Source organism: Centroberyx affinis, unplaced genomic scaffold, assembly GCF_046629955.1.
Source record: "Centroberyx affinis isolate AG114_WGS23_722 - 3 ecotype Tasmania unplaced genomic scaffold, CSIRO-AGI_Caff_v1 ptg002032l_1, whole genome shotgun sequence".
In the NCBI taxonomy this organism is placed as follows: Eukaryota; Metazoa; Chordata; class Actinopteri; order Beryciformes; family Berycidae; genus Centroberyx; species Centroberyx affinis.
In genome coordinates this window covers 1-137185 of record NW_027280369.1, presented here as the reverse complement: position 1 = coordinate 137185, position 137185 = coordinate 1, and the positions used below count along the sequence as shown (strand labels likewise).

At 41.5% G+C, this 137185-nt stretch overlaps 3 protein-coding genes across 3 annotated transcripts; all 3 read right to left on the bottom strand.

Moving 5' to 3' along the window:
- Positions 1-28051: 28051 nt before the first annotated feature.
- LOC139654074 (collagen alpha-6(VI) chain-like) lies at positions 28052-55286 on the bottom strand. The gene is made up of 15 exons (XM_071531096.1): positions 55268-55286; positions 53965-54000; positions 48050-48154; positions 46863-47093; positions 45400-45987; positions 44112-44681; positions 43170-43790; positions 42407-42967; positions 41422-41979; positions 38026-38604; positions 37189-37767; positions 33256-33611; positions 31709-31787; positions 31167-31312; positions 28052-28132 (listed from the first exon to the last, which is right to left on the bottom strand). The coding sequence occupies exons 1-15, from the start codon at positions 55284-55286 to the stop codon at positions 28052-28054; spliced, it is 5109 nt and encodes a 1702-aa protein (XP_071387197.1).
- A 4254-nt stretch (positions 55287-59540) lies between these two features.
- Positions 59541-85531, bottom strand: LOC139654073 (collagen alpha-6(VI) chain-like). The gene is given in 15 exon segments (XM_071531095.1): positions 59541-59687; positions 60235-60381; positions 62371-62518; positions 63425-63507; positions 66656-67011; positions 67123-67701; positions 69013-69591; positions 71539-72096; positions 72887-73447; positions 76595-77218; positions 77446-78015; positions 82533-83102; positions 83647-83681; positions 83683-84121; positions 85456-85531. Coding segments are annotated over 15 exon segments (5472 nt in total).
- Positions 85532-93548: 8017 nt separating this feature from the next.
- On the bottom strand, positions 93549-117078 carry LOC139654071 (gamma-aminobutyric acid type B receptor subunit 2-like). Its single transcript, XM_071531093.1, has 19 exons — positions 116566-117078; positions 114912-115049; positions 113934-114104; positions 112836-112934; positions 110062-110127; positions 108637-108828; positions 107641-107883; positions 106527-106587; positions 105353-105433; positions 104947-105097; positions 103248-103377; positions 102350-102454; positions 102038-102145; positions 100967-101071; positions 98850-99077; positions 96908-97054; positions 96271-96312; positions 95113-95180; positions 93549-93666 (listed from the first exon to the last, which is right to left on the bottom strand). Exons 1-19 carry the CDS (start codon positions 117076-117078, stop codon positions 93549-93551), a joined length of 2766 nt encoding a protein of 921 aa, XP_071387194.1.
- Positions 117079-137185: the final 20107 nt, after the last annotated feature.

The window sequence follows — 137185 nt, the reverse complement described above, 5'->3', positions numbered from 1 at the left end:
GTAACTTTCCGATAATTGCTTTATAAATGTACAGATACTAATGCTTGTCACGCTTCTCTCCCACAGAGACAGCCACCCGACCTTCTCATACAGAATGCAGTGATGGGTCGTGTAATTATCACCAGTGATGAACCTCAGTGCGGAATGATGTACAGAGTCTAGTTGTTAAGGGTGGAATTGGAGGCGTGTCTATAAATAATATCACCGTCATCCAAAACAGACATGAAATCTGCTTCAGTAATCCTTGCCAGGGAAAACATTGGGAAGCTGGTTCTGTTCCTAAAGGAAGCCTATTTCTTTGCTGTAACAAGGTTGTTAAAGTGATATTTAAAAGTGAATTTCTCATCTAACCGGATACCAAGATATTTATATTCAGAGACTCGTTCAATGGGGGATCCGTTCAGAGTGGATATACGTATATTGTAATTAACTAGAAAGGTAATTAACTAGAAATATTGTAATTAACTAGAAAGGTAATTAACTAGAAATATTGTAATTAACTAGAAAGGTGCATTTATTGTAATTAACTAGAAAGGTGGATTTTCTGGAGAAAATGTGTGTGATTGCTGAAAGTGCAAACTGTGGCTTTTCACAGCGCATAATAACAAATATCTAGATATTTGAGCTCGTGCTCCACTTCAGACGGGGTGCACGCTGACGTGAACGCGGCTTTGAGCTCAGCGGCTACAGTGAAGATTTCGGCTAAAAAAAAGGGTGTAAATGACGTCTTTTCAAGTCAACTTGGGATCTCGGAGCTTCGGGAGACTTGGATTACGCCGGACGAGCTGTATGGAGCCATTTTACGTTTTTTTTTCAATTGTTTTTTTTATGTTTTAAGAAAAGTCCCCAGCAACTTCGGTTGTTTAGGAGAATGCTGCAATGCTGTTTTGCTGTGAAGCTCCAGGACTGTTTTGTGGACTACGAAACTTCACCTGACTTTCCATCGGCATGGGGGTGAGGAGATAATGACTGAATTTTAATTTTTGGGTGAACTATTCCTTTAACAGAGAGACATGTCTTGAGTTGATTGTTTACTAAGGATTCCAGGATTTTTGCTAGACAGGAGAGTTTGGAAGTTGGTCTGTAATTATTCAGATCACTCTTTTCGCCTCCCTTGTGTAGAGGAATGACGTGAGCTTTCTTCCAAACTCTAGGGGCTACTCCAGTGGAAATGGAGAGATTAAAAATATGGGTTAAATGCTCAGTTATCAGTGGAGCAGAGAGCCAAAGGAAAAAAGGATCTAAACCATCCTCTCCAGCTGATTTCCTAGGGTTAATAGAACTAAGGGCCTCAGAAAAGGGATGGAAGGATAACTGAGGGACATGGCCTGGAGAGTGCACACACCACACCCCACACCATCAGTCGTACTAGGACGGGGTCCTGAATACACATTTTCAAACAAGTGACCAGCTTTAAAAATACTTATTAAAAGTTGAGCAAATCACATTCTGATCAGAAAAATTACATAATCATAAAACTTGACATGGGAAGGTATAGAGGTAGAGCTATTGTTACCAGTGGATTTAACAGCCTTCCAAAACTTTGCTGGGTTAGAGAAGGAGCTTGATATTAAATCAAGGCAAAAATCTGATTTTGCTTTCCTCACAGCTGTTGTGCATTTATTTCTAAGTTGTTTAAAAGCGAGCCAGTGTGAAGGCTCCCCTGAGCAGCGAGCAGCAGCCCAGGCTTTGTTTCTTTCTCTGAACAGAGAAGCAAGCTCAGGTGTGAACCATGGGTTTGATCTATCTTTAATTCTAAATTTTTTTAAAAGGAGCATGAAGATTAGCAATCTTAAGGAAGGTTGATATGAAATACTCCAAAGCTGACTCAGCATCTGGAATTTAATTTAACTTCATCCCCAGCTCGGTGTTGTGGTACGGTGACCAGACCCGGTTTCAAGATGGGTGTCTTAGTATAATAGTATTTCAGCGCTTACATAGACGTTTATCATGTTCTGTCCTGCTCATTATTACCTAACCCAATCAAAAAACATAAACAATGCACCACATAAACTATGTTTTGGTGGAGTTTTGGAGACAAAACATTATTTTTCGTTTGCTGAGGCTCTGTCCATGGTGTTGAAAGGTGCATCACTAGGTGTGCTAAGCGCTGAAGTAATTGTCCCCCATCCTGATCAAAACGCCTATGGTGCGTGTATAAGTGCATACATGTGCGTGTGCATGAACGTGCGGGACACTTAACGGTCCCGGTTTGGGGGTTTGAAAATGTGGTCACTCTATGTTGTGGGTAAGCAGGTAAAACTGTGCGATGTCCAGTTCCTTCTTCTCTTACCCTCCAGTCAGAGCCCATGTGTCGAGGGTCGACCACCACCGTCTGAGAGTCGATTCCAAAATTCCCTCCCTTGTGGACGAGCCACTGATGGCCGTTAGCCAGCGTCACTCTGGGAAGAAAAACAACAGTTTCATTACAACATCGATAAATCATTTCTATGGCATTTATTTTTACACAGTACAGGAAGCAACAGGGCTTATGGGAAATGCAGTGTTCATTTGGAGAAACAGTAGCACTAACACTCCACTTCACCCCACCTCCACCACAGCAGATGGTGGTCAGGTAAACAAAGAGTCAATAAGTGTAAGTATAAGTATATTCATACTCAAAATGCCATATGCTTGCAGTGTTTCCCCAATATGTAAATACAGGAACAAATGGTAGATGGCGGAGGGGACGGTGGATGGGCAGCGGTAGCAAGAGCGGTATTAAAGGAATAGTTCACCCAAAAATTTAAATTCGGTTGATTGTTTTTGTTTACAATGGAGGAAGACTCGATTTGCATTAAAGCTACAATAAGAGATTTTTCTGACCGCTAGAGGGCGACAGAAACCGCAACACATTTCTAAATAATACACAGCAAAGCCTCTGCGCTACGGAAGCCTAGAAGGACAAATGGAAGGATAAAAGCTAAATGTACCTACAGAGAAGTCCACCGGTTACCAGCCTCACTTTGACAGATCTTTATCCTGCAGAAGGTTACATGTCCCACAATGACAAGTGAAGAGGTAGGTAGCAAGGGGGTGAAGGGGGTGAGGGCCACTTTTAAACAGCTAGGGAGGAGCCAAGATAGTTTTTTAACAAATGAATAGGTGGTCGGCTGTAATAAGACCAATAGGCAGTGGGCCACTGTATCCTGTCCTCTGTAACAGTTAAGGTTGATTAAACAAATGAAGACAAGCTATGATCAAGCTCTTTATGTGACATGGTGTCAGAAGCGGTTCTGAAAGAGAAGAGACCGACTCTAGAGGAGAATGCTGAACTTAAAGCCGCCAGAGAAGTTCAGCTTCGAGGAGCCTGCCGAGTGGCCAACAGGGGATCGCACAGCTGAGACGTTCAGGTGAACAGCTGATATATGCTATGGGAAACGAGGCTGAAAATATATTCAATTTTAATTGCTTGAGACTTGACTTGATGTATGAAGAGAAGACTTGAGACTTGACTTGGGTTCTGGTGACTTGGGACTTGACTGTACTTTGATGAGGTTTCTAAAGTCTTGTCAAAACATCTTGTTGAAAATAAAATTGCTGTGTGTGTCAAAACGGCTGTCCAGAAGGAAAGTGTTCCCATGAATACCGCACTGAGGATACACATCTGCATCGGAGGAATGGGGCTGTGAAATACATTTCTCCGTTGTGATTGGATACGCTGAGCCTGAAGATATGCGCACGCTCTTGCATCTTTGAATGATTGTAGATTCATATATTGATATTACCTTACATATTAGTACCTTAGATATTAGTAACATTCTGCTGCTCCGTCCACAGAGCTCGCCCCATGGTATCACAACAAGGCAGCTAATTTAACCCCCTACTGACGTACAAGCTGTTTACATCTCTGACGACTGGAAAGCATGCAGAATATATGGGATTTCCCTAGATTATTTATATTGTATGCTGTGTGTACCGAGGTAATGTTTGCTAGCCAAGATTATAACAATTTAGCTGGCGCTGTAGCTGGTGTTAGCTAAGGTAACGGCGCTAGCTAAATTCGTCTGCTGGGTGGCTGTTAATCGAGGTTATAGGCTTGCTTTCAGCTAACGTTACTAAATAAAATTAGCAAGCTTATGTTAATTACATCCCGGTCACAGATCTCCCTAGCCCAGATACAGGACCCTTTGATCATATTAGTTAGTTGTTGTCTCTCACAACCTGTAAGGGTCCTGTATCAGGGCTGAGGTCTCCCTGGTTCCTGGCACAATACAGTTTCAAGGGTGCTAGCATAGTCACACTCATTGTCATTTGGAGTTGGGGTGGGTACAGTACCCCAAACAAAATATTTGTCCAACTTCTAAAGATCTTTCCAATTTTGAACAGTAGACTGTCATGATTGGTATTTAAATTATTAACTTCATCTAATTTACAGGCTAATACTTTTACTTTTACAATACATTTTCATTCATTTTCATTTCAGTTTTTAGCATTGTCATTGTCAGTCATTAATTGCAGTGAGTGACTGGCCTATAATACTGCTTAGTTGTTAAAAGATGTTCCTTTTATCACAACAAGTTGGATATTAAATTGGACTTCCAGATACGAGGAGTACCTGAAGAGTGGCAGGTGACACGCAGCAGCCCAGCATTGTTGGCTGTATCCGTGGAGTTGGATATAGAAACTTCATATACTGTTTTCCCCATAGTATGCCACACTGACACTTTGGGTTTTTCACCTACACATCACATTAAGCTTTAATCACCACAAGACAAAGATTCAGTTGTTATCAATGACGTATAGTAGACAAATTCAAAGTCTTCAGGTATAAATAACTCCCAAACCAAATGAAATAATCTAAATCTTTTCACAGTTAGGGGAGATGATGTACAAAAAAAGACTGCATTGTTTTAGGTGAGGTGGCTGTTAACATCTTAAATGTTAAAACGAGAAGTCTGACAGTCCCAAGGTCAGTCATGGTGACTATCGCTGCTCATGCTAACTACGCAGTTCTTCTTCTGTTTATTCCAAACAAACACAAAATGTAAAACGCATCACTTCCTGTGCGGCAGAGGACTTTTCCCAGGAAAGAGCTACCAGCCACCGGCTGTTTAGAAAATACAATGGAAAAACTTTCATGAGCTGGGTATAGGTTGGATCACTGTTGAGTTAAAGAAATCTGTGACAGAGAGGAGCAGAACAGACATTTATGTAGATGAAAATCTAGTAACTCAATGTATATGGACTGACCGGACTCCAGCATGGTGTAGCGGTCCCATCAGGACCCTCATGCCGAGCACATTAAGCGCACGGTGCATCCTCTCTGCCTTGTAAACTTTTGAGTTGTACAGCCTCGTCAGGTCCGCCGGTGCCAGGTCGTAGCTGAAGGAGCCGGAGCCGCCTGCCAGGTGGAGAGGACACATTCAGTTATACAGCACTGAACAGGTCTGTGACATAGATTTAATGAGGACAAGGCTTGTGTGTGTGTGTGTGTGTGTGTGTGTACAGGAGAGACAGGAATTACTGTACCACTGTGGTAAAGTGGTCTGGTTCATTCACACATGGTGGTTTTGTACACCTAGATCAGATGTGATACATCTGTACAACCATGTGACTGCATCTGGGCATGCCAGCATCAGTGAACTCAGATTACGTTTTGTGGTAACGAGTAACTTAACGTGTTTTTCAAAATATGTAATAAGTTATTAAATACTTTCTCAAAATTGCATTTTGTTACCTTTATTTTTTTCTCAAATGGTTCAATTTGATTGAAGAAGTAAACCATAAACTTCAAAACTGTAAATATTCACATTACTTGAAGAAGGATAAGAACATAATTGTTAACTGTAACGTTACCTTTCACTATCATACTTAATATTTGAATGGAAAGCGCTTAATGTGTTGTGAGCGCCACCTGCTGTTTGTTTTGAGAGCAGACAGGATCAGTCTGTGGTCTGACCAGTTTACTGTATATCAGTGGAGCCAGATAAATAAAAGCTGCCTTGATGTTTTCTTCAGATAACAGTAGATTGTTACTCAGTGCAATCAGAGTGATGACATCACCAGAAGACAGATTTTAAAGGCTGTTTTTAAGCAGGTAACTGCTTAAAAACAGCAGGAAAAAAAAATTATAGCTGCTGCGCAGCAGTGTCAGGGCCGGGCATTTTGAGGAGGAAGAGGAAGAAGAAGAAGAAGAAGACGACGAATGAGAGATACATGAGGGTCCATCAGCAGAACTGCCCGGACCATAATTATCATTAAGACATCTTTTCTAATCCACACAGCACAATGCCTGAGTAGGCATAAGCATGTTTATCCTGCATCACCCAGGGCTCAAACTCACACCCTTAGCCACCAATGGCAAATCTTGATCATGTTGATCTACCTGAGAAGTGGGAAATTAGAGGAGGCTTCACACTAGGACTTAGCCAACCACCAGGGTGCAGGATAACAGCTGTCCATGCATGTAAAGGCAGATTTCAAACTAGTGTAAAATATTCAGTTATCAAGACAAAATTCTGAGAATTTGCATACTTAATTTTGTCATTTATTTTCATGAACATTGGAGATTTATTTAGCAAGAATTTGCAGTAGATGTTTACAGTACCATTAACAGTAAAACATTTTGATGCACTGTGAGCTTAACGTTTGATAATTCAAAAATCTGGCTGGATCTTTTGTGGAGGACAGTCTGAAGATGCAGTTTAGCAAGTTTGGTGTCAATTGAGCAAAAAATGTGGGAGGAGATAGGTTTAATTAGTTTTACAGTTTTTGAGAAAAACGGAGTGATGGACTTCATAATTCCAGCCAGCTTGAAGCATCTGAACATTTCTGCTCACTTGGGCCTACATTTTGGTGAAAGTTGCAAAGCCGCAGCATGTATGACCCATTTGTTATGAATTTTCAAAGTTTTCAACTATAGACGGTTGCTCCGGTTGTAGTGCCACCATCAGACTATAGACCCCCAAAGCCAGTTGAGTATGTTTGGCATGGGACTTGACCTTTGTGCAAAGTTTTTATTTATTTTCATGCATGGGAAGTCAGATTTCCTTGGAAAAGAAGAAGAAGAAGAAATTGGGAAAAACAATAGGGACCTGCAGCAGAGCTGCCCGGCCCCTAATAAAGACTAACTTAGTAAAGTAACTAGTTACTATTAGGGCAAGTAACGAAGTAAAGTAACTACTATACTTAGTTCCCTTAGTTACCTAGACAATGTCCCAAAAATGAAGTTAATTTTCCAGAGAAAAGACTCACCGCTACTAGAAGACGACTCCACAGCAGTCAGCAGCGCTGTGAGAGCCGCTGAGAAGATCAGCACTTTGAAGGAAAACATGATGGATTCTTCTCTGGTTCGATCTGCTTTGCTTGTGTCATTTATAAACCCCGTCTTTCACACACTCCGCCCTGTTTGGACACAGTATCAGTTCACTCTGGGACCTGGCATGTTGAGTGTTATTTCTGCTCTGCTGTGGACAGTAAACACACCAGATTTCCTCACTGTGGAGACGGTAGGACACTTTGGAGGGAATCGATTCCCAGAATTAAACTTTGAAAGTGTGACCATATCACCCTTGTTTTAGCATCCTTGCACTGGCTGCCTGTCACTATTAGGATTAATTTTAGAATTATTTTAATTAATTAATTTAAGGCCAGGCATGGGCCTATGTCTCTGACCTCTGACAGCTCTGTTTGCCGTTCCAAAGTCTAGGTTGAAAACTCCAGGAGACAGGGCCTTTGCTATCAGGGCCCTGATAGCAAAGGCATTATAGATACACCAAAGTGCTGTTTTACAGAGTTAGTGGTTTAAGGAGGATTTTCTGTTAATGTCAATATGTGTGATTACTTGATGATCAGATTTTTAAGTTTAAAATCAAAACAATGTTAAACAAGCATTTGAGAGTTATTTTCATTCGCACAACATTAATACAACTGGAGAGTTTTGTTCCATTTGAAAAAAGTGACACCCACACAATTAAAACAGATTATAGTACTTTTTAAAAGAAAGTAAGGATGAATTTCTTCATCCTCATCATTAGTCCTTAGTTGACAAAATGATGCTACCTAAACTGGATCTGGATTAAATTTTTATACTGAATAATGGATTTTTTTTTTTTTTAAGATTAGTTTTTTTGCATTCATTAGACAGTTCAGAGTTGAGACAGGAAAGACTGGGAGAGAGGGATGACATGCAACATGAACCCAACATGGTACGCATCTTAGTCCACTGAGCCACCAGGACAACCCCTGAATAATGGATTTAATATCATTCTCCTTAATCTTTGGAACAAAATTCTTCCATATTTGCTCTATAAAAACAAATCAATTCACCAGCTGTGTTTTAAACTGGAGCCTGATCACAGGTCAAAGCTGTTGTTTGGGTTTAGATTATGTAATTCCAGAAATTCCCCAAACTGATCTGGCAGCTCTTCACACATTGCTCAAAATAGGAATCCCTGTTCACCACGATGCCAAAATCCAACAACAATTGTAGAAATAAAAAAGAATAAAAAATAATTAGGACATTTTCAGTGGTTTTGAGTATTTTTTTAAGGCAAAAAATGCACTACTCAGATTGGATGCAGACAGAAATTCTTATTGCATGGCTATCTTCTTCAAATTTCTAATTGTTTTATTCTGCTTGCAAAACAAATGCAACAGTTTCACAGACTGAGTGTAGATTAAAGTCAAAATGAAACTGCATTTTGACTGTGTCTTTCTTCTGTAATCTGACATATTTCTGGTTGATTCAATTCTTGTGCGTAGTTTGCAGGAAAATCGGATTAATTTATCATGTATTATTTAAAATTTTCTCTAGCATTGGTGGTATTTTCCTGCTGCTGTATAAACTAAAATAAACAAAGACAATTTATAATTTCCCATTTGGCAGACGCTTTTATCCAAAGCGTCATATACATGAGACGCGTGCCGTCGCGTTCTGGATCATCTGCAGAGGTTTGAGCGTACATGCCGGGAGTAAGTTGCCAGTAAGGCGTTGCAGTAGTCAAGGCGTGATATTATAAGAGCCTGTACTAGGAGTTGTGCTGCATGTTCAGACAGGTAGGGTCTGATCTTCCTGATATTGTACAGAGCAAAACGACATGACCGAGCAACGGAAGCCACATGCTCCTTACAGGTTAGTTGGTCATCAATCATGACACCCAAGTTTCTGACAGACTTTGTGGGAATGAGCTGAGCTGATTCGAGCTGGATACTGATCTGTTGTCGTACAGAGGGACTGGCTGGGATGACAAGGAGCTCAGTCTTTGACAGGTTAAGCTGAAGGATAAGCTGAAAGATATCGTCTGGCAGGAACGATAGGAGGAGCTGGGTATACTCAGCATATGAATGGTATGAGAAGCCATGTGAGCGGATGACTGCACCAAGTGAGGTGGTGTATATTGAAAAGAGAAGGGGTCCAAGCACTGACCCTTGAGGTTCCCCTGTGGACAAGCAGTGTGATTTAGACACTTCCCCTCTCCAACACACTCTAAGGGATCTCCCTGAGAGGTAGGACTCAAACCAGCGGAGGATCCTGAGAAGCCAAGCTCATCAAGTGTGGAGAGGAGGATTTGGTGGTTAACTGTGTCAAAGGCAGCCGATAGGTCAAACAACATTAGAACAGAGGACTGACCGCCAGCTCTAGCTGATCGCAGTGTTTCCACTATAGACAAGAGTTTCGGTAGAGTGTCCGCGTTTGAAGCCAGACTGGTTAGGATCATACAGGCAGTTCTCAGAAAGGAATTCAGAGACTTGGTTAAAGACCGCACGCTCAAGTGTCTTGGAAAGGAAGTGAGGAGTGAAACCGGCCTGTAATTTTCAACCTGAGATGGGTTGAGTGTAGGTTTCTTTAGCAGCGGGGTAACCCGGGCTTGCTTAAAAGCAGTGGGGAACACACCCGTTGTAAGTGAGGAGTTGGTGATGTGCGTGACTGCAGGGATAAGTGTGGGCGAAATGGCCTGCAGGAGGTTGGAGGTAGAGCCCTGCATTGGGATTAGGATCCCAACGCAAATCTCGCGGGAGCGGGCGGTTTTAACGTTGCTGTGGACGGGAGCGGGCGGTCAAAAAATAAACTGCGGGTCCCGGGATTTAACCAGAAGGATGGAGACGAGTCAACAAATGCAGTTGAAAAGAAAATCAAAGCAGGTCATTACAATACCAAAGCAAAGCAAAGCAAGTCTGACATTTGGACAGATTTCTCAGTTGTCAGTTGTCACTAGAACGTAATTTCGCTACGTTATTACCGACAGGTGGGACTAGAGGACTGCATTGGTATTGGGATCCTGTGGGTCCCACGGGACCCGACGCAAATCTCGCGGGACCGGGCGGTTTTAACTTTGCTGCTGGCGAGAGCGGGCGGTCAATAACACACACATTGCGGGAGAGGGCGGTAATGATCAGAAATCCAGTGGGAGCGGGCGGGAGCGGCATGGGCTCTAGTTGGAGGGTATGGGGTCCAACGGACAAGTAGTGGAACGAGAGTCAAGCAGAAGTTTGGAGACTTGCTCCTCGGTGAGATGGGAAAATGAGAGGAGTGAGGTCCTGTTAGCTGGTGGCAGCATACTGAGTTGGTAAGGCTCAGAGAACTGATTACTGATGGTAGAAACCTTATCAGTAAAGAAGGATGCGAAGAGGTCAGCAGTGAGCAAGGTTGAGGGTGGAGGTGGTGGAGGGTTGAGGAGTGAGTTAAAAGCTGAAAATAATTTCAGAGCGTCTTTGGCGCTGCTGATTTTCTCCTGATAATAAGTGGTCTTGGCACTTTTTAGATGGGAGGAGAATGCAGATAAGAGAGTTTGATAGTCAGTGAGATCTCTGGATTTGCGCCATTTTCTCTCAGCTGCTCTGAGCCCTGCTCGTTGCTCTCTGATGACACCGGAGAGCCATGGACTAGTGGGGGTTTTACGAGCAGGTTTGGATGAGAGTGGGCAGAGATTGTCTAGAGAGGCGGCTAGCGAGGAGCAGAGTGTGTCTGTAGCCTCATTGACATGGAGTGAGGAGAACTCTTTATGAGGGGGCATGGTAGCCGAGACCTCATTGGAGAGCTGAGCCGGTGTGGGACCGGAGGTTTCGTCTGAAGGAGACCATTTGCGGCGGAACGTGAGGATGTTCCGGTAAGGAAACCGTGAATTGAACAAAGAAGTGGTCTGACAGATGTAAGGGGGCGACACTCAGATTTGCCGTGGAACAGTTTCGAGTCACAATCAGATCGAGTGTATTGCCCGCTTTGTGTGTGGGAGCGGTGGAGACCTGTTTGAGGTCAAATGAGGACAGAAGTGAAAGGAAGTCAGCCACTTGGGGTTTGTCAAGATGGATATTCATGTCCCCCATGACAATAAGTGGGGTGCCATCTTCAGGAATGGCTGAGAGTAGCATGTCCAGTTCAACTACAAAGTGCCCCAGTAGCCCTGGTGGGCGATATATGATAACCACAAATAGTTTGACAGGAGCGGTAACCATGATTGCATGGTATTCAAAGGATGAGTTATTGCTTAGAGGAGAAAGCTTAGTGAATTTCCAGTCTTTGGAAATGAGGGCACCTGTGCCACCTCCACGCCCAACGGAACGAGGTGTGTGGGAGAAAGTGGAGTCAGCTGAAAGCGCAGCTGGTGTGGCTGTGTTCTCTGGACGGATCCAGGTTTCGGTCAGGGCTAGTACCTGAATGCCGGATAGGTTTGCAAGCGCTTGGATAAATTCTGTTTTGTTTACAGCAGACTGACAATTCCATAAGCCAAAGAAAAAAACGGAGGAAGTAGCTGAGGCTTTTCTGAGAGAGTAGTGGTTGTCAGGATTGCGCTGTCTTTTATGACTAATGTGTTTTTTTCGGTTGCCATGGATGACAGGGATATATTGGTAGCACATGGTGAGTGAGAAGGGAGGCCAAGAGAGTAAAATAAGAGTAGCTTATCTGTGTCCTTGCTCAGTGGACTCGCACAGGTAGACTCGGAGGTAACTCAGAGAGTGAAACCAGGAAGTGCTCCGCCACAACAAAGCCTGACAACAGCCTAAGTCCAAATCCGAGCTTGTTCTGCTAATATATTGAGCAGAGTTTCAACTTGCTGTCAATTACAGTTTTTTACGATTACTGACACACTAAAATGACACATAAAGCACAATTATTGAAACTGACACTCAGAGAGCAAAACCTCAGCTCAAGTGTCCAAAACTCTAAACACATTTTCTGCTTTGCACCCAATTTGCAATTCAACATGGCACATGCACACGGTTCTCTACATAAGACACAGGAATCTTACATTCCCTTCATCCCTTATCACTTGTTTGCCATTTCAAGTACTTGTTTGCCATTGAAATGGCAAGCACTTGTTTGCCATTTCAAAACACTGCCATTCAAAATGCTACACCCATGGACCAATTGGCCAATACACATGCCACCTGGCCAAACCTCATTGCTTACAGTTTTTTCTGAATGCTTAAACACTAACAGTGATTCTTGAAGCACTATCTCTGAAACCATTAACACTTGTAGCCAATGCATTTACCAAGTGTGCCAAACTGAATGCATGTTCTCTGCTTTACACTCAGTTTGTAATTTTGTAACACACTTTTTTGTAAAACTGTAAACACAACTCACTGCTTTACACTCAGTTTGCAATTTACACACTTCTAGCAACACTGTAAACTTATGGCCAGATTTTTTTCTGTTCTGTTCTGTTTCTAGCACAAATGTTTTTGTTTTCTTCTACTGCGCTTTTGTTGTTTGAGGAGTGTAACTGTAGAACATTTTGAGAAAAAATTCAAAACTTTTTCCCCTTATTTGTATTGATAGTGTGTTATGTTCGGAATACACATCCATACTTTACACATTTGGATACCTGTGTGTATGTGTGTTTACTACATGTATGACAGAACTTTATTGCAAACTGCTCTGCCCTGCACACAGAAAAAGCAAAAGCCACAAGTGTTTTTCTTTTATATTATCAGTGTGTAGTTGGTGCTTCATGTGCTTATTCAAATGATGGTTTGTGTGAACTGTATTGACGCAAAAACAAAATTTTTAAAAGAGTTTGAAGAGTTTTGCAAGAATTGTTGCAAAGAGATGTATAATGTTTTGCTGGTTTGGTTTTGTGGTTAGTGTGTAGAGTTTTGCAAAAATAGCCTGTAGTTTCAACGATAGTGCCTAAGCATTCAGAAAAAACTGTAATTGTCGACTCATCAATCAGGATGTAAGCACTATAAAAAGACCACAGGTGAGTAGGTTTTTACAACAATAATGGAAGCCAACATAGCAGTGTATATTTTTTCCTCAAAGTTTTCTTTTCTGTTTACTGTATTCGATAGAGAGCATATTTTTTGTTCACACAACTGTAATGTCTACTGCATGTGCTGTGCATATGTTGCACTGATTTGTTGTTGAGAAAAATAAAAAAGTTTTGTTTCAACAGTATATTTGTGTTTCTGCACATATTTCTGTAGACTTGAACAATCTCTCTCTGCAGAATTCTCTACATACAGAACTATTATTATGACAAAGCCCACCAAAGATGAAAGTGCTTTTGATTGAGCACCACAGTGTGTAGTTGGTTGGACAAACATCTGGTAATATGAATGAAGTGTGTGCCATTTGGTGCAAAAGTTTGATTTTGATAAGTGTTTATGTAGTTTTGAATGCAGTGCTTCATTTTGCAGGATATATGAGGTGTTTTGCACTTTGGGTGTGTGGTTTTGTGAATTGTGTTAAGTGTTTTGAGAAAATGAGCCCTGTTTTCAAAATTGTGCTTAAGCAATCGTAAAAAACTGTAATGCATGATAAAGTAATCCAATTTTCCTGCAAACTACGCACAAGAATTGAATCAACCGGAAATATGTCAGATTACAGAAGAAAGACACAGTCCAAATGCAGTTTCATTTTGACACAGTTTCATCTGTGAATCTGTTGCATTTGTTTTGCAAGCAGAATAAAACAATTCGAAATTTGAAGAAGATAGCCATGCAATAAGAATTTCTCTCTGCATCCAATCTGAGTAGTGCATTTTTTGCCTATAAAAATACTCAAAACCACTGAAAATGTCCTAATTATTTTTTTATTCTTTTTTATTACTACAATTGTTGTTGGATTTTGGCATCATGGTGAGCAGGGATTCCTATTTTGAGCAATGTGTGAAGAGCTGCCAGATAAATGTTGTCAGTCTGTGTTGTCTGTCTGCTGCAGAACACATTTTGGAAGTTTGGGGAATTTCTGGAATTACATAATCCAAACCCAAACAGGAGCTTTGACCTGTGATCAGGCTCCAGTTTAAAACACAGCTGGTGAATTGATTTGTTTTTATAGAGCAAATATGGCAGAGTGTTGTTCCAAAGATTAAGGAGAAATCATGATATTAAATCCATTATTCAGGGGTTGTCCTGGTGGCTCAGTGGACTAAGATGCGTACCATGTTGGGTTCATGTTGCATGTCATCCCTCTCTCTCCCAGTCTTTCCTGTCTCAACTCTGAACTGTCTAATGAATGCAAAAAAAAAATCTTAAAAAAAACCAAAAACATTATTCAGTATAAAAATGTAATCCAGATTCAGTTTGTAAAAGTAGCATAATTTCGTCAACTAAGGACTAATGATGATGAGGATGAAGACATTTTTACTCTCCTTTAAAAAGTACTATAGTCTGTTTTAATTGTGTGGGTGTCACTTTTTTCAAATGGCAGATCTTATTTTGGAACAAAACTCTCCAGTTGTATTAATGTTGTGCGAATAAAAATAACTCTTAAATGCTTGTTTAACATTGATTTGATTTGAAACTTAAAAATCTGATTGTCAAGTAATCTCACATATTGACATTAATTGAAAATCCTCCCTTAACCACTAACTCTGTAAAAACAGCACTTTGGTGTATCTATAATGCCTTTGCTATCGGGGCCCTGATAGCAAAGGCCCTGTCTCCTGGAGTTTTCAACCTGGACTTTGGAACGGCAAGCAGAGCTGCCAGAGGTCAGAGACATAGGGAGGGGTCAGCCCATGCCTGGCCTTAAAAGTAAGCCAGTGCAAGGATGCTAAAACAGGGGTGATATGGTCACACTTTCAAAATTTAATTATGGGAATCGATTCCCTCCAAAGTGTCCTACCGTCTCCACAGTGAGGAAACCTGGTGTGTTTACTGTCCACAGCAGAGCAGAAATAAACACTCAACATGCCAGGTCCCAGAGTGAACTGACACTGTGTCCAAACAGGGCGGAGTGTGTGAAAGACGGGGTTTATAAATGACACAAGCAAAGCAGACCGAACCAGAGGAGAATCCATCATGTTTTCCTTCAAAGTGCTGATCTTCTCAGCGGCTCTCACAGCGCTGCTGACTGCTGTGGAGTCGTCTTCTAGTAGCGGTGAGTCTTTTTTCTGGAAAATTCAATTCATTTTTGGGACATTGTCTAGGTAACTAAGGAAACTAAGTAGTTATTTTACTTCATTACTTGCCTTAAATAGTAACTAGTTACTTTACTACATTAGTCTTTATTAAATGTAACTTTCCAACCTATACCCAGCTCATGAAAGTTTTTCCATTGTATTTTCTAAACAGCCGGTGTCTGGTAGCTCTTTCCTGGGAAAAGTCCTCGGCCGCACAGGAAGTGATGCGTTTTACATTTTGTGTTTGTTTGGAATAAACAGAAGAAGAACTGGGTAGTTAGCATGAGCAGCGATAGTCACCATGACTGACCTCAGACTTCTCGTTTTAACATTTAAGATGTTAACAGCCACCTCACCTAAAACAATGCAGTCTTTTTTGTACATCATCTCCCCTAACTGTGAAAAGATTTAGATTATTTCATTTGGTTTGGGAGTTATTTATACCTGAAGACTTTGAATTTGTCTACTATACGTCATTGATAACAACTGAATCTTTGTCTTGTGGTGATTAAAGCTTAATGTGCTGTGTAGGTGAAAAACCCAAAGTGTCAGTGTGGCATACTATGGGGAAAACAGTATATGAAGTTTCTATATCCAACTCCACGGATACAGCCAACAATGCTGGGCTGCTGCGTGTCACCTGCCACTCTTCAGGTACTCCTCGTATCTGGAAGTCAAATTTAATATCCAACTTGTTGTGATAAAAGGAACATCTTTTAACAACTAAGCATATAGGCCAGTCACTCACTGCAATTAATGACTGACAGTGACAATGCTAAAAACTGAAATGAAAATGAATGAAAATGTATTGTAAAAGTAAAAGTAAAAGTATTAGCCTGTAAATTAGATGAAGTTAATAATTTAATTTAAATACCAATCATGACAGTCTACTGTTCAAAGTTGGAAAGCTCTTTAGAAGTTGGACAAATATTTTGTTTGGGGTACTGTACCCACCCCAACTCCAAATGACAATGAGTGTGACTATGCTAGCACCCTTGAAACTGTATTGTGCCAGGAACCAGGGAGACCTCAGCCCTGATACAGGACCCTTACAGGTTGTGAGAGACAACAACTAACTAATATGATCAAAGGGTCCTGTATCTGGGCTAGGGAGATCTGTGACCAGGATGTAATTAACATAAACTTGCTAATTTTATTTAGTAACGTTAGCTGAAAGCAAGCCTATAACCTCGATTAACAGCCACCCAGCAGACGAATTTAGCTAGCGCCGTTACCTTAGCTAACACCAGCTACAGCGCCAGCTAAATTGTTATAATCTTGGCTAGCAAACGTTACCTCGGTACACACAGCATACAATATAAATAATCTAGGAAATCCCATATATTCTGCATGCTTTCCAGTCGTCAGAGATGTAAACAGCTTGTACCTCAGTAGGGGGTTAAATTAGCTGCCTTGTTGTGATACCATGGGGCGAGCTCTGTGGACGGAGCAGCAGAATGTTACTAATATCTAAGGTACTAATATGTAAGGTAATATCAATATATGAATCTACAATCATTCAAAGATGCAAGAGCGTGCGCATATCTTCAGGCTCAGCGTATCCAATCACAACGGAGAAATGTATTTCACAGCCCCATTCCTCCGATGCAGATGTGTATCCTCAGTGCGGTATTCATGGGAACACTTTCCTTCTGGACAGCCGTTTTGACACACACAGCAATTTTATTTTCAACAAGATGTTTTGTCAAGACTTTAGAAACCTCATCAAAGTACAGTCAAGTCCCAAGTCACCAGAACCCAAGTCAAGTCTCAAGTCTTCTCTTCATACATCAAGTCAAGTCTCAAGCAATTAAAATTGAATATATTTTCAGCCTCGTTTCCCATAGCATATATCAGCTGTTCACCTGAACGTCTCAGCTGTGCGATCCCCTGTTGGCCACTCGGCAGGCTCCTCGAAGCTGAAGTTCTCTGGCGGCTTTAAGTTCAGCATTCTCCTCTAGAGTCGGTCTCTTCTCTTTCAGAACCGCTTCTGACACCGTGTCACATAAAGAGCTTGATCATAGCTTGTCTTCATTTGTTTAATCAACCTTAACTGTTACAGAGGACAGGATACAGTGGCCCACTGCCTATTGGTCCCCCGTTTATACTTCGTGCTGAGACCCTGTACAGTAGTGTTGCTATGGTTACTAAAGACTAAGGCATTAATATAGCTAATTCAAATGAATCATCACATTCCTTGACAAGTAGCCTACTATTTTTAAATAAAATGAAATGCTTTGTCCTCTCAGCTTCATTTTGATATGCACGCAGCTTGCTTCTTGTTTTTTTACTTTTGTTATTATTACAGCCGACCACCTATTCATTTGTTAAAAAACTATCTTGGCTCCTCCCTAGCTGTTTAAAAGTGGCCCTCACCCCCCTCACCCCCTTGCTACCTACCTCTTCACTTGTCATTGTGGGACATGTAACCTTCTGCAGGAGAAAGATCTGTCAAAGTGAGGCTGGTAACCGGTGAGACTTCTCTGTAGGTACATTTAGCTTTTATCCTTCCATTTGTCCTTCTAGGCTTCCGTAGCGCAGAGGCTTTGCTGTGTATTATTTAGAAATGTGTTGCGGTTTCTGTCGCCCTCTAGCGGTCAGAAAAATCTCTTATTGCAGCTTTAATGCAAATCGAGTCTTCCTCCATTGTAAACTATTCCTTTAATACCGCTCTTGCTACCACTGCCCATCCATCGTCCCCTCTGCCATCTGCCATTTGTTCCTGTATTTACATATTGGGGAAACACTGCAAGCATATGGCATTTTGAGTATGAATATACTTATACTTATACTTATTGACTCTTTGTTTACCTGACTACCATCTGCTGTTCGCGCCACAGAAGTGGAGTCTCAGCACAATGGACGTGACGCCATGTGAAAACAACGTGTTGTTAGTGCTAATAAATGCCATAGAAATGATTTATCGATGTTGTAATGAAACTGTTGTTTTCTTCCCAGAGTGACGCTGGCTAACGGCCGCCAGTGGCTCGTCCACAAGGGACAGAATTTTGGAATCGACTCTCAGACGGTGGTGGTTGACGTTCGACACATGAGCTCTGACTGGAGGGTAAGAGAAGAAGGAACTGGACATCACACAGTTTTACCTCTTTACCTGTTGACCCACAACACCGATTTTGGGGATGAAGTTAAATTAAATTCCAGATGCTGAGTCAGCTTTGGAGTATTTCATATCAACCTTCCTTAAGATTGTTAATCTTCATGCTCCCTTTAAGAAATTTAGAATTAAAGATAGATCAAACCCATGTTTCACACCTGAGATTGCTTCTCTGTTCAAAGAAAGAAACAAAGCCTGGGCTGCTGCTCGCTGCTCAGGGGAGCCTTCACACTGGCTCGCTTTTAAACAATTTAGGAATAAATGCACAACAGCTGTGAGGAAAGCAAAATCGGATTTTTGCCTTGATTTAATATCAAGCTCCTTCTCTAACCCAGCAAAGTTTTGGAAGGCTGTTAAATCCACTGGTAACAATAGCTCTACCTCTATACCTTCCCATGTCAAGTTTGATGATTATGTAATTTCTGATCAAAATGTGATTTGCTCAACTTTTAATAAGTATTTTTAAAGCTGGTCACTTGTTTGAAAATGTGTATTCAGGACCCCGTCCTAGTACGACTGATGGTGTGGGGTGTGGTGTGTGCACTCTCCAGGCCATGTCCCTCAGTTATCCTTCCATCCCTTTTCTGAGGCCCTTAGTTCTATTAACCCTAGGAAATCAACTGGAGTGGATGGTTTAGATCCCTTTTTCCTTTGGCTCTCTGCTCCACTGATAACTGATCATTTAACCCATATTTTTAATCTTTCCATTTCCACTGGAGTAGCCCCTAGAGTTTGGAAGAAAGCTCACGTCATTCCTCTACACAAGGGAGGCGAAAAGAGTGATCTGAATAATTACAGACCAACTTCCAAACTCTCCTGTCTAGCAAAAAATCCTGGAATCCTTAGTAAACAATCAACTCAAGACATATCTCTCTGTTAATTCAATTTTGAGCCCTTCCCAGTCTGGTTTCAAGTCTGAACACAGCACCATCTCTGCAATTACCTTGGTATGGAACAATATTTTTTCTGCGGGTGACAGAAGTAATCATTGCGCTGCACTTTTTGTTGACCTATCAAAGATGTTTGATACAGTCGACCACTTGTTGCCCTTACAGAGATACAATGAGTTACGGACGTTTGTTCGACAGTAGTGCTGTACAGACTGTACACAATAATTGAGTCTAACAGAGCTGAAAACTAGTCAGTCATGTTCAAAAACACACACACATACACACACACACACACAGCTACTGGTATGTATATAGTACCAGGACGTGTATAGTCTGCCACACTACATCAGTACACATCCACCCGCAGCACACACACACAGGTACTGGTACAAAAATAGGACCAGTGTCAGTACCAGTATGTAGATGCAGTCAGCTGATGTTACCTATCCCTGTTTTACCAGGAGAGCGAGACAGCAACCGAAGAACAGGGAGAGAGTCAAGCAGATGAGAGAGAAACGACAAGTGGAGACAGACAGAAATATGTGACATAGATACAGCCATAGGATAAGAAAGAGGGAAAGAGGAGAGCGATAGACTGGTCACAGAGGGCAAAAAGAAAGGGTGCCCACCTGTCTAACTGACCACCTGTCTAACTGACCACCTGTCTTATTGACTGAGCTATTTAACTGCCCACCTGTCTAACTGACTACTAAACATCAAGGAGTCAACGACTCCTTGAGAAGGCCAAGACATCCTACAGAAACAAGGACAGGGAGGTGAAGAGGAGTGCCAGGATTGACAAGAGGGTCTTCGTTGATAACCTGGCAAGTGAAGCAGAGAAATCTGCAGCCTATGGAAACCTGGGCACAGTGTACAAGATCACTAAGCGATTTTGTGGCAAATGCACAAACCAAACTACACCTGTTAGGCACAAGAATGGCAACATCTGTACATCAGAGCGCGAGCAAACAACTAGATAGGTCCAACACTTGAACCAGAACCAGAACAACCAGCCAACATTATAACAACAGACGATCCCCTGGAAATCAACACCAGCCCCCCAGACTTTGATGAGGTCAGAACTGCCATTCTAACGCAAAAGAGTGGTAAGGCATGTGGCATAGATGCTACTCATGCTGAGATGCTGAAGGCCGACATTTCCACATCAACAAGAGTCCTGACTGACCTCTTCCAAAACATCTGGAACAGTGACACCATCCCTAAAGCCTGGTCCAAAGGTCTTATTGCCAAAATCCCCAAAAAAGGTGACATCAAGAACTGCAACAACTGGCGAGGAATTACTCTTGTTTCTATTCCAAGCAAGGTGTTCTGCAGAGTCCTTCTGAATAGGATGGAGGCAGTCATTGACACCAGGCTTAGACAGGAGTGTCTTCAGGAAGGGAAGAGGAAGTATGGACCAGATCTTTGCACTGCGAAACATCATAGAGCAGTGCTTAGAATGGAACACACCCCTCTACATTAATTTTGTAGACTTCAGGAAGGCCTTTGACAGTGTTCATCGAAACGCTCTCTGGAAGATACTGCACTCTTATGGAATTCCACCAAAGATCATCACAATCATAAAAACATTTTATGAACACTTGACGAGTGCAGCGTCATCATCGGCAACGCCCTCACTGAGTGGTTTTCCGTCCAGTCTGGAGTGAGGCAGGGGTGCATCCTCTCCCCTATCCTCTTCCTCATTACCATAGACTGGATCACAACCAACACCATAGCAGACAAACCCAGAGGCATCCAGTGGACTCTGTTCTCCCAGCTGGAAGATCTTGACTTCGCTGACGATCTTGCTATCCTCTCCACCAACCACCCCAGCATACAGGCTAAAACAGACAGGCTTGATAACTTCGCCAGGCAGGTTGGACTCAGCATCAACACCTCCAAAACACAAGTGATGTATGTAAACTCCAACCCTACAGCACCCATCCTTGTGAATGGGGAACCACTTGAGTTTGTGGAAGACTTCACCTACCTGGGCAGCCTCATCAGTAAGGACAGCGGGGTCCAAAAAGACATCAAAGCAAGGCTGAGAAAGGCTCAGGGTGCCTTCTCCCAACTCCGCCCCATCTGGAGGTCCAAACAATACAGACTTAAAACGAAGCTGCGCCTGTACAACAGCAATATCAATCAGTTTGCACTTTCAGCAATCACACACATTTTTTCCAGAAAATGCACCTTTCTAGTTAATTACAATATTGTACGTACTGTATATCCACTCTGAACAGATCTCCCATTGAACGAGTCTCTGAATATAAATATCTTGGTATCTGGTTAGATGAGAAATTCACTTTTAAATATCACATTAACAACCTTGTTAGCAATGTTCCCAATGTTTTGCCGGGCAAGGATTACTGAAGCAGGTTTCATGTCTGTTTTGGATGACGGTGATATTATTTATAGACACGCTAGTTTTTACAAAACAAATGTAGGAACGCCTCTGATTGGCTGAACGGACGCTGATGAATCCGTCGTCCAGAAAAAGTTCAGCTGGTTGAACTTCCTGTCCGTCAAAACGGATGGAAATCTGACAGATGGAGCGTCATCAGTCAGCTGTCAGTGGAGATGAACTGAAGTGAACAGAGACGGACAGACAGACGGATCAGTGTAGCTGCCAACTTACGAGATGAAAAGTCAATGTGTATCCTACCCAACCATCAGATCTTTCAGTGTGACACATTTCAAACACTTTTTAAAATGTACACACGCTTTTGAGGGTTCCTTGTCATTTGCATAAATTATTGAAATTGGAAAGTTCTGTCATTCCATAATGAGATCTCCACCATTTGAAGAAAGTGACACCAACTCTTACAAAATAATTGATAGCACATAATTAAAACAAATTTTAATAGGTGAAAGGTAACTTGAGTCCTTGGTTGATAAAGTAATAGCACTTTTACAGAACAGATCCTCTAAACTTTCAAGATATTGTATGATTAACCAAGATAGATAGACAGCATTTTAGGACAGAGCTCCTCAGTTGCAGGTCTAATATGTAGTAGTTTTTAAATCCATTGCCACTGTTTGTGTTTTCTCTCTGCAGGTTGTTGAAACCAAAAACTTCCGTGGGACCAAGACGGTTGGTGACTTTGTCGCAGACGGTGGCTCCAACTACCATCTCATCTTTGATAACTGTCAACACGCAGCAGATCGAATGATGGGTCGTTAACTTAAGAACTTCATGTGTTCTGTATGTTGTCTGAAAAGTTTAAGTTACAGTTTCAGGAATCATTTCATCTCTGGTAAATACATAATAAAGTTGAAACCACAGCGAGAACTGCTGTGCTTTTCCTTCCACTGGAGACTCCAAATACACTGAGTGTTTAAAATATCATGAAGACACACTGTTTCCATGAAATGAACATGCAGTATGCCATTTGGTGCAAGAATGCTGGCTGTTAAAAAAAATAAAAAATAAAACAGACTTGCTGTATATGGTTTCTCGTCTGAAGGCTTCAGTTTGTCAGTCATCTGCATATTACGGCTGAAAGGATATCAGCCAATCACAGCCATGTTTAAAGCTACACTAAGTGATTTTCCAACCACTATGAGTGACAGAAACCATAACACATTTGTAAACACAACCACATCAAAGCTGCTGGACGGACGCCCCAAAAGACAAACCTAGTGAAGGACTGGGCATAAAGGCTAAAGGCTAAGATAAACGTACCCACAGAGAAATATCGCTGGTTACCAGTCTCACTTTGCCAGATTTTCCTCCTGCTGAAGGTTACATGTCCCACAATGACAAGTGAAGAGGCAGGTAGTAAGTTTACCAGTTGAACAAGTTTATTCACTCGCTTCAGCGATTCATTACGATAATTATTTTCAGCAATGGGAGGGGGAGAGCGCTGCTTTCAAACAGCGAGGGGGGAGACAAGCTGCTGCTGTGTGGATATTTGTTTATATCATTACGTCCCACGGAAATCTCCACATAGCACACGTTAGCTTCAGGATTGGTTATAAGGTCTGAAATCGCTTATTGCAGGTTTAAGGTGCAAATTTATTCTATTTTAACACTAGTAAACAGCAAAAATACATCACTCTAAAAGTGTTGATCTGATTAGTACACCCACACACAAACACACATACAAACACACAGACACAAGTCTTATTATTTTTCATAGTAGGATAGAATATCATGCCTGGATTAAACCATGAAACCAGACAAGACATTCATCAAATCATTCTCATGAATAAAAAGTTTCAGGTTTTACAGGATTCCAGTTGGACTGTAGAGTGGTGAGTCTACGAATGTCTCAGAATTAATGCACAAATACTTCTTGATGTTAAAATGATACACACAGCACCTTTAACTGTGACAAGCAGATCTAGAGTGATGACATGTTAGAGAAACATGTAGGGCCTGTTAGCTGTAGTTTACCAGCTGGGTATGAGAGTGAGAATTAGTTTAGTTGCATCTAAATGGTAAACAGCCTTCAGCAGTTTCTCTCATAGACCCAAACAGCAGCAGGAAAACACAACCAATTCTAAAGAGATTTTTGAATAATACATGATAAAGTAGTCAAATTACGCAAAGTATGGCCACCGGGTCAACTGGAAATATGTCAGATTACAGAAGCAACACACAGTCAAAATGCAGTTTCCTTGTGACGTTAATCTACAGTCAGTCTGTGAAACTGCAGCATTTGGTTTGCAAGCAGAATAAAACAATTTGAAATGTGAATAAGAAAATCTGAGTAGTGCTTTTTTTGCCCGTAAAAATATTGAAAACCACCGAAAAGTTCTACAACTGTTGTTGGATTTTGGCATCGTGGTGAGCAGGGATTCTTATTTTGAGCAATGTGTGAAGAGTTGCCAGATTAATGTTGCCAGTCTGTGTTGTCTGTCTGCTGCAGAACACATTTTGGCAGTTAGGAGAATTTCTGGAATTACATAATCCAAACCCAAACAGGATCTTTGATCTGTGATCAGGCTCCAGTTTAACCATGTAAAACACAGCTGGTGAATTAACTTGTTTTTATAGAACAACACCATGATATTGCTAAATTCATCATTCATTCATCATTCATATCAACAGCATCACCAAGGTTGCCTTTTTTCAACTCAGAAACATTTCCAGAATCAGAGGCTTTCTTTCCCAATCTGACTCAGAGAAACTCATGCATGCATCTGTCATGAGCGGGCTGGATTATTACAATTCTCTGTTTATCGGTCTTTCAAACAAAACTAAATCCATCCATAGATTGCAATTTATCCAGAACTCAGCCGCACAAGTTCTTACCAGGACAAAAAGATCAGACCGTATAACTCCAGTCCTCCGGAACCTTCACTGGCTACCTGTTGTTTTCAGAATATAATTCAAAATCCTTCTGCTGGTTTACAAAGCGCTTGCTGGTCTGGCTCCACAGTACATCTCAGACATGCTGTCAGTTTATAACCCCAGCAGATCTCTCCGGTCACAAGGTGGAAATCTGCTCCATGTGCCTAGAGTGCTTTCAAAGTCTGGTTCAGTATTTATGCACCTAAAAAATGGAACAGCTTGCCTACTGATCTTAGGCTTGCTCCAATACTGTGTTCTTTTAAAACTAAAGACCTTTCTTTTCACTCGAGCAATTTCTTAAATGAACACACTGTATTTGTACATTATGTTTGTTTGTATGCGTGTATGTAGGCTATATGTGTTTTTATGTGTATGTATGCATGGACGTTTCTGTTTATTTGCACATTTCTGCTGTTTTATTCTGTTTTTATGTAAAGCACTTTGAACTGCTTTAGTATGTGACGGTGCTATACAAATAAATTTGAATTGAATTGAATTGAATTGAAAAATTCAATATAAAAATATAATCCAGATCAAGTTTTGTCAACTAAGGACTAATGATGATGAGGAAACTTTTTTTTTTAAGTTACCTACTGTCCTTTACATTGTTTACACACTAAAACTGGAATTTGGGACACAATCACTAAAACCTGAAATCTGTGCCGAGACTGTGGGGTCTTCGGGCGGGAACGATAGGAGGAGCTGGGTATCATCAGCATATGAATCATATGAGAAGCCATCCGAGCGGATGACTGCACCAAGTGAGGTGGTGTATATTGAAAAGAGAAGGGGTCCAAGCACTGACCCTTGAGGTTCCCCTGTGGACAAGCAGTGTGATTTTGACACTTCCCCTCTCCAAGACACTCTGAAGGATCTCCCTGAGAGGCAGGACTCAAACCAGCAGAGAGCAGATCCTGAGAAGCCGAGCTCAGCGAGTGTGGAGAGGAGGATTTGGTGGTTAACCGTGTCAAAGGCAGCCGATAGGTCAAGCAACATTAGAACAGAGGACTGACCGGCAGCTCTTCTTTATCGTCCCCTTCAACATTGAGAAGGAGAGATGAGCCAGTGAGGAGAATCTTTGATCTCTCATGCTGGAGCGTATCTGTCTCATGGTATAAAAACTTCCTTTGGGATGTTACACTCCTGACCGGCAGTGAGACAGCTAACTGCACAACATTATAGAAGTTGAATGATGAGTTCATGAAGTGTTAAGATGACCTCACCTTTTGAGAGCACAAAGCTCCATTTTGGTGGCAGTGAGTTGAGCATCAATGCTGAGCATGGTTGAATAGTTTTATAACAGCGGACCAATGCCGTGTTTGATGCATGTTCGTCATGGCTAGCTCCAGCATGGCTACTTTCTGGATGGTTAGTATTTTTGTTGTCGGTAGAAGTGCAAGGAATGTGATCATCATTGTTGATTGGTTCAGCAGTCAACAGAGAAACACTGTCAGATGAAACTATTTCATTTTCTGGTGGTGTTTGGTGTTTAAAGAAGATTCGGACATCCATGTTTTATTTGCATTTCACAGTGTAGCCTACTGGCAAACAAGCAGAAAACATGCTATGGAATCACACACTGATCGTGTGATGGTATTACACAACAATTTATGTTAATACACAAAAACAGTGAAATAATTATATTAATTAAGTACCAAACTTCCATATGTATTTTAAAATATAGATTTTTATTTATGCTTTGCAGTTCTGCGTTGCAATAGCAGTAGTAGTAGTAGCAGTAGTAGTACTTGTAGCAGCTGCAGTTGTCATAGTTGTAGTATCATCCTGGCTTTCACTGGAGAGTTTTAGTGTCCCATGATGGTCTCAATTCATCAATAACATTTCATTATCTATCTATCTGTCTATCTATCTATCTATCGTATCTTCTGTCCACTGGGTCCAGGCGATCCTCTCTCCTCCTGGAGACACAAACACAGACACAGGTTCTTCTTCTTCTTCTTCCCAATCACATCACTAACAAGATTCCTCAGTATCATTATCATCTGTGCGGGTCCCTTGGCCCCGAATATCAAACCCTCCTGAATCATTGACCCACACAAGAAGTTGGAGCAGCATGTTAATAAGCTGGTTCAGTCCTGTTTCCTCCAACCGAGAAACAGTTTTGTCAGCCAAGGATCTGGAGCACACCATTAATGCTTTTATTATCTCAAGACCAGACTACTGTAATGTCCTGTTCACTCTCCTCAGCCAAGCCAGGCTCTTCTCTTAATTACTTATAAGGCTTTGCACAGGCTATAGCTTTTTTGACAAAGGATTGGCAAAGACATAAAATCGGACAGACGTGAAAATAAGAGAAGCTCCTCAGCGTCCGGGCGGACCAAGAGATTTAATCAGGTGTCTTGGGGTTTTCAAACTGCAGCGCAAAGGTTAAATGTAATTTCCAGGAAATGACAACAGAGGAATTTAACAGTATCGCTAGTATTGTGTGAAAGGCTGCATTACGTTAAAATAGCAGAAAGGCGTGTCTTGTGTGAACAGAAACTGCTGTCTTTACCGGAAAAATTAATCCAGCAATTTTACGGGTTCCATGTGTGAAAGGGGCTGATGTGTGTATTAATGTCGGTATGTATTTATTGTCTGCATGTTGTTTGTATTCTTGTCTGTATTTATTTCTTTTTCTGTTTCTTTTCCTTCTCTTTGTAACTGCATGTTTAAGAAAGCCCTATATAAAGTTTTACTTGCTTACCTACTTACTCTGGTCCAGGCACGTCCTGTTGATAGAAATCAGAGCCGGTTAGGAGGAAAGGAAAAGGTTCAATGGAAAACTAATCAAAACTCTCAAGAGTCATTAATGAAACTCCAGCCACAACTAAAACCCTACTATCACTTCACATGCCTTCTTCTCTTATCTTCCTCCTGATCATCCTCCTGTCTTATAGAAGAGTGTTGGTGGTTTAGGAAGTAATGCTGGTTCTACTGTCGACCTCAATCTCCTTTGACAAGAGACTCAGTTAAATGACTAAAATGTACAAGCAGCCAATCAGAAGGAAAGTCAAATTCATCAGACAGGATCCCTGAGCCCATCCTGAGTCCTGCTGACTGGACATTTTTAGAAACATTTATAACATTGATTCAGAAACACTGATATGCAGTCTGTTAAACTGACAGCAATCTTCATTCTGAAAGGTAACTGGATAGAAGGCTATTTGTCACATAGAGTGATATGATTTATATAATATTAATATTCTAAAGAGACTATAAGCAAGGAATCACTTCTTCCTCACACAGTTCTCAATAACAGTTGCAGTCAACTCTTAATTTCTCATAAAAAAAATTAAACAAGTTAATTTGTTTATTATATAAAGTATGCTAATTTTATGAAATTATTTCAAGTGTCTGTTTGCTCTTAGCCCAAACCAGCTTACAATTGTTTTTGACAGTTTTTCAAACATTCTTGACATCATGTTAAAGTTAAGAGGTGTGTGTATTCCAGTCACCTCTGACCCCTGGGGGCCCCGAGAGCCACGGATGCCTTACACATGACGTTACAGCACTCCCTATCTGCCACCGTCTCCTGGAGAGGAAGAAGGAGAAGTGAGAGTGAAAGGGAGAGATTAAGACAGGCAAGAAAAACAGCAGATAGATGAGTGTCAGAAGAGAGGGAGGGAGAGAGAAGAGACAGTGTTGAACTGAAAAAGGGCATAAGGGAATAATTTAGTTATGTAGCGATACAGTTTGATAGTCTGTTTTTAAGGTCCTTATACTTAAAAGATAAACAACAAAAGTGTGAGTTTCTACTGGCTGGAGAATGAATCAGACTGAAAATCTTCTGCAAACTTAGATCCATGCAATTTACATTTCAGTGTACAGTGAAATAGTATTGTCTAAAAAATATTAATTGCATGGATCTAACTATGTGGTAGATCATTTCCACAAAAAGTAAAACAAACAAACAGTTTCACTGTCACTCTAAACTAGGGCTGGATGATATGGTTGAAATCAATATCGTGATAGTCATAAGGATTTTTCTCGACATCAATATATATCACGATATGGTTCATGTATGCAAAATCATGTTAAATAATCAAATTAATGTTCATCTCATTGAACCGAATGGTAATGTTAGGTGTGATGTCAAACAAAACAGAAATATTCAAATAATATTCCTACCATACATTTATCAGAGTTTTTAAGTAAAATTTGCTTGTCATCATCAATTTAGAATTTAGCAGAAATGTCTGTCACGATATTAAAATATCTTCATATCATCACAATATGATTCCACTGAAAGACAACAAACGATAATATTGAATTATTGCCCAGCCCTACTCTAAACCCACTAAAGCTTACTGTTGTTTTCTTGCCAGTGACCATTCCTTTACATTTCCACTTCCACTTGACTTTCAGCTGTTAAACAAGCAGTAGATCAGGCTCTGTTCGCTGCACACCAGGGCAAAATCAGAAAACTCTGAAATATTTATCTTTCTCTGGGGCAAAAAGCAGAACTGCTACAGCCTTCTGAGAATTAGATTTAAAATGTGTTTCCTCTGAAGAAGTGAATTGCAAAGTGTCACTTGAGTTACTTGGACAGTGTCATAGTAGATTTTTATTCCATGAACTAGTATAAATCATCAGTGTCACACACTGATGTTCCAGGGGTTACATCATAACAGCCAGCATTTTTTGCTAGTTTCTTCCTGTTAGTCCAAATTAAATTCTGGTGTCGGTATGGTCACAGGTGGGAAATCTCCACACAGGACGTGACCAAACTATGTCCTAAACAGCAGTGAGTGAGCGCTTCGTCCTCCACCCTCACCAGGCACCAACAGAAAATAATAATAGCAATAACCTGTGTCTGAGGACCGCAGATTCTGGGACGGGGTATAGGGGTGGAGGAGGTCAGATGGGTACTGGGGGGCGAGGGCATGGAGGGTTTTGTAGGTGAAGAGGATGATTTTGTAGGAGATGCGGAACTTGACCGGGAGCCAGTGAAGGTGGATGAGGGTGGGGGTGATGGCAGCTGAGTTCTGCACATACTGGAGCCTGTCCAGGAATTTGCTGGGTCACCCAGACAGGATTCCATTGCAGTAATCCAGATGAGAGGTAATGAAGGCATGGATGAGGGTCTCTGCCACGGAGTCAGAGAGTGATGGCCGAAGTCTGGAAATGTTTTTGAGGTGGTAGAAAGCGGATTTGGTGATGGATTTGATGTGTGACTGAAAAGAGAGGGTAGAGTCCAGAATGATACCCAGGTTGCGGACTTCCGGGGATGGGCAGATGGAGCAGTCGTCCACGTCGAGAAGAAGATCTCCAACCTACTCGAGCAGCACCTTGGGAGCCACAACCATGAGTTATGTTTTGTTGCTGTTAAGCTTGAGTAGGTTAGATGACATCCATATTTTTATTTGATGCAGGCAGTTGACAAGAGACTGTGGGGGGAGCTGAGTGGATGGTTTAGTGCTGAGATACAGCTGTGTGTCATCAGCGTAGCAGTGGAAGCTTAGAAGGTGGTGGCGGATGATCTGACCAAGGGGGAGCATGTAGATGGTATAGATGAAGAGGAGGGGTCCAAGCACAGAGCCTTGAGGTACGCCTTGGTTGACTGGGGCCGGGGTGGAGCTGGAATCACTGATGGTAACAAACTGTTTTCTGTTGGAGAGATATGACTGGAACGAGGAGAGAGCAGCACCGGTGAGGCCTAGGTAGTCAGATAAGCGGTTGAGGAGGATAGTGTGGGAGACTGTGTCAAAGGCTGCAGAGAGGTCCAGGAGGATGAGAATACTGATGTGGCCGGAATCAGCAGCGATGAGGAGGTCATTGGTGATTTCGATGGGGGCAGTCTCCGTGCTGTGGTGTGCTCTGAAGCCAGATTCAAGGGGTTCATAGAGCTCATGGTTGGACATGTTGGGTGGCAACTGCTCTTTCCAGGATTTTGCTAAGTTGGCCTTGCGGACCAACTTAGCAACTTGAGGAGCATCCACAGGGGAGAAGGAGGACAGGCAGCGCTGAGGCAGGCGTGCAGCGGATGGAGCGACGCCCAGTGGCTGAGGTGTGTGTGGAGGGGGGGTGGCGGGGGGGCAGCAGGTGCCAGAAGCTGCTGGTGGATAGAATCCAGTTTGGCCTGGAAGACGTCCAGGAGCTTGGAGCAGAGATCGGGGGCACCTGAAGGATGGGGGGCATCGAGGGGGCGGAGTAGCTGGTTGATGGTGCAGAACAGCATTCTAGGGTGGTTTTGCTGGTTACCAATCAGAGTGGAGTAGAATTGCATCTTGGTCTGGGAGAGAGCTTCTTTATAGGACCTCACATGGTTTTTAAAGGCCTCAAGGTGGACAATGAGGCCGGTTCTTTTATAGAGCCTCTCCAGTTGATGACCGGTGGCCTTCAAGGTGCGGAGTTCGGTGGTGAACCAGGGGGCAGAATGGGAGAAGGAAACAGTCTGGGTTTTGAGGGGGGCAAGAGAGTCAAGGCTGAGGGATAAAGCAGCATTGTAGTGGGCTACCAGACCATCCATCATGGTGTCGGGGGGATCAGAGGCCATATGGGTCGCTATCGTGTTAGTTAGGGCTGTTAGTTAGTTTAGGCTACTAAACCCATCGGTAATTACTTACAATCTGTTTCAGAATGGTGCTGCCGATGCTCTGCATGCCGATGCTGAGAGGAAGCTTGTAGCCGAACCCTCGACCAAACTCCACCATTTGGAGCTGGCTGGCATTGTGGACTCCCTCCAGGGCAACAGTCAGCAGAGCATGGACTCCTACAGAAAATCAGACAGGAGTTTTACTTCATGCACCTCTCCTGATTCTGAATACTGACTGTACACTGTAAAGCTCAACATCAATAATGAAAGGTATTTCCTTTCCACTTATTTCGTCCACAAAATGGCAGACTTGGGCCAACTGGTATTTGCTCATGCTTTACATGATTTGTGTAATCCTACGTGTGCCAGATGGGTTGGTTGGCCTCAAAGGACGATACAATGAGTGCCGGAAAGTTTAAACAACCACTGGAAAACGCAGAGTCACTGATGACATCATTATTTTGGGGTTTGGTTTTACTTCAATTAAGATGAACACTTCTGTATCTTTGCATGGCAGAATACAAAGTCAGAGTAAAACATTCTGGAAACACCTCTGCATCCCCCAGTTTTTACCAGATTGTCGTAGAAGCTCTGATTCTTGCTCCAGCTTCATCATGTCTTCATCGAGTCCATCTGAGAAGATCACCAGCACCTGAGGGACAAGGTCAGTCACATTTTAGACTGCTAGAGCTGAGAGTCCATGGAAAGAAAATTACACACCATCATCATATTTATATAGAAAGATTTAAACATGTTATACAGCGGTTTGTTTCAACCAAGCGATCTGATATTCCAACTGTGATTGTGATTCCCCTGAAGCATGACTCGCTGTGCTTTGGCAAAAACTGGAATTGCTTGTGTATAAGCAGGGAGCTGGTTAGTGACCAGTCTTGCTTTGCATGTGCACTACTAAAAAAAAAAAACTTTTCATACAGTACACATCCACTGGTAACCACTGTATAAAAGCAGGTTGGAGTTTGAAAGTATTTCATCGAATATGAATCCAGTATTTAAAGTGGATACAGAAACTTTCCCCCCGTTGTCCCCCCCTAGCGTTTCTAAGTGGTATTGTTGATTGCGCTGCTGTCGCAAATACCGGTACACTTTTCATTAGAGCCTAGCTCCGAACAGAACAAACCATCTGTCTGCTTATGAACTCCTTGATCATAGCACAATATAGTAACTTTCACCACTGGTCATTTTAGAAAGGCCACTGCAAGAAAACGTGTTCTTTGTTTAGATTATCAAACGGACAATGGATCATTTCTTTGTTTCTGGCTGCTAGCGTTAGCGTTAGCTAGTGTAGCTAGCATTAGCAACATGGCTAACGTTGCTAACGCTAGCCACGCTAGCTAACACTAACTCTAGCAGCCAGAAACAAGTTAGATGTTTGATTCTTTTGTTCCTTCTTTTGTTTCTGACTGCTAGCGCTACCGGCAGCAGCCTGGCTACTGTCCAAAGCAAGAAACAACCGTAAGAATCCCAATTTGAACTAGAAACCCCGATTTCAGTGCTATGATAACGCCAGTGTAAAACATCTGGTAGTATTAGGCAGGTTGTGTGTTTTTAGCTATCGGTAGCTACCGGGAAAAACCTATTCTGTTCCTCTTTTGGTTGCGCAATGGATGATGTTCCTTTGTGCCGTAAATCGAGCCTTCATTCTCCCGGGAGTTCGTACCTGGTGGCAGACAGAATTGCATAGTGAAAGCGAGGCTTATAGGGAACCAATCTAAACGCAGATGGTGTCATTATTCTATAGCCATTACACTGTCCAATCAACATTTAGATAATAAGTTAAAGCAAAAAAGTTGTCTGGTCTTTAATCTGCTTATCGAATCTGAATCCTTTTGAATCCCTTATTGAACCATTACACATAATGTGTTGGGGAAAAAAGGATAAAGAAAACAAAAACACTGCACTCGTTAACTTACATGCATTTACATGTTGATGTTAATCATTGCACTTCTCATTCATCACACAATTCTTCCACAAAAATATAAGAATATAAAAAAACATCACCTTTACAAAACGTGTGGGTTTGATAGACTGGGACATCGACACAATAAATTGGTGTTGAGGTGTCTTTGTGTATGCAAGACTATTTTATCTCTCAGACTCACCTTCACGACAGCGTTGGACTCTGCCTTCAACTTGTGTCTGAAGGAGTGCAGCAGAGCCGTGTTGAAGTAGGTGGCCTCGGACATCTGCAGGGTCATGACCTTCTTCACCACATCCTTGTTGTAGCCCTCGAGGCTGAAATCATACAGGGTTCGTCCGTCTTGACGCACCACTCGGAAGGCGATGTTGGGCTTGATGGGGGTGTGTCCGGTGCAGCACAGACCCTGTAGGCTGGAAACATAGTGGACAATCTCTGGCAGAAAGGTCTGCAGCTTGGTCTGGCCGCTGACCAGGAGCTGACCAGGAGCTCCAGTCCTTTGAGAAATATCGAATCCCATGACGATATCAATGCTGCAGGCTGCAGGAGGGAGACAAATGAATTTATCATTTGCAGTCATTCAATATCATCAGAGACAGAGAGAGAGAGGGAGGGAGGAGAGAGGGACATCCCACCCAGCACCCGACGTCCACCGTTGCTTTTTGGGCTAAATCTGGTCCGTCCGTCGTGGCCATCATTTAGCCCAAAAATAGTCGTTGAAATGTTGGCTATGGTTAGTCTGTCTCTTTTGGTCCTAACTTAGCCCAAGACGGACATCCGTTTTAGTCCAAATATAGCCCAACAGGACAACACTTAAAAAAAAAAAAAAAAAAGTGCTGTTATTTGTTTTCACAAATAACTCTCATGTGATATTCCTTAAGTCCCCGGTTAGTTCCAGTCGTTAAAATGTTGGCTATGGTTAGTCCGTCTCTTTTGGTCCTAACTTAGTCCAAGACGGACGTCCGTTTTAGTCCAAATACAGCCCAACAGGACAACACTTAAAAAAACAAAAAAAAAAACAAACAACCAACCCTGTTATTTGCTTTCACAAATAACTCTCGTGTGAGATTGCTTAATCAATTCATCCAGCTCAAAACGCTAGGAGTCCCCGGTTAGTTTCCACTTGAGTTTGAATTAGGAAGTTCAGAAGTTCAAGTGCAGCTGCGCACAGTGCCTCTGAGTAACGTGAAGGCAGCAACAAGCCAGCCAACAGAGCTGTCCGTGGAGGCAACAAGAGCGGTCAACTCCCGTTTTCTGCTACATGTAAGTAGCAGTCATTTCGCTACGCTAGTCTCAAGTTTTGTTGTTTGACGACATGAGCTTATTCTTTGCTAACTAAATTTGGGTTGGGGAGGAGCTAACAAGCTAACCTAGCTTAATTTATTCCTGTATCTGCTTCTTGTGGGCACTTTCCAGGTAGAGCAAACAATTTTGCGATTGCAGAAAAAAATGAAAGTGCCCAAACTATACCAGGGCTGGAATAAACTCGTACGTAGAGTTATTTTCCCCACAAGGTGTCTTCATCAAATTCAGTTCAGTAGCTATAATGTTAGCTTTGCAAGTGCAGTGGTAAAACTATGTGACAAAAAAATATTTTTTGCCGGCAGATATTTCAATAACAAGTAGATTGAGCTAATTTAGCTGTGTTTTGCGTGAAAGGTTTTGAATTTATTAAGTTTGCTCCCGCTTTTTGAGTTACAATAGTTAGTATAACAATTGACACAGCGATCCACCAATCCGTGCTTAGAATCACTCTACTTCCTCTGACGTAGTTTCCTCCATCACATGCTCCGACACCGCATTGAAATATTAGAATTTGGCTTTTGTTGCAGTGGTTTGACTCTTTACAAGGACATAGGGCTGTTAAACAGAAAAATGTGTTGTTGGAGAACTGCTGAGGCGGACTGTAGTGTTCACGGTAGCGTTCATCTTCAAAGTTTGTAGGACATAGCAACACTAAATAAAGGGGGCGGGAGTTAGCAGAAATGAGACACACACCTTACCTAAAATTGCCTCCAGTTAGCTCTTCAGTTAGCCTAACTTCAGTTAGCCTTTATTTATGTTTTGACTGCATTTAGTGAGACAGTATTTTTGTACCAGCTTTTCATTACTGATACCTGCAAATGTGGGTGAATACTTGTAATGCTGTAATACAAAAAGCCCAGTTGAATATATTTATACTTAATAACTAGGAATAGTTCACCCAAAATGAAAATTTGGTCATTATCTACTCGCCCTCATGTCACACCAGCGAAATTTGTATATCCACGTAACGCACAACAAGTTTGCTAGTGCTACTCCATATCAGCCTTCTCTGAAAAGAACTTAAGTGGCCAGATCCAGGTTCTTTAAAGTTGCAGAAAAGGGCAAACAATGACTATAAAATCCAGACCGCATAATCCAGGGGTGCTGCAACCAAATGAGTGCACTGAGTCCAAAAAGCCGATGTTAACCTCATCTCCTAGATTTTCCTCACTAGAGCTCTGGTTACCTTATAGTGATCAGGTGGAAGAGTCTTGCTGCCTTTTTTTGGAACTCTAAATAACCAGTTCCTGGTCACGTGTGTTCTTTTGGAGAAGGTGGAGCAGTGAACTGTTACTTTAAGCTTTCACAATGGCACATTGTAAACAAGTATGAACAGGGTGCGTGCTTCTTCCTTGCATCCTTGCACTGTAGATGCTTAATATCCATTATTGTGAGTGTAAAGTAAATGTATTTTGTTGTTGTAGCTGCTGTTACCAAGTGGGACAACATGGCCACAGACCATGAGGTTCATCACTGTCGCTGACCATCTGAAGCATGAACCCCTGATCGATCTGGTGGTGGAGGTTACAACCAGATAACAGAGGACGCTTGAAAGTACACATGCACGTTTCATGCCCATATATGTAATTATTTTCAGTGTGTGTTATGGCTATATTAGATTAACTTTAGCGTATGCAAGTTTAAAATTTGTGGCCACAGGGTGTCTCCAAAAATTGTGGATGATGTATAATTTAATAATGTACTAGATTGTACTGACTCTGGTACGGGCATCACTTACGGACATATTGAGTTTTAAAAGAAAAGTAGGACAAAAAAGACACTAACCTAAGGTTTAAAAACACTGACAGAGGAGTTGCGAGAGTATAATTACAGTTATTTTCAATCTGGCCCTTATTTTTCTAGTTTTTGCCATCATGACGATTGTTTTGAAAATCACTTACTTCACTATAGAGCATTTATACCTCATCGCCAGGAGTGCTGCTCATACACAGAGCCAAAGCTGTAATCTCCAACAGCTGAATCCTAAAAGCTATTGAACACGTATTTTCAACACAACACTCACACTGCAATGGGACCTTCCTACATCCAGTCTTTGATTATCTGAAACTTAATTATATTGTGGTATTCCATGTTATTTTAAGCGAGTGTCATGTCTGTTTTTGCACGTACTACTTTGATTTCAGCCCATGCAACCACACACAAATATACACACATGCACACACATTACAATCTGATGCATGTTTATTTTTTAAAAACAAATCAACACTAAATCACAGGGCAGAAAATGAATCTTGCACTGCTCTCTATGGATTTAAACTTAAGGGTGATTTTGGGGCAGGGGTTCTGTCCTATGTGATCTAGAGTTGATTTGCTCTGTATTTTTTTTTACTTTTTTTTATGCATGTAATGTATGTAAGCTGACTATGTTGTTTCAGTTTAGCTAGCAGTCATGATAAAACAATTTGAAATGCCTGTACTTCTGTGGGCTAAATAAATGTTTTTTTATGATTACTGCTTTCTCAAGTGTCATTTGTATGGATTTTAGACAAATTCAGAATTGTGTTCAAATTAAGTAGTTTGCAAGACGTTGAAACAATGACATGAAATGGACGTCTTTTCAACTTTCACTTTCAACTAAAACCAGACGTAGACGGACGTCCTTAAATAGTTGTCTTTTCAACGAACTTAAAAAGACGACTTTTCAACGACCTGAAAAATATGTCTTTTCACCTTCACTTTCAACCAAAACCAAACGTATTTTAGATGACTGGCATAGTTGTCTTTTCAATGTCTTTTCAACTACATTTTGCTGGGTGGGATAGGAGAGACAGAGTCACACTTCTCAACTCACCAGATGGATCCAGGATGGGTTTGGTTTTGCAGATGGTGTCAATCACATTTTGCTTGATGTTTGCCAAGCTGCCAAAGTTCTGCACAATTAATAGCCTTTCTGGGGTGCCAGTGATCAGCAGGAGCTGCATATCATGGACGCTTCCGATGCCAATGGCAAACACCTCAATCCCCAGAGCCCTGAGACGGTCGGCTGCATCCTCCACATCATCCTGCGAGTTGCCGTCTGTGATCAGCACCAGATTCTGGGAAATTCCAGCAGAGATACGGCTACCTCGTGACGCCCGGAAATAGTCCCGAATGAAATCCAGGGCCTTTCCAATGTAGGTGCCTCCGCCGAGCTGCGTCAAGTCGAGGATGTGTTTGTTCACTTCTGCCTCGGTGTAGTACTGGTTGAGGTAAAACTCCTTCTGAGGACTGCTGCTGAACTGCGCAACTCCAACACGCACAAACTCCTCACTGATTTTGAAGCTGCTCACCAGTTCTGTTGCAAAGATCTTCATGATGGTGTAGTCATCTGGGCTGATGCTGCCTGACTGATCCATCAAAATGACCAGGTCAGCCTTCTGTTTCTCACAAGCTGCCAAAGCAAAGCAAGGGAAGGTCATTTAAATGTTTGAGTATATGCACACATTGTTGGTAATAAGTAAGGGTACTATTAAATAAATGTCAATTTAATTATATGTAAAATTACAAAGTACCATTATGCCAAGAAGGACATACTCCATTCTTCTATGCTTGTGTGCTATCAAACTAACTCCTTCTATACAAAGAACTATACATCAGTGCCACAAATGTGCAATGAGACTGTACCGAAGTTGTACTTGTTGCATCCTACCTGGCTTAGTGTTGTTGCAGAGGACATGAGAAATATTTATGTATAGAGTTTCCAGGGCATCAAAATTGTCCACGTAGAAAACCCTGGACTTGTCACCACCAGCCATGATCTCCAGCTGAGTTAGGTTGGCTCCTTCCACTCCGATACTGAAGACACGGATGCTGTTGTCTCGCAGCGCCTCAGACGCCGCAACCAGATTATTACGGTCTGTAGCATCGCCGTCTGTGATCACCATTAGAATCTGAGGCACCCGGGAGGCCGCCCGACCGCCATGTTCAGCATCAAAGAACTGTAAGGAATACTCCAGAGCCTTGCCTGTGTAGGTGTCCCCATGCGGTGACTTCAAAGCTGCTATGGCATTAAGAACCTCTCTTTTGGAGTAATACCGGTTGAGAGTGAACATGGATGTGGGGTCATTGGAGTAAAGAATTACCCCAAAGCGAGTCAGCTTTTCACTGACAGTGTTTTGGTTCACCATCGATGCCATAAACTTCAGCATGCTTCTGAACTTGGGCCGGGTTATGCTGGTGGAGCCGTCCACCAGGAAAATAATATCAGCTACTTCTTTTGTCTTACATTCTGGTTGAAGAAAAAAGACAATGAGTAAGGGGCAGGGAGGGCGAGGAATCAATTAGACGTTAAAGGGTAACTTCGGTATTTTTCAACCTGGACCCTATTTTCCCAACTGCGGGTGTCTAAGTAACTAATGGGGACAACAATTTTTGAAATTGATCCAGTATTGAGTGAGATCGCTTCAGCCGGCAGCCGCGAAACAGGCTGCAATGTAATCCGACGGGGCAAATGCACACCGTCAATGTACGTCCACTAAAAGAGCTTGTTTTTGCCACTGACTGGCTCAGATTGTTATTATAAGTGTCTGACAACAGTATGGAAAGGACCCTATACAGAAATGAAACGTACTTCCTTACCTTTAGCTTGATCCCGTCTGTGTGTAACCAAGTCTCGCTCAAGTCCCGCGAGAGCTTAGTTGTTGCAGGAAGTCACCTGTGGAAACGTGAGTGAGAGTTGGAGAGAGGAGTGCCACTGGGAGGAGTTTGTTGTGTTGGAGTACAGAGATCGTAGCTTAGCGTTATCTAAAAGATCTAAATAATAATAATAAAAAAAACAATGGTTCGTGTTTGCGCGTTTCCGAATTGTGCCAACAAAATGTAGCGCAACACTTTGCGCAGCTTTCACAGACTGCCTTTGTTGGATAGTGACACGCTGAAGTTGTGGCTAGTTGTGCTACAAATGGATGCCAACACTCCTGTCCATACGCTGCGCCTTGCAGACCATCGGGTCTGCAGTGACCATTTTGACCGGGATGACTACTGCCAGCCAAAGAGGAGACGAAATCCTATCCCAAAGCACTTTTTCCTAAAGAAAAATGCCGTCCCAAGAGTGGAGAGACCTGCTGCAGACAGAGTGGAGGTAATGTTATTAGCTAAAGTTATTGTGTTGTCCTGGCATCAGTGCACACGGCAAAAACAATCACTAAGCTAGAAAGGCACTCGGAGAGCGCAGACCTCCGCCAAGGTTCATGCTATTATTGTTTGTTCGTGAGTCGGATCCGGATCCGCTCCAAAATGTAATGGGTTCTTCCTTGGCCCATGCTACACACTTCCACCAAGTTTCATGAAAATCGGGCCAGTATTTTTTCCGTAATCCTGCTGACAGACAAACAAACAAACGGCACTGAAAACATAACCTCCTTGGCGGAGCTAGCCAGTAGTATGTGTAAAATATCAACTGAGTCATGATTGGTTATAAAATATATATATAGATTCATTTCCCCTTTTCAGCAGTTGACATTCATAATAATACAATAACTGATATCAACAAGCTGAAATTATCTGTGTAATATTGTTGCCAAAGTGTGTGTGCGTGGTGTAAAAATGTCATATTTATGCTTACCTATTATATGACCTATAAGACCATTTTTATGCCTACATTTGTATATCCTATACATTAGCAGATATCATAGAGATACTTACTGGCAATGAATGATGATGGTAGCTCTTCAATGAGTAGGAGCTCTTCATCCGTATACTCTGGCTCAAATAAATACGGGCGGCCATCGAATTCAAAGGCTTCTTCCACGTTGTCAAAATCAGGTAAATATTCAGCCATGACTTAGAAAATCTTTTAGATAACGCTAAGCTACGATCTCTGTACTCCAACACAACAAACTCCTCCCAGTGGCACTCCTCTCTCCAACTCTCACTCACGTTTCCACAGGTGACTTCCTGCAACAACTAAGCTCTCGCGGGACTTGAGCGAGACTTGGTTACACACAGACGGGATCAAGCTAAAGGTAAGGAAGTACGTTTCATTTCTGTATAGGGTCCTTTCCATACTGTTGTCAGACACTTATAATAACAATCTGAGCCAGTCAGTGGCAAAAACAAGCTCTTTTAGTGGACGTACATTGACGGTGTGCATTTGCCCCGTCGGATTACATTGCAGCCTGTTTCGCGGCTGCCGGCTGAAGCGATCTCGCTCAATACTGGACCAATTTCAAAAATTGTTGTCCCCATTAGTTACTTAGACACCCGCAGTTGGGAAAATAGGGTCCAGGTTGAAAAATACCGAAGTTACCCTTTAAACCACACAAGTAAGACAAGACAAGTGTATTTCTATGGTAACAAATCAGTAACTTAAAATGCGGCAATATGCATTTCCAAAAACAGAGAGTTCAGTTAAAATTGGAAAACACTATACTAAAGCCACAGCCCTTAATTCACTCATTCTCCCCTATTCCCCCTATTAACCTTCCGCTGCATCCCCTCCCTGCAAGTATACAGACATACTGAGGGTATGTGGACAGCAGAGAGGGGGAAAGTCCCCTTCTCTGAGACTTTTGCTGAATGGACGGACATCTTAGATTGTTAGAGGCAAGGATAAGGAAGGTCAATAATTGATGGACAGTATTATTTTGAATATAAAGCAGACCATAATATATTTGTAGGGTTTTGAAAGGGTCTTTAATCAGTACCAATGACTCAATGATGACTAATTATTGCTTTGATTTTTGGCTTTCACAGCACACTTTCCAGCCTGTACTCTGTTTTGGAGCAAAAAACACACCCATTGGAGTTTCAAGAAACTTCCAATTTCCCCTGATAGAGGTCAGTGGAAGTCGCAGATGCGTAATGCCAATTTAAAAGTTAATTTCAGTGGAATTACTCATAAGGATTATTTTTTGGGCATTTCTGTCTCTCTACTTTGTACTAACAGTACAAAGTAGGGAGAGACAGGAAACACTGGGACGTGCGACAAAGGTTTTGAGCCAGATTCAAACCAAGGACTTGGCGTTTACATGGTACCTGCCTTAGAGCACTGACCACCAGAACACCTGAATCCCAAATTTTTGTAATAATCCCAATCTGCTCTCACCTCCCTCGGTATCGCAGAGCTCCATGGCCACCTCGCTCTCCAGGTCCTTCAGTGCATCAAAGTCCCTCTCAGCATACGTCCTGTCCTGCGAACCGCTGATCTCCAGCAGCTGAGTGGTGTTGGCGTTCACCACCCCGAAGGCGTAGATCATGACCCCTTTGTTTCTCAGAGCCTCAGCAGGACCTTTGACCTCGTCCTGAGACTCACTATCTGTTATCAGTATAAGCTTCTGCCTCAGGTCTGGACGGCCTCCTCTGAGTTCATCAAAATACTGTGAAACATCAGAAATGGCACCACCTGTGTGCGTGCCTCCGCCTATCTGCTGCATATCATCTATACCTTTCAACATTTCGCCTTTGTCATAGTAACGGTTGAGAGGGAATTCCAGTCTTTGGATAGTGCTGTACTGCATGACGCCGATGTGCACCTTATTCTGCCTGATGACAGACTTGGTGATGACTGATTTCATGAAGTCTTTCATTTTTTGGAAGTCTGGCGGATTGATGCTACCAGAGCTGTCAATCAAAAAAACGAGGTCGCCTGGTACATCTTTGCAAACTGTGGACAGAGTAAAAGAGAACTGTTGGTGCAGTGTTCCTCTTTTTCTCTTACTTTTTTTTGTCTTAAGCATTCAGCTAAAATTCCATGTAAAGCACTTTGTAACCTTTTTTTTTTTTTTAAATACTATACAATTATTGTGGTTATTATTACTGTTATTGTTACTATTGTTGATGATGTAAAGATCTCTCACTCTTAATCCTAAAATAGATGTATGCTATGCTTCCTAACAAGAAGCAATTGTAATAATGTAATTCTCCCATTTTGCTAAATTGATTTGTACAATGTACATTCAATTCGGAAATGGCTCATTGGAGTAGTATCCATTGTCTCCATACCAATACAATACTTTCAGTGGTGAGTAACTCCAAAATATAGAATATGCAAGACATGCCTTTTAAAAGAATAACAGTCTAGTTTCCCTTACCATCTTGGGAACAAATGTCTGTGATAATGTCATCCTTGATGGGCTTCAGGGCATCAAAATCATTGACAAAGAATGTCTTCTCTGGGCTTCCAGCAATCTCTTCCAGCTCAGTCTCGTCTGCGTTTTTCACTCCAATGGCGTAGATGGTGACGCCCTGCGCCCTCAGTCTCTCTGCAGGAACCTTGACCTTGTCGGCAGACTTCCCATCGGTGATGACAACCAGGTACTCTCGGACTTTGTGACCTCGAGTGGCCGTTGCTCTGTCAAAGTTGGGACCCATGAATGACAGCGCTGCTCCTGTGTTGGTCCCACCACCTATTTGTTTTATATTCTTCACAGCCTTCTCTAATGAGTTGACATCTGAGTGGGCTGTCAGGTCAAATTCCAAGTTTGGTGAATCTGTGTATTTTGCAACCCCCACGCGGACATGTTGCGGCCCAATATTGAATGTATGGATAAACTCAGTGATGAACTTCTTTATGTCATAGAAGTCGTTAGGGTAAATGCTTCCTGAGTGGTCGATCAGGAAGAAGATGTCTGCTTCATCTGTTTGTACACAGCCTGGAAAGGAAAGGAAAGCAAGAATGCTGTATATTAAGGGTTTTTTTCTCCACACATTCAATTCTCTGCTTTCAATTCACCACACTTTATACACTATAACACCTGACCTTATCCTTAAACTTAAGACTTTATCTTTTTGATTACAGATTTTGTTGAAATTCAAGTGACCGAAGCCACTGTTAAAAAAAACACTGCCTCAAACCTTGTTTGATGCCTGTTCTCCTTGTATTGATTGTGATCGCTTGGCGAAAAATGTTATGACACAGGATCTTCTGCAGGCTCTGCTCCAGGGTTTTCAGCTTGGCGAAACTGTCCACAATAAACACATGTTTCTTGGAAGGATAAGACGCCATCTGTACCAGCTCAGTCTTCTTGGCATCTTTGATCCCTACGGCGTAAACGGTGACACCATCACGGCGGAGATCGGCGGCCTCTTGGCTCACGACATCCTGGGATTCGCCGTCTGTGATCACCACCGCCACCTGCTGAATGCCCAGGCTTTTCCTGCTGCCTTTCACCTTGATGAAGACTTTCTCCCGAGCAAACTTCAGAGCAGCTCCAGTGTTGGTACCTCCTCCATGGTAAGGCAGGATTTTGATGAACTGAAGGATCTCGTTCTTGTCGTTGAAGGTGTTCAGGTAGACCTGTGCTGTGGGCCTGTCATTGTACATGACGATACCCACTCGGACTCTATTCAGACTGACGTCTAGGCCAGCCACAATCTTGTGCAGAAAAGTGCGCACTAGCTGAAAGTTGGGAGTACCGATGCTTCCCGACTCATCAACAATGAACACAATGTCTGCCAGTTTGGCAGTTTTGCAATCTGTGAAAGAGTGTGTAATCATTGGTTAGGGGTAAAATGATTAGTACCAATTAATTCCAGCCCTATCTACTACTCTCAGATATCATTGAAAATGAAGAATAATACAATCTGTAAAATAGTACATTTTGGTTGGGGGTAAAATCATTAGCAAGTTGCATTTGTGAATAAGCTGTGGGAAACCATACATTTTCAATTTGCTTGTATAGGAAATAACACTCTAAAAAAAATAAAAAAAAACATGTTGAGTAACTTTTCAGTTAATTTGCTTTATAGTCAGTAGTCAAGTGAATAATTCTGTGATGATAAAGAAACCGTCCTCACCTCCAGTAATATTGGTCACCTCCTCCTCAGTCTCAAAGAGAGTCTTCAAAGCAGGTACAATGTTGGTAGACTGGTATATGTACGGAGCAGTGGCTACTACCCTCATTTCATTCACTGTTGCAGCACCTAGGCCTATCCCCACCACTGTTACCCCTTCAGACTTCACCAAACGGGAAGCCTGAAACACAGCATCATCCGAATCCCCTCCAGACACGACAACCAGGAACTGCCGGAAGCTTTTGTCTTCCCGGCTACCTGCTTCACTGGTGAAAAAGTTAGTGCTGGCATACTGCAAAGCATTTCCGAGGTTGCGTGACTCGTTAGCCTGTACTCGGTACAGGCGGAAACGCTGGAAAGCGGCCATGGTCTCCTCTTTGGTTTTGAAAGCATTGAGGAGAAATTCAACCTTGACCTCTTGGCCAAACTGGGCCAAACCAAAGCGGTGGGCAGAAGCTCCAACATTGAGTTGGTTGACCAGCCGGTCAAGAAGGGTCCTGGTGTGCTGGAAGTCTGCCGAAGACAGGCTACTGTCCACCAGGAAGAAAATGTCTGCAAACCTTTGGGCCAAGGCTGAAGAAACAAACAAAAAAAAAAACAGTTGGAACAGAAATTAATTATATTGTTATCAGAGAGGTGATGATTGGTTACCTGCCAAAGCGGCTGGTAGAGTTGACTAACATACCAGCCACTTTCACTATTTTACTAACTTGATTTTTAGAATAGAATAGGACACCAAATGATGGTTGAGTTATTGTAGACTAATTTACCAGCCACAGACTAAATTTAGCAGCACACACACACCTGAAAAATTTCTGAAATTTGTTTACATTGCTGTTAATGAAGACTTTTCATGTCACATGTTCTAAATGGATTTGCAGAGACCTGCCAAGAAAACATTTCTGTGGATTACTGGTTCCCGCATAAAATTTGCACAACAGTAAGTTCAACTCAACATGTTCATGTCCTGTTATTTCCTCTCCATCTGACCGATGACTGGCTGACCTCAAAAGTCACTGGAAATAAGGAGTCCTACATTAATCACTACAGAACTAGCATGTGTAGCGTACAACCAAGTATAGGAATGCCCTACCACAGTTTAGGCTGCAAACTCTGTCATCTTTTAAATCACCTCTTAAAACATATTTGTACATATAATTGCTTTTCTTGTTGTTTCCTCCTCCTCCTGTTCCACTGCTATTATTTACTTATTGGTGTTCTCACATTATTATTCAATGCAAGACAGCTAAGTGGAGCCACTCATTACCTTTCCCACAATTCTTTGCCTTACCTAGCCTCTGATCCTCCATGGAGACACACACAGTTTGCAGCAGATTGTCAGTCAGTCTCTGCAGAGCCTGGTAGTTATCGATGCTTGACAGGAAGCGCTGGTGGGGTCGGTTGGTGATGGCCTGGAGCTCCGTCATGTTGGCCGCTCCCAACCCAATGCCAAACACAATGACTCCATGCCTTCTCAGGAGCTGGGCGGGCACCACCACATCATCTGCAGAGTCCCCGTCTGTAATGACCACGGCGACCTGAGGTACCCGCTGGTCAGCGCGGCTTCCAGCCTCTGCAGTGAAATATCTTTCCCGGAGGAAGGTCATGGCCTTGCCCGTAGCTGTGTTCCCCGTTCGGTAGGGCAGGTTGTCTACTTCGGCCAGCAGGGATTGTTTGTCCATGTGATCCTTCAGCAGGAACTCCTGGTGAGGCTCGTCGCTGTACTGCGCCAAGCCGACCCGAACTTTGTCAGCGCCGATGTCTAGGCCCCCGATGAAGTTGCGGAGAAACTGCCGGACTTCCTGAAAGTTAGTGATGCCGATGCTGGAGGAGCCATCGACCAGGAAGACGATGTCGGCCATGGTGGCTTTGGCACATTCTGGAAAGGAGAGAGAAGACAGTCAGCATTTGGAGTGACAGCTTGAAGAACATTCACTCTGTGTGTGTGTGTGTGTGTGTGTGTGTGTGTGTGTGTGTGTGTGTGTGTGTGTGTGTGTGTGTGTGTGTGTGCGTGTATGTACTCACCAAAAGACGGGGGTTTTACATTATTTCTATTCATTTTTCTGAGAGAAAATTAAACCTAAGGGACCAAAGTCACTGTGAGTCTTGTGGTTTGTCTTCAGCAAATGTAATTCCTTGCTAAGTCTATTTCATTTTTATCTCAAATGGATTATGATGCTGGACAACAAATCGAGGAGGGTTGCACAAATAAGGAAGCATGCTTATGATCGCTACCCTACTATTCCCTACTATTGCTGTGAAAAAATGGCACAGTGAGTGAGTGGCGCTGTCCCCTCGATTGACATCTAATCAGTGTGGGTATGCTGAGACTCAACTTACTATCAGGTGACAAAAAGAAGTGTCACTTAGCTATTTGGTGCATTCCCACAGACTATGTAACACTAACCTGACTGCAGTTCAGTTTCTTTATCATCATTCTGTGATGATAAAGAAACCTTCCTCACCTCCAGTAATAGTGGTCACCTCCTCCTCAGTCTCCAAGAGACTCTTCAAAGCAGGTACAATGTTGGCAGACTGGTATATGTACGGAGCAGTGGCTACTACCCTCATTTCATTCACTGTTGCAGCACCTAGGCCTATCCCCACCACTGTTACCCCTTCAGACTTCACCAAACGGGAAGCCTGAAACATAGCATCTTACGAATCCCCTCCAGACACGACAACCAGGAAATGCCGGAAGCAGTTTCTTCCCGGCTACCTGCCTCACTGGTGAAAAAGTTAGTGCTGGCGTACTGCAAAGCATTTCCCAGGTTGCCATGGTCTCCTCTTTGGTTTTGTAAGCATTGATGAGAAATTCAACCTTGACCTCTTGGCCAAACTGGGCCAAACCAAAGCGGTGGGCAGAAGGTCTGACATTGAGTTGGTTGACCAGCCGGACGAGGAGGGTCCTGGTCTGCTGGAAGTCTGCCAGAGACAGGCTAATGTCCACTAGGAGGAAAATGTCTGCAAACCTTTGGGCCAAGGCTAAAGAAACAAACCATTGAACAAACAAAAAACAGTTGGAACAGAAATTAATTATGTTGTTATCAGAGAGGGAAACTTTTTTCCTACAGGTAACAGTGGGTGGTAAATCCCCAAATTAACCTGCCATTTTCACTACTTTTCACTTACCAACCACCTAGATTTTAGAATAGTTTATGACCTCCAAATGGTGATTGGTTACTAACATACCAGCCACTTTAACTATTTTACCAACTTGATTTGTAGAATAGAATAGGATGCCAAATGATGGTTGAGTAAGTATAGACTAATTTACCAGCCACAGACTAAATTTACCAGCATTTAGCCAGAAGCTGGTGATAATTTGTCTACAGCAAGCACACTATTACTATTGTCTTTTTGCTGGCAGACATTTTTTTGGCACCTTTCGTCTACAGTTTTTACGTTACATAGACATATCATACATCAAAATGTGCGTTCTACGTCGGGTGAGTGTGTGTGTATTTTTCTAAATCTGCCTCGAGGTTTCTGAGATATTAACTACAAATCTAAGCTGATACTTATATCTTATCTGGCAACCCTTAATGGCAGCACACGTTCTGCTACAGGAAGGATGTTACAGTAAAGTTCCGGTTTTTGTCATTGACGTTTATCTACACAGCGGACTCTCATTTTGTCCCACAGTTTGTTCAGTAAGTATTTCCTAGAGCAGAGTGACCACAGGCTGTTGACCCAACCCTATTCAGGATGGAGGTTGGTGGCTGGAATGAATCAGTTGCCAACATCCTTTTGTAGAAGAGGAGTTCAACATCAGTTCATCGCTTCAACTCTAAACTTTTATGTACCTTAAACGGTATTGTGAAACAATTAATACATCATTTACATGTGGCCAGCAGCAAAGAAACACATTTTCGTGCAGGGTTAGTAATGGGGCTATTGAGGTGCAGGAAGTTAAGTCATAGCTGGGTAATCACACCCACCTGTCCTCTGAGCAGCGTTGCCATAGAAACATGCTGCTATGATGAGACTGAAGAGAAGACCCCGCCTCCCCTCCATGCTGGAATGGCTCTCACGTTTCTCTCTCCCTACAACACAGAGAGACTCGACTATGAATACAGAGAACACTTTTACCCCCAGCATATCACGTTACCATGACTGCATACATTTACAGTATGGGCGGCCCCAGTGGGAATGGAACCCCTAACCCTGGCTAATGTTAGTGCCTTGCTCTACCCAGTGAGCTACACAGGACCACAGGCTGATAATGAGCCTACACTTCTTGACTGAAGAGGAACTACTGTATGTTGAAAATATAAGCAGCAGTGTTATACTTAATGTCTTATGTCAGATATATTGCATAGCACACAGTCTCTTTAGCTTTGCTTCCCAGGTGGCACAGCAAGAAGGGCGGCCTGCCAGCATATGAAAATAATTTAACTGGTTGTTGTAAACCTCATGTCCATGATGTTGAAGGTCAGCAGCTAGCTAACTACCTTACCTAGATAGCTATAGGCTATATGCTGGGGCTAGTTTGAACTTGGAAGGTCAGCTAGGCTAACTAGCTAACCTATGTAGATAAGATCAAGCAGCCAAAACCACGGGTGTAGTTCGAAGCCAATAGACCCTTTTCACACTTCTGGGTTCAGTGTTTTTGTCTTTACTGTGATGTGTACCAGATTTTTCAACCAAAAAGTAATCCTCCAGATCCTCTTTTTTCTTATATTCTGATTTGTGCAGTGCGTGTCCCAGAGATTACCTGTCAATCAAACAGTGCAGTCGGTACTGTGACATCTTGAATTATTTCAAAACCATAAGACGGTATAAACTTCTATTCCCACACTCTTTCCATTTTGTAGAAAAATCACTTCCTTAAAGGGGCGATAAGTAAGGCATTTACTTCCCCAGCTAAATCCTGGTCAATGGAGACACGGCAGATTAAGGTAATTAGTCATCTTGCTTTCTTATATCATAATCTTAAATTTTGTTCAGTGTTGTCATGTTATGTCATGTTTGTTTCTTATGGTACCCAGTATCAATAGCCAGTTTGTGATAACTGAGTCTATATTTTGCTAAGGTTTGTCTTTGAATGAATTCTCTTTCCAGTGAAAGTATCTTAGTTTATTAATTTTGTCTACTTGTTTTAAGTTTGTTGGGAAGGATTTGTATGGTGTTTGGGGATTTCTGCTGTTCAGTGTATGCACTGTGTTGGTATGAATCTGAGTCTGATTCTACTAGGTGGTTCCAAAATTTGATTGTTCTCTTTTTGATTTTAATTAAGAGGGGAAACTGGCCAAGCTCAGCCCTGCATGCAAGATTTGGGCAGTTCCTATGGACTTTTTTTTTTTTTACAGAACTCTAAGTGTACTTTTTCATTTGGGTTTGAGTCCCAGTGCTCTTCTTTTATCAATGAACGATATGATGATATGTATACTCCATTGTGTGACTCAGTGTTGTGGCACCAAGTATAAATTGATATTTTTTCATTTGTGACCTTGTTTTTTTTTCTTTTTTTAAAATATCATAATTTTAGTTTTTTCTAGATTAACTCTCAATGCCCAATTTTCTGTGTAATTAAGGTGTATATTCAAATTTTCTTGGAGTCCTTGTTCTGTTTCTGATAGCAGTAGTAGGTCATCTGCATAAAAGAGGCACTTGACCTCTTTTTCCTGTCATTTCAATCCTGGAGCTGGGGAGTTCTCTAGTAATTTTGTTAAGTGGTCAATGTATATATTGAAGAGAGTTGGAGACAAACCACAACCTTGGTGGACCCCACGGTCTTGTTTAAAGAATTATGTTTTGTCTGATTTTTACAGCACACGTTTTCTGACTATGTGCATTTAATCAAATCATATATTTTGCCACGAATACCATTTCTGAGTAATTGATGGAAGAGACCATTGTCTCTTTCTTAAAATCAATAAAGCAGGCAAATATTTTTCCTTTAGGTTTTTGGTGCATGTGTTTTTGAATAAGGGTATGGAGGGTAAGCAGTGCTGTGCACAGGGGGGTGGCAGGGGGGGCAACTGCCCCTTATTGCTGTGAGTGCCAAAGTGCCCTTTTAAAAAGCTATATACCTTCATTTAACCAGGGTAGGTCCAGGCCCTAATGGCCACTTCCAATACTTCATTATGTTTTTTGGGCATTTTGGCCTTTATTGACAAGGCAGTAGAGATTGACAGGAAAGACAGGGCAGAGATAGGGGATGACATGCAGCAGCACAGGCCAGATTCAATCCTGTGCCGCTGCCTTAATGCCCTCCGACCCCTTCCATGCTTCATTTTTGCCCTAATGTCTCACCAGAGGGGCACTTGTGTTGCTCAAATACCCATCTGGTGTGACATTAGGGGAAAAATTACTGAAAAATAAAATTTAATTATGTTTTTTTTCTACTTTGGGGCCACCCTATTAAAACATGAGACCCTCACTTATATAGATTGAAAAAATATTTTTTCCAAGCATTGCCATTCTAGACTGCAACGTCATCTTTATGTTTGGGTTTTTTCCACAGATTCCAAAATGAATTTTGGTCTATTTCCTCTTCTATTTTGACTAGTATATTATCTGTATATTTTGCCCTTTTTTGATTAATAATTTTCTTGTATTGTTTCAGGGCTGTTTGGTATTCATGGCGCAGTTCTTGGTTATCAAGATTTTTGTGTTTTTAATTTGAAAACTTTCTCCAGTGGTTTCTAAATAAGTATTAAATGACTGAATGGACGTTCACATAAAAAGGTAAATCAACTCTGACTGAATCTTATTTCGTTCACAGCATATCATTTAACTGAAACATAAGAGAGTATGTATTTGTATATATATATATACATTCTAAACAAAATATTCAACTCTGTTGTTATTTGTACCCATATACCCATATAGCCTACACACACCTACCATGATTGAAAAGGAGCAAGAAGAAAAACTTACAGTCCCTGCCCCCCTTTTCTTTGTAATTCATTTTTGTAGGATTTCTTCATAACGCAAACCACCATCAATATAAGCAAACATGAATGAATTACTTGATACTTTTTCCCTTAAAAGGATAAATGTTTTATTCCTATTCTTATACAAACTAATTTACATCAGTTTGATATTGCTTTCTGTGATATAGAAGATATATATATATATATAATTCAGCTCATAAAGATTTGGATCAGACAGGTAAACTTTAATCTGCAGATCTAAAGGTGAGCTGACTGTCGCACAAAGCTGCAGCTTCCTGCACAATCTTTTCATTTTGTCCCGTTATCTTTCAGTGTAAATGTGATATTTAATATTTCCATGCAGATGAAGAGAAAATAAACATACAGCTGCGCCGCAATCAGGAGTCCCGTGGCCATGTAGGGAGGTGCATTATAGCATTACAGGCATTATATATACACCAAACTGCTGTTTTTTTACTATCTGCTATTTTCCTTCAACGTGAATATGTGTGATTTCGATCAGATTTTTACATTTCATCTTAAGTTTAAGTTCCATTTTTGTTGTATAAAAACAAGTTAATTCACCAGCTGTGCTTCACAGGGTTAAACTGGAGCCTGATCACAGGTCAAAGCTCCTGTTTGGGTTTGGATTATGTAATTCCAGAAATTCCCCAAACTGCCAAAATGTGTTCTGCAGCAGACAGACAACACAGACTGGCAACAAGTGGCGCATATGTCCCACACTGGGAGAAAAACAGGATGTGTTCACACATTCGCCCAGCCTATAGGCCAATACATATTACAAATATACAAAGAATATGACGCTTACCTTAATGAATAATGATGCACTGAATTTCCCTATTGTTGTTTATTTCCTCTATCTTCTCCAGACCCAGTCACTCAGTCAAGTCCCATTCAACACTGAGAAGAGGCAGTGAGGAGAATCTTTGATCTCTCATGCTGGAGCGTAGCCAGTTGTGTAGGCTATCTGTCTCATGGCATAAAAACCTCTTTGGGATGTTGCCCTCCTGACAGAGCTAACTACACAACTTTATAGAAGTTCAGATACATCTGAATGATCAGTTCATTAAGTGTTGTTAAGGTGACCTCACCTTTTGAGTGCAAAAAGCTCCATTTCGCTGGCAGTGAGGTGAACATCAATTCTGAGCGGGGTTGAATAGTTTTGTAACAGCGGATCAATGCCGTGTTTATGCATGTTTGTCATGGCTCGCTCCAGCAGAGTCATTCCTATGTTCCCAGGGTCCTATGTTCCCCAGTTCTAGGGTTAGGTTGGTTGTGTGTAGATATTTACCCAGAGCTCTGACCACAAGTGTTTCACAGAACAGAGGGGCTTTTTACCAGAGCTGGCTGGTTAGAGACCTTCAAAATAAAGACAAATGATAACCATTGGTTTTGTTGTGTTTATATAGCTGTTTTGAAGCCTTGTTCCAATAAAAAAACTGGATAATATGAAATATTTTAACTTTGACCCGAACACAATAGGAGGGTTACTGTGTGTTAACCGAATATTGAACTGGGGAACATAGGACCCTGGGAACATAAGACCTTGTGAACATAGGACCTTGGGAACATAGGATCCTGGTAACATAGGACCTTGGGAACATAGGACCTTGGGAACATAGGATCCTGGTAACATAGGACCTTGGGAACATAGGACCTTGGGAACATAGGGCCTTGGGAACATAGGATCCTGGTAACATAGGACCTTGGGAACATAGGGCCTTGGGAACATAGGATCCTGGTAACATAGGACCTTGGGAACATAGGGCCTTGGGAACATAGGATCCTGGTAACATAGGACCTTGGGAACATAGGATCCTGGTAACATAGGACCTTGGGAACATAGGACCTTGGGAACATAGGGCCTTGGGAACATAGGATCCTGGTAACATAGGACCTTGGGAACATAGGACCTTGGGGACATAGGATCCTGGGAACATAAGACCTTGGGAACATAGGACCTTGGGAACATAGATACGGTCCTGCTCCAGCATGGCTACTTTCAGGATAGTTAGTATTTTCATTGTCTGTAGAAGTGCAAGGAAAGTGATCTTCACTGTTGATCGGTTCAGCAGTCAACAGAGAAACACTGTCAGATGAAACTATTTCATTTTCTGTGACATGTTGACATTTAAAGAAGATTCTGACATCCATGTTTCATTTGCATTTCACAGCCAAGCCCACTGGCAAACAGCAGAAACATGCTATGGAATCACACACTCATCCCATGATGATATTAAACAATACAACAATTTATGATGATAATACACAAAAACAGTTACATAAAAGAAATATAATATAAACTCAGTACCAAACTTCCATATGTTTTTTCAAATGTATATTTTTATTTATGTTTTGCAGTTCTGCGTTCATCATCATCACAGTCCAATTTGGGGTGACATGCCCCCCAGAAACCCCTAAACTCCACCTACAATATCAGTAGTACATTTAGTAGCAGTAGTAGTAGTAGCAGCACTAGCGGCAGTAGTATTTGTAGCAGTAGTAGTACTTGTAGTAGCAGTAGTAGTACTTGTAGTACTTGTAGTAGCAGTAGTAGCGGCTGTAGCAGTTGTCGTAGTATCATCCTGGCTTTCAGCAGAGTTTTAGTGTCCCATGATGGTCTCAATTCTGTTTCAGAGGCTTTTCCACCCTGACAGGAATAACATATTGGGGGAAACAGTAAATACTTGGAATTATCGGGATTGTTTTTTTCCAGCAAATCAAAATGTTTAAATTTAAAGATATTTCATATCAGCACAAAATATTGATTGTTTCCAAAAATATCAGTATTGGCCTTCAAAACCCCAAGCAGGTGGAACCCTCGTTTCTGTTTCACCACAGACTAAAACACTGTTTCGACATCACCACCTGTTCCCATTGTGATAATTTAATAACACTTCTTTATCTATCTATCTATCTATCTATCTATCTATCTATCTATCTGTGTCCTGTACCTTCTGTCCGCTGGGTCCAGGCGATCCTCTCTCCTCCTGGAGACACAAACACAGACACAGGTTCTTGTTATTGGTCCCCATCACATCACTAACAAGATTCATCAGTATCATCTGTGTGGGTCAAGCCCTCCTGTAGGAATCTTGGTGTTACATATATATATATATATATATATATATATATATATTTGACCCACACATGAATTTGGAGCAGCATGTTAACAAGCTGGTTCAGTCCTGTTTCCTCCAACCAAGAAACAAAACAAAATTAGAAGAGTTTTGTCAGCCAAGGATCTGGAGCACACCATTCATGCTTTTATTATCTCAAGACCAGACTACTGTAATGTCCTGTTCACTCTCCTCAGCCAAGCCGCTGTGGCTCGGCTGCAGCTGCTGCAGAATGCGGCGGCCAGGCTCTTCTCTTAATTACTTATAAGGCTTTGCACAGGCTATAGCTTTTTTGACAAAGGATTGGCAAAAACATCAAATTGGACAGACGTGAAAATAAGAGAAGCTCCTCAGCGTCCGGGCGGACCAAGAGATTTAATCAGGTGTCTTGGGGTTTTCAAACTGCAGCACAAAGATTAAATGTAATTTCCAGGAAATGACAACAGAGGAATTTAACAATATCGCCAGTATTGTGTGAATGGCTGCATTACGATAAAATAGCAGAAAGGCGACACCTATACAGTTGTTTCTGTCAGTACTCTTCTGGCCAGACGCCTGATTCTTTTGAACACCCTCCCATGCCCGGTGGATTAAGGAGGTTATGTTTCACCTTAAATTCCTTAAATTCTTAAATTCATGTCTTCTTTTTTTGTTTCTGTATAAGAACGGATATATTTCATTTGTTTTCATTTGCACTTGCTAAATACAGAAATATATTCTCCCACCTTCTCCCAACAGCAGAAAGGCATGTCTTGTGTGAACAACAGAAACTCCTTTTCCCGGAAAAATTCAGCCAGCAATTTTACAGGTTCCATGTGTGAAAGGGGCTATGTCATGTGTGTATTAATGTCTGTATATATTTATTGTCTGCATGTTGTTTGTATTCTTGTTTGTATTTATTTTCTTTTTCTGTTTCTTTTCCTTCTTTTTGTAATGGTTTACAAAGTGCTGCATAAAGTTTTACTTACCTACTTACTGTGGTCCAGGCACGTCCTGTTGATAGAAAGCAGAGCCGGTTAGGAGGAAAGGAAAAGGTTCAATGGAAAACTAATCAAAACTCTCAAGAGTCATTAATGAAACTCCAGCCACAACTAAAACCCTGCTAACTCTGATTTAGAAACACTGATACACAATCTACTGAAGCCGAGAACGGCCATGCTTGCAATTATTTTTTTAATGCCGTTATCTCAAGATCACAAGTTAATTATTTTGTTATCTTGAGATAACAAAGCTTGTTTTCTCGAGATAACGGGTTAATTTATCTCATTATCTCGAGAAAACAAAAGGCCGATTACTTGAAATAATGAGATAATTTATCACGAGAAAACGACTTTTGTTTTCTCAGGAACACGGGATAATTATGGAGAACTGGAAAATGAGTGTCTGGTTCATTTGATCAGACCTAATTTCAGCCTTCAAGATCAAGATCACTGTCATGACTGTCAGGGAGGATTCAGAACTGCTAGTCTTCTCCTTAAATGACAAGGACAGATCTGAATGTTATCTCTAACAGAAAGACACAGTGTAATCTGCCTGTGTTAGACCTTGTTTGAAGTACAGTCTGATGCATTGATCAATAATGGATACTCCTTGATCTGACATTTTCATCTTAAATCAGTTGCTACAGCTGTCAAGGCGCCATCTCTGCATGCTGGCATGGCACTCCTGATCTCTGATAAACATTATAAGTAATAAGAGGAAACAACATTTTGTTTTCTCGTGATAACGGGTTGATTATCTCGTTATCTCGAGATAACAAAGCTTGTTTTCTCGAAATAACGAGATAATTAACTTGTGATCTCGAGATAACGGCATTAAAAAAAAATAATTGCAAGCACGGCTGTTCTCGGCTTCCATAACAATCTGTTAAACTGACAGCAAATATTTATCTCTGTTGTTTTGTTGTTGATCTGATTCTAAATACTGGCGTTCAACCAGGACTGTTTTAAAGTATGCTTATTTTATGAAATTAAGTGTCTGTGTGCTCTCAGCCCAAACCAGCTTACAATTGTTTTTGACAGTTTTTCAAACATTCTTGACATCATGTTAAAGTTAAAAGGCGTGTGTATTCCAGTCACCTTTGAGTCATGCCTGGAGCATTTACACAGGATGCTCCAGAACTCCCTGTCCGCAACTCTGTACTGGACAGGAAGAAAGACAGAAACTAAAGGGAGGAGAGGGAAAGGGAGAGATTGAGAAAAACAGCAGATAGATGAGTGTCAGAAGAGACGGAGGGAGCAAGAAGAGACAGTGTTGAAGTAAAAAAGGGAATAATTTGGTTATGTAGCAATACAGTTTGTTGACAGTAGTCTGTTGTTAAGGTCCTTAATTGAGAAGATAAACAGCAAAAGTGTGTAGTTTCTACTAGCTGGAGAACCAGTCGAATCAGACTGAAAAATCTTCTGCAAACTTAGATCCATGCAATTTAAATTTCGTTGTACAGTGAAATAGTATAGTGTAAATAAATAAATAGAAAACAAACAGTTTCACTGTCACTCTAAACCCACTAAAGCTCACTGTTGTTCTCTTGCCAGTGACCATTCCTTTACATGGCAAGTCATTTACATATTTTCTCCACTTGACTTTCAGATGTTAAACAAGCAGCGGATCAGGCTCTGTTCGCTGCACACCAGAGCAAAATCAGAAAAGATACAGCCTACTGAAAATATGCTATCTGGAGAAGTGAATTGCAAAGTGTCACTTGAGTTACAAAGTAGATTTTTATTCCATGAACCAGGAAAAATCATCAGTGTCACATACTAATGTTGCAGGGGTTACATCAAAACATCCAGCATTTTTTTCAGCATTAACTGATGCAGTCCAGTTAAAGGACTGAATGAGTTAAAACTGCTATTGTCCGTCATCCCTACTAGGGGGCGATAATGCTGCTGTAGAGGATCTGTACCAAACTCTGAGGCTGAGAGGGAGACGAAGAAGAGAGAAAGCAGCTTGAAATAGTGAAATTGCAACTTAAGAATTTGGCTAGTCTCAACAGTAAAAGTAACAGAACTGAAGTTCACTGCTCTAATAAGCAGCTGGACTTCACTGGGTGACAAGCGAGGATTTGGGGTTTCGCCTTTGATACCATCAACCATTCCATCCTCCTCGCACGCCTCCAACACTCCCTCGGCATAACCGGCACCGCCCTCTCCTGGCTTACCTCATATCTCTCTGACAGACACCAATACATCTCCATAAACAACTGCAAATCCTCCACTGCCCCAGTCACCCACGGTGTCCCCCAGGGCTCAGTGCTTGGTCCCCTGCTCTTCATCCTGTACATCCTTCCCCTTGGACAGATCCTCCGCCATCACGGCCTCCGTTTCCACTGCTATGCCGATGACACTCAACTCTACCTCTCCTCCAAGACCATCACCTCAACCACCCACTCCACCCTCACCTCCTGCCTTGCTGACATTAAATCATGGATGCAACAGAACTTTCTCAAACTCAACTGCAACAAATCTGAAGTCCTCATCATTGGCCCACACTCCCTCACCCGCTCCGCCCACACCTTCTCGCTCAACATCGACGGCTCCATTGTCACCCCCTCCACCCAGGTCCGCAACCTCGGAATCATCCTTGACCCCACCCTCTCCTTCCTACCTCACGTCAACCAGGTCACAAAAACTGCCTTCTTCCACCTCAGGAACATTGCCCGACTCCGGCCCTCCCTGTCCTTTGCCGCTGCCGAAACACTTATCCATGCCCTCATAACTTCCAGACTCGACTACTGCAATAGCATCCTCTACGGCTCATCCAACAAAATCCTCAATAAACTACAATACGTCCAGAACTCTGCTGCCCGCCTGCTTACCTCCACCCACCGCCGAGATCACATCACCCCTGTCCTTCACAACCTCCACTGGCTCCCGGTTAAATACAGGATTGAATTTAAAATACTACTCATCACCTACAAAGCCATAAACAACCTGGCCCCTCCCTACCTCTCCGACCTCGTCCCCCGACACACCCCCACCCGATGCCTCAGGTCTGCGGCCACAACCACCCTAAAGACCACCAGGACCAAGCTCCGGACCTGGGGCGACAGGGCCTTTTCAGTTGCCGCACCCTCCCTCTGGAACGCCCTCCCCAACCACATCCGTCAGGCTAACACCCTACCATCCTTCAAACAGGCCCTCAAAACCCACCTCTTCAAGCTCGCTTTCACCTGCTAACCTCCTTCCCTCTCTCTCCCGTCTGTCCACCTCATGATTCCTCTAGTTTTAACCACCTACTTTTATTCTTGTTTTTACCATTTTCTTATTTTTAAATGCACTTATTAAATGATTTTACCCTGTTTGTGAAGCGTCTTTGAGTACTTAGAAAAGCGCTATACAAGACTAATGTATTATTATTATTATTATTATTATTTTCAAGATTCTCTAGTGAGTTTCTTTCCTTGATTGTTTGCTAGCAAAGCCGCGAGGTTAGCAGAGATTCATCGGCAGATAGCTTTGATGGAAAAGATAATAGCTTTCATGGAACTGACTTTGATATTACTGATTTATGTGATTGTGAAAGAAAAAACAATCAGAATATTTTATGTTATGTGCAAATGAGCTAAGCTAATTTTCTGATTTGTCTTCTTTTTTTGCCCAAAGAGTGAAGTTATGGAATTGTGAATGTTCCAGCTAAATGCAGCAATGTGACATTCTGCTTTCATATATTGTGACTGCAGTCATGTTTATGCTGTGAATTAAATTCTTAAAGACCCCATGAATTTAAAATTACGAAATTACTAATAATTAAAAACCGTGTTTTTGTTTTGTTTTTTTACCTTTTTGCTGATGTTGCTGGACTATTCACCAATATAGGCCAAAAAATGACGAAAAAAATCTATATCAAAATGCGTGTCTTTTTCCGGTGACCAGCACATTTCTGTTGATGACTCATTCTGCACTCGTGGGCAGATACAAAAAATTAATCCAATGAAATTTTGATAACTGTTGGAATTATTCCCCCCACCCTCCGCTATTTTTTTTCTAGCATGCAGCTCAGGTCTTACCTTGCAAGGCAGCTGGATTCGCAAGATCACGATCACGCGAGAATCCATCTTGCCAGGCTTCAAGTTATGCGTTTGTGGCCGAACCACAGTGATGCGGACCAATCAGCATCCTATGAGGGCAGCCACGGGCGTGGTTTAGGTGTTCGTTCACAACAATGGCGGCTCCTAAAGAGGCTAGCGTAGATGCTGCTATAACATCAGTTATTAATGAACTGGAGAGTATTTCTTCATTGAAAGAAGAGCAAAGAACGGCACTGAAGGCTTTTCTGAATGGAAAAGATATTTTCGCTCTTCTCCCGACGGGCTTCGGCAAGAGTTTGATTTACCATCTGGCTCCACTGGTAGTGAAAAAAATGGTTTGTTGATCTGATTAGTTGAAGTTAGCTCGTGATAGACAGATGGTTCATCTGATCACCTGCCTGCCCTGGTCCAAACAGTTTCCAAGGAAAACTTCCCAGATTCCTCTCTGGGGAACCATCACCTTATCGTGGTGGAGAGGTTTGTGTGTCCCTGTGAACCTGGGAGCTGTGTTGTCTGGAGCCTTGTGCTCCTGGTAGGGACTCCCATGGCAAAGTGGTCTCAGGAGAGGGACCAGACTATGAATGGTTCAAAACCCCCAACTTCGTTCTTTTCCGGAGTTGCCCAAGGTGTGAGGCGCGGGTGTGGGGATACTCACAAGTCCCCGGCTGAGTGCCGATACATTGGAGTTTACCCTGGTGGACGAGAGGGTCACCTCCCTATGCCTTAGGGTTATGGGGGGGGGGAACTCTGACTGTTGTTTGTGCCTATTCACCGAACAGCAGTTCGGAGTATTCAGCCTTCTTGGAGACCCTGGATGGAGTCCTGCATAGGACTGCTGTAGGGGCCCCCATAGTTCTACTGGGAGACTTCAATGCACACATGGGCAACAATGGAGAAACTCGGGGCGTGATTGGGAAGAATGGCCTCCCTGATCTGAACCTGAGTGGTGTTCTGTTATTGGACTTCTGTGCTAGACATGGATTGGCCATAACAAACACCATGTTTGAGCATAAGGATGGTATCAGAGTACCTTAGGCCGAAGGTCAATGATCGATTTTGTTATTGTGTCATCTGACCTGAGGCCGCATGTCTTGGACACTGGGGTAAAGGTGCCGACAGGCCAGAAGGGCAGCAGCCTCAGCTGTGGCGGAGGCAAAGCAGTGGGTGTGGGAGGAGTTCGGAGAAGCCATGGAGAAGGACTTTCGGTTGGCCTCAAAGAGGTTCTGGCAAACGGTTCGGCGCCTCAGGAGGGGGAAATGGGGACCCATCCAAGCTGTATACAGTAAGGATGGGACACTGTTGACCTCAACCGAGGAGGTAATCGGGTGGTAGAAGGAGCACTTAGAGGAACTCCTGAACCCGACTAACCCACCCTCTATAATAGAGGCAGAGCTGGAGGCTGATGGGGGATCAAGATCAATTTCCCTGGAGGGAGTCACTGAGGTAGTGAAACAACTCCACAGTGGCAAAGCTCTGGGGATTGATGAAATCCGTCCAGAAATGCTGAAGGCTTTGGGTGTTGAGGGGCTGTCATGGATGACATGTCTTTTCAACATTGCGTGGAAGTCTGGGACAGTGCCTAAGGAGTGGCAGACAGGGGTGGTGGTTCCCCTGTTTAAAAATGGGGACCAGAGGATGTGTGCTAACTACAGAGGTATCACTCAGCCTCCCTGGGAAAGTCTACTCCAAGGTGCTGGAAAGGAGGGTTCGGCCGATAGTCGAACCTCAGATTGAAGAGGAACAATGCGGATTCCGTCCTGGTTGTGGAACAACGGACCAGCTCTTTACTCTCGCAAGAATCCTGGAGGGGGCTTGGGAGTATGACCATCCGGTCTACATGTACTTTGTGGATTTGGAGAAGGCCTATGACCGGGTCCCCTGAAAGATATTGTGGGGATCCCCCAGTCAGAGCTGGTTAATGTGGCCAGGGAAAGGGAAGTTTGGGGCCCCCTGCTGGAACTGCTACCTCCGTGACCCAACCTCGGATAAGTGGTTGAAGATGGATGGATGGACTTCCCAGATGGTTCTGTGTAACAAACCATCTGGCGCGTCAGGCTAGCTCAGTTCAGCAACATGGACGAAGGAGTGTTTCTGGCTGCTTAACTCTTTTCCCAGACAGGCGACGGAGGCGGAGAATATTCCTCTACAACCGAGTGCAGACTGCTGTCCATGTTTGATCTGAGCAGGTTTGACGTTGCGCCCACATCTGCAATATACAAATAACTCCCACCCTCCACACTTCCCACCCTAACTTTCTGCTTCATTCGGAAATATGTCAATACACAGAAGCAAATCACTCTCCATGCCACTTAATGGGATCTTTAATGCATTTCTTTTGAGAAAAAGAGATATAGTACAAATTTGAAATATATGATCTTATCAGCCAGGAGGATTTAAGTAAAAGCGAAGTACATAAATTGAAACACGAAATACTTGAATTGTTTTATGGTACATTAATAATAATAACCTTTATTTTTATAGCACCTTTCATACACAAGTGAAGAAGCAGGTAGCAAGTTTACTAGTTGAAAACGTTTACTCGCTCACTTCATCGATTCACCATTACTCAGGCCGAATTAGACAACAAGCTTTAGGAAAATGGTGAAAACACACAGCTGGTCCACGTGTTTGGCTATTTGTTTATATCATTACATCTCACGGAAATCTCCACGTAGCACACGTTAGTTTCAGGATTGGTTACAGAGTCTGAAATCGCTTATTGTTTGAGCTGCATGAGGAGTTTTATATAAAAAATCAGCTGCCCTATTAGCCTAAAACACAAAGTGGCGTTGCAACAGATCAGTGTGTCCCATCCTCACTAACTAGATGCTGTAGATTCTCCCTGTTTGTCCAAATTAAATTAGTATGGTCACTGGTGGGAAATATTGTCCACACAGGAAGTGACCGATCCAAACTGTAGGTAAAGTCCAAAAGTCCAAGAAGAAGACATTTAAGACGTTTAATGACGTCACTGCACAGGATTTCTGGTTAATGAGGTCCTTCAAATTTAAAAAAAAATGTGCGGCCACTTGGGACTGCCAAAGTGCAAAGTTGCCTAGTGCAGCTTTAAGTTTCTTCATGTATGCTTCCCATTACATTTAATGATTGAGAAAACACCATTGAAGAAAACGTTGGACAGTCTAGTCTCCTGAAAGGAGTTAATTTGTTAAGGCTATTACACTAGTCAGTAATAATAAGCATAAATGTCTTACAATTTGTTTCAGAATGGTGTTGTTGATGTCCTCCATGCCGATGCTGAGAGGAAGCTTGTAGCCGAACCCTCGACCAAACTCCACCATTTGGAGCTGGCTGGCATTGTGGACTCCCTCCAGGGCAACAGTCAGCAGAGCATGGACTCCTGCAAAAAAATCAGACAGGATGTTTACTTCATGCACCTCTCCTCCTCTAATGGCTTAGCAGGATAGCTGCAACCATAATGTATGACATGTTGCTCTAAAGCACAAGGCTATAGAATATCTAATGTTGGATGAGGACATGTAGACTGACATGTATAGTTTATAGTATGTCTTACAAAATGTCTTCTCTGCACCAGTGTCACCAAGACAAATTCCTGTACATTTACTATACATTGTTGTCAAATTGATTCTGATTCTGAATACTGATTGTATACTGTAAAGCTCAACATCAACAATGATACCTTTAAAACCTTAGAAAGGTTTAAAACAGAACATAACAGAGCTACTTCATAGAAAAAAAAACAGACTCTACAGTATATATAAATAAATAAGAAACTGACAATGAAAATCTATAATCATCCCAATGTTATACCAGGCTTTCTAAGTTTTATCTTTGTTTTGGTCAATGTCTCTGTGTTCACCGCTAATTTTTTCCAAAACAAACGCCCGGACAACGGATATCTTGGATTGAAAATTAATTGAAATGAATGAAATGGACAGACACAATGGATCAATGAGTCAATGAGTGCCAGCGAGTTTAAACAACCACAGGAAAATCAATAAAGAGCATTTTTTCTGACTGACAACTTCCTGGATACTGTCTGAATTGTCCTGATGTGGTAAACGCCACCCACACAGCCCTCTGAGCAGGTCTGAATAAATGCTAAGAATTACTTGCAAAGACTATCTGAGCCAGATCTACTAACGACATCATTATTTTGGGGTTTGGTTTTACTTCAATTAAGAGTAATACAAGATGAGGATTAATACTTCTGTATCTTTGCTTGGCAGAATACAAAGAGTGAGTGAGAGTAAAACATTCTGGAAACACCTCTGCATCCCCCAGTTTTTACCAGATTGTCGTAGAAGCTCTGATTCTTGCTCCATTTTCATCACGTCTTCATCAAGTCCATCTGAGAAGATCACCAGCACCTGAGGGACAAGGTCAGTCACATGTTAGACTGTTAAATCTAAGAGTCCTTGGAAAGAAAATTACACACCACCTTATATACATTTACAAATCATTGTGATACAACAATTTGTTTCAACAAAGCGATCTGATATTCCAACTGTGATTGTGATTCCCCTGAAGCACGACTCAGTGTCCTTTCAGACTTTTCAGACGGTATGCATTGGTAACCATTTTATCTAATCTGAATACAGTATCAAATCTGCTTATCGAATCTGAATTGAATCCCTTATTGAACCTTTATACTAGCCTGGTTCCAGACTCCTGAATTGTGTCCCGCCCACTCTTCAGATTTTGCCAATCAGCGCTTTTGTGGGCAGGACTAAAGTGCAACATTTTTCATTATGAATTAATATTTGTTGAAATCACCCCCTTAACCAACATATTGTCTTTGCAAAGACAATATTTTTGTCAAAAACGACCAAGATTCTCGGTGAAGTTAGTAAATACACCCAGCATCAGTGTCACTGAAAATAACGTCAGAACGGCCGAATACGTCAGTTACTAGTGACCAACCTCCTCACACACAGAAAACGGCTGAATAATGGAGTGGTAACAAAAGCCTGTCAGTTCATCTGCTTGCCTGCCTGCTCATCTGCCCGCCAGCCAGCTCGGTCCAGATCACCTACACCACTCCACCTTGTTGCCTTCTGCCTCAACCCATCTCTTCGTCTCATTCCCCCAAACCAACCACCCACCTTCCAATAAACCATTTTGCTCTTCCATCCACCTTTTGTCTGTGTCTGCATTTGGGTCCAAGAAAACAAACCGTAACAGAACAATCTGGCCACAATGGACCCAGCAGACACTGACACTCTGCGACGTGATCAAGACTTTGTGGTCATTTACCTCCAGGGCTCCCCAGCGCACTCAAGCCCCTACCCTCTCGTGCCTCGGCAGAGGAAGAAAGCTCTGGGGGGTTTCAGCCCCTTTCCCTGCCCGCTTGTCTATCTCTCCTGCACTCTGAATCCCCAGCACACTCAAGCCCCAACCCTCTTGTGTTCCGGCAGTGGAAGAAAGCTCCGGGAGGTTTCAGCCCCTTTCCCTGCCTGCGTACCTTGCCCGTTTAGCAGCCTTGTGTGCTGGGCCTGCTAGTCACCAGCCAGCCTCTTTGTCAGCTAGCTTTAGGCCTACTAGCCACCAGCCTATCTCCCAGTCTGCTAGCTTTGGACCTGCTAGCCTTCAGCCTGCACCTCGGACTGCTCGCTACCATTCTGCACTCCAGTCAGTTACACTCAGGTTCATGAGCCTACAGCCCTCCTGTCCTGAGCCGGTTAGCCCACTTCCTGCCCGTCTTGTTCCCGCCTGTCCTGGTGTGGCATTTTCTGAACCCCAGGAGTCTACTGTGGAGCAGCTGAGGAGCCACCATGACGTCCAGCGGTCACCCTATGAAGGGACTCACCTAGCCATTTCCACGGGGAACCGTGGAGTCCCCAAAAGGAGGCGAGGTCCCCATGGCTCGCGACGTCATTGGCTTTCTCAACAGTCCAGCACCACAGAGTCTTCATTCCCCAGCGCCTCAGAGTCTCCGTTCTCCAGCGCCTCAGAGTCTTCATTCCCCAGCGCCTCAGAGTCTTCGTTCCCCAGTGCCTCAGAGTCTCAGTTCCCCAGTGCCTCAGAGTCTTCTCTCCCCAGCGCCTCAGAGTTGCCGCTGCCCAGTGTCACAGTGTCTCTGCTGCCCAGTGCCACCGCTTGTTTCCAGCCTGTTCTGACTGGGCTGCAGCAATCCCCTGTTCTTCCTGAGCTGCGGCGGTCCCCTGTTCCAGCACTGCGAAAACCTCCTGTCTCTGCTGAGCTGCAGCAATTTCCTGTTCCTGGTGAGCTGTAGCAGTCTCCGGTTCCCAGGCTGCAGCTGTCTCCTGTTCCTGTTCCAAACCAACCACCCACGTTCCAATAAACCTTTTTCCTTTTCCATCCACCTTTTGTCTGTGTCTGCATTTGGGTCCAAGAAAACAAACCGTAACAGCACAATTCTAACAAAAATGTAGCCGCATGCGGCAATGAACGGGGTCCAAGCACAATGTGCTAAATTGTACAAAGATGAGAAACCTTAGCTCATAGAGAATAGTGCCCTCATGTGACCAAGTGTCTCAGGACTTGGCAAGTTACCTATCTTCAACACCTCTTCACACTCATTAGCACTACACAGTCACAAAGCGACACTTCAACTACTGGTCATTTGAGCACCTCAGGTACAATGGAAGTGAATAACATTTGTAGTTTGGGGTTTGAACTCACGACCCTTACCTCCGAAGTTGGCATACACACTGAGTCAGTGACACTCTTGTTGTGTTTCTCACAGTATAACTTTTGGAGTGCTTGGTTTTAAAGCTGATGCATTTTAGAGAACTTTGATGGTCTTAATGTCCAAGAATATATTTTCCCAGTGTTATCATGAAATCTGCTTGAACAAAGGAGGCAGCGGAAAAACTTTACAATTAAATTGAACACATTTTTTGAACTCACAATCTTGTGCACTGTAGACCTGTGCCTTTACCACTAGGCCACTAGTGTTGGTATTACACAATGGGGAAACAAGAGAAAGGGACACCAATGTTGAAATTCAACTGAATGAGACCAAGCCTGTGTTGTGGTCATTTAAAGTTAGAATATTGCTATAGCATCAACTATAGGTACAATACCACCAAATTTTGCATGCTACCTCAGAGTTGACCCGTGCACATATGTACCAAATTTGTTTAAGGTAGGCCAACAACTTCCTGACTTATGGCAATATGTATATGTTAGGCCTCACCTACACATTTTGAAAGCCAATTGTACCAAAATAGTATGGAATATCAAAAATCGTTTGACAACTTTTATGCAGGACAGTCCAGATATTCTGTATGCTAAATTTGGTGAAGATTAGACAAAATGTGTAGGAGGAGAAGTGAAAAATGTGCTTTAGACTAAATTCAAAATGGCAGAAGACCTTGTGGGCTGAAATGGGAGAGGCCTATATGGACAGATATGGCTTGACCCAAGAAATCCAGCAATCAATTAATTTTGCTTCTATGATATATACATTTTTGCATATTGGCTCATATTGGCTTACATTGGTATTGAGGTATCTTTGTGTATGCAAGCCTTTACTTTATCTCTCAGGCTCACCTTCACCCCAGCGTTGGACTCTGCCTTCAACTTGTTTCTGAAGGAGTGCAGCAGAGCCGTGTTGAAGTAGGTGGCCTCAGACATCTGATGGGCCATGACCTTCTTCACGACATCCTCATTGTAGCCCTCGAAGTTGAAGTCATACAGGGTTCGTCCATCACGACTCACCACTCGGAAGGCGATGTTGGGCTTGATGGGGAAGGGACCAGCGCAGCACAGAAACTGCAGGGTAGAAACGTAGCGGACAATCTCTGGCAGGACCTTCTGGAGCTTGGTCTGGCCGCTGACCAGGAGCTGACCAGGAGCTCCAGTCCTTTGAGAAATATCAAATCCCATGGCGATATAAATGCTGCAGGCTGCAGGAGAGAGACAAGTGTCTTTAACATTAACAATCATTCAAGAGAGAGTGAGGAGAGAGGAACGAAAGGGAGACAGACAGAGAGACAAAGTCACATTTCTCAACTCACCAGATGGATCCAGGATGGGTTTGGTTTTGCAGATGGTATCAATCACCTTTTGCTTGATGTTTGCCAAGCTGCCAAAGTTCTCCACAGTGAATAGCCTCTCTGGGGTGCCAGTGATCTGCAGGAGCTCCATATCGTGGACTTCTCCGATGCCGATGACAAACACCTCAATCCCCAGAGCCCTGAGACGGTCGACTGCATCCTCCACATCATCCTGCGAGTTGCCGTCTGTGATCAGCACCAGATTCTGGGAAATTCCAGCGGAGATACGGCTACCCCGCGACGCCCGGAAATAGTCCCGAATGAAATCCAGGGCCAGTCCAATGTAGGTGCCTCCGCCGAGCTGCGTCAAGTCGAGGATGTGTTTGTTCACTTCTGCCTCGGTGTAGTACTGGTTGAGGTAAAACTCCTTCTGAGGAGTGTTGTTGAACTGCGCGACTCCAACGTGCACAAACTCCTCACTGATTTTGAAGCTGCTCACCAGTTCTGTTGTAAAGGTCTTCATGATGGTGTAGTCATCTGGGCTGATGCTGCCTGACTGATCCATCAAAATGACCAGGTCAGCCTTCTGTTTCTCACAAGCTGCCAAAGCAAAGCAAGGGAAGGTCATTTAAATGTGTATGTGCACACATTGTTGCTAATAAGTACAGGTACCATTAAATAAGTCTCAATGTACTGTAACAATACATAAAATTACAAAGTACCATTATGCGAAGAAGGGCGGAGACACTTTACTTGCGCCCTATCAAACTTCCTCACAGTTTACAGTGCTTGAGAAAACCATTTTTCATAGATCATGACTGTTTAGAATTAACACAGTGAAGTCAAAGTTGTATCATTGTGAAAAAATAACTTTAAAGCTCTATGTGATGACTTGTTTGTGGTAAAACATTCACTTTTAATTACTATTAGTGTTGGAGTTTTCCTTTCCATCAACCTAACATGAGACTCTGAACAGACCATTCTGAGCGGCGGTGTGTTGATAGAACACTGGAGGGAAATCGTAGTCACACAAGAAGCAATCTCGGAACCCATCGTCTATCCGTCTGACGACAGATTAGACTCTGGGAGCGACGGCCAATATTTCGGGGTTTCCGGTGTAGCCTTGGTGTGGCCAGCGGACATCCGGGCCAAGACTTCCTCTTCCGTGCGCCGGTCATTGTTTACAGTCCGATTAGCAACTTGAGACGTGAGAATGGAGTCGGAGTTGAGAGACGACGTCTCATATGGAGATATCTGTTCATAGAGATTAGCTGAAATGTCGTCTGGACCTAAAACACCTACAAAAAGTATCGATGTTTGTGTATTGTGTGGAGAAACGTTCGACTCATCGCGTCTCAAGTTGCTAATTGGACTGTAAACAATGACCGGCGCACGGAAGAGGAAGTCTTGGCCCGGATGTCCGCTGGCCACACCAAGGCTACACCGGAAACCCCGAAATATTGGCCGTCGCTCCCAGAGTCTAATCTGTCGTCAGACGGATAGATGATGGGTTCCGAGATTGTTAGTAGACACTAATGCTAACTACCATGGCCGTGTTAGCATCATTGCTATTACCCTGTTAGCTTTTGTGAGTAGCATTCTACAATGGCAGACACGGCATTTTATCCCAAGCATCTTACAGTATTGTGAGTATTTCTGTGTATTTTATCCCAAGTAGCAAGGAGTGTAAGGAGTGTTTAGCACACGCTTGTTTGTTGTCTGACGTCATTAATAGTGCGAAGGCAGTAAAATCGACCAGAGTAGCTGCTGACATGCCAAGTTATCACATGCAGATTTAATTATAAATCTTGACAACTCCCATAATCCTCCTCCCTCACGCAGAAAGAACTATACATCAGTGCCACAAATTCGCCATGAGATTGTACCGAATTTGTCCTTGTTGCATCCTACCTGGCTTAGTGATGTTGCAGAGGACACGAGAAATATTTGCGTATAGAGTTTCGATGGCGTCAAAATTGTCCACGTAGAAAACCCTGGATGTGTCACCACCAGCCATGATCTCCAGCTGAGTTATGTTGGCTCCTTCCACTCCGATACTGAAGACATGGATCCCATTTTCTCGCAGCGCCTCGGACGGCGCAACCAGGTTGTTATGGTCTGTAGCATCGCCGTCTGTGATCACCATTAGAATCTGAGGCACCTGGGAGCTCGCGCGGCTGCCATATTCAGCATCAAAGAACTGTAAGGAATAGTTCAGAGCCTTGCCCGTGTAGGTGCCCCCATTCGGTAAGTTTAAAGCTGCTATGGCATTAAGAACCTCTCTTTTGGAGTAATACTGGTTGAGAGTGAACATGGACATCGGGTTGTTGGAGTAGAGAATTACCCCAAAGCGAGTCAGCTTCTCGCCAACAGTGGTTTGGTTCACCAGTGACTCCATAAAATTCAGCATGCTTCTGAAATTGGACAGAGTTATGCTGTTGGAGCCATCCACCAGGAAAATAATATCAGCTACTTGTGTCTTCTTACATCCTGGTTGAAGAAAAAAGACAAAGAGAAAGGGATGGGGAGGGGAGAGAAGGGAAGTTGAGGAATCAATTAATAGTTAAATTCCCACATGTAAGTAAGACAGGACAAGTGTGTTTTCATGGTAAGAAATCACTAACTTAACTTTTAATGCTGCAATGTGCATGTTCAAAAACAGAGATTTCAGTTAAAATTGGAAAAAACTAAAATCCACAGACCTTAACTCACTCTTTCTCTCATGCTGACATGCTGACGATATGTGGATGTGGACAGCAGAGAGGGGCAACGTCCCCTTCTCTGAGAATTTAGCTGAATGGATGAACATCTAAGCTTTTTATATGTTAGACTCTTACTCTACAACTGTAGGTTTTTTGCATTACGGCCTGTAGTCAGCCAACTCACAGATTATTGAGACGAATGCAAATATAGATGATCCTGTTACTCCCTGCAAGCATAAACTTAAGCTAGCCAAATGAGAGCAGGGATTGACGACAGGGAACTTCCCCCTTGGGGGAAACCTAGAATCAGAGCCTACAGGTGGATGCTGGGGTGGAGGTGGGGATAATGAAATGTTGTATGGTGAGCAGCAGCAATAGCTGAGCAAATGCAAGCTATGGATCTTAGGATCAAGCAAGGTCATTCTAACATTATGTGGAAACTTCTATGTCTGGGCCAGGCACTAGCCGCCATGTGGCCATTCCCCTGCTAGGCACCATTGACCATGGGGAGTATACTATTTAGTGAACCCCAATATGTGTGCCATCCCTCTAATGGCAGTATCCAGAGCGATGCAATCTGCATACCCAGCAATCCACCTGATATGCAGCAGCTGACCAAAAGTAAGCTGCAGATGACCAACAGCCCATTTCAGTCAGGACAACTCACATATTGATAATAATATTCTAAATGGGTATGACATGCAATAAGTGTTGGCAGAATAGATCTGCTTAATAGCTTGCTGCTGCATATGCATTAGACTTAGTCAGGGAGTATATAAGCCCCCAAAGCAGCAGACCTAAGCCACCAAAATGAGTGTGCTGCAATTATGTGCCGTTTCCTCAGCATATGAATTAATGCAACCGTGATCAATATGGAACAGTAGAAACTGCCTATATTATGGGTGCCTGGGCCAGCTTAGCCAAATGGCTTATCATCTAATGATCAACTCTAAATGTATGCCTGGGCCAGCTTGGCCAATGGCTTACCTACCTAGTGGCCTATCTATATGAGCCTACCCTTTAAATGCAACGCTGCCCTTCTCACTTGAGCATTTAAGGTCAGCAACTGCAGAGTGCCCCCTGATGAACATATGGCAAGATATGTGCTCGCAGTATTGCTTTAGTTGACGATGAAACGTTGTATGGTGAGCAGCAGCAATAACTGAGCAGCAGTGATCGGCAGTCTGAGCAGCGTAGCAGCACTATGACAATGCGAGAGAGAGTGAGCAGGTGCAGGTACCTTAAATAGACCGCCTTATTGAGAGGGGGGCAGTTGATAAGAGTTGCATTCACGTGTCTTGCAGTGTGACTTGCTTCATTTATGTAAAATTCATACTAAATGCAAACTAGAGAATTTTATATATTGTACCTTTAATATTTGATTACCAGTTATATTGCAATAATATCAGCAAGCTTAGGTAAGGGGGGAGGCTTGGATAAGGAAGGTCAATAATTGAACAACACTATTTTAATACAAAACAGACCATAATATATCTCCAGGGTTTTGATAGGGTTTTTGATTAATACCAATGACTCTACAATTACTTGGCCAGCTGCTGAGATACACATTTCGGCCTGTACTCCCCACCCACTGGAGTTCAAAGACACTTCCTAATCCCCCCGAAAGAGGTTGATAGAAGTCATAGATGCTTAATGCCCCTTTAAAAGTCAATTTCAGTGGAATTACCCATAAGTATTCAATCTCATTTGTGTAATATTCCCAATCTGCTCTCACCTCCTGGGGGATTGCAGAGCTCCATGGCCACCTCGCTCTCCAGGTCCTTCAGTGCATCAAAGTCCCTCTCAGCATAGGTCCTGTCCTGTGAACCGCTGATCTCCAGCAGCTGAGTGGTGTTGGCGTTCACCACCCCGATGGCGTAGATCGTGACCCCTTTGGCTCTCAGAGCCTCAGCAGGACCTTTGACCTCGTCCTGAGACTCGCCATCTGTTATCACTACAAGTATCTGCCTCAGGTTTGGACGGCCTCCTCTGAATACATCAAAATACTGTGAAACATCAGAAATGGCTCCACCTGTGTGCGTGCCTCTGCCTATCTGTTGCATATCATCTATAGCTTTCGACATTTCACCTTTGTCATAGTAACGGTTGAGAGGGAATTCCAATCTTTGGATAATGCTGTACTGCATGACGCCGATGTGCACCTGATTCTGCCCGATGACAGACTTGGTGATGACTGATTTCATGAAGTCTTTCATTTTCTGGAAGTCCTGCATGTTGATGCTGCCGGAGCCATCAATCAAGAAGACAAGGTCAATTGCTACGCCTTTGCAAACTGTGGACAGAATAACAGAGAAATGTTGGTGCAGTGTTCATATTTTTCGCTTGCTTTTTCTCTTGCTCTCTCTTGCTCTTTACAGAGAAAGTGTCTAGCTAGCTCAAACTAAACACAATCAACAGTGAACAAAATAATGTAGGACGAACATAGCGAAAAACACAGGTAGGCAAGAGCAGATTAAGCAAGACAAACAATCTACCTATTCTACATAGCCTAACCTACCCGGCACCCCAGCCTTAGACCCTAAATGCACACAAGGAAAAACTCCCAACAAAAGTGCAGGTGCAGAAGTGCAGGTGCAGAACAGTTTTTTACAGACAATGAAGAATAAGCTGTGAAGTAGAAAGAAGAAGAAAAAAGAGAATAGACTGTGTCGAGCCCAAGCCAACGGTGCTAAGGTAGGTCGTATGATTGCGAGAATAAGTAGGTTTTGAGTCTAGATTTGAAGATTTCGACAGAATTAGCTCCCCTGACTGTAAGGGGTAGCTGGTTCCAGAGATAGGAAGGAGAACGCTCTACTGCCTGCTGATTTTTCTTGATTCTAGGGACAATAAGATAGCCAGCATCCTGATTGGAGGGCACGAGGGAAAATATAAGGGATGATGAGGTTGGATACATATGCTGGTGCAGGCCCATGTAACGATTTATAAGATAACAGAAGCACCTTAAAGTCAGATCTAGCTTGAATTGGGAGCCAGTGAAGTGAGGTTAGGATTGGAGTAATGTGGTCAAAGTTTCTAGTTCTAGGCAATACATGCCTTTTAAAAGAATAACTAGTTTCTCTTACCAACTGGGAAACAAATGTCTGTGATAATGTCGTCCTTAATGGTCTTCAGGGCATCAAAATCATTGACACTGAATGTCTTCTCTGGGCTTCCAGCAATCTCTTCCAGCTCAGTCTCGTCTGCGTTTTTCACCCCAATGGCGTAGATGGTGACGCCCTGCGCCCTCAGTCTCTCTGCAGGAACCTTGACCTCATCTGCAGACCTCCCATCGGTGATGACAACCAGGTACTCTGGGACTTTGTGACCTCGAGTGGCCGCTGCTCTCTCAAAGTTGGGACCCATGAATGACAGCGCTGCTCCTGTCTGGGTCCCACCTGTTATTTGCATAATATTCTCCACAGCCTTCTCTAATGAGTTGACATCTGAGTGGGCTGTCAGGTCAAATTCCAAGACAGGGGAACCTGCATATTTTGCAACCCCCACGCGGACATGTTGCGGCCCAATACGGAACGTACGAAGAAAGTAAATGATGAAGTTCTTCATGTCTTTGAAGTCTTTAGGGTAAATGCTTCCTGACTGGTCAATCAAGAAGAAGATATCTGCTTCATCTGTTTGTTCACAGCCTGAAAAGTAAGGGAAAGCAAGAATACCGCATATTGAGGTTATTTTCTCCACACATTCAATTCTCTGCTTTTTCTCTTTACAGCAATTGACTAAACTTTATATAATGCTATAACAACTAACATTATCCTTAAAGCTACACTAAGCGATTTTTTCTGACCACTAGAGGGTGACAGAAACCGCATCATCCAGATGAATGTAGACTATCTACAGAATCCGAACCATCTCGCTGATGTAGGCACAAGACGACAGGAAGAAAATATGAAACGAAATGGGCAATCAACAACCCACCACACATCATAGTGACAGAAGCACTTCTGGTTGTGTGGAATGTAAACAAAGACAATTTTGATTTTTGCAAAGGCTATATGGGACTCAAAGACCAAACCTCATATTGTTGGAGGTTATCTGAACATCTGAAGCATTATATCAAAAAGAGATCAAGTTCAACATTCATTGACGGACTCCAATCTGGATTATCTATGTCTAAGTGAATATTGGCTAAACAGTAATATCCCAACACATATGATTGATGTACCTGGTTATGTTTGTTTTAGAAAAGATAGATTGACGGGCAAGGGGGGCAGAGTATTGTTTTATATTGGAGATACTTTTAAACATATTTAAATTAATTTGGACCCGCATTTGGAATGAATGTTGACTCTATATAATCCTCCCTCACATGGTGCTTCATTTTATCAGGATTTGGATGAATTACTTAACAGCTAAATTGCCACTCTGAAACCATCTTTCAAGGAAACTGTAAACTGGTTGGACAAAAGCAGTAAGCAAAAACTTGAAAATTATCAATTCAAAACAATTTTCACCAAATAATCGAAGGACCGACAAGACTTACTAAAGTCAGTAAAACCCTTATTGATTTGATATTCATGAATAGAACTGAGCGAATGACAAAAACATATAATTTAATTACAGTTCTGTCCGACCATAATATGACTTTAATTGTTAGAAAATTATTCAAAAAACGTCTACAATCTTTCTGCAATGGTTCGTATTAACCAGAGTTTGCAGGCATCCCCAAGAATAAAATAACACAATTTGAAAATGAATTACAGAATATTAATTGGGATAATGTTATGCAAATTTACGATTTAGATACCTGCTGTGCTACAATGATGAAAACACAACAGAATTGATTCAGAAATACACTCAGTCATTGAAGCACCCATGACGTAGTAGGGCTTTACCATGGCTGAACAATGATATTTGCCAGCTGACACACATGGACGAAGAAATAAGGTAGTTGGGGTGTTTTTGCATACTGCAAAAACCTGTTACTTCATGCAACTGATCACTGAATCAGAAGAGAAAAGATTGCTGCTCTGGAAACACCTAAATATTTTAATCAACTAAATAACTAATCAAGTGCCTAATCTACAAAAATCAACAGTGGAATTGAACATAAATGGAATAGTTAGTAATGATAGTATGAAAATTGCAAACAAATTTAATGCATTTTTTTTCTAACCAGTACAGTTAAGATACACTGAGAGACCACTCATGTCCATTTAAGAGGTAGATCAAAGTGACATTGGTACAGTTATCATGCAGTTAAGGCATTATAAGGCCAAGGATAATGTTGGCTTGGATACCTTTTTTATAAGTATTTTTGGATTTGAAAAAAGCATTTGACACGTGAACCATGAAATTCTCTTAAATAAACTCAGAAAATGTAATTTCTCAAAATATGCAATAACTTGGTTTGGTCTTATCTTGAATGCTGAGAGCAGTGTGTTAGAATACATTCTACCCAGTCATCCGTCCAAACTTGCCGAATGGGCATTCCACAAGGTTCAATTTTACTTTCTAGTTTACATATAAATAATTTACCCGACAGCTGCAAAACAGTTAGCTGTCAAATGTATGCGGACGACACAATTATACACGTCTCAGCAAAAACCCCTCAGATGGCAGCAGAGACGCTTTCAAAAGAAATGTCTGGTGTGTCACAGTGGCTTCGAAATAATTATCTGACTTTGAAATATAACAAGACAGTCTCAATGTGCTTTTCAATAAAAAGAAAAGTCAATGGAAATTTTAGAATAAAGATTGATGAGAAAGATAAGATAGATGAGGTACATCAGTTTAGATTTTTAGGTGTTGTTTTAGATTCCCAGCTTAAGTTTCATAAACATGTAAAGAGGTTGTGCAAAACTGTCAAAACAAATTTAAATTGCTTCCGCTTAATAAGACAATATACAGTATACCTCTTAAGGCAGCACAGCAGTTTATGCATGCCATGATATTTTCTCATTTATCATATTGTATAACTGGTTGGGGCCATGCCAACCAAACAACAATTACACCCATTAGGTCAAAGGTTCCCAAACCTACGGAGAAATATCGGCGGTTACTAGTCTCGCTTTGCCAGATTTTTCTCCTACTGAAGGTTACATGTCCGACAATGACAATTTAAGAGGCAGGTAGCAAGTTTACTGGTTGAAAACATTTACTCACTCGATTCATTGATTCGCCATTAAGGCTCAATTATGCTCAACATTAAATACGTATATGGATACGGATGGAGCCTTCTGTCCGTACTCTGCGTTCATTTCGTCTGTATTTGTGCACGATTTCTGAAAGCTTACGGATACAGACGCAACGGAGCAGTACCACCGCAGTACCACCGGAAATTGTGGGGGCAGTGTAGCCAATAGTTCAAGCGAGACACGACGAAGACATGTTGTTTGTTGTTCACAACAAACATGGCGATGGTGGACAGAAACTTTTGACTCTCTACTGCCCTTTCGTGGATGTATTGCTTAACATCCATGACCACTTAAAGGACGCATGGAAGTATGCGGGCAGTGGCGGTTACATCATTTTAAACGGATGTATTTATTTTTGTACGTAAAGGGAGCATAAATGAGCCTTTACTCAGGCCGAATTTGACACGCTTTAGGAAAAAGGTGAAAACAACAACAGCTGGCTGCTGTGTGGCTATTTGTTTATATCATTCTCTGTGCTACGTGAAAATCTCCACGTAGCACACGGTAGTTTCAGGATTGGTTACAGGGTTTGAAATCGCTTATTGCAGGTTTAAACTTTGACTTTATCTTTTCAAAAATTATAGATTTTGTTTAAATTAAAGTGACCAAAGCCACTGTTAAAAAAACACTGGCTCAAACCTTCTTTTATGCCTGCTCTCCTTGTATTGATTGTGATCGCTTGGCGAAAGATGTTATGACACAGGATCTTCTGCAGGCTCTGCTCCAGGGTTTTCAGCTTGGCGAAACTGTCCACAATAAACACGTGTTTCTTGGAAGGATAAGACGCCATCTGTACCAGCTCAGTCTTGTTGGCATCTTTGATCCCTACGGCATAAACAGTGACACCATCACGGCGGAGATCGGCGGCCTCTTGGCTCACGACATCTTGGGATTTGCCATCTGTGATCACCACTGCCACCTGCTGAATGCCCCGGCTTTTCCTGCTGCCTTTCTCCTCGATGAAGACTTTCTCCCGAGCAAACTTCAGAGCAAGTCCAGTATTGGTACCCCCGCCTCCATTGTAAGGCAGGATTTTGATGAACTGAAGGATCTCGTTCTTGTCGTTGAAGGTGTTCAGGTAGACCTGTGCCGTGGGCCTGTTGCTGTACGTGATAATGCCCACTCGGACTCTATTCAGACTGACGACTAGGCCAGCCACAATCTTGTACAGGAAAGTGCGCACCAGCAGGAAGTTGGGAGTACCAATGCTTCCCGACTCATCAACGATCAACACAATGTCTGCCAGTGGGGCTGCTTCGCAATCTGTGAAAGAGTGTGTAATCATTGGTTAGGGGTAAAATGATTAGTACAAATTAACTCTAGCCCTATCTACTACTCAACCCCTCAGATATCATTGAAGATGAATAATAGTAATTAGGTAGACAATCTGTAAAATAGCGCCTACATTTGGTTTGCAAATTTGCAATTCATTGTCTTTATAGTCAGTAGTCAAGTGAATAATTCTGTGATGATAAAGAAACCTTCCTTACCTCTTGTAATAGCAGTCACCTCCTCCTCAGTCTCAAAGAGAGTCTTCAAAGCAGGTACAATGTTGGCAGACTGGTATATGTATGGAGCAGTGGCTACTACCCTCATTTCATTCACTGTTGCAGCACCTAGGCCTATCCCCACCACTGTTACCCCTTCAGACTTCACCAAACGGGAAGCCTGAAACACAGCATCATCCGAATCCCCTCCAGACACGACAACCAGGAACTGCCGGAAGCCTTTGTCTTCCCGGCTACCTGCTTCACTTGTGAAAAAGTTAGTGCTGGCGTACTGCAAAGCATTACCCAGGTTGCGTGACTCATTAGCCTGTACTTGTTTCAGACTTAAACGCTGGACAGCAGTCATGGTCTCCTCTTTGGTTTTGAAAGCACTGAGGAGAAATTCAACCTCAGGCACTTGGCCAAACTGGGCCAAACCAAAGCGGTGGGCAGAAGCTCCAACATTGAGTTGGTTGACCAGCTGGATGAGGAGGCTCTTGGTCTGCTGGAAGTCTGCCGGAGACAGGCTTCTGTCCACCAGGAAGAAAATGTCTGCAAACCTTTGTGCCAAGGCTGAAGAAACAAACAAAGAAAAAACAGTTGGAACAGAAATGAATTAGTTATGTTGTTATCGGAGAGGGAAACATTTTTCCTACAGGCAACAGTAGGTGGTAAATCCCAAAATGTACTTGCCATTGCCACTACTGTACCAGCCAGATAGATTTTTAGAATAGATTATGATCTCCAAATGATGATTGTTTACCTGCCAACGTGGCTGGTAGAGTAACTTGCCAGCCACTTTGACTATTTTACCAGCCAATTTGATTTTTAGAACAGAATAGGACACCAAAGTAGACTAATTTACCAGCCACAGACAAAATGTACCAGCATTTAGCTGTTAGCTGATAATAATTCCCCATTCTGGTTCCCACCGTGGTTTCCCCTGCTGTTAAATAGGTAGATGGTCCCCCCACACACACACACACACACACCTGAAACTAATTTGTTTACATTGCTGTCAATGAAGACTTTTCATGTCACATAGTCTAAGTTGAGTTGCAGAGACCTGCCAAGAAAACATTTCTGTTGATTACTGGTTAAACAACATAGAGGAAAGAAAGTCTGCACACTGTAGTTCCTTTTTGCTACTTTATTAAATAGCAGCACAAAGTGATGCTTTGAGCACACTGCTCTAGTCTGAAGAAGAGGAGTGTGCACAAAACATGTGCTATTATTCTTCTATCTGCTATATATTTCTATTCTTATTGTAGTCGTCTTATTTCTTCCTTTCTTCTGACTAAAACTGCCTTCCCATGATAGGAAATGCACAAAACTTTGCAGAGTGGTTTAGTCCTGTCCAAAACTGTGTACTTAAAGGAATAGTTCACCCAACAATGAAAATTCAGTCATTATCTCCTCACCCCAATGCCGATGGGAAGTCGGGTGAAGTTTCTTAGTCCACAAAACACACTTCACAGCAAAACAGCATTGCAGCATTCTCCTAAACCACCGAAGTTGCTGGGGACTTGTCTTAAAACGTAAAAAAACAACCGAGAAAAAAACATAAAATGGCTCCATACAGCTCGTCTGGCGTAATCCATGTCTCCGGAAGCCCCGAGATCCCAAGTTGACTTGAAAAGACGTCATTTACACCCTTTTTTTTAGCCGAAATCTTCACTGTAGCCGCTGAGCTCAATGCCGCGTTCACGTTACCGCGCACCTCGTCTGAAGTGGGTGCATGAGCTCGAAGGCACATACATACGCCGCTAGACGAGATCAATGATCTCTCCATACCTCCGTGTTTACACTGCTACCCAGAAGCTAGCCACACACAACAGAGAGAGCTCTGCTGAAGATGCAGTCGGATCTAACGTTACATTTTTGGTCTTTGATCTGTTACCTAACCATTGTAGCTTCTTTCAATAGTGCCAATATGTAAAACAACATATCTTTCTGTTTTTGTTGTCAGACGACTGCGCAACTGTGATCAAGGGTCACAAAATGCTAACCAAGGCTAACGCTAATTTCTGTACTGTTATTTCAGGCCAGTTTAGACCAAAGATCCGCGACTAGACGAGTTGAAACTTGCAACTACTTGCAATGCGCTAAGTCTGCAACGTTCTGAAATCTGCCAGTTTACACCAATGCATCGCATGTACGCACCTTCGAGCTCGTGCACCCACTTCAGACGAGGTGCGCGCTAACGTGAACGTGGCTTTGAGCTCAGCGGCTACAGTGAAGTTTTCGGCTAAAAAAAGGGTGTAAATGACATCTTTTCAAGTCAATTTGGGATCTCGGGACTTCCGGAGAATTGGATTACACCGGACGAGCTGTATGGAGCCATTTTTTTTTTCTCTGCTGTTTTTTTACGTTTTCAAGACAAGTCCCCAGCAACTTCGGTTGTTTAGGAGAATGCTGCAACGCTGTTTTGCTGTGAAGCTCCAGGACTGTTCTGTGGACTAAGAAACTTCACCCGACTTTCCATCGGCATGGGGTTGAGAAGATAATGACTGAATTTTCATTTTTGGGTGAACTATTCCTTTAAGGTTTGGGCCAATTGCCCTAATGGTGGCACTACAACAACTGTCCAAAGTTTGAAACTTAAAAATCAGCTGTACATGCTATGGGTGTGTAACTCTCTGAGGATGTAGACCCAAGTAAGAGGAGTCTTTTGTATGCTGCTACCGAGTGGAAATTATTGAAGTCCATCACCCGATTTTTTGTAAGCTGTAAAACTTTCTACTTTTACATTGTTCAAATTTTTATACGTAGACGAACATTTTCTATCAGTTTTTAAATTTCACCAAAAAATAAGTCTACAGCGCAGGACTGACTGTAAATAGTATTGTACACATACATGTACCACTGTAAGATCTTGCTTAATAAATTTCCAATCTACATAACAATAAATGTCATAATTTACCGGTCATCATAGATGAAACATGTAAAATTTCCTGAATTGTAACCATAACCCTCAAAACAATGAAATTTTGACAAAATGTTGAATTTGGCTGTCATGTACACAATGGAAGTCAATGGGAAAATGGAGCATTTTCAAATGTTGACTTTTCCTTAACAGTTAGACTAATCCTCCTGAAAATTGTGCTCATAACGTGGCTTGATTTTCAGATTTTAAGCTTATTACATTTATGACAGTCCTGGTTAAGATTCTTGAAAATAAAAATAAATTTACAGTTAAAACTGTTTTTACTTGATATTAACATTTTAAAAGATTTTCAATCTGGTTTTAGAACTGGCCACAGTACCATTACTGCTGCTATGATGGCGACAAATGATCTCATTGGTGCCTTAGACAGAAAACAGCATTGCGCTGCCTTATTTGTGGATCTATCCAAGGCATTTGATTCAGTGGACCACAAATTGCTGCTGAACAAACTTAGGCATGCTGGTTTCGGTCCTAAGACTGTTAAATGGTTCCGAAATTATTCCGATCGAACTCGCACAGAGTTCAATCTACATCAGATTTTCTTGGGATAACTTAAGGGGGTTCCATTTTGGGACCTATTTTGTTCTCTATGTTTATACATGACTTGGGTAAGAACAATCAAGCAAATATACACTTCTATGCTGATGACACTTTCATTTATACACATGCTCCCTCCATAGTACAGGCGGCGCAAGAACTTCAGACTGCATTTTAGTCATTACAAACTGCTCTGCTGAGTTTAAAATTGGTTATAAATCCTCAGAAAACGAAGTTCATGGTCTTCTCTAAAGTTCGCTTACAGTTGCTTGATGATCTTAGCATTTTCACGTCTGATGGTATATCCATTGAAAGGGTGCCCTCGTACAAGTACTTGGGTATATGGATAGATGACAAGCTTTTATTTAATGTACACATTGCTAATCTAGTTAGGAAGCTCAAAGTGAAGACTGGCTTTTATTTTAGAAGTAAATCTAGCTTTACTTTCAATGCCAATAAAAAACTTGTGGAAGCTACTTTTCTGTCTGTGATTGATTACGGTGACATATTGTATATGCATGCAGCCTCCTCCATCTCACAGAGCCTTGATTCAGTGTACCATGCATCTCTACGTTTCATTACAAATGCAAAGTCCCTTACTCGTCATTGCATTCTTTATGATTTGGTGGGTTGGACATCACTGTCCACCCGTAGACGACAGCATTGGTTTATTTTTTATCTATAAAGCAATACTGGGTAAACTTCCAGCTTACCTCTGCACCCTCTGTCTCAGAACTGGTAGCTACCAGCTATGCTCCTCCAAGTGGTTGTTTTTTAATGTACCCCGGGTCTTGACAGATCTGGGGAAAACTGCATTTTCCTACTATGCACCTTGGGCATGGAATAATCTACAAAATGATCTAAAATTAGACACATTTATATCCATTGATGAATTTAAGGGCATCATAAAAAATGTGATGGAGACATGTCGTTGTTTTTCTGGAGAGGCCACTGTGTTTGAATAGCTGTTCCTCTGTTTTATTGTGGATTTTTGTATATCATGTTGTATATACTGCATTTTAATATGTTGTGATTCTGCACGGCTGCTACCTTGGCCAGGTCTCTCTTGTAAAAGAGATTTTTGATCTCAATGGGACTTCCTGGTAAAATAAAATAAATAATTGAATTCTGCCCTTATTGTCAAGCACAGCCTTTATTCAGTGCCATGGCCTGTTAGGGGCCAGCCAAAATGAAGTTATGATAGACTGATGCATATGTTCATCAATAAAGTGAGCAAATAAATTTCAGATTTAGTAATAATTTGATTGTCACAAGTTGCTGTATTTATAGTATGATCTTTTTCTAGTGCATATAATTTTGACTTCTGCTAATAGGTGATATGGTAATAATTTAGTTCATGATGCCTAATCTTTCATGCTAAAAGACTATGCTGATATGCTCATGTTAATGCAGCCTATTGTCATAATATATAAGTTCTTCTAACTTCTTATTTAGGCCTAACAGATTTCATTTCCTTTTTTCCTGAGCTAAGCTGTTCCCAGCCACCTTATTGCTGCTTGCAGCTATATTTGGTGTTCTTGTTATTAGTGCAAGGTAACTAAATGGAAAACAATCTCACTATGATTCCCACAATTGTTTGCCTTACCTAGCCTCTGATCCTCCATGGAGACACACACAGTTTGCAGCAGACTGTCAGTCAGTCTCTGCAGAGCGTGGTAGTTATCGATGCTTGACAGGAAGCGCTGGTGGGGTCGGTTGGTTATGGCCTGGAGCTCCGTCATGTTGGCTGCTCCCAACCCAATGCCAAACACAATGACTCCATGCCTTCTCAGGAGATGGGCGGGCGCCACCACGTCATCTGCAGAGTCCCCGTCTGTGATGACCACGGCAACCTGAGGTACCCGCTGGTCAGCACGGCTTCCAGCCTCTGCAGTGAAATATCTTTCCCGGAGGAAGGTGATAGCCTTGCCCGCAGCCGTGCTCCCTGTTCGGTAGGGCAGGTTGTCTACTTCGGCCAGCAGGGATTGTTTGTCCATGTGATCCTTCAGCAGGAACTCCTGGTGAGGCTCGTTGCTGTACTGCGCCAAGCCGACCCGAACTTTGTCAGTGCCGATGTCTAGGCCCTCAATGAAGTTGCGAAGAAACTGCTGGATGCCGATGTTGGTGGAGCCATCGACCAGGAAGACGATGTCAGCCACACTGGCATTGGCACATGCTGAACAGGAGAGAGAAGGCCAGCATTGAACATCTATAGACTACTTTTCACACAATTAGTATTGGACTATCCAAATATGGGGCATGAATGAACCCTTGAACAAGGCCCCATCCCCAACTACTCTTGTGGAGCTGCTTAGTGGCCAACAGTAGCAGATTGTTGTACTGGGCAGCTCCCAGTATGAATGTGTGGAACTGGATGAATGCAAACCAAGGCATTGCATGTGTACTCAATTATATGTTCTTAAGCCTGCACACAAGCTGTTTGCTAGCAATATGTATTATCCTGAACCATGGTACAACGCACACAAGAACTTTTCATTGTTTTAGAGAAATTCTGTTGGTCAAGGTAATTTCTTTTTCACTCAGGTAAATTTGAACAGGATGTCACTGCAGGGAAATTCTGTTGGCCATTGAGATTTCTGAAGAAAAAAAAACATCAGCATTTCTATTTTTCTTGACGCTATCACCATCCAGATATATACTATAGCTACTAAAGTTGGATCTTGGAATCACCACGAGCTGCGTGCTATTACACGAATTACCTTGAACCGATAGAAGAAGTTGTCGTTTGGCTGTCGTCAGACACGCTGTAGACATGCTGGTCATGCGGCTCGTTCGCTATCTCCCTCAGCTGTTCTTCGTCTACCTCTTTGATACCTATTGTGTACAAAATAATTCCCCTACTCTTCATCTGCTGGGCGTTGCCAGCCCTACTTCCGGCTCCTTCCACAAAGTGCTTGGTCAGCATGAAATCTAAGCCCAGCCCTGTCTGGGTGCCAACCCCCTTGTATGGCAGGTCGCTGATGTACTGGAGGATGTCTTCCTTATTCTGGTAGGTGGTGAGCAGGAACTTGGTGCTGTACTGGACCAGGCTGATGCGGACATGGTCAGACCCAACGTCAAAGCTGTAGACCAGTATGTGCAGAAACTGACGGATCTGCTTAAAGTTCTCAGTGCCGATGCTCCACGACCCGTCGACCAAGAAGACGATGTCGGCCACCGCCTCTTGAGTGCAGACTGGGAGGGACGGCAGAGCAGCCGATCGTCAGCTCACAGACAGGTTTTGCAGATGGAGAGCTGCAGGGTGCTACTACAAAACTTCCCCCCAGGGTGGGTCTTGTTCTTGGAAGTGTGTCAGGGGTGCAAAAGTGTCAGTATGATCTAAAACTACAAGTAATGAGTTCCACGTGTTGTGTGCAGGCCGGGGGAAGGGGAGAGCAGCTTGTTGTAGGGTCATGGACAGTTTTTGGATGGGAGCAGGGATCTACTGTGAAGCACTTACCTCCAGGGTGGTTCTTGGAAGCGTGCCATGGGTGCAAAAGCGTGAGAATAATATAGAAGAAAGTGGTGGGCTTACACCTGGTATTAATTTTCCTCAAACGGTGTTGATAGTGTATACAGTAGCACACAGGCTGTTGACCCAACCCTATTCAGGATGGAGGTTGGTGGCTGGAATGAATCAGTTGCCAACATCCTTTTGCCTTTCTTTGTCACTTATGCTACGTTCAGACTGCGGGCTACAAAGCGACAGGACATCATTCATTTTCAATGGAAGCCAGCGACACAATGCTACAAACGCCAGAACGTAAAATGTAGCCGCAAGCGCAGCTACAACCTGAAGTTCAGCTGGCTTCAACTTTTTTCCACGCTCTGATGACGCGGAGAAGCGCAAACAAATCAAGGTAGTGTAGGGTCGTTACATTTATGTTATTACGGTTTACTTCATGAATTAGAAGAACGAGTATTTGCCAAATAAAATAAAAAGGAGACAAATGCAACTCTATGACAGTCTGGTATTATCAGACATTATCAGACATTATCGAACCGTCAGCGACCACCTGAACAACACTTTTCTGCACCATTGGCAACAGTGTAGCTTGGTACGCCAGGCCGTTCTGTAGCTTTTGTAGTCCGTAGTCTGAACGTACCTTAAAAAGAGTTCAACATCAGTTCATCGCTTCAACTCTACACTTCTACGTACCTTAAACGCCTGGCGATCAGTGCCATAATGCCCCTTATTGTGTGCTATTGTGAACCAATTAATGCATCATTTTACATGTGGCCAGCAGCAAAGAAACACATTTCCGTGCAGGGTTAGTAATGTTGCTCTTGAGGTGCTCGTAATGAACATGAACTTCATAACTCACCACTCAGATCTGTTCTGTAAGGCCCAGTATGTGTGTGTGAACAGGTGTGTGTTTTTGTTGCATATGTGTGTGTTTCTGTGGGCAGGTATATGCATATTTTGGATATTTTCTGCATTATCGAATGCTTAAATGAGGCACATTTGCCTTGATCCTTTACGTTCTGGTATGCAGGAAGTTAAGTCATAGCTGGGTAATCATACCCACCTGCCGTCTGAGCAGCGTTGCCATAGAAACACACTGCTATGATGAGGCTGAAGAGAAGACTCCGCCTCCTCTCCATGCTGGAATGGCTCTCACGTTTCTCTCTACCTACAACACAGAGAGACTCGAATATGACATGAATACAGAGAACACTTTTACCCCCAGCATATCACGTTACCATGACTGCATACATTTACAGTATGGGCGGCCCCAGTGGGAATGGAACCCCTAACCCTGGCTAGTGTTAGTGCCTTGCTCTACCCAGTGACCTACACAGGACCACAGGCTGATAATGAGCCTACACTTCTTGACTGAAGAGGAACTACTGTATGTTGAAAATATAAGGAGCAGTGTGATACTTCATGTCTGTCAGATATATTGCATAGCACACAGTCTCTTTAGCTTTACTTCCCAGGAGGCACAGCAAGAAGGGCGGCCTGCCAGCATATGGAAGTGGCACAAGATACAAATAACATTTCAAGTAAAATTTTATGTCGCATTTTGTCAGAATATATGGCATGCTGCCTGAAAGCACATAGTGACTGAATGTTGAATGTATATATACAGTATATCTAGTGAGGTTCTGTTGTGTAGATTGGAGATCTGCAAACATTTCTCAGAGGCACCACTGCAGATGCAGAAATAATTTAAACCAATCAATCAATGGGCAGAACCAAACAGTCACAGTTTTTCAGGTTGCACTAGCTAACTGGCTTGATTTGATTTATTTCAATTTTGTACCATTACACAAATGTACAAACAAACAAATTTGCATATAAAATGTAATATACAAGTTTGTTAATTTTATACTAGTAATAATAATAATAATAATAATAATAATAACTAGAAAAGGTTAAATTTTCTTAAGAAAATTTGTGGGCTTGCTTCAGCAAGACAGGTTGCAGACAGTTGAATTCATTACAAAGAGTTTAAATGTCTTTAACTTTTGAGTATTTGGATCGCAATTTATTTTAAAGCCAAAAGCCCTGTCGTTATCAATACATGAAAGGATAGGTAGGCCTAATAATGTCTTTAAATGTTGTAGTAATATGGGTTGTAGTAAAAGCAGCAGTTGTAATATCAGGAGTAGAAATAATACAATTAGTACTAGTAGTATTTGGACTATCCGTATTAGAAACAGAAGTAGCACTGGTGGTAGTAGTAGCAGTAGTAGCAGTAGCAATAGTAGTAGGCCTTGTAGTACTACTAGTAGTAGTAGTAGAGATGTGTGTGTATGTTACACAGTGAAATACACTGTAGATGGTCATATTTGACTACAGCAAATGATTGGATCACTTTAGAAAAACTTTAGAATAATTAGGTGGCAGTGACTATAAGAAATGACTGAATACAAGCCTTCAATGTTAACGGTACTATGTCAGTAGGGCTCCTGCTGTACAAGGAGAATAAACAGTGTCGTGAATAGGCCACCAGGTGGCGCTGTGCTGAAAGTGTCTTTGGGGCTCCCCCTGGCGCCATAAGCACAATACTACAGTACAGGCAGAATCAACAGTGTCGTGAATAGGACACCAGGGGGAGCTCTGCCGACAGTGTCTGTAGAGAAAGGAGAAAAGCTTTCTATCAGTAGTAGTATTGGGAATACTAGTATTAGAAACAGTAAAAGTAGCAATAGTGGTAGTAGTAGCAGGAGGAGTAGCAGTGCCAGTAGTAGCAGTAGTAGTAGTAGTAGTAGCAGCAGTAGTTGTAATGTAAGTAGAATCAGTCATTGTACATGTAATGGTAACTACACTTGTGTTGTGTGTGTGTGTGTGTTTGTGTGTGTGTCTGTCTGTCTGTCTGTCTGTCTGTCTGTCTGTCTGTCTGCCTTTTTAAAGGTTGTAGTATTATGGGTTGTAGTAAAAGCAGCAGTTGTAATATCAGGAGTAGAAGTAATACAATTAGTGGTAGTAGTAGTATTTGGACTATCAGTATTAAAAAGCTTCAAGCTTGGTGGTGTCAGAAGATAACATTATCCACTGGATTTGAATCCACAATATTCTGCATTGCAAACCTTTACACTAAGCACTAGGCTACTGAGTCCAGTGGAAAGAATTATGCTCTCTGTTTCTCTCTGTCTCTCCCCTGTCTCTCCCCTGTCTCTCCTCTGTCTCTCCCTTGTCTCTCCCCTGTCTCTCCTCTGTCTCTCACCTGTCACCATGTGTTCTGAATCCTAATCACACTCTCTACTGAAGGAAAAAAGGCTGTGTGGAGACAGAGTTGTTTTGAAAGTGAAATAATCTGAAACAAAGTCCAGAAACAAAGGAGTAGCAGAACAATTTGATAGGTAACATGTATTTCTGCTGTTAAAATTATGGAAATGACTACAGTTAAAAGGAAACTATCTGTTGAAAATCGACACAAATACTATTCCACTAGTGTTGAACAAACCATCATAGCTCACAAAATAAATATCCCATCACTTAGATATTTATATATTGGGAGAGAGACACAACATTTTGATGCATATGTCCATTTAGTCTGAAAATTGGGGGAACTATTACAGATCAAATATTGTATTTGCAGAATGAAAAAAATCAGCAGAAACAAGGCAAAATGACTATAAAAGACTAGTGTTGAACAAACGTCCCTAACTCAAAAACTACAGATGCTACCACTTAGATATTGACATTGTGAGAGAGAGAGGAGAAGTATGTGAACAGTTTGATGTAAAATATATGTATGTGCTGTGAAAATTGTGGGAAGAGTGGCAGTTTAAAAGAAATCTTCAGGACAGACCTGATGAATGAGAGAGGAGGGCTGTAAAAAGCAGTTTTTACCTAGTGTTAAACAAACGTTTGTAACTCAAAAACTATAAATGCTATGACTTAGATATTGATATTGTGAGTGGCACAAGAAGTAGCAGAACAGCTTGATATGTAAAATGTGTATGTAGGGTGTAAAATGTGGGAGCTACCACAGTTTCAAATCTTGGAATATTTAGTAAAAATCACAGTCTCTAGAGTCCCTAGAGTGTGTGATGACATCACCACTCTAGCAGGCTGAAGATTCTCCATTCATTTCTATGGGGAAAAATATCATGTTTAAACATAAATTGTGAAAAAACTATAAATCCCAACACTTAGAAAAGTAATAGCACGCTACTCCCGAACATGCAAAACGTGTGAGAGTTTGAACCGTGTCGATAGCTCAAACGGTTCGAGCCGCATTAAAGTTTAAAAAAGCGTCCGGAAGAATAATAATAAGTAAGCAGGTTGCTGAAGCAAGCCCAACTCATAATGATACATGTTCAAAAAAGAGTTTTTTTTCTGGCTTATATAAATAGCCTAATTGCCATGATAACTTCTCTAAAAAAGAAAAAAACAAATCAATACATGTGTGATTGTATTCACAGACATGTTTACATAAATGCATTTGTAAATTATTTACACTCATAAATACAAAACAACCTGAATGTTACTCTTTAAGTTTGTATTGTCTGACTTTTTTCTTTATATTTGTTCTTAAACTGAGATATATTTGAACAACATTTTAATTCATCCTCGAGAGAATTACACAATTTTACCCCACATACTGATATACACATCTGTTTTAATGTAGTATGTACATATTGATTTCTGAAGGTATTTTTCTTTCTATAGTTATAAGCACCTAATATTGTTGAAAACAATTCTGTCTGTCTGGAAGCAGACCATTTCTTGCTTTAAACATAACCAATAATGTTTTAAATTCAGTCAAATCACTCATTTTCAAAACATTTCACTTAATAAACAACCTCTTGGTATTTTCTCTATAGCCTACTTTATGAGTAATTCTTATAGCTCTTCTTTCTGTAGTAAACATATAGCTTTTATATTAGTCATATATGTATTACCCCACACCTCAACACAGTAACTTAAATATGGTAAAATAAGTGCACAGTACAAGGTATAAAGAGCTTTCTGGTCTAACTCTATTCAAAATGGCTATGCTTGAATGACAAAGAAGGAACTCCAGTTAAAATATTAAAAAATATATAATCACTTCTTTTTTAATTCATTCATGTCCATGGCATTAATGATGTTGGAAGGTCATTAGCTATTTAACTAGCTTACCTAGATAGCTAGTATGGCTAGTTTGAACTTGGAAGCTCAGCTAGGCTAACTAGCTAACCTATGAAAAAATACAATGTTGTCATTCTAAGTTATCTATAGTTAACTTAATATGGCTACATTGTATTTTTTCAGTTAGCAGCAGAGCGCTAGGCTTCGTAATATTAGCTTCCTCCTCTCTTACCTCTTGTCATTTTCACTGGGCTTCAGTAAAACTGTGGTTCTTTGGCTCCGCCCACTGAGGTTTAACTCAAAAGGTTTAACTCAAACTCAACCATGGTGATTGTTCCTGGCTATCAATAATATTTTCTGCCGCTCAAAACTGGCTCAAACTCCTAGAGGAAACATGGCATGACAAAAGGTCAGCTCTCAAAATATATTAATATTTATTACACAACCGCCTGGATGAATACTTGATTCTGATTGGCTGGAGGGGTATTGATTAATTTCAGTTAACCACACGGCTCTGAGGGTCCTTATCTTTAAATGAATGCACCATGTTGAGACTTGCTTACAAATTGAACAAGCAAATAGTAAACATGTTGTCCCCCACCAGTGATGTAGTTCCACTCTTGGGTCAGTCAGTGATTGCTGAGTGAACTTGAAATATGAGTGAAATTGTATAAGCATTTTGGTATGGGACAATGAAAGGACAGATTGACCATATATTTCTGTTGCCTACTCTCCTCAGAATTAGGCTTACAAGTTATATCTTGAAATGTAGTAACTGTAATTGTCCTGTTTTTACTCAGTACAGGACAAAATATAAGAACTACAATACGCAATAAATACAATCCATACATTACACAATGTACACTACAATACAATTTGTAATACAATATACAATATAACATACAACACCAGGAGCGTGAGTGTTATGAATAATATAATTTGGATTAGACAGGTAAACTTTAATCTGCAGATCTAAAGGTGAGCTGACTTTCACACAAAGCTGCAGCTTCCTGCACAATCTTTTCATTTTGTCCCGTTATCTTTCAGTATAAATGTGATATTTAATATTTTCATGCAGCTGAAGAGAAATGAAACTTACAGCTCCGCCGCTCTGTGTCCACTGCTGCGCAAAGTCAGGAGTCCCGATACCACACTACAGTACACTACAGTACTGTACAATACATGACACAGCAGCAGCCTGTCCCGCCCCGAGCTGGGAACAGTCCATCAAGGAGGAGAGGTTGGTGTGTGTGTGTGTGTGTGTGTGTGTGATAGATATACTCCATGTGGGAGACGGTGCTATCAGCGCTGTGAACAATGAAAGGATCATCACATGCAGCTATCCAAGTGCCATGGTCAGTGATATAACTGGACTTTTCTCCCAGGTACTGTCTAACCACCCAGGAGTCAAACAAGTCACTGTACAGGTGGGAGCCGCTGACACCAGCAAAGGGGAATCAGAACTGCTGAAACAAGATTTCTCTAAACGTTTTAACAGACTTGATGAGCTAATGCAATCATTTATCAGTGGGCCTCTTCCAACTATTGATAGAAAGATAAATAAATTCAGCCACCTACTTGGACACCCTGGGCCTCTGCTGTTCAAGAACTGTTATTCATAAATTATCTGATCGCAAGCTGAGGCCCTGGGAGAGAACAACCTTCCCAAATACAATAGCCACAGTGTCAAGACAAAGATTAGATAAGCGGGTCACAGTAAAATCTACATCCTACAAATTACAAATAGGGTTAGGGTTAGGGTTAGGGTCCCTGTGTAACAAGTCACTTTTAATCAATGATTTTATAACCTCTTACAAGCTTGATTTTATGTTTTTTAACAGAGATCTGGCTGGACACCACGAATGGGAATGCTATCCTTATTGAATCCACCCCACCAAATTTCATATTTGAGTTTGAAGCACGACAGAACAAAAAAGGAGGGGATGTTTGTGCCTTTTTTAGGGATAGGTTCCTTTGTAAGAAGTTATCATTTGGAGAGTTCTCATCCTTTGAATATGTGTCGTTTAAAATGGAAATGAAATTCTCTCCATGTATTCTATATTTAGTTATATACAGGCCACCAAAATACTCCCCACATTTCCCTGATGATTTTACTGAGATGCTTTCAATTATCTGCACTGAATTTGAGTGTGTAGTCATTGCGGGTGATTTTAATGTACACATAGATAATGTCAGTGACAAAAATGCCAAAGAACTTTCAGCCATACTCGACACGTTTGATCTGCCTCAACATGTGAAAGGGCCGACCCATACTAGAGGACACACTCTAGATCTGGTTATTACTAAGGGTGTTAACATTTCAAATGTCACTGTGCTCAATGTTGCTATATCAGATCATTTCTGTGTATTCTTTGATCTGTCTATTACACCAAAAATCAACATCAGATCTGAAACTGTTAAAAAATAAAGGTTAATTAATGAGAATACCAGAACACTTTTTATTGAAGCCACCAAATCTGAAACTGCCCCAGCTTCAAATCATGTTGATGATCTACTGAATACCTTCAATTCTAAAATTTCGAATGTAATTGATGCCATTGCTCCTGCTAAGGTTAAAATGATCAATAGTAAGCAAAAGGCACCATGGAGAAACACTCATTCTGTAAGGGCACAGAAAAAGGGAGTGCCGGAAAGCAGAGTGAAAATTGGCATAAATCAAACTTCCAGATTCACTTTGAAATCTATAAAGAAAAATTACATATTTACAGTCTGAACTTGAAAAGTGCTAGGCAATCATTTTTTCTCTGAGATCATCAACAAGAACAGTAAAAATTCACGCATCTTATTTGCTACCGTTGACAGGTTAACTAACCCTCCAGTTCCAATATCCCCAGAACTAGTTTCTACCAGCAAATGTAGCGAGTTTGCATCCTTTTTTAATGACAAGATTCAAGGCATCAGACATGCGATTAACTCCTCAATGCCAAACAGAAAAGCATCATCACTGCAGTCTTCCAGAAGTAACTTGGTAGGTATGACACAATTTAATCCCATTGACCACAAAACACTCAAAGAAACTGTCTCCAATCTCAAATCATCCACCTGTTGCCTTGATGTTTTACCCACTAGCTTCCTTAAATCAGTTTTGAGCAGCCTGGTAAAAGAACTAATACTTGTAGTTAACAATTCTCTCCAATCTGGGATTTTTCCAAAGGCTTTGAAAACTGCAGTCATTAAGCCTCTCCTAAAGAAGAGCAGTCTTGATGCTACTGTACTGGATAACTATCAACCTATATCAAACTTACCGTTTTTAGGTAAAGTTATTGAAAAAGTTGTTGTTTTTTTTCACCAACAACTTAGTAACTTTTTAATGCTGAATTGCTTCGATAACTTTCAATCAGGATTTCGGCCGCACTGAGATGCACTCATAAGATGTCAGAAAGATATTTATTAGGCTACATCAGATATAATTAATGTTTGTAGCATTTCCAGGCCATTGGCCCACTCTGGCTGTAAAAGAGGCTTCTAACAAGCAGCAGGAAGCTGCTTATATGTGTGTATTATATATGTGCGTGTATGTGTGTGTGAAGAAGTCTGTGTTCTTCTGTGATATTTCCTTCTTCCCGCTGAATCATGTTACTTTGGCCACTGCAACGACCTAATTTCCCCATGAGGATGAATTTCATCTTATCTCATATTAAATTCGCTGATCTGTCCATGTTGCATGTGACCCCCCCCCCCCCCCCAAAAAAAACAAAAAAAACAAACATTTGGTTCAGTTCTCCATGAGAGCTAACTTCATTCAGCTATCTTGACTCGTTAGCCTTCTAGCGAACCAATAGCAACAACAAGTGGTGGCTTTGAAATAACAGATATGTTGCATATCAGCAAGAAACACACGTTGGAAAATATAACATGAGACTTTTGATTTTCAACAACATTATCCCCCCTGTTACTTCAGGTAACGGCAAACACCAATTAGAAAGTCAAGTTAAGTCAAGTTTACAGATAGCTTACATGGTGTCAAACTTTAACCTCTTGCTTTAGCAGCTTTGAGTCTGAGCAGAGAAAAGCTCCTCTCTGATCACAAACGTCTACATCTGACTGCCAGACTCGGTGTTAGTTACTGCCGAATCAGCAGTTTGAGTCGTGGGACAGGAACAGACTGGAGCGGCTGCTGGCGACGCCGCCGACCACCGGCAGGTAGGCGTGGTGGAGGATCGGCAGCTGCAGGGACAGCCTTCGCCTCACGCTGGAGGGACACATAAAAAACACGACACATCCAGTCTGTGAAATCAGTAAATCTTTGCTCGATATGATGTGATGCGTTATAAGTAGTTTATAAGTCCCAGAGGGGAGGCAGAAGTGCAGATCAACCAAAAAAGACTTGATTGCAGTGCTGAACCAAAAACACTGAAATTTAGAGGAAGAAAGTAGCACATCCATAAATAAAAGCAGTATGACAGAATTCTCACTTTTCACTTGTATACGCTCTGATGAAGGCTGTATAGGTCAAAACACATCTGCATTATTGTGTGTGTGCAGATAAATTCAAGTGAAAAGTGAAAATCTGAAAAGTGAAACCTCTGCCATACTGCTTTTACTTTTTGGATGTGCAACTTTTTTCCTCCATAGTTTCTAAGACCATTAGAAGCAGAGATGAACTTCTCTTACAATTTAATCACAAGACAAACATCAGGAAATTACATTTCATAAAATGTCATTAACTCTACAGTTGCCCCATTAAGTATTCATACTTAAAGGAATAGTTCACCCAAAAATGAAAATCCTGTCATCATCTCCTCCCCCTCATGCCAGGTGAAACTCAGGTGAAGTTTGTCCATATAACACACAGGGAGGCTGCAGCACAACTCCATAGCAGCCTTCTCCAAAACAACTGAAGTCAGTGGGGACCAGTTCTTCAGAGTTCCACAAAGACCTACAGTATATTTACACCATCATTTAGTGCAAATCTGAACTACAGCTGATTGATCTGCAACAAATAATGGTGTCTAGGTCTTTCTATTCACAGTGTGATTGTTTGGCTGTTTTTGTTTTGGAGCTCTAAAGAACAGGTCCCCATTGACTTCAGTTGTTTTGGAGAAGGCTGCTACCAAGTTGTGCTGCAGCCTCCCTGTGTGTTATATGGACTAACACATTTCACCTGAGTTTCATTTGGCATGAGGGGGAGGAGATGATGACAGGATTTTCATTTTTGGGTGAACTATTCCTTTAATAATTTCAATGACCATGTTTTTTGCAGCAATGCGGGGACCTTTGTGGTTCACTGGATTCGTTCCGGACCAGATAATATTTCTGAGGTAAAAATGACTAAACCCAGTGCCAGCTGAGGACAAAAGGACATCTGGTCACCTTACTCATTCTGACAATCACAACGCTCTTTCCTTCTTGATATAACATAATATACTCTGGTGTTGAAAATCAATCCTTTCTACCTCTGTCCTCGGCTCTTATTTCTTTTCCTAACACTTCTCTGTCACATCTGATCATTGCAGGATCACAGAGAGTTTTGTTACAGCTATAACCAGGGCAGTGTGGCTCTGATGTAAGTGTGGCTTCAATATTATCATCTCCTCCATGTTGAAATACTACAAAATTTTTTGATCAGTGTGGATGATCCTGTGAAACCGACGTTCATTTATGTGTCAGTGTGTGTGTGTGTGTGCTGTGGTCTCACTGTTCAGGAGAGTTGATGTCCTCTGGTCTGGAAGATTTAATCTCAGAGTTTCTGTCCTCAGAACCAATCTGGGTTACGTGGGTCGACTCCATCGGCTTCCTGACCGGGGATCCGACTTCACCTGCTGGAGGGAAAAACACATTAATGTTTAAATACAAGAGGAAAAGGTTGCTTGTGATATTCTTTAGAGGCTGTGCAGTTGTGTCAGAAACCGGCCAAGAAACCCTGCATTCATGTCAGAGATATCAAGACAAACTTTAAAATTTCACATGAAAACATTGAAAATCAGATGATGAAGCCAGAAAGTCAGAGAAAATGTTGCTACCTGAGTTTCCGAGACACCTTTAACCTTCTGAAAATGGCGGGAATGTCAAGTTTTGTGTCAGTCAGCAGTATGACAACACTGACCATCATAACTAACATTTGTTTAAATAAAGTTAATTAAATTAGCTTAAAGCAACGCTGTTGAGCAGCCCACTTGGAAGTTCTGGATGTCGGACTTTCCCACCAGCACATGAACACACAAAAAGGAGAAGACATTTGATTTACTGCAGCCGCCTTGCAGGATTTCTGGTTAGTGAAGTCCTCACAGTTCAAACAGTTACCTCTCACTGCCAGTCACAAATTTAAATGACTTGATGCATGAAGAGAAGACTTGAGACTTGACTTGGGTTCTGGTGACTTGGGACTTGACTCTGACTTGTACTCTGATGACTTGAAAAGGTTTCTAAAGTCTTGACTTGAGATCTTGTGTTTGTGTAAATGACTTAGATTGAAAGTGATGAGATTTGTTCCAGCAGACGACTGAATTTAAATTCTGTTTTCTGAATTTGTATGGAATGATTGAATTTATTGAAGTTGAAACTGATTCTAGAAATCAAACTCATGATGCTCTTACCAAGTTTTTATCCTATTAAAACCATATTGCATTGAAAAGTCCTAGATATTTAGTTTTCTTTAAGATATTAAATTGATACTGGACTCTTGATTTGTTCTGACTTGACTTGCTGTTCTACATTTAGACTTGGGACTGACTTCTCATTTTCCTGTTCTGAGTGGCTGCAGTTGGTACAGCGTCTGCTGTGTCATGTCATGTTTACCGGAATCGTTGCTTTTTTCTGCACTCATGTGCCTCGGATCAGGAGTCGACCCTGACGCCTCCTGCAGCTGCGTGGTGACGGTTTCTATTTCTGCATCGAGCTGCAGAGAAACAAGAAACAGCATTACTACCCCAGTTCATTTATTTAAGTCCCAGTGTCATTAAGAATGCATTTTTCAGGAGAGACCAAGATTTTGACACATTTTGATGTTGTGAAAAATCGCAACACACAATTTCAAACAAATGTACTTTTTTAATTATAAAAGAAACTTATTCATGAATGCATTTATGCACACAGACACACACACAGTTTGCCAAACAGAATGCATTTGAAGGGTTTCATTTAAATTGCTGTACTTCGATTTGGAAAAAAGTGACATCATGTTCACTGGTCAATATTTAGAACGAACAGATGATTAGATAGCATAAAATCATGCTGCTGTGTAAGTAAAGGGTTCATGATAGCTAATAACTTAAATTAATAAAACCTGTTTGTTTAGCAGCTTTTCAAAAACAAGTTTACAAAGCGCTTTACAGAGCGTAAAAGGACATTAGAGAGATCACAGAAGAATCAGTCAATAATACACTTTGTTCCCTTTGAATCTTACATTAATAATCAGTTTTACTGTCATGCCAGCAGTCATTCTGTCAGATATTTGTAATGGTGGCTGTGTCATCTCATCCGTCCCTCCTCACCTGTGCGGTCCGCCTCCTGAGCTGCTGGTTCAGGCTGATCAGCTGTTCTGTTCTGGTTCTGCTGGGTTCCTCAGACCGGCTGAGCTGCTGAGCGTCACTCTGCAGCTCTGGAGGCTGCAGCTCGCTGCTGGCCCGGACGAGCAGGAGCTAAAGATGAACATGAAGAAAACATGAAGTGCACTGATGCTCTGATGAAGGCTCAGGGTTCCTACACACTGTCAATTAAAAAATTCCATAGTTTTTCCAGACCTTGATTTGTTTTGAAGATTTTGTCTGGTGTTCAATATGATTTACGCAGATAGACATCTTGCCCCTGCTAACTAGGTCATATCACTGTATAGATGAAGATTGTTCTTCACAGCGACAAATATTATTCATTTATTTATTTATTTATTTGTTCCGCTCATGGTAGTGCACAGTTTCAGGAAAGAAAAAAAGCAATTCACAATCAAAACACAACTATGTTTCTTGTGGCAGCCTTGTGGGGGTTTTATTTTGAAAATTGAATTTGAAAAATGTGGCGAGTTTCATGGAACTTCAGCTTGGGACAAGAATACCTCTCTTGGGAGGGAACTGGCAGTTCAAAATAACTGACGAAGAAGAGACCTGAGCCAGCTGGCCTGACAGCGGAGATTGGCCTGACAGTGGAGGTCTGCAGCTGGACCCCTCTCACATTTTTTGGGAAAATTTGGGGCAAAATATTTTCTCACTGAAAACAATGTATCAGTTTGAAATCGAGCTAAGCTCGCTAAGTTTGTTCAGAAAGCAAATTGTCCTCAGCCCAAAATATTTTTGAAATGGTCCAACTGCTGCTAAATAGTAAACGCAACTAGGAAATAACAGCTGTGATTCTTTTTATATAACATTTAATCTTAAAAGCTGCTGGATGGAGCCAAGACTATAATACACACATTATGACACTGCAGTGGATACCTTTGCTAAAATGATTATGATAGATTATTACAGGTCAACATCACAGTGAATGCAGCAGTTTGTTATTTCATCCATTTTCTTTCTTCCAGCTGTAAGGATGAGACCCGGTGACCTGCCACTTTCATGACTGTCCTCATAGTGTTTCTATGCTTTCAAGGTATTGAAAACATTAATTTGCCCATAGGGGGAAATGTGGACGAGAAACTGTGTCAGAGAGAACCTTCTGGATCTTTACCCTTTGTACCTTGCAGCCAAGGGGTCTCAGTGACGAATTCGATATGAAAGTTCGGGCTGTAATCATTGTTGTTTTTTCCTTTAATGACTGTTTTAGGTTGGGGTTGGCTCTGTTGTTTATGATGGCTCTGGGCAGTAAGGCTGGGCTTTTTTCACCCAGCCAGCCTCACTCACTGTGTTTGTCACTGTGTTTGTCCAGACTTGTGATATTATTTTACTTATCCTCAACACTGTATTCTCTAGATTTTCTCAAAATGAGTGAATTGTGTGTGAATTGAGATGATAAAATGTAGATAATGATACTAAAATGAAAATGTCTCCTGATTGATTCCACACAGGTGTAATCCTGTCTGTATGAATGTTGAGGAATGAATGTTTTCTTGTCACAAGAAATGAGAATAAAAGTGACAATAAATGTGAAAATTGCAGTGGAGAAGCTTCTTTGTATTTATTATCACTCCTGTCAAATTTATCAGTTGCCCATTGCCCTCTTTTCCTATTGCCCAGTCATTCATATTTATTGCCTGTTGCTGGAAGATTTTGGCCCAAATTTGCCCTAAGAATGTGCCTGTGTATCATCAGCTTGAGATTTTGCGTGAGACACATGGATGAGTGAACAAATGTTGTGGAGAGCGCTACGCATTCAGTTTCCCTGCACAGATTTTCCCAGAGGGATTTAAACCTGCGACTTTCCAGTGACAAACACACTTGTGTAACCTGGAGGCTGCCGTCGCTGCGTTCTCACAGTGTCCAAACACAGCGAAGACGATCTCACCTTCGGTCCAAACAGCCAGACCAGGACGAAGGTGTTGCAGCAGAGGACGGCCAGGCCGCTCAGACAGAACTGAACAGGAGGATTGTGGGACGTCAGCAGGGCCCCCGCCCCCCCGAGGCCGCTGCACAGCGCCACGGCACCCATACTGAGAGCGAGGTGCTTCCTGTGGGCGGCGGGGTGAACCTCCTGTCCGGCCCTGATGCTCCAGGCAAGGAAACATCCCAGACCCTGAGGAAGAAACGCTCTGTTGGAGGTTAGACTGGAGAGAGGAAGCTACAGAGGAAGCTACAGAGAGTGGTGAACACCTTACAGGGGCGTCCCAGCTCAGTCTCTCCGCTCTGTACAACAGACACCTGGTCAGAAAGGCCACCTCCATCCTGGACGACCCATCCCACCCCTCGCACCAGGAGTTCCACCTTCTGCCCTCTAGGCGGAGGTACAGGGTCCCAATTGCTGCCATCAACCATCAGCTGTAGTCCAACTTTTATTGTTGCACTTTGCATATTCTACTATTTGCACTTTTTTATACTCATTGCACTTTGCTAACTTGATGTTTGCTATTACTTGGTGTTTATAGTGTTTTTGTTGTTGTCGTATGTACAGTATGTTTCTCCCATGTTTTTTATGCTGCACCAGAATTGCCCGCTGGGGACAGTAAAGATGGACTGAATTGAATTGAATTGAATTGAATTGAATTGAATTGAATTGAATTGAATTGAATTGAATTGAATTGAATTGAATTGAGTTGAACTGAGTTGGATTCAGTCCTTCTGTTCAACTGGCAGCACAGAGAATCTGCAGGGTCAGAGAGCCAAGTTTAAGACTTTTTAAGACTGTTTAAATGCTGCCTCAAGTTGAATTTAATGAAATTAAATCTAATAAAGGTTTTGAAACTATAAATGGACAGCATAAGAAAAAGGACAGCAGGAAATTAATAGTTAAGAGACATGAAGTCCAGCTGTGTTCAGTAAAGCAAACTGGATGCAGATTGAACTACTAACATGTTCTGGATTCAGCTAAGAAACCTGACATTACATGGTGGGACAATAAATAATACTAAAGGCCTACAATTTAGATACTTTATTTTGAGACTTTTTCAAACAGACCCACAGATAACCTGCAGCAGGTTTGGTGTTTAGGTTCCAACTGGCAGCGACTGGAGAGAAAAAGGAGGGAACAGCTCATCACTAAACATCCAAAAGGCAAAAAGACACAGGAAAGTCTTTTTGTGGGATTTATTAATCCATACTGTGCTCCCAAAACTGTGTAAAGTGCAAATACCAGCAGACAAATTTTAATATCACATCTTCATCAGTCTCTTGTAATATCGAAACGTTTGTAATATTTTCTGTCTCTTTCTGTGATGTGCAGCTTCCCTCTTTCTCTGCATTTTAAAGGTCCCATATGGTGTAAAACAGGACTCCCCTTGCCTCTGTGATGATAAAGGAGTTGGATGGTCTATCTAAACATGGTGAAAGTATCAAAACGCCAACTAAATCCACACAATCAATATTAGAAAAGCACAGATCCTGTGCAGCCTGCCCTCTAGAGGCCATCTGATGAAGCGCAGGCTCCATACAAACCTGACTTTGCCACTTTCTGCCCCGGGCCGCATGGCGTGCTGTGGGAAAAACCGAGCCTCTAAACGAGCCGCTTGGACTTCTGTAACTTTGTGGCGTCACAAAGGTTTGCTCATTATCATTAATATTAATGACCCTTAAAGACACGGCGACAGAAACGGCCTGTTCTCGGTAAGGCTCAGAGAGATGCTGGAAAATGAACGTGGAGAAATGGATTGAGAGTGTTTTTGGTTCATGACACCACACACACAGCTTTGACTGGACAGAAAGACACAAAATAGAAATGGGACCTTTAAGTTTGATGTCTAATATCTTGAGTTTGTCTTGTATTATGCTTGTTGCTTGTTGATTCCTTTTTTATTATGTTTGCAACGATTGTAAAATACTCTACACAGGCACACAACATCGTATCTATTTTCAACTTAATTAAATCTTTCAGTATTGCCAATATGTCAGAATTCTATGATTATTATTTGTAGAAACAGAAATTCTATAGTAGGCCTATATCGTTAAATCCAATGAATCCTCTGTACTCACCAGCAGCGGTCCTTTGTATCCGAACACAGCGGTGAGCCACAGCTCCATGTTGCTGCTGCTGCAGTGTTCAGAGAACGGCCGGACGTCCCGCTCAGCACCCGCACTCTGCAAACAGCAGAAAAGATTAAATAACTAATGTAATACTTTATTAGTAGGGAAATTGACTTTTCTATTGGTAATTATACTAAGGTCTTAAAATGAAATGGTCTTAAAGGTCTTAAAATGAAATTACACATTTAAGACCTTCTTTCTGCAAGGTCTTCTTCTTTGCCTCTGTTTCTTTAAGGTGTAACTCATCACTTCAGAACAGAGACTGTTAATTCTAGTAATTGTGTGCTATAATTTCCTAAGGGTGAAGAGAGAACTTTAGAACAAGGAACCTGTGTGTGATAAGTGTCAAACTGTGTGTGCATGAGCTAACAGCAAGACTTCATCTGGCTTTACTGACGCCTCTAGTTTTGTGTTTTGTGTTTTCACCTGAATAAAAGTTGTTTTTAAAGCCTTACTGAAGGAGAATAGATGCTTTAGCACCTTATAAGTCTCAGGAGCAAAGCAAACTAAGCAACCAATTCATGTGCAACAACTACTGACTGCTAGTAAGCACTAATTAGGAGGCTATTGAGGGAAAACCCAGTTAGTGGTCTGAACATGTAGAATATGATATGATGCAGAATAAAGCGCTAATAAGTAGTTTCACCAATAAAGAACCAATATACTACCAATATGCATGTCAATAAGCAATTCATGGTGAATATGTGTTCCTTAATATAAAGTGTTAGCAGATATGGATATTCAATATTAAATCATTTGATCATTTGAAATGTTGCACTATGAAAACTGGATAACATTTTGTGCCAAAATAGATGTACTGTATAGCATTTTACCACATAATGTGGTAAAAATAGGATTCAAAATAACATAAAATATACACTGAATGTATAAAATATCAGGATGAGTGAAATATCAGACTGATCCGCTGTTAAATAGATACACTGTATATCATTCATGAAACCCCTTCATATGTGATACAGTGTAGCTACTTGTCATCTTCTTCATCCGTTTCATCGTTACCTCCAAGCTGTGCTCTGACACCACCCGTCTGAGAGGGTCCAGGATCTGCCAGGAGGTTAAAACAAACACATCCAGCAGAAACATCGCAGCCACCAGCCGGCCCGGCTGCTGGGAGGCACAGACAGACACACCGGACATACACAGCAGGTTCAGCATCATGACATGATGTGGTAAAAATAACACTCATCATAAAATATTTTTGATAGCTACTCATAAAAAGCAAATTTAGAAAGTCAAATTAATAAGTCAGCAAGCCATAGCAGCAGCATATTTGTTTTTTTTAGGATAAACTGGAGCCATGTTTTGAGTTACCGTCTTTGTCCCGGCTCGGCGGCTGGATGAATAAACCCTCCAGGTTTTGGCAAACAGAACCGCGAAGCCGACAGAGTGTCCCACTGAGAGAAACCACAGACGAACCTGCAGAACAGCATGGAAAAACACTACAAGCTGTAATCACAGTTACAGAAAGTGTGACACCAAACTAGCCGAATCCAGAACCAGAACTAATGATTCAGGAAGTGGATTTTCTCCGGCATTTAAATAGTGGTTCATTTTTGGCTGCCGTGTCCTCCCAGTGAGTCTTAAAACTTCATTTTTCTACCCAGTTCTTCTTCTTCTGTTGATTCCAAACCAAAGCCGATACCCAGTGGTGGAAAGTAACTAAGTACATTTACTCAAGTACTGTACTTAAGTACAATTTTGAGGTACTGGTACTTTACTTGAGTATTTCCATTTATGCCACTAAACTCCAACTAAAATAACTATAAAATAGCATTGTTATAGATTAGACTACCCAAAAGTATAGCTAAATTGTTAAGATTAGCTTCACGTTGACAACTTTAAAATGCTGCTTACATGTACATGTATGTCAATAAATCAGTATTAATATTCCAATAATGTATGAAAAATATAACTCTCTAAATGGGGACATTTTGCATAATGAGTACGTTTACTTTGATACTCTAAGTACATTTTGCTGCCAATACTTATGTACTTTTACTTAAGTAAGATTTTGAATGCAGGACTTTTACTTGTAATGGAGTATCTTTACATTGTTGTATTGCTACTTTTACTGCAGTAAAAGATCTCAGTACTTCCTCCACCACTGCCCATATGTGTTTGAGGCAGAAATAATTGGGGGGATTACAACTCATCCCCCCCCCCAAAATCCACGCCTGTGCATGTGACTACAGCCAGCGGAAGAACTCACGGAGCAGAGAAGGTCGAAGGTCGGGTCAGACAGCGAGGCTCCGTCCAGACCGGACAGAGGGACGGAGGAGGAGGAGAGCAGGAGGCCCAGGAGCAGCAGCTCGTCCCGCGGCCGACCGTCCCGCAGCAGCCTGGGGAGCAGAGCGGAGACTGACAACTCACAATCTGAATCGCTTGAGACTTGACTTGATGCATGAAGAGAAGACTTGAGACTCGACTTGACTTGGGTTCTGGTGACTTGGGACTCGACTCTGACTTGTACTCTGATGACTTGAAAAGGTTTCTAAAGTCTTGACTTGAGATCTTGTGTTTGTGTAAATGACTTAGATTGAAAGTGATGAGATTTGTTCCAGCAGACGACTGAATTTAAATTCTGTTTTCTGAATTTGTATGAAATGATTGAATTTATTGAAGTTGAAACTGATTATAGAAATCAAACTCATGATGCTCTTACCAAGTTTTTATCCTATTAAAACCATATTGCATTGAAAAGTCCTAGATATATAGTTTTCTTTAAGATATTAAACTGATACTGGACTCTTGATTTGTTCTGACTTGACTTGCTGTTCTACATTTAGACTTGAGACTTGACATTAATGACATGGACTTGACTTGAGACTGACTTAGGAATCGAGAAAAGTTGACTTGGTCACAACGGTCAACCCAATCTCACACATCAAATGAACACAACTTAAAATTAACACTTAATTAAGTGTTGGTTTGGTCTTAAAGTGTCAAAATTCCATTTTCCCAGCATGAAACGGGTCCCTGAAGCAGACAGGACTGTAACAGGCAGCAGAGTCTCAGTGCAGTCAGGGTGTTGTGGTCGGCTGCTGGATGGACCATGAGTTTGACTTCGATGCAGGAGACTAGAGTTCAATTCCCAGTTTGTACGAAGGAAATTTCTACTGTGAGTCGAGTTTTAATATTTTTGTAAAGTTTTTCTTATTAAACTGACCAAAGCCTTTCCCAAACCTTAGCCAAGTTGTTTTAGTTTCCTAAACTGAACCAACTGCAGCTGAAAATGTCCAGTTCATGTTTTTGTCACAGAATCCAGTTCATGGTGGAGGAACATCATTTTCACATAATTCGTGTCCACAGCATAAATCTGCATTTCAGAGTTCCTGCTCATTTTACAACTTTTATGAGATCTGTTTTATGAGAAGCAGGCTAGGAATATTATCGCTGACCCCTCCCATGTCCTGTATTCAGAATACGATAGAGAGAGAGTTTCACATGGTTTTGTTGAAATTGTATTTGGTTTTTGTAATGTTTATACTGTTTTAATTGGGGTGGGGTGGGGTGGACCAGATTATTGCTGTAATTGTATTAATGTATGCATGTATGTGAAAGCATGTGTATACATTTATGTTCTTAACGTGGACCCCAGGAAGAGTAGCTGTTACCTTGGTAACAACTAATGGGGATCCAAATAAACAATAAACAATAAACTTGTTTGTGCTATGCACTTTGTTTCTGTTACTGCACTATAATTGTATGTATTTGTATGTGGCAGCCTTTATGTCCAAGACAAATTTCCCTAGGGCCAAATAAAGTAATCTTGAATCTTGAATCATGTTGTGGAACTTTTTATGGAGATAAAAAGTGGAGGGGGTTAATTCCATCTCAGTTTACCTTCCTTTTTATTTTTTATTTCACTGAATGAGCTATGAGAAGAGACTGTTTGACAGGAAGTGTACCAGTGTTTGCGGTTCCAGACGTGGAGGAAGAGGACGATGAGGGTGAGGAAGACGGCGAAGGCGGCGAGCGACGACACGACGGCGTACAGCGGCAGGCCGACTCTCCTCCGCTGCAGACGGACGACGGGACGGTCTGCGGCCGGGCCGGAACCTGCAGGACCGACCGGGACCGGGACCGGGACCGGGACCGGGACCGGGACGGAGTCGAGACAGAGGAAAACTATTCATCGTCTCTATTCATGATCTTTGTCTCATCTTTCATTACACAGAGGAGTGTCAATCTCACCTGCTGTTGCTGGTGATATGACATATGACTGCTTTAGCTCATTTGGTAACACTTTACAATAAGGGTCACTAAATTAAGGGTTAGTGACACTGACACTGACACTGGCGACTCGTCTCGTACCTTTAAACTTCACCAGGTGACTCTGCAGTCTGAGCTGCTGAGTGAAGGAGCTGAACTGACCCACCGACACATCACCGCTCCCTGTGGACACACACACACACGCACACACACAACACATACACACAACACTGGATTTGATTTTCTAATGCAAGGGATCAATCAGTCAATCAATTAACCAATCAACTAACCATCCATCCATCCATCAGTCTATGTATCTATGTAAGGACTGGTTATTGATCCGCCCAGCAGCAGGTGGCCGAGTAATTACAACTGAATAGAGTTTAATTAGGTGAGGTTATTATCGTACACTAAAACTTGTAAAGATGTTATCATAAAGATGAAAGCTAGGTATCAAAAATCATTTTTGTAAACTGAAATAAAAACAAAAACAAGATTTTTTAGATAAATATAAAATAATATAATATATAATATATAATATATAATAATATAACAATATAAAAAAAGAAAATATAAAATAGAGATATGCGTGAAAAGTTTTTAATTCTGTCGTTTTATGTGCAGAGGGAAAAATAATGTATTTTGGATGGAGAATTTTGGGGTGTTTTTGCTGAATGTTAACTTCACCACTAGATGGCGCTTTGCTGTTCGGCTCCCATGATCCTCTGCTGCTCTGGAGGAAGATCAGCGCTGCCAACTTTACTTTAACTAACTGGTCTGTTAATATAGAACCTCCTTGGTCTGAAGCCAGATTCTGCTGCAGGAAACTGAGTGGGTCAACTTTAACTTAGTGAGGATGGATTGAAAAATTAATTGTAAATACATTTTAAAAGGAAATTATGATTTTGTATTACACAATAACTGTTACAAACAAACTACCTGTTCTGGACTTCTATCATTACACCTTTAAAAATACTAAAACTAGAACAGAAACAATATAAAAACTAAACTAAAATTACCAAAGCCGCACTGAAAACTGGCTAAAACTGAACTGAAATTGAAATAAAAATTGAAAACTACATAAAATCTAATGAAAAATCTCAAACAATAATATTCCTGGTGACAGGCTGTGGATCCTGCTGAGTCATGCCGAGTTGCTCTGGATCACAACAGACAGATAAAGTGTCACAGTAAAGTGTTTTCTGTGTCGACCAGACAGACTCGTGAAGGAACCTGAAGGTTTTCTGTTCAGATGAACATTGATATGAATTCACACCTTGAAACTGGCTCAGCTGGATCGTCGTCACTCGCTCCCCATTTCGGAAGAGAACTGGACCCTAAAAACAACACGGCACTTTAAAACTTACAGATCATATAAACAACAGATATCTACTATACAGTAACCTGATGGTAAACAGCTGTCATCATGTTCCTGGACCATTTCAGCTGAACACAGTGTAACAGGTTGATACTTCAACAGCTGTGGGGCCTTAACAGTTATACTTTTTTACATTTGTCCAAAACTGAAATTTTAAAAGGCCCATTAAAACTCATATGAGCATCATTTAATCTCATACAAAGCTCTGTGAATGGTGCAAAACCTCATCAACCAAAAACTGCACCGATACTGACTTCACCCTGCTGTAAGGACTGAAGACAAAGAGATTAAACAGCCAATAAAACACCAAAAAACAGTTACAGGGTGATAGGAGTGTGAAGATATTGTCAATTTTGTAATGTTTGTCTCTTTTGTTTGCATATATAGTAAAAACAAATGTTTCCCCTAACAGGATTTTAATCTTCTGGAAATACATTAAAATGTATTTCAAACAATGGAATGCTTATAAATATTCTCATGGAGATACTGGAATTTATTTTGTCGTTATTTTGTTTAATAATTTCCTAGAAAGGAACTGTTAATTTCTTAGGAAGTTTCCTGGAATGAAGCAGGAAGTGAAGCAGCAGTTCTATAGAAACTGTCAGCAGTCTGGACAGTCGATCAGATATTGAGCATTTCTAAAATAATTTCCCGGAAAGAACTGGAAAACTATAAACTATTTACTGGAAAAATAATAGGCAGTGGACAATTATCGAAAGACATTATTTCCTATAATTATATAATATAGTTATTTGTTGTCCTTCCTCTAATTACATTTTCTATATATCTACTACATAATTTCATGCTTCTGTCTTTGAAACAACAGAAGAAATTGGAGGAACTTACCAACTACCATTCAACTCTTTCTCTATTTTCACTATAACTAGAACATAATTTCATGGTTCTTTCTAGGAAACTATTAGGAAATTGCGGACCCGGAAGATAAAGCATTACCCTTTTGTTTTGTTGCTAATGTTGTATATATTGCTTATTTATAAGAGACGAGTCTTACTGTGACTCCCTCAAACTGAGTCTTCCTCAGCTCGTCCAGCAGGATCCTCTGCAGCTCCTCCTGGGTGACGCTGACGTTTGGGCGGCGGTCGTATTTCTCTCGGTGTTTGGCGGCCTCCGTCGCTCGGCTCAGAGCGCCGGCGGCCACCCAGACGGCGTCGTAGGCGAAGCCGTGCAGCCGGCTGACCTTTGACCCCTGCTGGGTCAGCTGGCTGGAGTAGGCCGCCTCATATTCCTCAGGAGTCTGCAGGAGAGAACAGGACTAGGATTATTATCATAAACTAAAATTATGTTAATAGGTGTTAAAAAACATTGTTGTAAAATAAAATAAATAAAAATAAGAAAGATACTTTGTGAAAAAACTATCTTCTCTGCCTGTAAAACTAACTAAATAAAACAAGAATATACTGTATTTCCTCTAATAGTGGCCGGTAGTCAATTAAAAGCCGGGTCTCCGATAATGTCCGGGGCCGTGGTCGACACGAACAAATAAAGGCCGGCCCCAAATACAGGCCGGGGAAAAAAACAAAGGAAAAAACAACGGTGGATACCGGTAAACTCCTGGTGCCTGTTATATAATGTAACTGTAGTTTGTAGTAACGTACAAGTGCCACCAGATGGCGGTATGCCACAAGACAAGACCGGCCGGAGGAAGTCTCCGGAGCGTGCCGTCGTCGATTACCATAATTATCGGTAATGCGTCGCAGTAACAAAAAAACGGCTACCGAACGAACCCCAACAGAAGCAGATCAGAAAACAAGGAGGCTTCGTACTAAAATATGAGCAAATATACTTATCAAACAGAGGGAATTAGAAATAAAGGCCTGTCTCTGATATAAGCCTGCTTCCAATAAAGGCCTGGTGCCCTCTGCAGCTGAGGGAAATAAAGGCCTGGGCCAATATTAGAGGAAATATGGTACGTGAAATGTTTTTCAAATTTTATTTATGTGCATGGTACAGAAAGAAGGTTTTTCTGAACACTAATTGAAAACTTCACCCGTCCAGAGACGCCTGTTGTGTTTCTGCTGCTCTGTCTGGTCTGCAGGCTGAAGGCTCCGTCTGCAGCGGTGAGCAGACTGTCTGCAGCGCAGCCGGACCGCTGTAGCTCCGCCCTCCGTCCGGACGCCGCTCCGCCTCCGCCGGCTACGATCCACTGGAACCTCGCTCCGAACAGGTTCAGCCGGTAAGCCTGGAAATCACCAGTTTCACTCCAATATGAGAAACTGAGAAAATACATAAACACTAATAAAGTGACTAGACTTTTGGGAGCAAATCTGGGGACCTGTGTGGTTCATGTAATACAGATGGCAGTGCACAAGTCAGTAACTGACTCTAGATGTCAGTCCAGACGGGATTAAGATGAGTTCACTCCTACAATACAGCAGGTGGGTAATAGAGCTGAACAATTAATAAAAAAAAACAATCAAAATCGCAATATGAACTTCTGCAATTTCCAAATCTCAGAGGCTGCAATTAGTTGTTTAACAGAGAGGGGCGTCCGAAACATCAAGGTGTTTTAGAGCTGCAGCTGATCTTTGGTCCATGAATCAAAACCTTTCATCAAACTCAAACTCAGTAAATCTATTTTTAATAAAATCACTTTTCTTTAAGCAATTTTAAACATTTTAAACAATTTTTGACAAGAAAAACTTTCAGTTTAAATCGCAATGACATTGATTTGACATAATCGCAATTTGATTTTTTGTCAATATCTTTCACCAGTAACACTTTACAATAAGGGTATATTAATTAAGGGTTAGTTATGCTTAATAAGCATTAACTAACCCTTAATTAACAGTTAACTAATGTGTCTGGTAATCATTTACTAATGGTGTTCATGTTAACTAAGGTATTAATTTATACATTATTTATAAACTATTAAATAATGTATAAATTAATACCTTAGTTAACATGAACACCATTAGTCAATTATTACCAGACACATTAGTTACCAGACACATTAGTTAACTGTTAATTAAGGTACCCCTTAATTAACGTACCCTTGTTTTAAAGTGTTACCCTTTCACCCCTAGTAGGTAAGACAGCCCTTCACCTGTCTTAAACCGGCAAATTTTACAGTTACCAAAAGCAACCAATGTTTAAATCTTTGCTCTAGTTGCCCTAAATAGGTTTTTCCCCAATTGTTTTGTAGATGGAAGCACTTTGGGTTGCCTCCTAGCCTTGTCTCCTAGCCTCCTAGCCTTGTCTCCTAGCCTCCTAGCCTTGTCTCCTAGCCTCCTGGCCTTGTCTCCTAGCCTCAATGGCAGTAAGCCTAAAGTTTATTAACCAGAATTAATTCAGGCCCTATTTTGAGAAGTTCTTAAGTAGGAAAATTAAAGAAATTAGACTGTTACTAAGAAAATATTGAATTGAATTGCACTTAACAGACTGACTGGTTTGAGTTATGGTGTGATGTACTTACACAGCAGAAAACCTCTGAGGCAGAATCCTCTTCAAACAGTCCAATGATGATGCGAACATCTCTGTCCTGCCGCAGAGGGAGAAGGATCAGTCGCGACTATTTATTTATTCATGTTAAAGGTGCAGTATGTATCATTTTAACACCAATAAATCATTACAACATTTGAGGCATTACTCTGCACCCTCCGTTGTTTCTCCACCTGGTGGATCTGGAGGGAAACCTGCTGGATCGCTTTACGGCACAAAACAGGAAGAGGTTCTGTTCGCTTTACGGCACAAAACAGGAAGAGGTTCTGTTCCTCCAGAGCAAACGGAGCTAAAGCTGAAAGAGTTTCTGGCAGCAGATGGTGGAAGGAGGGAAAGGAAGATGGAGAAATCACTTACGCAACGGGGCTTATGGGAAATGTAGTCTTAATGTGGAGAAACACTAGAGATCCAGGAAGCCAATCGTCTAATGATTGAACTAACCCTTAACTTAGTGACCCTTATTGTAAAGTGTTACCCAATATTCTAATAATAATATATTAATTTTAAAATGTTACATGCAGCAACTTTCATTATAAAACTTATATATTTAAGAGCAAGGGCGTCACTTTGTGTTTTTCAACACAAAGTGACGCCCTTGCTCTTGGGGACATAAGGGCGCAGATGAAAAAACATATGTCTTCAACATATGCGATTTTAGGCAATGTAATGGGGGGATATGGTATTAGGTCAGAGTAGCGAGAAAAAAATTGTATAACAGCGCATCAAAAGGGCATAGCCTAGGCTACTACAGAGTCGACAATACGAAAATACTCAGCATAAAAGGCACAAGGTCGACCGCACAAAGTACAGTCATCCATATGCATCACATCCACAGCTGCAACTCCATGTCAGTCGAACAATGCCAATATCACATCTACTGTAGAAAGCACCAGTGCATGTCAGTCAGCCCAGCGATAACAATATCCAGTATCACTGCCCTAAAATATGACAAGGTAGAAACAACTGAGGGAATAATGTTTACAACGTTAGCTAAAGATAATAAATCAGCCTTATATTTAGATGGTAAGTTAAACTGCCTTGCTGTTTCGATGCTGCATACTTTTTTTTTTAGAGAAACAGAGAGTTCACAAGAGTTCATGAGTCAAGTTCAACCAATCATTCAGACTCATTCTAAGCATAAGGTTTAAATATCGATATGTGAGAACATGAATTAAACTGGAGCAGGGATTAGATTATTTCTATTTATTTATCCATATTCATTTTAAAACAAACTCAAATCATTTTTTTATTAATTCTTCTTTTATTAATTATTTTAAAATTCCACACAATTAAACTCAAATACCACCCCTGTCAATCTCCTCCACTAGGGGCCGCCACAGGATAATCAATCATAGAAAAGTACAGTAGCTAGCTACACACACAGTAAAAAAAAAATATGGACGTAGTCACGGTGATGTCACCCATTGATTTGTGAAGTCCCGTTTTGAAGCTAAAAGTTGGGGATTACGAGCGCCGCCATGTTGACAGTTTTTGGAGCCGGAGCAGCTAGCGTGAGAGGGGATTCCCACAGAGCTGCAGCGCTGCCTGCTATTGGTCTGTGATCGGCGAGCTGCGCGATCACTGGACAGGCGACATGTCAATCACGCCCCAAAGCACAGTCTGCTTTATCGTCTATTTTATTCTAAATGGGACCATAATTTACAAAATGAACATCATGCTGTATTGAAGAAGACTTGAAACTAGCGATTGAGACCATAAACTCATTAGGAAAGTGTTTACTGAGGTAATAAATCAAGTGAGAAGTAGGGTAATTTTCCCATAGACTTCTATACAATCGGACTTCTTTTTGCAACCAGTGGAGTCGCCCCCTGCTGGCCATTAGAAAGAATGCAGGTTTAAGGTTTATTGTGCAAATAAACCTTTCTCAAAGCATTCTCATTTGTTAGTTAACATTTATTGGTGCCAGCTATTTTTCAGAACATTTTTAACAAATTATGCTTTTAAAAAGTGATGGGGACAAAATCGTCCATTTCAAAAAGTGGTGGGGACATGTCCCCAGCGTCCCCAGTGTAAATGACACCTATGTTTAAGAGACAAAAGAGTTTTGTATTTCATGCTTTGTCCCGTCAGTGAGGTACTTGTTCTTGTACCATGTATATCTATGTACTGCCTTGTCAAAACGTCTCTACACTAGAGCCACCAAATAATATTCAGTTTAATTAAGCAATGGAACCTAGTTTACTACTCCAGCAAGTAGGCGGAGCCTTAGTACCGACCTGCAACAGACGAGTTCTAGTCCCTGTTGAGTCAGCCAGCCAACTGGAGCTAATGCTTTCTAGAGATCGCGGGATTTCCCAAACTGAATAAATACCACACATATAAACACAAAACTGCCTCGCTAGCTCGATCTTGTTGTAACTAAGATATCTGCTGAAAAAAATAATTTTTCCATGGACAGATTTAGCTGCTACGTCCGCAAACTTCACATGTATTTTTAAGCTAGTAGCGCCGTGTCACCGACTCACCGGCACAGCTGATGGATGGCAGAGCGTCTGGTAACATCAAGGCTGAACAGAGTTATATTTAAATATATTGTATGATAATATGGCGGAGTAATATTTAGTGATGAGGCTAGGTGTGCTGTCATGCTGATTTGATCACGTTCTAAATGTCTAGTTGACCAATCAGATCGCTTGGTCGGAACTACCTGTTGTATAATTGTGCTCGATGAATAAACAGTTGTAAAAAATAAAGTGGTTTTGTTTGTGGTTCTGGGTTTGGACTGACCTTCAGCCTGCGGAGCTCGCTGCAGGGATCAGAGAGACTTTCTGCAGCAGCGACCTGAACGCCGGCCCTCAGCAGCTGTCTGATCAGATCTTTCTTCATCTGGAACAACACAGAAAATCAAAGCTGACACCAGGAACGCTTGTCGGTTCCCACTTCAAATTCATAAAAATATCACTGAATATAAATGGACAGGAAAAGCAAATTTATGAGACATTTCTCAACAAAGTCTGATGGCTTTTTAGTTATCAGGGCCAAGTTTTTCTTTTGAGACCACATTTTTTTCTTTATTTCATTATGTTGGTAAATATACAATATTTTGATGATGTTTCTTGAAACCTTTCTGAAAGGATTTCAGTAATCAGATTTGATCAAATCTGACAATTGGGTTTTTTCAAAAGTGATGAATAGATCAGTGGTTCTCAACATGAGGTCCAGGGACCACCAGGGGTCCTTGAGGGGGTTCCAGGGGGTCCCCAGCAAATGATGAATTGTTAAACTTCACTATTATTTCATTTACAAGAAGTTAACACAATTAGAGAATGTAGAAGAATGACTATTTTGATGATAGTTTCTCTGTTATCTCTCTACCCACAATGCAGACAGTCATGGGATTCTGGACAAAATCAAACAATAAAATATCAAACAATAAAGATGTTCTCAGATTTGGGTCAGAGAAACAAAATCTCATCAAACGGGGGTGGGTGGCTCTAATGTGGACTGAATTAGGGGTCCTTGATATGAAAAAGGTTGAGAATCACTGGAATAGATAATCCAGATTGGGATGTGGACTGGGTGATCCGATCCCACCTTCAATCAAGCTTAAATGATGTTTCTGCATTTTTCAAAACTCAAAGGCAGAGAATAGTTTTGATGCCAAGAATCAGGATGATCTTGATCCGGTTGGAAAGATTCAGGACAAATTTAAAGACACAAAGGGCTTCAAACACAACCAAGAAACTGTGATGTCACTGGTGAAGATGTGGGGAAAATACAGCCTATAAATCTTGAATATAGAATAAAAATAGTATCGTATTGAACTGTATTGTAGGGTTGAATTATGTAATGAACCAGCTCTGTGTCTGGTGTCCCCCGCTCCACCTCAGAGAGCCGGGGTCCCTCCTGGGTCAGGACGCCGACTCGGCTCCAGCCGTAGCGCTGCAGCAGCTTCACCGCCGCCTGGTTCACCGCCGCGTCCGACGGCGCCGTGCTGAACAGGTTCGGGAAGCGTCTCCGTCCGGCCGGGCGGGGGGGCGGGGCCACGAAGGACACCTGCGGCACCGGAAGAGGTGGAACCACGAGGTCGGAGGTGAGTTTCTGAGGAAGCTGAACTCCTACTGGGTGTGAAGGAGGCTCCTGACTCTGGTGTCACATTTTCTGTAATTGCTTGGTATGAAAATCTGTCCTCTGCAGTAATCATGTCTTCCCCCGTCTGGACCAATCAGAATCAAATATGTCTCCTTGTTTTGAGCCTTGGGCCAATCAGTGGCATGTTGAATGGCACAGCTTAATAAGGGTTAGTTAATGCTTAATAAGCATTAACTAACCCTTAATTAACAGTTAACTAATGTGTACTTTACTAATGGTGTTCATGTTAACTAAGGTATTAATTTATACATTATTTAATAGTTTATAAAGATGACTATTAAATAATGTATAAATTAATACCTTAGTTAACATGAACACCATTAGTAAATGATCACCAGACACATTAGTTAACTGTTAATTAAGGGTTAGTTAATGCTTATTAAGCATTAACTAACCCTTAATTAATGTACCCTTATTGTAAAGTGTTACCATCGATCCTCAATAAGTGCTATATATTAAAGTTTAGAATAATTATCATTGATTACAGTCTGCACATTATTAGTGTGATGTGTTTTAACATACATAATTCCATCATAATGTTTTGACATGTACTATTATACAGAATGAAGTTGATTGAGATATTTTCTCAGAAGTACAAGAAAAGATAAGTCTACAAAACAGGCTGCATGTTTTTTTTCCAGGTGATTACAACATGAATGAAGAATGAAGTTGAACTCAAGCGATCCAGCGGTCCGGTTTCCAGACTCGTACCTGGACCAGGTTCAGAGCTGGAAGAGAGCGAGCGATGAGCGCCGTCACCGAGGGACACGCCCCCCCGAACACCAGCAGGTACTTTGGCCCCGCCCACATGGCGTCAAACAGGGCTTTGAGTCCTTTGGCACCGTCACACTACAGACATGACAATGACATGAAATGAAATGAAATGAAATGAAATGAAATGAAGATTATTACCATGCCAACGACCAGGACCAGATGCACCAGCCATGTGTATGCATGCAGAATGCATACAGCACTTTCCACTCAAAAAGCTTCATTTATAACATTTGTATGTTCAGAGAATCTGTGTTTACTCAGTATAAGGAGCAATGGGCTGATGATATATGAACTAAAACAAAATTACGTATATTTAGGATGATCAAATATGAATAGTGAATGAATTAGTGCAATTATAACAATGCGAGAATGAAGCAATGAGACGCATGATTCCCTGAAGTTTCATCAAAATCCGATCAGCATCGTTTGAGATAGTGTGTGATGTACCGACAAGTAAACAAACATGGCGCCCCCCTAAGGCCGATTAGTGTAATTTTGAAAACGCCAGAACAGAGCAGTGGCGCGCATCGTTCCCCGAAATTTCCCAAAAAAAAGAAAGAAAGTGAGCTGAGTCTGATATAGCAAAGTGAGCAAAGAGAAAATAACATCAAAGAGGCAGTTTGGGTGACAGTTTATTCTGAGCTGTAATCTTTTCAGTTAAACAAACTAGTAGCCTATTTGGTCGAAATAGATTCATGAAGATAACATTTAAAAGCGTATGAATGTGATTAACATCCTTTTTCATCCATGATTTTTATTCTAGTGAGAGTAAATACTCCTGTTCCATCTGTTTCACTGGATTTAGAGAATATCATACAAAATTACAGTCCATAACTTTTCGTGTCCACACTTTGGGTTTGGATAGTCCAGCACTGATATTCAACTTCCTATCAAGTGACTATCAATGTGTCACTGAAAAGTCAAGAGTTTCAGCTGATGCAACAGTGTGAAAAATAGTCTATAGATATTCAATGTTAGAGTTAAGGTTACATGGTCAAGAGATGCAGCAAATGGACATGTGACACTTTGTTGAACATCTACTTTTTTTGTGACATGATAGTTTACTATCAACATTGAACTATCCAAATAAGGCGTTACCCAAATTTGATATGGGAACAGGCTCTTTTAGATGAAATAGATCAGTGGTTCTCAACATGGGGTCCGGGGACCACCAGGGGTCCTCGAGCGGGTTACAGGGGGTCCCAGGCAAATTGATGAATTATTAAACTTCAGAATTATTTCATTTATAAGAAGTTAACACCATTAGAGAATGTAGAGGAATGACTGTTCTGATCATAGTTTCTCTGTTATCTCTCTACCTACAATACAGACAGTCATGGAATCATATCTGATAATAAAGATATTCTCAGATTTGGGTCTGAGAGACAAAATCTCTTCAAATGGGGGTCTGTGGCTCTAATGTGGACTAAATTAGAGTCCTTGATATAAAAAAGGTTGAGAAATGCTGAAATAGATGATGGTGGTGTGTGGATGAAAAGAAAGTGAAGAGCCCATAATTCCTAGCTACGCCCCTGCACATACACACACACACACACACACACACACACACACAGGTTACAGTGAAACCGACCTGGGAGTCCAGCAGCTGGAAGTGGATCTCATAGTTCCCCAGAGGAGGAGGCTGTCTCTTCAGGTCCTGCAGGGCGAGGCTGACCGCCGGGCCGACGGCCGCCGTCAGGTCGTCCCGGCCCGGCGGCGGGCTGACGGGCGTCACCCACAGCACCGGCAGCGGGTGGCGGACCTGGGTCAGGCCGGGCCGCACGACCAGGAGCCACGCCAGCATCACCGGCAGCCAGGCCGCCTCCGCCCGTCCGCGCCCGTCCATCCTGCGCTCTGTCCCGGGACGGTTCCTCTCTCTGTTCCACGCAGGAATCCTAATCCTCTCTGAGCAGCCGGCTCCTGCTGCCGGCCGGGGGATAAAGGGATCAGGATGAAGAGAGAGATCAGAGACACCCGCCACCTGCTGCTGCTCGGCCCGCTCTGCCTGTTGACGCTCACACAGGAGGAGTTTCACCAGACTGAAGCTGCAGAAGAAGAAGTGGAAGGACAGGAGAACATCTCGGAGCGGCCACATCCAAAACATTTTTAGACTACATATGAATTTAAAATCAACCGCAAACGAACAGCAGTAGATAGTAATCACTTTTTAGTTCCAGTTGGCAGAAGTAATTATGTTAATAGTTATATTCACAGTAATATAATTGGTAACACTTTACAATAAGGGTAAATTAATTAAGGGTTAGTTAATGGTTAATAAGCATTAACTAACCCTTAATTAACAGTTAACTAATGTGTCTGTAATCATTTACTAATGGTGTTCATGTTAACTAAGGTATTAATTTATACATTATTTAATAGTCATCTTTATAAGCTATTAAATAATGTATAAATTAATACCTTAATACCTTGATTTTTATTTTTTTAATCAGAATTGACCTATTATTCACCAAACATACAAACATAGCAAGTCTCTATCCTGTAACTTCATTCAAACCAGAAGAAGGAAGGAAGAGTTTCTGGAGAGTTAAACCAAATGCAATGCATACTGGGAAGTCTGCTAATAAACTAACAGTGTTGAGTTTAGTGAATGCTTCATAAGGCGTTCTTTCAACTTGTAATTTTAAGTCACAAGATGTGAACTCATGATTCTAAGTCATGAAGCTCAAAACTAGCACTTTTAAATTGAAATTGAAAGTTGAAACACATCTATATACTATATGTAGAGTGAAATATATTGCTCAACACAGAGTACATCCACTGTCCTCCTGTGTGAGCTCCTGAACCAAGTGTGTTAATACAGTGTGAGGTACAGAAGTGTGAAATGCAGGACCTCTAGACTGAGGGACAGCTTTTATCCTCAGGCCATAAATCCACTGCCCCTGCCCCCACCCTAACTAACCCACCTCATTATACAGGAAGCCTCACGCTCTGAGATTGTGACTCTGGTCACCTGCAGGCGGCCGGACTGAACCTCACTGACAGACACTGAGGACAGATGTTAGCTAGCAGTAAAACACCAAACTGTACACAAAATCTGCCACTTTGGCAAAGATACACATCAGCCATAACACAACTTAAAACCTTTAACGAATCATTAGGGTCTTCTAGTAAATTCGGCGTATAAATGGTCCACCATTCAACACTATACTTCAGTAAAATATCAACTTTAATTGCTTTACACGGCTCGCTACCGCCATCCACTGTGCTGCTATTGGTGAAAGAAGACTGTGTAAAAGTAGAAGTTTTATTGAATCAGTGTTGCTTGGTGTATTGGATGCATGCCGAATTGAAGAGTTGATCTTACTGATTCAGGAAAGGTCTTAAGTCTTGTTCTGATATGATTGTAGCTTTGCCGATAAGCAAGTAAACATTAAACTGCCGATTTTAGAACGGAGATTGGCGATAAGTTCTTTCCCTAAACAGACGTATCGGGGCTAAAGTGAAGTTAGCCCGTTGTAGAGTTTAGTGAAGATAACCGCTTTACCATGCAGAGCCACGACCCGAAACCTAACAACATTAGGTCGGAAACATTAGGAAACATTAGGTCGTATTGAGTTAAACTAGCCTGCTAAAGCCAGATAACTAATGGGGCTGTGTTAGCTAGCCGGTGAAGCTAAACTAAGCTAAACAGACTGCAGTGTGTCTGGAAATGGTAGAAAATGTAAAAACAAGTCTGTCATTTCATCATCTGACTGCAGGCTGCAGCAGCTGCTGTAAACCTGCTGGACTGACAGTTTCTGATCTATGGAAGCCCATTTCCACCAGTGTGATGAAAAAAGGGTCCTGTAAGTCGTTATAATGAGAAACTTTCTCAAAATAATGAGAAATGTTCTCAATATTTTGACTTAGGCCTACCATCAGGAAGTCACATGCACTAGCTATCTTTCTGTCATTGCTATCCGAAAAGAGGAGCACTGAGGTATTGATAGACTGATAGATATTGTTGTGCTCTCAACACCAAGCTAGATGTGAGCTTCATGAAGGTATCATGTATCTACTTGTACAAATGACAAAATGTAGTAAAATAATGTTAAATGTGTTGTTATTCACGATATTATCCAGATTAACGTTAGGGATAGCATGAACCGTGTGGGTGACTATTATAGCCTATTATATTATATTATATTATATTATATTATATTATTGATAAGCTCCGACGTTACTGGTTCTGATCTTGGTATTGGAGAAATTAAAATAATTTCCTATTTATTTAGGCTACATAAATGTTATCATGCACTTTTTATCTTACCAACTCCGTTTCTAATTTGCAATAACATTAAGACATTTGTATTTTTAAGGTTGGTTCTTTTATCGGTACTTTTACGTTTTGGAGTAAGTTAACTCATGGTCGCGCAGGGCTGCCAACTCTCACACACTGACCGTGAGACTCACGCAATTTACACTTTTCACACGCTCTCACGCCACAAGTCCATTTTCTCATGCAGTGAAAAACAAATTCATAACTAACAAAAGCTGTTTCACACCGGTGCGACGAAAATGTGGGACGGTTTTGCGGAATAGTCGTGCGGGAATTTTCCGCATGTGAAGCTTACACACCGGGTCCGGTGCGACACTTTCACATTCTAGTGTTCCAATTTCGCACCAACAGAAAATCTGAGAGAACATGGACATAGAAAGTAGCAGCCACAACAACGTTATCTTCATTCTTTTAAACAGTAAAAAGAGGAGAAAGTGTTGGGCCCATCCTATTCTGGAAAGGCGGACGGAACACAGGGAGTTTACAGGCTCATCCAGGAGCCAATAACTATCATACTGAAATATGTGGCTGTAACACAAAGGTCATTCAATAATCAAACTTTCTCCACGATTCAGCAACAACAGCGCTCACACATAAAGCCTATAAGTGATTATTTATTTTACTTATGGAATCGGTTACAGCCTAGTTATGGCTGTTTTAGCCTAAATAAACGTTTAAAATGGTATAATATCATTGGGGTGTTTAGGACTACTCATTAGTCCATGATGGATATTTATAATTGAAACCAAACGAATATAGAAAAGAAAGAAGGAGACCATGGAGAGATGGATCACTCAGCTTCTGTCTGGACTACAGGCTTCTGCAGCCAAGCAAAGACTAACAGACCGCATCAGTAACCTAATGTGGCCTATAGGGGAAAACACCACAGCCCTCCTCAAAACTTCATCTTTGGAGAAAAAAAACATCGCAACGAAATCAGCATCTGTGTATGAATTTCTAAAATACAATATACTGTATACGGGAAACGGAGGCGTAGCCATTACTTCAATATATTAAATATTACAGGCACATTGCCAAACGTGCTTGAGCAACAAAACGGCACAAAGGACTGAGCAATTAAATGATAAAACAATAACGAACTATAAGGTATTTAAAAACTTTCAATCATCGCAAATTTACTGCATGGAGTCCTTGGAATGCGCCATAACGCAGCGTAGCTCACGTTTCCTACAGCCTGCCATAGTGTTATATAGTGTTGAATCATAGGAAATAACCAGTATGGATAACATTTGCTAAATGTGAAATATTTGTAGATATATAATGAGCTCTACCCATTAAATCCTTAAATACAGAAGCACAATATTGCGCAATTAATCTTTCAGTTTATCCACAGACAGAATATCTCACGCTTCACGTCCAGGAGCTCTGTCTCATCACACTGTTGGTCTAAAGGTATGAAATCATATGTGTGAAATTACTTTACATGGAGTTTTGATGGCGCTGAGTTGGTCAGTGGAAGAAAGGAGAAGAAGGAGGGGGAGAGACTTCACATCTGTCTACCAAAGCCCTGTAGCCCGTCATACTGGTGTAATTTGTGGGTATGATGCAGGGAGAAAATTGAACAAAAAAAAAAAGTATTTAGGTACAATACTCATTTTTTAGAATTCTGAAAAGGCCTTTAAAGCGAGATCATAGTATTTCCAGTGTTTCAGAAATTGAAATTTAAAAACGCCAGCCCGTGGCCTTTCTAGTGTTAATAGAAAAAAAATACTGATATTATAATGGTTAAAAAGCCTATGCAGTGGATTTTACATGACGCGGTGCCAATCGACACTGAACGACTTGCAGTGTGTCTGAGGTGAAACCAGCTGCTGTTCTGTCTGTGGAGAAAATAGACCACAGTTTACACATGTTGTCTGTGAAGCACTACCATACTCTCAGCTTGACAGGCGATAATTTAATGTGTGCCTATATATCTGTATTAGCATTCCTAGCCCACTGTATGAGTGAACGTGGATCAGAGTGTGCCTCTGCCTCACCTGTGCGTAAAGACGCACGGCCTAACCATCATCCCCGTACCCAAGCCTTTTAGCGATCGGAAGCCACACACACCCAATAAGAGGCTTTTAGGTTAGTATGCCTATATGCAAAATCATGAACGTAAGCACCTCAATGCTAAAATCTAGTGATATAACATAATTTTACATTTTTGGTTAACATTATACAGGGTTGCTGTTTTTTGGTGGTGTAGAAATACAGGAAATTTGTTTTAAATTACTACTTTTTTTCTGGGGGAGGAGCCCCAGACTCCCCGTCAATTATGTATCTTAGCCTTTCACCTGCTTTGCCCACAGTCTCTTATCCACCGCTTCTAATTATGTTTTACATAACCGCAGCTAACAGCAAATTGTTATAAAACAAGCTGAAACGGAAGCTGTTTGTCATCCTCACTCCACCTTCATCATCCTCACTCCCGTTCATCATCCTCACAGTGCACATTCATAATCATCACTCTTTACCACCTTCATCATCCTCACTCCTCACCTCCTTCATCCTCCTCACACCACAGACAGTAGACTGTACGTATCAATTTACATATAGACAGCAATCCTGGAAAAGTTATGGACTTTGAAAATTTGTTGTTGTTCCAGACTTGGAAAAGTTTTTGAAATTTGCAAAATATCATTAAACTTTTGCAATAGAAATAATGAAATAATTTAAAATAGTGATACATTTTTGTAAAAACAACAATTTGGAGTAATTTGGAAACATTTTACAAAAATGAATTTAGATTAAAATGCAATTGGTCAGACTGCAAAGCCGTTGCTGTGAGACTCGAACAAAACACATTTTCAGAGTCATAGGATTCATAAAGGCTTCTTTATACATTTTACTGCAGTAGTACGGTTAAGAAGTCATGGAAAAGTTTGTGAATTTAATTGTAAAATAAGTGTGGGAGCCTATATACTGTACATGGGTTTAGTTTCCACAGCAGACTGTTGGTCTCCTCAGATCGATAAGGAGCTGGTGCTGCTGAGCGTGCTGAAGGAGCCGGTGAGCCGCTCCATCTTCGACTACGCTCTGCGCTCCAAAGACATCGCCAGCCTCTTCCGCCACCTGCTGCTCCGGCAGAAGAAGCGCGCCGGATCCATCCCAGAATGCCCCATTCCCGAAGACCCGGCCATCGCCCAGCTGCTCAAGAAGCTGCTGTCCCAGGTCAGACTGTGAGATTATTACCCAGAATGTCACTGCTCAGTTAGAGGGAAACCAGCGGTCAGGGAAGATTTAGAGAAAGGGAAAGTCAGAGAATTTGATAAATTCTAGTAATTGGTAAATTCTGAATAGAATAGAAAACTTTAATGTCCTCATTGAGGCAATTTGTTTTGCAGCTTAAAAACAGTTACAGCAGACCACACTTATTTCATCATTCAGCACACACTCATATCACATGGTAAAAGTGGAATCACCTTTTACGATAAAAAGCATACTGTGCAGTAATAATAATACTAATACAGTTTCAGTGCTTTGTTGTCAGCAACCCTCAGATGACACACACATATCAGGATAAAGTACATGCTATAAACTAAATATAATACAATATGTACATATCCGGATAAAGTGCATACTGTGAAGTGCACAACTCACAATGCGGCAGCATATTAGTTAAATCATTTATCAGTAGGAATGATCAAAAGTGAAAACAAGCAAACTTAAAAAGAAATAAAATAAAATACGGTTTAAGTGCATATAAGGTAAATGATAAATGGTAATAAACACTGATCACAGAAGTCATGCTGTATATTGTGGAAGAGTCGTGGAATATGATTAGCATAAACATGCAGGAATCCTCATTATGTGAACTTCTGATGCAAGTTAAAGCAGTGATTCTCAAGCTTTTTCATATCAAGGATCCCTAATTTAGTCCACATTAGAGCCACGGACCCCCATTTGATGAGATTTTGTCTCTCGGACCCAAATCTGAGAACATTTTTATTGTTTGATATGATTTTGTCCAGAATCCCATGACTAACTGTTTTTATCATAGTTTCATTATTATCTCCACCTACAGTATATTGTAGGTGGAGATAATAATGAAACTATGATAAAAACAGTCATTCTTCTACAGTCTCTTAATGTGTTCATTTCTTGTAAATGAAATAATGATAATGCTAATAATAAGTTTAACAATTCATCACTTTGCTGGGGACCCCCTGGAACCCCCTCAAGGACCCCTGGTGGTTCCCGGACCCCACGTTGAGAAGCACTGAGTTAAAGTAAAAGAAAAACTGGAAAACTTCTGGATAAAACCTTCAACCTTCAGCTTCTCAGCAGTCTGTAGTGAACAGTAATGTCTACTGATATATTAAATCAGTCAGTGGCAGAGACAGCTTTCCCCCCCCCCGGCCTCTGACTTCACTCGGCTCTATAAATACAGACTGAAACACTGAAGCTGCTGCGGATCAAAACAGAAACAAAGCCAGCTGCAGAGTGCCAGAGGCTCAACAGGGGGCGCCACACTCCCACTGCCTCATGTTAAAGGTTTTAATGTTGAGCTGAGCTGCTGTTATCTGAACTGAGGGAATCCCATCTGTAGCTGCCACCAAGAATCACACACACACACACACACACACACACACACACACACACACACACACACACACACACACAGCCTTCTCAGTCATGTAGTTAGTAAACTGCACTGCACACCCCCAGTCTGTCTCTCCTGGATCCAATCAGACCAGACTCTGTACTGGAAACACTCCTCACCCCAGCCCCCCCTCTGACCCCCCACTCAGTACCAGTGAAATTGTGTCATAGCGTTCCCGTACTCCAGACCATTTTGCTTTGGCAGTCAGAACTAAAATGTCTCCATATGGCCAGATGAAAAGCCAGGATGCTGAAGGAGTGGGTGGGGGGCGTGGTTAGAAGGGGACGGGGGGGACGGGGGGGGGGGGGGGGGGGGGGGGGCACCATGTTGCTTTGATTAATCCTGCTTTAATCCTGCTTGTGTCTCATCAGGTCACAGAACAGAGAAGCTGTTGGAGAACAGGATGTAATTTGCTCTCAGGCTGCTTGTCACATTACAGGCCTTCATGCTTCATTACCTCCACCAAGGAGGTTACTGTATGTTTTCGGTGCCGTTTGTTTGTTTGTCTGTTAGCAGGATTATGGAAAAACTACTGGCCCGATTTTCATGAAACTTGGTGGAAGGGTGTAGCATGGGTCAAGGAAGAACCCATTCAATTGTGCCCTTCTAGTTTCCAATTTTTTACTCGGATCAGATTTCTTTGTTGTCTTACCTGTTGTCAGTCACGTTTAAGTGACTCATATCTGACATCAGTATGAACAGATTCTCTCCAGTGACGCAACCCACATGCACAAATGATCAACAACAAATGACGTCACATTTGCGAGATGGAACATCATGGAAGCTAGTGAAAGCGTTATTGCAGTTTAAACGTTAATTTTAAGGAATATTTGCAGTGGAGTTCGGATGAGACTTTGTCTGCTCATGAAGATAACTTCCATTATTGTTGCCTCCATCTTTTTCTGAAGTGCACCAATGCAGAGTGACAGACAGTGATCTGCTGTGGAGTGTGAGGTGAAAACCACATGAACTCTGATCTGACCGATCCAACCTCTGAACCCATCGTCTATCGGTCTGACAACGATTAGACTGTGGGGGTGACGGCCAATATTTCGGGGTTGTAGCCAGCGGACATCCGGGCCAAGACTTCCTCTTCCGTGCTCCGGTCATTGTTTACAGTCCGATTAGCAACTTGAGACGCGGGAACGGAGTCGGAGTCGAGAGACGACGTCTCATATGCAGATATCTGTTTATAGAGATTAGCCCAAATGTCGTCCGGACCTAAAACACCTACAAAAAGTATTGATGTTTGTGTTTTGTGTGGAGAAACGTTCGACTCTCACGTCTCAAGTTGCTAATCGGACTGTAAACAATGACCGGAGCACGGAAGAGGAAGTCTTGGCCCGGATGTCCGCTGGCTACACCGGAAAACCCCAAATATTGGCCGTCGCCCCCAGAGTCGTCAGACCGATAGACGATGGGTTCAGAGATTGTGACTCAGACTCAGATATCAGATATGTATCAGATCTTAGACCAAATACGAATGTGGCCCAAAAGATCAGATTCAGTGTGTTTTTTGGTGTTCACATCGGATAATACCAGATAAAACACGTCCAGTCTGATCCTCACTGCCTCTTTATGATCGGTGTTGCGGTAACGGAAATTAAGTACAGCAACTCATTTCTCCACTTTCTCCACTTCTCCGTCTTTGTTGTGGTTGTGGGAAGCCCCGCCCCTCCTTCACCGTGATCGATTGGCTGAGGAAAAGTGTTTCACGTCACCCGGCGCTTTTCTGAAAAGTTGGAACATTTCTCAACTTTTTAAAAAAAACGCTCCGCTCTGCTGAAAACACAGCGGGCCGCGGCATTTTTTCGAGAGCGGCCGCCTTTTGTGCTCCTCGCTGCGGCTCCACATTTTAGGTTTTAATCTAAAAAAAAAAAAAAAAAAGGCGGTGGCAGTTTTGGAAAAAAAACAAACCGCTATGTGTGAACGCAGCCTTAGAGATGAAGCGGTGTCATAAACTGACACTTGAAACGTCGCCCAGTTTCCCCACAGCGATCGTTACAGTTTCGTCTTGAATTCCTCAGTCACCGTTTAAAAACGTAGATCCCACCATCAGTAATCACATTTGGTCAGATAAAGTCTTAAACTAGCTGGTAACATAAATCTTTTTCACAATGAGTTTGACATTGATGTCGGTTATCGTCTTCTCAGAGTAAATGTCACTTTCTGCACTTTTGAAAAACTCGAGGACTTGAGGATTTTTAAGAATTAGTTTGAAGTTGAATCATTCTTTCTTTTGTTCTCCTTCAGTTCTCACTTTGGTGATTAAATAAAAAGCGATAAATATTTGCTCAAACAAACCACACCTGACTCCAACACTGACAGTTTACTGACAGCCTCACATCTGACTTTTTCCTGAGACTTTGATAGGATTCCTGAAGGAAGCAGAGTGTGTGTTTGGGTTTTGGGTTTTGGGTGAACTTAACATCAGTCTGCTCAACAGATTTCACAGCAAGTACTCTTTCAGATTAATGTCTTTGATACACGATAGTAGAACGGAAAAAACAACACTAATGAAAATAAAAATAGCCTGAAGAAGGAAATGTGTGAAATAGGTGAATAGAAAAGGTCGCACAGCACAGAGTGATTACATTAACAGGAGGAATGGGGAATGTTAACAAAAACAGTGTTTCCACTATTCAGCCTTTATCGTCATCTCTGGTGCCAGGTAGACCCTGGAGTCAGACCTCCAGTGAGCTTAAAGGACGAGGCCAGCATGAGTTTCTGCTCATTTTCTACATTTTCCATGGTTCCCACACTCCTGGAAAAGCTGGAAAAGTAATGGAATTTTAAAATAGCATTTTCCAGGCCTGGAGAAGCTATGAAAAATGATACAAAGGAGAAAAGTTTTGGAAAAGTCATAATGATTTTTTTTCTTGAATAGTGTCAAATGTCACAACAAGCTGTGGCTGGCTCTAGACCTGCCTGTTAGAGGAAAATATTGTTGGTTCAATATTCTCCAACAGGTGAAAGCCAACAGATTCACTCTCGTTTTGCAACAAGCCTTGTCTGCTTGGCGTTTTGTCTCGTACTTTTTTTTACAGGTTTTTACCGTTCTGGCAACCGCAGGGAGGAGGGGTTAACTTTGAAGGTTGTGTTTACAAGCCACAAGCAGCAGAATCCTACTCAGTATGCCTTTAAGGATAGTTTTTGGGGTCCTTGAGGGGGTTCCAGGGCATCCCCAAACTGATGAATTGTTAATCTTCACCATTATTTCATGTAAAAGAAGTGAACACAGTTAGAGAATGTAGAGGAATAACTGTTCTGATCATTTCTGTTATCTCTCTACCTACAGTCATGGGATTCTGCACTAAATCATATCTGACAATAAAAATGTTCTCAGATTTGGGTCTGAGAGACAAAAGCTCATCAAGTGGGGATCTGTGGCTCTAATGTGGACTAATTTAGGGTCCTTGATATGGAAAAGGTGGGGAATCCGTGTCTTAGAGGAACCTCTGATGAATTTAGAGTGTGCGTCACCTTACTGATACCTTTCTGCTTATTTCAAATCACATGAATATTACATATAAATCACTCCAACTAAGGTTTTTATGTGACAATATTATGTGGAAATACGTGGTTGTGTAACTGGCAGCCAGATTTGGTGCATAGCTTTTTTTTTTTATTTTCTCAGGAAAAACTGCATTGGGCCGAAACATTGTGCAAGCAAATGAGAAACAAACAGACTTTTGCTGCCAAGACCAGAAGCAAGTCTTCATCTTGGTGAAGAGACACTGGCTGAGTTCAAACAGGCAGCTCAAATCTGACTTTTTTTCCCCCTTGCATATAGGATAGGAATCTACGGAAGAGGATTAGGGCCACATGTGAAAAATTTATTTGAGTTCTGACTTTATTCTCAGAATTTTTTTTCACCTGACTTTTTTTTTTCTTTTTTTTTTTCACCTGACAAAACTTTTTTTTTTTTTTTCACCTGACAAAACTTTTTTTTTTTGGTGGCCCTAATCCTCTTCCGTAGGAATCAGGTATATAGAGGAAAAAATAAGAAAAAATAAAGAGAACAATGAGTGTTGGTGCGTTTTCTAACATTTTAACATGAAATAGCCAAGAATAAATCGAGGCTTTTTAAATGTATACAGAGGGAAGAGCATTGGATTTTTTCTTTTTTTTCTATCTACATATGGACTCTACACATGGACTATTTCCAGTGAGCCCTTGCCGTGCACAAGCCTGTGTCGTTACCATGACGACCGGTGTCATAGTGACAGCAAGTTATTATACTGTCTAAACGCGCAAATCCCATCTGGTCACTCGTAAATTAGACTGTGGGCAGTCGGCCTTAAAGGATAATTCTGGTTAATTTCCACCTGGGCCTTGTTTTCCTAGTTCTAGTCTAGTCCCAGTTCTCATCATACGACTACATGGACGAAACGTGATGTGGTGTATAAGTGATTGGATATATGCACACACACACACACACACGTTTAATTACTTCACCTCACCGCTGGAGAAAGATTTAAATGCCTAGAGAACGCACACAGGTCGTTTAATGTTAGGCCCGATGTTCAGACTGAACGTCCATCTGGTAGCAAGTAACAGAAATTGGCAACTACTCCTTAAACGTAGCGTGATGTGTTTTTTTGTGCTGTCAGTCATGTTGTTAAGAGTGCGTGTGTCAGCCTTTTCATCTCGTTTTGGAACCAAATTCTTCAATTGAAGCAAGAGAAAGGAGAAACCATAAAACTCTAACCGGACACGATCTGTTTGGTGTTATAACTTTCTTTGTTTTCATTTCACAGAGTCCGTCTCCATGGCATCTGGTATACGGTCTCATGTGATTTAGCTTGAAGTGGTGCTGCATGTTTGCTGTGAGAGTAACACGTCTAACATTTCCCCCTGAATTTAAACTCTCACCTCTAACTGTGTCTGCCAGGCCGGACGGACCGCAGCGTCACACACACACACACACACACACACACACACACACACACACACACACACACACACACACACACACACACACACACACACACACACGTCCACTAAAGTGTCTTATCTGTCACTCCAGCGCTAACAGCAGAGTGACAACAAGGTGTGACTGAAAAACTTTAATTCACTTATAAATGTTTTATTTTCTGAATTGTGTTTTGGATTTCATTAACTGGGATGTGACATAAACATTTCCCCCCACTAACAGATTCAAAATAAATTCATCTTAGTTTGTCCTTTATTGCTTTCTTTGTTTGTTTCTTTGTTTGTTTCTTTGTTTCTTTCTTTCTTTTGTTCTTTTTGTCCTCACTTTCATTCCTTCTATTGTTCTTTGTTTTGTTTTCTTTCTTTTGTTCTTCCATTCCGCCTTTCTTTTTCTTTATTTCTTTCTTCATTTTTCTTTCATTCTTTCTGCCCTTCTTTTTATTTCTTCCTTTCTGTCTTTCTGTTTTTCTGTCTTCCTGATTTTTTTTTTAGCTGTCTCTGTCTTGCTGTTTTTTTTCTTCCTGACTTTCTTTTCTTTCTCCTTCATCTTCCTCTCATTCCTCATCTTCCCCTCTTCATCTTCTCCTTCCTTCTCTTTCTTCATTCTGCTTTTGCTTCTCTTTCTTCATGTCTCATTCATCTCCTCCTCCTCCTGTCTTTCCTCCATGGCAGCAGCAGTCAGTTTGCAGCAGCTCTGTTCTGCTGACAGACACTAAACTAAACTAACTAAAACAACTTAGTTAAGGTTTGGGTTAAGGTTTTCGTTAGGCAACTGAAACAACTTGGTTAAACCTGTCATAAGCAATATCAGACCTTATAACCAGTCCTGAAACGAATGTGTGCTGTGTGGATATTTCATTGAGATGTAATGATATGAACCAACATCCACACAGCAGCTTTAGATGTTTTCAGTTCATCTACTATTTAGATGGAGATAGATTATGTAAAAAATAATCCCTTCTTCTGAGTAGTATACATGGAAAGAGATTAAAAATGTGAAAAATGTAACTCAACCAGAGAAATCTACTTAAACAAGTTCAGCTCCCAAGTCTCCCACTTCAGAGCTTGATGATCAATCAAAGCTGCGACTTCTACTAGCAGAGGGAAACACAGCAGACCTGAGGTCAGTTTGTAGAAACTTGCCACAACCTGAGGAACAGTGAGTGACCAATACACTTTTATTTTATTTTATTTATTTTTCTCTTTGCATGTTATTGTGTGCTGCATATAAAATGTGTGTAACCCTTGTTACCAACAAACATTAATTCCTTCACATAGTTTACTGATCCTCAGTCTGTGATGGAGGCTCTGGGTTCAGGAGCTGAACACACAGCAACCCAGTTCCTCTGTCCAGGCACTGACTCACACACACACACACACATGCACACACACACACACACACACACACACCTAGACTGATATTCATCTTGAAGCTTTGGCAATATTGTCTGTGAACTTGCATGCCAATAAAGCACATCGAATTGAATTGAATTGAATTGATTAGTGCCAGAAAGTTGCATACAATTAAATTTGTCCTGCTCATATTGAACAGTTCCATTAATAAAATTAATATGTTAAAAAACTAGTCACAGCAGTACTGGTACGCTCTCTGTTGGATTGAATCTTTGCTCGTTTGCTTTTCCTAAATCCTCAGATGTCTTTCAGAGCTCAGTCTGAACTGAGGAAAGTGAGTTTGGAATTGTTGTTGTTTAAAGTTGAGTTTAGTAATAATCATATTCAATTTAAAGCCATTCCATCCATTGTGCCTTACATTTTTTAATTAATTTATTCAACAAATAAATGTTTTGGATTCAACAGTTTAGTATGAACACGACAGATTCAAATGTTTGCAGTTCAAAAACAGTCTGTGCTGGCACTAATCTCTCTCCATAAAAGTAGTTTATAGTGTTATTTTACGAGAGAAATTCCCCTCATGGCAAATCGGGCTCTACGTTTTTCTATTGTCTCTTGTTCTCTGTAATTCTACTGTGTTCTGTTCTGTTGACTCTGTTATAACGGACAGCTTGGTCTGCAGTCAACACACTGGTCAAAAAACCCCACTAACACCCGCTAACATCTGGCTTTTGTCTTCAGTGTGGAAGCGTGCAATCGGCATTCATGTCATATGGCTCGGGAACGTAACTTACCAGCTCAGCTGCTCCAAACATCAGACCACGAGCGTCCATGAAGAAAACGTGAGCAGCTTGTTCTTCTTAGGGGATTAAGTCCTCACTACCGTCGTAATATCACTGCTGCATGGAACGCTGCATAATTCCAACCGTTAATAATAATTCCGTTGCACTCGTAAGGTCCGATGACGTCATTCTGCATAATAATTAGCCATGTGCTTCTGTTTGTTTGAGAGGGGAGACAATTCGGAATAATGGGCCGTCGGAACAATGGCGCGGCACCGTTTCAGTCGGCGTTGAGTTTGAAAGAGAGGCTGAAGTAAAAGATATAAAAAGTAATCACCGTAACATCGTCCCTGGCCTCCATGCTGCTTTCTACTGTTTGCTAACCCTGTCTTCCGGGGCGCGTTCGTGACGTCGAACGTGACACACCAGAAAAAAAGCAGAAAGGCAAACTTGTCTACTGGCAATGTGAAAGGAGTCAATCGCCTGTTTTTAGCGGGTTTACCCGCGTTTAATATACCCGCATATACACGCTAATTTTGGTGTAAAAACGGTGTAAGAATCCAGTGTCTCTCTCCACTGCAAAAAATGTTCATCTCAGCAAGTCAACTGAAAGTCTGTTGAGTCTTATCGTTTTATTTTTGTTAAATCTAGTGTACAAATCTCACTTTGGGATGAAATAACTTTAATTGTTTCTAATGAATTTCCTTTGTTTCATAAATTTCCCTGAAACACTTAGGCAACATCTTGAAATACAGCAGGACAGTCCAGTTGCATAATTTCACTTTATTCAAAGAAATGATTGAAACAAGCTGTGTTTGATTGGAAACATGCAAAGTGATCTCAAACAGTCAGATCTTTTTCAAGAAAAGAGGTTTTACGACGGCAAACAAGATTCAAAATCTGATTTCTGATAAACATTTTTTGTAGCGTAATTCTAAGCAGCCCTGGAAATCGCAGCATCTGGTCAGCATGTTGCGGTGCCATACCGCTTAGCTGTGCTTTTCCTCGGAAACCTCCCTAACATTCATTGACTGAGTTTGTCGTTAACTGTGGCATGAGAGCGGTCCCACATCCTGTTGTTGAAGCTGTTCTGTTCCCCGGCTGTCCGCAGCGAGGAAGCACACCAAGCAGGACTCCAACATGAACGAGGAGTGGAAGAGCATGTTCGGGTCGGATCAGGCCGGTGTTTTTTAATGCATTTCTTACCGTCATCAAATCCTATAAAAATAACAAAATCAACAATGCGTTTGCTCTACTCCCGTTACTTTCTGACTTCCCACGTTCCGTTTTTAGCCGTCAACCCGGAAGTCGTTGGCTCCAATTATAAGCTAAAAACCTTTAAATACAGCTCACAGAGACATAGTTTACAATTTACATGGACGAGATTTGCTGGCAAAACAAAATCATTGCTGATTTTGTTATTTTCATAGGATTTGTTGACGGTAAGAAATGCATTAAAAAACACCGGCCTTATCCTTTAACTCTACCAGTAAAACGTTTGGACCCACCTGATTGAATGTTCTGTGTTTCTAATTTTCTAAACAAATCTAAAGGCTTCTGCTTAAATGCTTGAAATGAGTTTCTTAGACAAATATAAACAGTGAAGTTGATCCTATGTATGAATTTCTTTCCAAAGCCTTTGTCTTTCCATCGAGGCAAAGGGCGGCTACTTTAAAAATGTCTTAAAAGATAGTTTTGATTTTGTTTAACACTTTTTTGGTCACTGCATAATTCCATTTGTGTTATTTCATAGGTTTGATGTCTTTACTATTATTCTAAAATGTGGAAAATAGTAAAAAAAATAAAGAAAAATGTGGAGTGTCCAAACTTTTGACTGATAGTGTATATTTATATTGAAAGGAATATGCATTATACAATACAGTACAATTATGCGCAAACATTTCTCCTCCCTTCTTCCCTGTAAGAGCCCAAAAAACCCCACCACTACACCCATATAAAACAAACACACACACACACACACACACACACAAACAAACAACACACACCAAACAACTGGGTCACATTATATGACAGAAGTTTTAGGGATGTCTTCATTACATTGGTGATGAAATGAGGATGTTTGGTACCGGTCCTGTTTTGAAGGCTGCTGGCAGGGATTTCTTCATTACATTGGTGGCGTCCCAGTGTCTCAACCAGGAGAGAGTGTACCATTAAGGCTCAGCCCTGTCACAGGTTCAAGTCCGGCCCGTTCCCTTTGCTGCATGTCATCCCCTGTCCCTGCCCTGTCTGTCCTGTCTCTCTTAACTGTAATTGTCAAATAAAAGCAGAAATGCCAAAAAAGAACCCACAAAAAATAATGAAAACCAGTGAGCACTGACCCTGTATCACAGTCACAGAGGCCCAGTGTGGATATGACAGGATACCAGTGCAATGAAAAACTGTTGTTTTCCCCACGGTTACAGCATAATGAGCAATACTGTTTCTCATTACATTGTTACAGCAAGCAACATTACCAGCTGCTCAGTGTCCCAATGGAAAACCAGTGAGGACTGATACTGTACTATAACCACAGCAAGGCCAGTATGCAACACAGTACTGGTACTGTACCACAGCCATAGTAAGACCAGTATGGTTACAAAAGCAAACCTGTGCAATGGAAAACTATATTTTTTTGTTTTCCCCAAGAGAGAACTGTTTTAGCATTGTTACCACTGAAACGTTTCCCAGCATGTTTGGTACTGGTCCCGTTTTGAAGGCTGCTGGCAGGTCAGTGGAAAATCAGTGAATACTGCCGTACCATAACCATAGCAGGTCCAGTATGGGGACAACATGGTACTGGTTTTGGTACTGTACTACGTCTGCATACCGGAGCAACGGAGAAATCTGTTTTTCCATTTGCTTTCCCCTGGACAGAACTGCTTTAGCGTTTTCCAGCATGTTTGGTACAGGTCCTGCTGAAGGCTGCTGGCAGAGATTGTTTCATTACTCAACTCAACTTTATTTATTTAGCCCCTTTCATACAAGCATGCAGCCCAAAGTGCTTCACGAGGCATAATAACAACAAAAAACAATCAAATATTTAAATAAATAAATAAATAAATAAAAGCCAGATTTAAAAGATAGGTCTTTAATTAAATTACATTGGTTTACATTGGTATTACATTGGTGGTGTTCAAGCAACATTACCAGCTGCTCAGTATTGCAGTGCAAATCCAGTGAGTACCGATGCCATAACCATAACAGGTCCAGTTTGGGTACAACAGGTTACTTATACCAAACTACAACTGGATACCGGTGGAACGGAAAAGTATATTTTTCCAGTTGTTTTCCCCCTGAGAGAGAGCTGTTTTAGCACCAGGAGGTTTATTGTTACCACTGATAGCACCTGGCTGTGCTGGCTGAGTGCCTGGACACCCAGCCGGCTCTGATCTGAGCTGTAAAACTGACTCCAGCAGACTGTAGAGGACAAAGTCATGATAATCCCTACAGTCTGTCTAATCCTGAGAAATGAAGTCTAGTGTCTTCACAGCGCTAATGAGGATAAAACAGGAATAGTTGCTCTTATGAAATTTACCCGTTAAGTATTGTTAATCAGAGATGTTCGTTTTTACATGTGAATCCATGTGAGTTCAAAACAAACAGAACAGCGGCACTCACAGAACAATAGTCTTCTTTTTTATTATGGGCAAAAACGAACGTGTTTCAGCTAGAAGCCATCATCAGCATAATCAAAACAGCAGAAATGGCAATTTATATAGACAGGTGAGGTTCAAACACCAACCAGAAAGGAGAATGCCTAATTGCATAATAGGATCCATCTGTGAATGAACTGCCCAGATACAGCCTCTCCTGATGAAGGAGGTGTGACCACAATGATCAGAAAAAACAATGACTGGTGTCACAAGCTGAAAAGTAATGAATATATAAAACTGAATGCCCAAGACTGGAAACATATAGCAAGAGACTATATAAAAAGAGCTATACAAACCAGATTAATAAATGAACATGCACATAAATAAAAAAAAAAACAATTACAGACTAATGAATGCTCTATGTAAATAGAGGGCTCAAACTAATCAGTTAATAGAAAAGCTCTGAAACAACTCTGAAACAGGATATGTCTGTAATGGGGTATAATCCATGTGAGTTCAACATGGTTAACATGTCAAACTGAAACATGATGCTTGATCCCCGTTTTGAGCCAGAGACATAAAATCTGCTGTTTGGGATTCATCAGCTTCCTCTTTCAGAATCCTAAATGTTAATGTTGGACAAAAACCCATGAAGTTGGGTTAAAATTTGAGGACAAAGGCTTGTTGAGAAACGTGTGTGTGTGCTGCAGTATAATACTTTTCTATGATGATGCGTTAACTTTTTAGGCAGCAAATGATCAGCAGCAGTATCCAAGAAGTTGCTCCATCATTGTTGCTTTAATACCATAAAAATATATCTTATTACCAAAAAAAACATTTAGCATCTTTATTACAGTAAATCACTAAAACTCCTGTGCCTTTGCAGTGCTAATGTGGACATGGAGTCGTACTGGAGTCCGGTCTCTGACTTATCTTGACTTTTTTCGGTCTTTCTAAAAATATTTAAAAAAAAAATGGGTGATTTCATTCTTGTTTGGTTCATTTTCTCCGCAGCACCAGAGACAGTTTAAGGGATTTCACCTGCAGAATCCTGTGTATATGACGGTCCTCAAACTTCTACGCATTGATTATTAGTTGGAAAGAAACTCCTTAAAGGATAAGGCTGGTGTTTTGCATTTTTGGATTTTGGTGTCTCAGCTGCTCCTGCAACATTTGTCTTTTATGTGGATCAGTGAAGAAGAGTCACCGACCGCCACGCCGCCTCTAACTGTTAGAGACGAGAACATCTGAACGTCTCCGTTATAAACTCTTTGGTCTTTCTGTTTGTCTTTGGTCTTTGTTCTCAAACTTCGTCCCTGCTGACCTCTGTAGAAGTAAATGAGAATTTTAAATGAAAACCCTAAATCTGCTCTTGTCTGTTTATGGGACGTTTCACACAGTGACTGATTCTACACAAAATAACACTGAAAACAGGCTTGGGGACAAACTTTCTATGAGAAATGTAAAATAATTTGGGGGGTTTTTGGCCTGTAAAAATTATTCTTGGCAGGTAAAATCTTCAAGGAAGTGAATTTCACAGAGTCTAGGTCGACTTTACCTGTGTCATGACTGACTCATCAGAAACACAACACTGTATTACACACACACACACACACACACACACACACACACACACACACATTCTCTCTCACCCCTCTGCCCCCAAACTTCCCCCTGCAGTCTACATTAGTAGATTTTTGTAAATAAGGTATTTTAAATCTGTTGATTAATATAAATTGTGATCAGAAACTTGTACAAAATATGAAATCAAAATGCTAAATTTGTTTTTCAACGACATTTGCTGCAAAAATACCAATCACTGCTGATGAACCATGTGACATTTCACTGTTTGTCCAACAACTCAATATCAATAAACTGGTGTTTGGCCAAACTGCCCGCTGCCTGCTTTACATCTTTATATTTAGGGGTCCAAGCACGGAGCGCTGGAACACTATTGTTATTGTACAGATTATTATTATTTTTCTTCTTCTTCCCTAAAAGTATCTGTCTCTCACAAACCTTAATGTGGATGTCTGTAAATTGACGGCGAAGAGTCCATATTGGATCTGTGTGGGATCCAATATGGCGGCATCAGTATGAGACTGACGGGCGAAGGATTGCACGGCTTTTGCTGACGCTAAACCTGTGCAAATAAGACAAAAGGAAACCGTGTAATTCACAAAGCACTCGCAAAGGGTGAAATGCACCGCTGACTGTGCTGCCACGCAAATAGCGTCTCGGTGCTCTGTGCTATTTGCACATATTTAAATTAGGTAATATGCATACATTTGGCGCAAAATTGGCCCCTTTCTATGCAAATGAGCCTCATTGCAAAAACAGTCCAATTCACAAAGATCGGCACTAATCGCCACACGCAGTTACAGTGAAATTATTAGCGTCTTCAGAGAGTTGGTGGTAATTGAAGCAATTGTAATTGCAAATGTCTCTGCAAAAATTCTACCTTTGTGTGACCTAAAAAATAAAATTGTCTGTAAATACAGTCTGTAAATAATATTTTGACATTATTATTATTATTACTATAGAACTTTAACACAGATTGCTTCACAAACAAAAGCAAATAAATCAGTACAACCAAACAATCAATACAACTCAGTTTCTCACTCTGAAAATATTTTCACTTATCTCACTAGTCAGCACTG

Bases quoted from the DNA above. Each gene is read 5' to 3' on its own strand.
- LOC139654074 (XM_071531096.1), bottom strand. The intron at 42,968-43,169 runs GTTTGAGGCAGT...TTTCCTTTCCAG, and splicing joins GAGAACAGGCATCAAACAAG to GCTGTGTACAAACAGATGAA. The intron at 41,980-42,406 runs GTAAGGGAAACT...CTCTGTCCACAG, and splicing joins AGACATTTGTTCCCAAGATG to TTTGCAAAGATGTACCAGGC.
- LOC139654071 (XM_071531093.1), bottom strand. From the start codon at position 117,078: ATGTTTTGGATGTGGCCGCTCCGAGATGTTCTCCTGTCCTTCCACTTC. The intron at 114,105-114,911 runs GTACGAGTCTGG...CCGGTGCCGCAG, and splicing joins CAGCTCTGAACCTGGTCCAG to GTGTCCTTCGTGGCCCCGCC. The intron at 103,378-104,946 runs GTACACTTCCTG...TCTGCTCCCCAG, and splicing joins GTCTGGAACCGCAAACACTG to GCTGCTGCGGGACGGTCGGC.